This window comes from Ylistrum balloti, unplaced genomic scaffold, assembly GCF_031769215.1.
Source record: "Ylistrum balloti isolate Yb309-2 unplaced genomic scaffold, AGI_CSIRO_Ybal_v1 Utg370282, whole genome shotgun sequence".
Classification (NCBI taxonomy): domain Eukaryota; kingdom Metazoa; phylum Mollusca; class Bivalvia; order Pectinida; family Pectinidae; genus Ylistrum; species Ylistrum balloti.
Window position 1 is genome coordinate 951,604 of NW_026782216.1, and position 105,824 is coordinate 1,057,427.

At 36.5% G+C, this 105,824-nt stretch overlaps 4 protein-coding genes across 4 annotated transcripts; 2 read left to right on the plus strand and 2 right to left on the minus strand.

Annotated features, from left to right (window-relative positions):
* The first annotated feature begins 13,217 nt into the window (after positions 1-13,217).
* Positions 13,218-15,098, plus strand: LOC132552840 (uncharacterized). Its single transcript, XM_060217031.1, has one exon. It carries the CDS (start codon positions 13,218-13,220, stop codon positions 15,096-15,098), a length of 1,881 nt encoding a protein of 626 aa, XP_060073014.1.
* Positions 15,099-15,534: 436 nt separating this feature from the next.
* On the minus strand, positions 15,535-47,178 carry LOC132552841 (uncharacterized). Its single transcript, XM_060217032.1, is given in 4 exon segments — positions 15,535-15,865; positions 24,866-26,225; positions 26,664-26,702; positions 47,127-47,178. Coding segments are annotated over 4 exon segments (1,782 nt in total).
* A 106-nt stretch (positions 47,179-47,284) lies between these two features.
* LOC132552842 (uncharacterized) lies at positions 47,285-49,226 on the plus strand. The gene is made up of 4 exons (XM_060217033.1): positions 47,285-47,405; positions 47,561-47,836; positions 48,442-48,606; positions 49,129-49,226. The coding sequence occupies exons 1-4, from the start codon at positions 47,285-47,287 to the stop codon at positions 49,224-49,226; spliced, it is 660 nt and encodes a 219-aa protein (XP_060073016.1).
* Positions 49,227-60,999: 11,773 nt separating this feature from the next.
* LOC132552844 (G-protein coupled receptor 157-like) lies at positions 61,000-69,967 on the minus strand. The gene is made up of 3 exons (XM_060217034.1): positions 69,472-69,967; positions 68,203-68,411; positions 61,000-61,392 (listed from the first exon to the last, which is right to left on the minus strand). The coding sequence occupies exons 1-3, from the start codon at positions 69,965-69,967 to the stop codon at positions 61,000-61,002; spliced, it is 1,098 nt and encodes a 365-aa protein (XP_060073017.1).
* Positions 69,968-105,824: the final 35,857 nt, after the last annotated feature.

Genomic DNA, 105,824 nt, shown 5'->3' on the forward strand with positions numbered 1-105,824 from the left:
ATATCTAGACAAAGGCTATTAAAGAATTAGCTAAAATGGTGTTTTCAAGGATCAGCCAATAAGAAAAAGGACGAAAGTACCTTTACTTACATATAGTCCCTTTTACATTTGTGTGGATTTAAAGGATATTCTATGTTTAAACATTATTATCATAAAAAAGTTTATTGGTAGCAGAAAACATTATACGAGATAGTGGGATGATAAGCCCCTGTTTGGTATGTTTGACCTTGAGTTAGAGATTTGCTCAATTTTGTTTCGAGGTTACATTTCTATGTGTATATATATAAGAGATAATAATATAAAGAGAATTGATTGTGTCATTTTTTACCAGCACAATTTGTGAACTTTAATTTGTTTTTCATTAATTCTCTGATTACCAGTACATAAAAAACAACATTCAACATTGAAATGTTTTCAAATAAGTCTATTTCAAGTATTAACCATGTAGGATGATATATAGTCAACACGTTGTGTATCATAACACTATATATTTGCATTATCAAGCATTGTCCATGTATTAAGTAATATTATATAAAGAAGTTAAGTTTCAGCAAACTAGGAATATATTTGGAAAACCAATGAATAGGTACACATAAATTTTCAGTGTTTAAAATCCTTAAAGCAAGATGAAATTCTCTGTTTAACTGTGCTGTTTTCTAGTAGCCTTTTATTTTGAAAATAAAATTGTTCATATTTTGATGTGTTCATTTAGAATACTTTAAGTAGTTCCCTACACTTAAGATATTGACATTGTTATATATAAAAATCATGATGTTTACAGGTGATGTTAGATTTTAATGAGGAGATTGATGTAGTGTGAAGTGAAACAAAAATTGATTTTTTTTCTCAGATTGTTCGGTATCTATTTATTATTAAGCATAGTAAATTGCATAATAGGTTTGAAATGCCCAACTTGTGGCAGTTTCTGTTTCTTTTTGAGGATGTTTTTAGTCTGTGCTGTGGTGGTTGTGTTCTTGTACAAGAAACTTATCCCAATTTGCTCTGGATGGCATGTAGCAGACCTCTTGTATGTTGTTCACTGATGTAGCCACCAGCTGCTACAACTATTCTCTGTCTCAAAGAGACTATAGCTTTTCACAGGGAAATAATTCCCACAAACAAATAGATAAACTTCATTCTGTTCTGTGCAAATTAAGCTTTAAAGGGTTTATACAACACCATATCCTATCACTACTATATAGGCCGGAAATTATACCTACGGTCTTTAAAAACAGTTCTGGCAGACAGCACTGTCAAAGATTGACAAAGATACAATAAGTGATTACTACTAAAATTCATATACATGGCCATTCTTTTCAGAATTTATTCATCATATGTCTGTGCCTTTTACCAAGAATTTCTCAATTTCAATAGTGAGATCAAATTTTTTTGATAACAGAAAATTACAGGCAGGTGTTTCTTAGAAAATACCACCTAAATATCATTATAAAGTATTCCATTTTCACTTTTTTTGTGCAATAGTTCACCATTAATTTGAACTAGAAGATATATCAGTAATATTGATGTGGGTTTAGTTTAGTTTGTATACCGTAGGATTTTTGTGGTGCCATTAAGTTATTATATCATTAACTTGCACTAATAGTTTTATATTAATAAGCTGACATACAAATAACAATATATATGCATATTGTTTGTTTTTTTTGTTTTTTTTCCTAGAATTTTGAAAAGTTTATTTTCCATTTGATACAATCTCTGTTCATTCTGAAGTCCTGAACAGCTGATTCAGAAATAAAAGTTATAAGTACTGTATACATTTTCTGTATAAGATAATAACACCATGCCTGGTAATAGGCCCACTCATTGCTGCTCAATAGAATAACCAATTAATTGTATTCTGATTTCCTTTAATAAGCCCACCCCATGGTTTTGAGTCAAGAGCTTTATGGATAAAATGAGTGGGCTTATTACAGGAGAAATACGATATGTCATACAAATGCCTGACACAGCTTCAAAAATTTATTGATTCTTGTTACGAAAGTAAATATTAAAGTTTTTCATATATTGTGATATGATTTATGTAAATTGTATTAATTCTAAGATAATTGTGAAACAAGCCATAAGCTTATATCAATCACTCTCAGTTGTCGTTGTCGGGAAAGAGGTGCATAAGGGGTCATATTGTTGGAGGAAACTGGAGTACTGGGACGGGGGAAACACATGAGCAAGCAGATGACCTTTTACCTTTTCCCTTCAGCTCAGGGAATCAATCCTCCAATGTCTAGGTGAAAGGCAAGTGTGTTACCACTGTGCCACTTGACCACCCATTTCAAGTTTATGAGTTTTTCAATCTATTATCAGATCTGCTATTCTAAGTATGTACATGATTATGCAGATTTTGTCTGTAATGTGGGGGTACTTTGCTTTGTTCATTTGTTTGCTCATTATGAAAGTGGAATACTGTATACTATCGTCAGAAAAAACTTGGTGGTGTAGTATCATTTTTAGATTATTAGAAAAAGCTGGGTGATGCAGCTGAAACCAAGAAAGAGAGGAATGTTTTAAGATCAGGCCAAAGGTTACAGCTGTTTATTTCAGTAATATTTCAGAATAGAATTCATGGCTTGTGCACCATATTTTTGTAATTGCATAATTTCTGTTAAGGTGGAATTTTTTTTTTTTAAGTTATGCAAATCAATAATAACCTTATATAAGTCATACAAGACTTTTGTTTACAATACTTTGTAACTTATATGAAGCTGTGATAAAAATAAGGTTCCGTCCAGTCTATTTAAAAGGTTAATATTGATTCCCAGGAGATGTTTCATTACTATTTTTCATCAATATAGCAGTTTTTGAGAAAATAATGCTGTTTAAAAAGTTAATGCATCACAGCTGACTTTTTTGTTGATAACCCTAATTATGACTGATTAATGATATGATATTATGTGACTAAATAACTTTGTATGTGTGTGGTAAAACTTGTGATATTATCATTCATTATGGGCATGAAATTGAAAAGTTAAATAATCAGGTTGACAAGTTTTAATTTTAGGGGTTAAAGGGTAAAGTTGAAAAGTACTTCTGTGATATATTTAGATCTATTTTTAGATATAAAATTATGGCCTGTTGTTAGTATTGTTAGAGTGTATGATATGATTAAGGCTTTTTAAGGGTATTTAACTGTACATAATTATGTAGAGATAGAAACACAAAATCACTCTTGTTAAATTATGTAATGAAAATATTTTACAATTAACGCTTGTGTTCTTGAATATTTTTGGTAGTATTTCTTCTGCAAATAACTCAAGCTGATAAAAATTGTAGAAATGTTATTAAATTTAATGGGTTTTTTTCATTTCTGTTCAGGCTTTTTTTTCTATGTTGTGTAATATTCTTGCATCATTTTTAATTGCAAACTGTTGTTTGATCAAAGCTACTTCATATGAATTTGATGAAATTTAGCAACAATGTTGTACAAGTGTCATAATTAATATGTGATTATGAATTTTGGTTAAAACATCATAGTTTCTATATTTTCAGGGTTTTTTTTCTTCATACATTTTGAACTTAATATTTATAATGTTTTGAAAAATAATTACTTTTTAGCTTGTGTTCTCACTGATTGAGTTTGGTATATCAGTTGAAAGTCATGTATTTTTTAGTTGGTATGTATGTTTGAAACTTACAAAAAATCTTTTCTTTTTACATATTCATGTCATACATTTGACCCTAAATAGAGGTCATGCATGATTTAACCCTGTGTAAAGTTAAACTTTATTTGACTCTGTACAAAGGTCAAACATGATTTGACCCTTTACAGATGTCAGGTACACTTTGACCCTATGGGGAGGCCATGCATGATTTGAACCTGTATATAAGTCAGATATGATTTGACCCTTTACAGAGGTCAGACATGATTTGACCCTGTAAATAGGTCAGATATGATTTGACCTTGTATAGAGGTCATACATGCTTTGACCTTGTTAAGATGCTATAGTTAATTGGACACTGGTAACTTCAAATATGAAAATCTGAGTTTTTGTTATGGAATATGATATGATTACATAATACTGATATTTTGCTCTGAAAATATTGTTTTATAACAGAGAACCTGAGGAGTTTTGTTTCAAATCAATCATAAAATTAAACTGAATCTGGCTTTGACCTTATTTAACTCACAACTTGAATGGCATTAAGAAAGTGTATTAAACAGTGTTGTTGAGACCCTTTCTAACTCAACAGAATTATTTCATTTTTTCTAGATGTCAGGAAACACAGGTTTGATACATCCTAGATGGCTTATTTAGTTGTTTCTTCCTTTAGGTATTCTATCAACAAAAATATCTCTCCCCTGGAATATTTCAAGTACAAAGTGATTTCTCCATTGGAGTGTTTGAGTACAAAGTGATTTCTCCCTCAGAGTGTTTGAGTACAAAGTGATTTCTCCCTCAGAGTGTTTTGAGTACAAAGTGATTTCTCCCTTGGAGTATCTTGAGTACAAATTAAAGTGCTTTTTCCTTTGGAGTGTATTAAGTACAAATTAAAGTGATTTCTCTCTCGGAGTGTCTCGAGTACAAATTAAAGTGATTCTCCTTTGGAGTGTTTGAATGCAAAGTGTCTTCTCCCTTGTAGTATCTCAGGTACGAATTGAAATTATTTCTCGTTTCAAGTGTTTGTGCACAAAGTTGATATCTCCTATGGAGAATGTCTAAATAGAATGTGATGTCACAATACTACTGTATTGTTTTTGTTGTATATATCGATTAGTGCTCTTCTTCATACAGGACATACAAAATAAATATAATCCTATTGGCTCTACACGATATAAGACATCTGTAGAAGATCTAAAAATAACACATGTAATCTAAACCAGTGTTTAAACCAGAAATAAAAGATTTGAAAAATTTCTTTGTATAGATATCCATGTGTTTGGTGTAACCTGTGTATTGATGAAGTAAAACTTTTTTTTTCTAACATTTTACTTTCACCTGTATTGGTTGGTCTTATTCTCTTGAATCTCAGTTACTATTTCTAATGAACTGTTAGACATTGTTTATTGTTTTCTAAGATTTATTTTTGTTTTCTCTATGTTTTTTGAAAACAATATTACATAGTTTTAAAACCTTATCTTTTTAGCTCACCTGCCCAAAGCACAAGTGATTAAGCTTATTCCCTGGTGCAGTATCGGGTATCAACTTTAAACAACTTCTTCTTAATAACCAAAAGGCTAAGGATGTAATAAGCCCACCAATATATATTGCTGTTACATAGCATAACCAACACATACTATTTCATTGTGTTTAACTAAGCCCATACACTAACTCTGAGTCCAAGGTCATGTTTTTTAACACTGGGCTTATTGCAGGATACAAACAGTAAGTAAGAACATGTTGTTTTCTAATCCCAGCTGTTGTTTTGTTTGCATTGTATTGCATTACTGACATCTCAGATATACTGTACATTAGTTTTATATACATATACTGAGTGTTGTATCACAGGTTTTTTTTCTTTTCTCCCCTGAATGACTGACTGGTCCAGTAACTCAAATCTATAGATAATATATTTACCATAGACTGTAATATCTGTTTTTAACTTCAATCTCATAAATTTTGATTTGTTACTGTAAATGTCTGTATCATAGCAGTAATCTATTTGTGCTAAATACAGTTTGCTAATTGCTGGTTATGTATGTCATAAATACAGCAATTATTGTGAATACATGAATTCATCATTTCACTTATTTGTTCTAAGTCAATTTTGCACTGAAATTTTATTGCACCAAAATAAACACATCTACATTATGTTTTTACCATCTTGATCAATTGGTTTTGTTTTTGGTGTAACGATTGGATGAAATGTACATCTTGTTATTGGTTTTGTTTTTGGTGTAACGATTGTATGAAATGTACATCTCGTTATCTTAAGTCCCACAATAAACACTACTGACAATGTTATTATTATCAGATGATGAGATAATTTGTGATTTTATTACACAAATTATTTAAAAATATGTATTGATAATCAATCAAAGATTCAAAGATACAAATGTAAAGTATAAGTTTAGATGAAAATTATTTCTTGACTACAAATTCATCGATACTGCTCTGATATAGAGTACAAAACAAAAAACAAAACAAAAATCACTTTTAAAATCTATCATTTTTTTTCATTGGGTAGATGAAGGAAGACATTTTTGAAAAAGTGTAGTGTTAAGATAGATACAATTAGTACATACTAGAAGAATAAGGTATATTTGACCTGTTAAAATCTGACTGTAGTCCACAGATATATGAAAACTGGAGAAAGACACTTACCAAAATTCAAATCATTAACATGCATCATCAATACTTGTTTTCTGTTTTTTTTTATTTACAATGATTTTAATGTTCAGATATAAATTTGTAGTTGAATTGAAGTGTTTCTTGTCTTGTGATATAGTACAGTATTCAGATATATAGATAAAATATTCTATCAAGTGTGATTATCACTTACATGTATATTCAAGGTAAATGTAAGAACCCGGTATTTATTCCATATATTACATTTGAAAAATGTCTAAGTCCTGTCCTAGCTCCTGAATGTAGATATATTTTTTTCTGTATTTTTCATTTGTCTGAGCTCCATTATCCATACAAATGTTCCTAGGTTCAACAATGGAAAGTTGACAGGTACAGTGTGTGTGATTTGCATGAAAATTTCTGATGAACTTCACAACTAGAACTGGATAGCAGTATTAACATAAGGGAGTTATCATGACTCATGAAAACCCAGCCCTGCTCTGATATATTTGTTAGGAGGAAAACAATGTTGATTACTCTTATATATGATTCATGTAATGAAACCTTTTATGTTTACTTTTCAATATTGGGTTATCAATACCTATTGATTATATCCTACAAACATGGTAGAGCGATATTTAAAGACATTTACGGAATCTTTTCTATTTTATAAATAGACTGTTAGAGGATTACATTTTCAACTCCACATTGTGCTTTAAGACAATGTGTTTCAGATAGTGTAAAGTTATGGGTCAAATATTTTGCAGATCTCCCTCTTTGGGAAACTTCAAGTATATTTTAATCTTATGTTTTCTCACCTAACCATTGATAAATTAAACCAAATCCCTCATCAGTATAACCAACAATAGAGAAGTGCTCCTTTTATAAACTGATATCACCTTCAAGTACTGGTTATGAAAAAATACTTCATCTCTTATCATCTGTTTGGTTGTCATCCTATAATCACTTCACTTGTTATCTTATTCTTTTGTTCACTAATTTCTATTTAAAAAACAAATCTGTGATACACATGAAACTCTCAGTTCTCCTAACCAGTCAGTTAGTAATTTAGACGGTCACATTTTATCTCACCATTTCAAAATCTTTAACTTAACCCTTAATGTTACACAATTCATCAATTTGTTTTAATAGTCGTTTTTTCTGATCAGTTCTTTTCATCGTTTGTTTTGTAATTATCTTTGTTCAGTATTTTGACTATATGTAACAGATTTTGTTACTAGAATATAAAGTCTTGTTTATACAGGTCTTGTAGGTGTCTTGAAGGTTATCCTCCCTCAGCTGTATAAACTATGTGTGTTTTCAGTATTAGAGTTTGTGAATGTTTTAAAACATTGTTGTTTATTCACTCTATAATAGTAATGAAAAATCCAACCGTATTATTGCAATAAAATTATATTGATTTATGAAATGTAGTCATTTTATCATTTTTCCCTACACCAAAATTACCAAATATATAAATGACACGTTTTCAATAAAGAAAAAGGCCCACCAAGATATTTGGCCTTTAGCTTGCAGGGAGTATGGGCTAGTAAGTTTCTTCAAATAAATTACCTTGACCCACTTTCAAAGACACAGAGATCATATGTGTTTAAATTTTCAGACAACTTTTCCTAAATAACCATTAGGTTGTATTCGGCTTGTAGCATACTTGGATGAAGAGTTACCAAAGTTGTTCAACTTAATGACCTTGACTCACTTTTAAGGTCACAGAGGCCAAATATATTCAAATGTTTAATGAATTTTCATTAACCAATAGGTCCTGGGTCATGGTACCTGCGTTGAAGTATGCTTTGGAATAGCGATCGAGTGTATAGTAATTAACTGACAAAGTCATCTTCTTCAGCAGTAGAACATGTACTAACAAGTTTCATAAATGGACTTCCTACTAACCACAGCTTATAATACATTTTCAAATGGTCACCAATCTCTTGGGAGTTTACAGCTTCAAAACTGTTCTCCATATATAAGAAAGGAAAGACAGAAATACAAATTGTATTAAAATGTTTATTATCACTTAATATCAATGACGAAAATATGTATTACCAGGAGTCAACTACAGATAGGTTATTTCCCTTAAACATTTGCATAACCAACTTGGATATTAATGTGGATTAGTTATAGAGTTTCATTATTAATTTCATATTCTTGAACAATTTTATTGCATTACGGGAACTCTTTGAGGTCATACATACTTCCTTTTCTCGTAGACATTAGTTTCCTGTCTCGTGAGCACGAGCTATTATCTTGTACGCACTTACCGATTTTGTTGTGCTAATTAATATCTTTTAAGCATGCGTTAATTTATTCCTACTAATTAGTATCTCTCGGTCGCAAAATAATCGCACAAACATTTATCTTGTGAGTATAAATTATATGTCGCGCGCACGTGTTAATGTCTCGAGAGCATTAACCAGTTTTGCCCACGTATTATGATACAAATAATTGTTAGAATTTAAACGTGAAAACACTTTGGTGATCGCAGTATATTCTGCTGATACCAATCGCCGGTTCATTGATATATATTTCCACGTTGTTATCCACACAAATATTTGTCAATTAATGTTTTTCCTTTTGTTTTTTGTTCATTGTCGATCTGACTAACACAAGTTGGGTCGTTGTTCTCCTTCACCCCGCCCACTTAATTGCGACTCAGTGCCAGTCTTTAAGTCAGAATACTAATTCGGAACTGAATAATGGATTTAGCATGAGTCAGTAATTTTTGCAAACCTCGCAGCGCTATATACGTTAACTCCTGGAAATCGCTGTCATTTAGAGTTCCGATTGTCTCAAAAGAACCACGCGATGTTAAATAAAAATCTGTCAAATTCAAGGAAGTCTGTGACACCGATTCCACGTCGAGAAGGAAACACAACACATCATATATTTTATGAAGTAATCTGTCCATGTCATTAGATGGAATTCGCCGACGATTTACACTTTCGTGTATCAATAATTCCAGTGATATCACACTTAGTTGAAGGTCTCCATAACAACGCTGTAGCTGATACACCTGAAAAAACATGTTTCTCTTGAATATTCAAAAACTTGCAAATACAACACGTAAAAATATTCCATATTTTGATGTCAAGAGTGATATATGAAATGACTCGTTAGACAGGTAATTAATTCGTATCATAAACGACTCCAACCGTTTTCCAATTCTGACTTTCACGTTGCTCATGTGACCTATGCAGAAACTTATACGTATAATATTTTCTGCACTATATCTATATCTGTTTAGTTACTAGATGGACGAAATCGAATTAATTGCATTCATAAGGCCATGGATGCAATTTGGTCAGTTTCCTTTCTACTCTTCTTGTATTCGCCTCAAATAACGTGAGACTACGGACAGGAGCAGTTGTGATACTATTAGACAGTAACACATTTGATCATTGATGATAATATGTTAACACTGTATAATTTTTGAGATGAATGAACTAATATTGAAAATAATTAAATACATGAAATGAGAATTAAACTTTCTACGTTAAAATAACGGTGATTGATATTGACAGTTATTATACATTTGTACTTACATCCGTGGTACAGAGGTTCTGAATAGGTCTATTACTTATGTCTTACCAACAGATAGTTGATTTTATTTACAATGTTACTTTTTGTATGTTTCAGACCTCCATCATGATATTGACAGTTATTATACATTTGTACTTACATCCGTGGTACAGAGGTTCTGAATAGTACATCTTAGAGGATTATGTATTTACTTGTTAGTCTATTACTTATGTCTTACCAACAGATAGTTGATTTTATTTACAATGTTACTTTTTGTATGTTTCAATCATCATTTTGGATAATAAAGTTATCTGAGAGACCACTATGATAACAACACATAACAACACAACAACTACACAAACAAGATGCCTTCAGTGAAGTGTCCAATCCCAGACTGTGACTTTGAAACAGATGACTTAGATGCTGCAATCGTTGCTGCACTTTTGACTACCCATGCGCTAGTACACACAACAGCCTCGACTTCTGCAAGCTGTAATAAAGTGGAAAAAGTCAAACGGCCCACCATTACATCCGCTGGCACGAGTGAAGATTGGTCATACTTCCTCTCACGATGGAAAGACTACGTAGAAGCCACTAAAATAAAGGAAAAGGAACTTGTTATACAGCTTCTTGAGTGTTGCGATGAGAATCTACGGAGAGACCTCACAAGATCAGCTGGTGGCTCGCTGACGGATAAGTCTCAAGAAGATGTATTAACAGCCATCAGGATCCTAGCTGTGCGTGAAGAGAATACCATGGTAGCTCGGGTAGCACTGAACAACATGACACAAGACCATGAAGAAACTGTGCGCTCATTTGGGGCTCGACTACGCGGACAAGCAGGTGTGTGCAAGTTTTTAATACCATGCCCCAGCTGCGACAACGAAGTCAACTATACTGACGCAATCTTACGTGATGTGCTTATTCGTGGACTCAACGACTCTGAGATTCAACTTGATCTCCTTGGGGAAAGAAATCAAAACATGACACTTGAACAAACATTTCAATTCGTTGAAGCCAAAGAATCGGGTAAACGTTCTGCATCTAAACTACTTGTTTCTCAAGGAGCAGAAGCAGCTAGCAGTTCATATCGCCGCAATAAGAGTGCCGCTCGTATAGTGACTAAGAAAACTGAAAAACAAGAGACACTGTGCACCTATTGTGGAAATAAAGGTCATGGTGCCAAAGCAACGCCACAAACTCGCAAAAAAGAGTGCCCTGCATATGGTCATACATGCAACAATTGCAAGCGAATGAACCACTTTGAGTCTGTATGCAGAGGCAAACAAAATGTGACAAACACTAAGACTGAACAGGAAAGTGCTGTGTTTGATTCACTTTGCGCCGCAACCAGTCATGACAATAACTATGGTAGAAATGTTGTTCAACTTGATCATCATCTTTACAATCAGCTATCAGACACTTGGATTCGCCAGCCGTCACAGCCTCAGCCTTTTATGCATGTGACTGCTCGTGTTGAACCTAAAGACTATGACCACTTCGGCATTGACCCAAAGATCATACCGAAACCAAAGACAGCTACCATCACCGCCATGGCTGACACAGGTTGCCAAAGCTGCCTAGCCGGCATTAAGGTGCTACATCGGCTTGGCATCTCAGAGAAACATTTGATCCCAGTGACTATGAAGATGCATGCTGCTAACAACGTCAGCATAAGAATCCTTGGGGCAGTCATCCTCCGCATATCTGGCAAAGGAACGAGAGGTGAAACTTATGAAGCTCCCCAAATTGTGTACGTCACCAATAACTCTGACAAAGTGTTTCTTAGTAGAGAAGCGTGTGCATCACTTGGCATGATAACACCGAACTTTCCAACTATTGGTGAAGCACGTAACATCAACAACGAAAGTATAGAGACCATCAGCGAATCTGTGTCCTCCCCAAGTACACAAGATGATTATGCACACCACGGTTCACAATCGACATCTTCTGTGGATTCTACAACCACATTACGTATAGACAGTGACGACTGCAAGTGTCCTAAACGCGAAACACCACTGCCTGCACCATCGGTTCTGCCGTTCCCAGCAACCGAAGCGAACCGGGAGAAACTGCAACAGTACTTACTAGACTGGTACAAATCCAGCACCTTCAATACATGTCAGCACCAACCACTTCCGCACATGTCAGGCCCACCGATGCGGCTCATGGTGGACCCTGACGCCACACCTGTTGCTCATCATACACCAGTCCCAGTACCATTACACTGGCAGGATGAAGTGAAGGCAGGCTTAGATCAAGATGTTCGACTCGGCGTTATTGAGCCTGTTCCGGTCGGGGAACCAGTTACATGGTGTCATCGTATGGTCGTCTGTGCAAAGAAGAATGGCAAACCGCGACGGACAGTAGACTTTCAGGCACTAAATGTTCATGCAGTGAGGGAAACTCACCACACACAATCCCCATTTCATCAAGCTCGCTCTGTTCCACGTCACACTAAAAAGACTGTCTTCGATGCCTGGAATGGGTACCATAGTGTGCCTATCCGTGAAGAGGACAAGCACTTGACCACCTTCATCACACCATGGGGCAGATACAGATATAAGACAGCGCCTCAAGGATACATAGCCTCCGGAGATGGATATACACGCCGCTTTGACGAAATTGTATCTGACATTCCTGACAAAACAAAGTGTATAGATGATGCTCTTCTTTGGTCGGACAGTATCCAGCAAAGTTTCTTTCAATCGTGCAATTGGCTAGAAACCTGTGGAAAAAATGGTATCATTCTGAACCCTGACAAATTTGTGTTTGCAAAAGATACTGTTCAGTTTGCTGGCTTTGAAATTACTCGTGACAGTGTGCGACCATGCAGCCGTTATCTTGAAGCAATTCTGGACTTCCCTTCACCTAAGAACATAACTGATATGAGATCTTGGTTCGGCCTTGTAAATCAAGTGTCATATGCATTCAGCATGACTGACAGGATGCAAGCATTCAGACAACTGCTCAAACCTGGAACTCCATTTTGCTGGGATGACACTCTAGAGCGTCTTTTTCAAGAATCAAAAGCAGTTATTATCAGTGAAATAGAACACGGCGTCCAGATATTTGACAAGAATAAACCAACTTGTCTTGCCACAGATTGGTCAAAGAATGGCATAGGATATTGGCTTTTCCAAAAACATTGCAATTGCTCCAAAACCGTGCCATTCTGTTGCCGAGACGGATGGAAAATAACTCTTGTTGGGAGCAGGTTCACTAGCGCCACCGAATCCAGATATGCCCCCGTAAGGCGAAGCACTTGCGGTTGCTGATGCTTTAGAAAAAGCGAGATACTTTGTTCTCGGATGTGACAAGCTAATCATCGCTGTGGATCACAAGCCCTTAATCAAACTTTTTGGTGACAGATCACTAGAAGATATTCCTAATTCAAGACTTCGTAACCTAAAAGAGAAAACTCTACGTTACAAATTCACAATGTTACACGTGCCCGGCGCCAAACATCGAGCTGCTGATACCGTTTCTCGTCACCCAGTTGGGAAATCTGATAGCATGGTTTTAATCGATGATATTGCTTCTGTTCATATCTGCAACAAGAATGAGGCGCAACATACCATCCAAACACATAATCACAAAATCGCAGATGACACACTGGAAATCCCATTGAAAAGTAGCGAAGCTATCTTCTACTCGACAGCATTGTCATCAGTCACCTCACTTCAGTGTATAACCTGGGATAGAATAAGGACTGCCACAACAAGCGACGAGTACATGTTCCAGCTCGTACAGATGATTGAAAGTGGCATCCCAGAAACACGAAACGATCTTCCAGTTCCCCTGAGAGAATATCATCAGTTCCGTAACAACCTCTCCACTATCGATGGAGTCATCATATATAAGGACAGAATAGTGATACCACCTTCATTGAGAACAGACGTGCTGACAGCGCTACACTCAGCCCACCAAGGCACTTCATCCATGATGTCAAGAGCAGAAACATCTGTGTTTTGGCCCGGCATATGCAACGACATCACCAAGCTTAGAAACTCATGCAACCATTGCAACAGAAATGCCCCATCCCAACCCAGCGCCCCGCCAACTCCATCTGTCTACCCCTTATATCCATTTCAGTGTGTTTGTGCCGACTTTTTCCACTACAAAGGCGGCAATTACCTGGTGATTGTAGACAGATACTCAAATTGGCCAATTGTTGAAAGGGCACAAGATGGCGCATCTGGCCTTGTTGATTGCTTACGCCGCACATTCGTCACATTTGGAATACCAGATGAACTGTCTTCTGATGGCGGCCCGGAATTTACAGCTTCAACAACCAGAGATTTCCTAAAAACATGGGGTGTGCACCACAGGCTTTCTTCTGTAGCCTTTCCTCATAGCAATTGTAGAGCAGAAGTTGGCGTGAAGACTGTGAAGCGCATGATCACAAACAACACTGGTCCAAATGGTGAATTGGACACAGACTCCTTCCAGCGTGCAGTGCTGCAATACCGTAACACTCCAGACAGGGATACGAAATTATCGCCAGCAATGTGTGTTTTTGGGCGGGCCATTCGAGACTTCATCCCAATCTTACCAGGCCGCTATAAGCCACACGAGACATGGAGTGATACGCTTACCCTGAGAGAAGAGGCTTTACGTATCAGACACATGAAGACCGCCGAACGCTTAGCTGAACATACGAAGCGTCTGCTGCCACTAAAAGTTGGAGACCTCGTCAGGATTCAAAACCAAACTGGACCATATCCGAGAAAATGGGATAAAACCGGAACTGTTATAGAGGTTCACCAATATGACCAATACGTCGTACGTATCGACGGGTCGGGCAGAATCACGCTTCGCAATCGAAAGTTTCTACGCAAGTATACACCTGTGTATTCTCCCCCTGAAAAGCAATCCATAGAGCAGGACTTGAAACATTACTTCAAAAGGGACATTCCAAACTTTACACCACCGACGAGCGGAACTCCAGTGGTCCCGGCAAATCCTTTGAAGCCCAGTCTGGACATCAATCCACAAGGGATCAGTAAGCGTGCACCAGCTTCACAAGATCTGAGTAACAGTCCACCTCCTGTGCAGGATAGGACGTCTCATACAGTCCAATCTAAACCGCAAACACCCTTGGCATTGGACGGATCCCCACAAATGGTTAATTCGTCTCCCTCTCCAGCATCGCCCAGGCTACCGCCGTCACCACATCCTCCAACTACCTCACCTGCAACACCAGTCACACCCAGGAGGATCGTGACAAACAGACCAGAGCAACTATCCGTTGACCTTACCCCAAGACGTCCTAATCGACAACGACAAGAGCCAAAATGGCTTAGTGATTATGAGCATTAAATGGGGCAGAATAATCCCCGAACTGGAGGGTAGTCTGCCCAATGACAGTTCTACTTTTCTACTTTTTAATTAATGTACAAATAGTACCTTATCATTTTAATTTCATTTTCTTTGTATGTTACATTTACTGTTAATTGATACATAATTTGATCTCACAATGTAATAACAGTGTTAAGGCATATCACATTTTCAGTGACAATGAACAGTAATAGACTTATTCCATCCATATTTCCCACAAGGACAAAAACATTAAATCAGTCATTTAAAATACTTATAAATGACTCGGGGAGGGATAGAGGATTATGTATTTACTTGTTAGTCTATTACTTATGTCTTACCAACAGATAGTTGATTTTATTTACAATGTTACTTTTTGTATGTTTCAGACCTCCATCATTTTGGATAATAAAGTTATCTGAAAATAGTATCGGCCTACTTATCTACTCAGAAGATATAAACCACATTCTGTTGAACCAGTATAACATGCTCTATTTAACAAGCGATGTTTCTTCTCATCATTCAGGTATTTAACAACTTCCTTAAGTACATTCACATCTCCCTTACCACCCCAATCACCTACTCTAATCAATGACCACAAGTATGTGACATGGTAAGGTTTGACTCCCACACTCAGAAGATATAAACCACATTATGTTGAACCAGCACGACATGCATCATTTAACAAGTCATGTTTCTTCTCATCATTCAGGTATTTAACAACTTCCTTAAGTACATCCACATCTCCCTCACCATCCCAATCACCTACTCTAATTGTGGCAGTGTCAATTTTACTTTTATCTATTTATATATATTTTTATAAATGTACTTGTCCAACCGGTTTGTTTTGTCAGTGTATGTTCTAAGAATTTCTCACCTGTGTTTTGTTATGTAAATGTTTTGTCACGTGATTACATGCTTGTTCGTGCACCTGGAGACATGGACAGTCGCAATTATATGTATACGTACGGACGACTGTGGTGGCAAAAATACATTTTAAAATAGTAAGTATTTGAAATATCATTTAATTATTTTAAACGATATTGTTAGTTAACTTTTACAGAATTAGTATTTTCGTATTTATTGAAATATTTGAAGAAATTGAAATATCTCTTTGTGGTTTTTTCATTATTCCTTTTGTAATGGGAATAGTAATTTTTGCAGAATTATCTTAAAGAAATTTATTACAAATATAGTTAATTACGTTTTGTTGTTTTTCTTTCAACAGAACCATAGATCATTTTATTGTAAAAAAGGATGTTATCTCTTGAGACCCCTGTCAGATTGATAGGGTAGGTATATTATGTATATATATTATTTAACTATTAACTACATCTGTGTAATACAAATGGTAAATCCTATAGTTTATCATGTGTTGGCATTGGATATATATATTTTGATGAATTCGTAAAGTTTAGTGTAACCGTTACGGGAAATATAAATATGTGTAAAAAGTAAAGTTGACTCCATGTCCAGTGTATAACATACAGTGCGTAGTTTGTAATATGTCTTATACATGAACTTATGTTTTATTTGTGTTATTGTAGGGTCTTTTGGTGCGTCTAAATAAACGTATGAAAGGAATGAATCCAGCGTTATTTTATAAAACACTGTAGCATTGGAACCCGGCTACATTTTGGCGCCCATGTAGGGACACACACTCACACACGATACGGGAGTTCCCGGCAAATTTGAAATCACGGAGCCTCGTTTTGAAGTTCTGGACCATCGCTGTGTGTCCTTGACCTTCCAGGTCAGGTATTAGCACTTCCGGAAGAAATCCACGTTTTTGAATTCTGTGTTGTCTGACTGATCAGCATGGATTATTCGATTTATACCGGAGTGGATGTATTATTTGGTAAATAAAACCGTTCCTTGTATTAACATTTTATGTTTCCAAGCAGATAGTATGCATACTGGAAGCTGTCGATTTATATAAAACTGTTATTTTTATCATAACATTTGTTGTGTACTTTACTATTTTTACATTGTGTTACGCGTGTGCTTTACTACTGAGACCGACTCGATAGGCCTACAGGTGAATTCGTCGACGACCGTGTCATGCCTGAGTGAACAACACCTGTTTTGAACTGCAGTGGTCACGAGTGTTTTATTAATTTCAATGACATTTACTCGTGAACTCTTGACTTTAATATTACAACTCACAGTTGATACCCATTTTGTGTGTTTATTTCTTTCATGTTCTTTTGGATCGCATTCATTTGTGTGTTTGTTAGACTTTAGATGTTGTCTCGATTGTTTTGAATCTAGTGTACAGAGGTGTAGTAAGGTTATACTAATATAGGTATAAGCTAAGGAAGTAGAAATATTTCCTCTTTGCTGATACTTACATTGTTTCCATTGCTTTTCATTCTTTTTCTCGCTTATTAATTTTCATTTATTTATTTTTGATTTATTCAAACCCCGTAAATTATTATTACATATTTTCTACCCAACTATAATTTTGTGTTCCGACTTGGAATATTTACTCCAGATTCAAATGACCTTATATCCGATAGGATTTCCAGTTTTGATGAAACTTTTCATTTTTTTTTCTTTTGTCATTTGAAGTAGATCTCGCATAGATATTGCCTACCCGGTCACTATTTTGACTAGCAAACAGTTGACTTGACCTCGCAATTGACATTCCTGATTTCTGTGACTGATGTTTTATGTTGCACTTTATGTTTTATATATATATATGTACATGTGTGCCTTGTTTCTTGTGCTGATTTTTTGTTGAACTTGTACTCAATATTCCTTGCTGTTGGAACTAAGCTAATATTTTACAGCATTTTTCTCATTCAGAAGGATTACTTGGAAAATATATCAGGTAAAACCCAGCGATCAGTGTAAACTAAGTATTTTGATATGAATATTGTTTATTTACAGCTGACGTAATACAAATGTTTTAGAGAGCTGGTCCTGATGTGTTTTTTAGTAGATATTTCGTTTCAGGTGTATTGCTTTAAAATTGTTTTGCCTTTTGTCCAATTATTTATTCATCATGTCCGACAAATCATTTTCAGGGAAGGACATTGAGGTTATTACAGCTACTCTTTTAGCCATGGGTTACAAACCCCAAGAAGGCAAACTTAAGTCTGAGGAGCTGCGGTCATGGATCAAGTCCAAGGGGAGTACCAGTACTAAGGATCCTAAACAGGAAGATGGGGCAAGTGCCATGCCCAATCCTGTGTCAGTTACAGTCAGCCCACCTGTGAGGATTTCCACCTTTTCTGGAGAAGAAAAGGACACATCCTATGATTTATGGAAGCACGAGGTGGAGTCCTTGCTGTTGTCTCATGGAGAAGATGTGGTGGCCCATGTACTTCGAAGATCATTGAAGGGAAAAGCTGGAACGGTCGTCATGCATCTTGGATTGGATGTGTCAGTTAGAAATATCCTAACCAAGATGGATAGTATCTTCGGCACTGTGGAAAAGGGTGAAGCACTTCTGGCACAGTTTTACAGCGCACGTCAGAAGGAGGGGGAGGATACAGCCTCTTGGAGTTGTAGATTAGAGGATATACTGAATAAAGCTGTGAAGAGAAGAGAGGTGACTTATGCCCACTCAGGAGATATGCTGAGAACGATGTTTTGGACAGGCCTTAGAAGAGATTTAAAGGATATTACAGGCCATAAGTATGACACCATCCAAGACTTTGATCGTCTTGTGATTGCAATCCGCCAGGTGGAGCAAGATCTCAGGAATAGAGAGGAGGAGACCCAGACAAAGAAGCCCCACCCTGAAGAGTCAAAGATGAAAACGAAGCCCAATCCTGCTTGCATGGCTAGTTCTGAAGCAACAGATGACATAAAGGAAATGAAGGGGATGATCAAGCAGTTGACTACAGACATGGCTAAAATGAAAAAGGTTACAAAGCAGTATCAGAAGTTCAACAGGAAGTCTGGAGCGGGCAAGTCTTGGACCAATCAACAGGGAGAGCAATCTCAGCAGGGACAGCGTCATTTTAACCCTCAGGAGTCAAAGACATCTCAACCCCATGATGATGGCCCGTTGTGCTGGCGATGCGGACAGAGAGGTCACATTAAGCTTGGGTGTCGCATCCGGTTAGACCATTTAAACGGGGAGAGGCCTATGAAGAAGGGCAGCTCATAGGCTGTGAGAGAAGAGCTTTTAACTATCATGTACAGGATAGGAAGAAACAGGTACCCGGAGAGCTTGTGGGTACACCCAATGAAGTATCAGTGTTCCTTGCTAAGAGTAATGTTCAAGCTTTGCTCGACACAGGTTCCACTGTTTCAACAATTTCTGAGCATTATTACAGAAACTTCCTGTCAGATGTTTGTCAGCTCATGCCCATTACAGATTTTCTGAATGTGGAGTGTGCAGATGGTAATCTCCTGCAATATTCTGGTTATATAGAGACAGATGTAGCAGTACCTGGACTTAGTGGGGAGTCACTGGCCTGCTTATTATTAGTTGTCCCGGATAGCAGTTATAACTCAACAGTTCCTTTGCTACTTGGCACGAATGTACTGTTCCCTATGATGTATGCCTGTAAAGGTAAGTATGGAGCAAGATTTCTACAACAAGCAGATCTTCATTCACCCTGGTATCTTGCATTCAGATGTTTGTCTTTAAGGGAGCGAGAGTTAGTCAGGAATGAAAACAGACTCGGTCTTGTTAGATGTGCGGAGACTAAAAGTATTGTGATGCAGCCGAATAGCTACGTTACTTTGAAAGGTTACATTGACAAAGCAATAAGCTATCATAAGACCTGCGCCATGCTGCAGCCATCGAAACTGGCTACCATTTCAACATTACTGGATTTGACACCTGGAGTCATAGATTTCGGTGATAAAAATAGAACTGTATCTGTGCAGCTTTCCAATGTCACCAGCCGGACACTGACCATCCATCCAAAGGCAGTGATTTGTGAGCTCCAACCAGTAGTCATGGAGAAACCACCGCCCTCCATGGAGCAAAAGGAGAGACTCAGTATATTGGATATCCTAGATTTTTCCTCATCGAAGGATGTGCCTTTGTCACCGTATCAGCTTAGTGAGGGAATGGAACTGATCAAGAAGTATGAGGATATATTCTCGAAACATGATAATGATATTGGTCATTCCACTATGGTACAGCACAGGATAAGACTTGAAGACGAAACCCCTTTCAAGCAACGTCACCGAAGAATCCCACCATCCATGTTGGAGGAGGTTAAAGGACACCTTCAGCAACTTTTGTCAGGAGGGATCATCAGGAAGTCGCATTCACCATGGACTTCTAATGTTGTGTTGGTGAGGAAAAAAGATGGCAGTTTAAGGATGTGTGTGGATTACCGGCAATTGAATAATCGCACTATCAAAGATTCTTACGCCTTGCCTAGAATAGAGGAGATCTTAGACTGTTTGAGTGGTAACAAGTTTTTCACTTGCTGGATATGAAGAGTGGTTACCACCAGGTGGAGATAGATGAACCACACAAACCACACAAAGAAAGAACAGCATTCACTGTTAGGATATATATTCGTTTAATTTAACCGTATGCCTTTTGGATTGTAGCGACCTATCAGCGTATTTAATGGAAGAATGCCGTTTTGGTGATCTTCATTTGAACATTTGTCTTATCTGGAACACATATACGTTTTTTTATTGTTCAAACGATATCGAGAGTGTAACATTTGGATGATCTTATTGTGTTATTCAGATAAAACGTGTATAGCACGCGGTTTTCGGTAACCCGTGACGAAAACAATGGTCGTGAACGACACACATTTCGCGGTTCACTGCCCACCAGGTAAACTTTAACAGGCCGTGGTCGTAATTGTGAGGCTGTAGGAAGTGGTCGTAATACTGAAGCGACCAATACAAAGATATATAGTGGAAAAAAACGGGACTGAAAAAAGTGCCCGTAAGAGCGGGGTGGTCGTAATTTTGAGGTGGTCGTTAGGTGAGGTTTCACTGTAGATGAACCACACAAAGAAAGAACAGCATTCACTGTTGGACCGTTAGGATTTTTCGAATTTAACCGTATGCCTTTTGGATTGTCCAACGCCCCAGCGACCTATCAGCGTCTAATGGAAGAATGTCTTGGTGATCTTCATTTGAACATTTGTCTTATCTATTTGGATGATCTTATTGTGTTTTCAGATACTTATGAAGAACATTTACGTCGTCTTGAAAAGATATTTCAGAGACTCAGGGATTGCGATTTGAAGTTGTCGCCAAAGAAATGCTGTTTCTTCAGGAATCGAGTGAAGTACGTAGGACATATTGTATCGGAGGCTGGTATAGAAGCTGATCCAGACAAGATTGCAAAGATTCGAGATTGGCCAGAACCATCAACGCCTGAAGATGTAAGAAAATTTTTAGGATTTGCCGGATATTATCGCAAATTTGTACCCAACTTTGCTCATATTGCCAGACCGCTCACTGATTTACTACCACCTACTCATAAGAAGTCAGCAAAGTCTAAGAAGCAGGAAGAAGTTGAGTGGAAATGGGGCACCCGGGAAAGAATATCATTCCAAAACTTGAAAGAAGCTCTTTCATCACCACCTGTTCTTGGATTTGCCGATTACACCAAACCATTTGAGCTTCATACAGATGCCAGTTCAATCGGTTTGGGAGCTGTTTTGTATCAGGACCATGATGGTACATGCCGTCCAGTTGCTTACGCCAGTCGTGGACTTACAAAAACGGAGAAGAATTACCCAGCTCATAAGCTAGAATTTTTAGCTATGAAGTGGGCCATTACCGACAAGTTTCATGATTATTTGTATGGAAACCACTTCACAGTTTACACGGATAACAACCCTTTAACCTATGTACTTTCGAAGGCAAAACTGGATGCTGCAGGCCATCGCTGGTTGTCGGCCTTAGCTACATACAACTTTGACATACGCTACAAGCCTGGAAAGAACAACCTGGATGCAGATACTTTATCAAGATACCCAGGACTTGAGGATGATTGTAGGACAGACATCCAACACATTACCAGGGAATGCATCAAAGCTGTGTGCAATGCCATCACTGAGGGATCTCCATTTATGGAAACCATGTGCATGTCAGCTGAGGTCTTAGATGATACCGACATTGGACAAGACTTCGGAGAATACACACCCACACAGATGAGGAAACTACAGAGTGAGGACGGAGCAATTGGTGACATATTGCCCTATGTCAGGAATCATCAGAGGCCAACAAGATTTATGGATAATTGTAATGAGTTCAAGGTCTATGCAAAGAAATTTTACAACTTAACTCTCTCCAGAGGGGTCCTATACAAGAAGACTCGAGATGATACACTTCAGTTAGTATTGCCCTTGTCATTGAGACGGAGGGTGCTTCAGGCCTTACACAATGACATAGGACACCCTGGGCGTGATAGGACGACGTCAAGCATACAGGATCGATTCTATTGGCCTGGAATGTGCAAGGACATAGAGGAATGGGTGAAGCTGTGCGATCGCTGTACCAGAGCCAAGACACCAGCAAGAACCCGAGCCCCACTTGTCAGCATACAAACATCACAGCCAATGGAACTTGTGTGTATTGACTTTCTTACACTAGAACCAGCCAAAGGAAATTATCAATATCTTTTAGTGATAACCGATCACTTCACTAAATATGCACAAGCCATACCTACTCGGAATATGTCGGCTCATACTACTGCAGATGCTCTTTACCATAACTTCTTCATCCATTATGGGATGCCCAAGCGAATCCACTCCGACCAGGGAGCTAACTTTGAAGGAGATCTCATAAAGGAGTTATGTCTGCTATTAGGAATAGAGAAGTCGAGGACAAGTCCTTATCATCCGCAAGGAAATGGTTTGTGTGAGAGGTTTAACAGAACTTTGCTTGACATGCTTCGCACATTGAATCCAGACCAAAAGAAAGATTGGAAGTCATTTATTGGACCCTTCACTAATGCATACAACTGCACTAGGCACGAGACAACAGGGTATTCACCGTACTACCTGATGTTCGGTCGACACCCCAGACTACCAGTTGATGTTGCTTTTGGCGTTAGGGAGCAGGATGAAGACTCTGATCAACCCTCATATTCTGCATATGTTGAGGAGTTACGTGAACGTTTGAAGCAAGCATATCATTTGGCTTCATTGAATGCTGATCAAGCACAAAGGAAACAGAAAGTGGGGTATGATGTACGAGTACGTGGTGCCACCTTGGAGCCAGGAGACAGAGTACTTGTCAAAGTACTTGCATTCAAAGGCCGGCACAAGATTGCTGACCCATGGGAGAGTGAAATTTATATAGTGGAAAGTCAGCCAAACAATGATATTCCAGTATATATCATTCAACGGGAGGATGGTACTGGAAGAAAAAGAACCATGCACAGAAACCATCTTCTTCCAGTTGGATATTTGACGCCAGATTCCAGGAGCATGGATGATAAAGCACCTACAAGGCCTAAACCTGCGCCAAGGCATAGGAAGCCTAAACCAAAACAAACAGTGAGTGAGGATGTGGAGGTGGAGCCCGAAGATCAAAGTGATACTTCATCAGTGGTAGTCCATGTTTCCACACCGGAAGAAGAATCTGTTACAGTTACAGATATTCCAGTTCAGCAGGATGACGGTCCACATACAGCTGACTGGGATGATGAGGTTGTTGATGACGATCCACCCCAAGACGTTGAGGGTGAGCAACCTCGGGAGCCAGAGACTGAGCTCAGGAGGTCGGAGCGTGTTAGAGCTCCACCCAAGTGGTTCACCTCAGGTGAGTTTGTCATGTCAGGCCAGGAGCCTGATTGGCTGCGTAGAGTCAGATACTTGTTGACACTAGCTAATTCAAAAGAATTTTTAAATCTCTCTCCACAGATGACAGAAGCAGTAGTGTCTCTTGTCACCAAGAAAAACTGACGAGGACGTCATCTTATTTGCAGGGGGAGTATGTGGCAGTGTCAATTTTACTTTTATCTATTTATATATATTTTTATAAATGTACTTGTCCAACCGGTTTGTTTTGTCAGTGTATGTTCTAAGAATTTCTCACCTGTGTTTTGTTATGTAAATGTCTTGTCACGTGATTACATGCTTGTTCGTGCACCTGTATGTTCTGTATCGTTATTCACGCGCTGGACAGAGACATGGACAGTCGCAATTATATGTACGGACGACTGTGGTGGCAAAAATACATTTTAAAATAGTAAGTATTTGAAATATCATTTAATTATTTTAAATGATAATGTTAGTTAACTTTCACAGAATTAGTATTTTCGTATTTATTGAAATATTTGAAGAAATTGAAATATCTCTTTGTGGTTTTTTCATTATTCCTTTTGTAATGGGAATAGTAATTTTTGCAGAATTATCTTAAAGAAATTTATTACAGATATAGTTAATTACGTTTTGTTGTTTTTCTTTCAACAGAACCATAGATCATTTTATTGTAAAAAAGGATGTTATCTCTTGAGACCCCTGTCAGATTGATAGGGTAGGTATATTATGTATATATATTATTTAACTATTAACTACATCTGTGTAATACAAATGGTAAATCCTATAGTTTATCATGTGTTGGCATTGGATATATATATTTTGATGAATTCGTAAAGTTTAGTGTAACCGTTACGGGAAATATAAATATGTGTAAAAAGTAAAGTTGACTCCATGTCCAGTGTATAACATACAGTGCGTAGTTTGTAATATGTCTTATACGTGAACTTATGTTTTATTTGTGTTATTGTAGGGTCTTTTGGTGCGTCTAAATAAACGTATGAAAGGAATGAATCCAGCGTTATTTTATAAAACACTGTAGCATTGGAACCCGGCTACATAATCAATGACCACAAGTCTGTGTACTTGTCAGGTTTGACTCCCACACTCAGAAGATATAAACCACATTCTTTTACACCATATTTACATGCTCTATTTAACACAGCACGTTTATCAACCTTTTTCTCATTCAACAACTCATCGAATCTTTTAACAAATACGGGATCTTTCCATACATCTAGAGACTTAATAATATATCTACTATTATAATCATACTCCTCACACTCAAACTCTCGCAGCAGACGTTCACATAGACGTGTATAATTATCTGATGATAAAACAATCATGTCTGTGGATGTTTTTGAGGTTGTGAGATAACCGAGGAATTTCACTGGACAATTCTGTATATAACCAACTGGTGTTTTGTTCCAATACAAACGAGCTACTGTGACACGTACAGAATCATGATTAAATCTGTATACTTCATCACCAAACCAATTTTTCTCCTTCACCACTAAAAATCCTAGCAATCTGTCTAAACTTTCTTTTACAAATCCTACTTTTCTCTCGTACTTCAATGAGGATCTGTCCTCCTCACCATCAATCAGATTAATATCAAATGATTCCTCTAACAATGTTTTGTTGATTTCATCACTGTTTGGGTCTAGATCTTTAACTTTTATCTCCCCTCCATTGAGGAAAAGAAACAAAATGGCACAACATTTTGATAATCTAGACAATGCTTCATTCAAAAATTCAAAAGGTTTCTCAAAAAATTCCCCACGTTTTGCCTGCAATTCCACGGAGTTATAGAAAAGGTGGCAGCATTGGGGAAAGCCAATGCTTGAAGCAGATTTTACAATACTTTCTATTTCTTTCTCTTCCCATTTATAATTGTTTGGCAGATATTTTTGTAGAAGTTCTTTTCTTTCCTCTAAAATCCTGTATGTGTCCGAACTCATGTCAATAAGGTTATCTTTGGTAAAAACTGGTTCCAAAGATCGCTCTTTCAAATCATTATATATTTCATTACGAATAGTAACAAGCAAAAAATTGGCCTTCATTTGTTGATCTACAAACAGTGTTTTTACATTATTAATTCTTTTGTTCCACTCAGCTACATCCGTATTTCTAACATTTCTCTCTCCAAAAATATCATCAATAAAAGTAACCAGACTCGAGTCTGGAGACAATTTATCTAATTTCTTGATTTCATGAAGCTGAAGAGGTTGCCTGCATTGCTGCTCCTTGATCAGCCAGTCCATGAGTTGAAAGGCAGTCGAAGTCTTGCCGTCTCCTGTGTTACCCTTGATCATTATGACTCTGTTCTTTCCGAGTTTCTCTTGTGCGTCATGAAAAGCTTTGGTCTCCATGAACTTTTTCTCTTTTTTTTCTGTTTTAATCCTGTTTATAGTTTGAACTGTAAGAAAATAAAGAAAGGATATCAAAAATAAACAAAAACTTTTATTAGTATACAGCACTTTAAATACGTTAAGATGTAACTTTTAAAGGGCAGTTTGAATGAACATACATTCTATACAACATTTTTATTCCTGTATTACCAAAGTCCAAGATATTATATTGGAATGTATTATATATTGAATTATGTCTTTCACCAGAATACGACCCGTTTAATGTGTGTATTGTGAGGACCTATAGGAACGGAGAGAATTTGATGTTAGTTATAATAGGGATAAATCTGAGTGTACTGAGATATTTGCGTTTGTGAACAGAAATATAACTTAATAGTTTGGTGTCCAATTAATTCCATTGATGGTGCTTGTTGTTGTGAGTCTGGTTTTGAGGAATCTGCTGTAACTTTTCTCACACCGTGCCCAGTCAAGTTGATGCCACTCACCTATCAAGGGTCTTAAAGGTTTCAAGTCAGATTTGATTTCTGTAAAATAAAGATTCATATATTTAAAAGGAGTACTCAGAATTTAAAACACCTGAATTATCAATAAGTACATTTCAAATGTCACACTAACCTGTACCTGTGTGTATATTTCACACACAACTAACTAACATGTACCTGTGTGTACATTTCACATGTACTACCTACTCGCACAACTAACATGTACCTGTGTGTACATTTCACATGTACTACTCACACACAACTAAACTGTACCTGTGTGTACATTTCACATGTACTACTCACACACAGCTAACCTGTACGTGTGTGTACATTTCACTCCTCCCTAACACAAGAGAAATGTGATTGACACATCACTCCTCCCTGACATTAGAGAAGTGTGACCGATACTTTCACTCCTGTCTGGCATTAGAGAAGTGTGTCCGATAATTTCACTACTGACTGACATTAGATAAGTGTGACCGATACTTTCACTATTGTCTGACATTAGAGAGGTGTGACTGATACTTTCACTCCTCCCTGTATAGAAGTGTGACCGATACTTTCACTCCTGTCTGACATTAGAAAAGTGTGAGCGATACATTCACACTTGTCTGGCATTAGAGAAGTGTGACAGACACATCACTCCTCTTTGATATTAGAGTACTGTGACCGATACTTTTACTCCTCACTGAAACAAAAGATGTGTGACCGATACTTTCATTCCTCCCTGACATTAGAGAAGTGTGACCGATACTTTCACTCCTCCCTGTCACAAGGGAAGTATGGCCGATGCTTTCACTCCTGTCTGGCATTAGAGAAGTGTGACCGATACTTTCACTACTGTGTGACATTAGAGAGGTGTGACTGATACTTTCACTCCTCCCTGACATTAGAAAAGTGTGACCGATACTTTCACTCCTCCCTGTCACAAGGGAAGTATGGCCGATACTTTCACTCCTGTCCGGCATTAGAGAAGTGTGACCGATACTTTCACTACTGTCTGACATTAGAGAGGTGTGACTGATACTTTCACTCCTCCCTGACATTAGAGAAGTGTGACCGATACTTTCACTCCTGTCTGCCATTATAGAAGTGTGACCGATACTTTCACTTCTGTCTGACATTCGAGAAGTGAGACCGATACTTCTGACATTAGAGAAGTGTGACCGATACTTTTACTCCTCAATGACACAAGAGATGTGTGACTGAAAAATCACTCCTCCCTAAAATTAGGTAAGTGTAACTGATACTTTCACTCCTCACTGACACAAGAGATGTGTGAGCGATACTTTCATTCCTCCCTGACATTAGATAAGTGTGACCGATACTTTCACTACTGACTGACATTAGAGAAGTGTGACTGACACATCACTCCTCCCTGACATTAGATAAGTGTGACCGATACTTTCACTACTGTCTGACATTAGAGAAGTGTGACTGACACATCACCCCTCCCTGACATTACATAAGTGTTCACTCCTGTCTGACATTAGAGAGGTGTGACTGATACTTTCACTCCTCTCTGTCACAAGGGAAGTATGACCGATACTTTCACTCCTGTCTGACATTAGAGAAGTGTTACCGATACGTTCACTCCTGTCTGACATTATAGAAGTGTGACCGATACTTTCACTCCTGTCTGACATTAGAAAAGTGTGAGCGATACATTCACACTTGTCTGGCATTAGAGAAGTGTGAGAGACACATCACTCCTCCCTGACATTAGATAAGTGTGACCGATACTTTCACTACTGTCTGACATTAGAGAAGTGTGACCGATACTTTCACTCCTCCCTGTCACAAGGGAAGTATGGCCGATACTTTCACTCCTGTCTGGCATTAGAGAAGTGTGACCGATACTTTCACTACTGTCTGGCATTAGAGAGGTGTGACTGATACTTTCACTCCTCCCTGAGATTAGAGAAGTGTGACCGATACTTTCACTCCTCCCTGTCACAAGGGAAGTATGGCCGATACTTTCACTCCTGTCCGGCATTAGAGAAGTGTGACCGATACTTTCACTACTGACTGACATTAGAGAAGTGTGACTGACACATCACCCCTCCCTGACATTAGATAAGTGTGACCGATACTTTCACTACTGTCTGACATTAGAGAGGTGTGACTGATACTTTCACTCCTCCCTGTCACAAGGGAAGTATGACCGATACTTTCACTCCTGTCTGACATTAGAGAAGTGTTACCGATACGTTCACTCCTGTCTGACATTATAGAAGTGTGACCGATACTTTCACTCCTGTCTGACATTAGAAAAGTGTGAGCGATACATTCACACTTGTCTGGCATTAGATAAGTGTGACAGACACATCACTCCTCTCTGATATTAGAGTATTGTGACCGATACTTTTACTCATTCCTGACACAAGAGAAGTGTGACTGATACATTCACTCCTCCCTGACATTAGAGAAGTGTGACCAATACATTCACAGTTGTCTAGCATTAGAGAAATGTGACCGATACTTTCACTCATCCCTGTCACAAGGGAAGTATGGCGGATACTTTCACTCCTCCCTGACATTAGAGAAGTGTGACCAATAGTTTCACTCCTGTCTGACATTAGAGAGGTGTGACTGACACATCACTCCTCCTTGACATTAGAGAAGTGTGACCAATAGTTTTACTCCTGTCTGACATTAGAGAGGTGTGACTGACACATCACTCCTCCTTGACATTAGAGAAGTGTGACAGACACATCACTCCTCCCTGACATTAGATAAGTGTGACCGATACTTTCACTACTGTCTGACATTAGAGAAGTGTGACCGATACTTTCATATCACCCTGACATTTAATTGGTGTGATTGATACTTACATCTTGCTCTTACATTTGACGCAACATATTTACGCTTCTTTCTGAAATCAGATAGTTGAGACCTTTTTTCTTGTCATGCATTTGTACGGTATGACCGATACTTTCACTCCTCCCTGACATTAGAGAAGTGTGACCGATACTTTCACTCCTCCCTGACATTTGTGTGGTTTGACCGATACTTACATTCAGCTCTTGCATTGGTAGCCGAAGACAATAATAAAACTATCGATGCCCATTTCGAAACGCGGTATCCATCCATTTAGAACATATTTTCCATATTAACATCAACTTGCTGTCTTTAATTATGTAGGAAATATTTTCAGTCAGTATCAAAACACCCGTGTATCATTTATACATAAATACTAGTATCCGGTCAGGAAAGGGCTGTGTTTGTTACCATTATATACTGATCAGTGTGATACACTGTAATCAAAAGCTGCATCCGGGTCTTGTCGGGGATACTGCGGGACTAAATTATTTAAAACAGCCCTGACGTGACTGAGGGAATTTTTTAGAAATCGAAATCAATGTAAAAAGATGGGCATTCGGGCGAACTAAAGATTTAACTATAACACAACAGTTACACATGGTAGCTGCTATAACATTAGTCTTCTCTTTATATATTTGAATTACAACCACAGAAGCCTATTAAAATAATCGGCCTGCATTAAAATACATCATGTATAAGATATTGAGAATGTATGAAATATTGATTTTAGAGTATACAAGCATAACATGGACACAGTACACACGGACATTAAAGGACTCTTAAGATATCGCAGGAGGAAGCAGAACTGATAAATTTCCTGATACAGGGAAAGTGATATGTAATACGAATACTTATGTCTTGATACAAAATGTTTATTAATTTTACATATGCAAGTTCTATGTTGCATTCTCCTGTATATTATTTGTACGCCAAATGTACGTACATTAGACTATACTACAAATCCATCTGAAAAACACATATTAAGTAAGATGCTTTCATAACACCTAGTTACTTAACAAAGTCATGAAATCCTAACAGAAGTAATTTATTGTCTCTTTTTAAGAACTACCCATGTGCAGTAAGCTGCTTTTATTTATAATGTAATTATTAAAAAGATATAGTACACGTTTTTATATCAATATTAAATCAAATTTTATGCCTATACTGTTTCATATGGTTGTTATTTATGATGACAAGAAAAACTGTAATATTTAAGCTGCTCTCAGACTTGAACTTGCTGTTGTCAGTGTTAGGTAAAGTAGGAAATTAAAACTAAATTTTTGTTTCAGATGACGAAAATTGCATACAAATGTAAATATAAGCCTTGAACTGTTACCAGATGGTATTACAGTAAAACTTCTATGAATCGAACTCCGATGATTCGAATTTCTCGATGTATACAAGTTTTTGTCCCAAATTTTATTCCTGTGTATTACTACTAACTAACACCCTTATGAATGGAAGTTTTATAAATTGAACTTTTTGATGTATCGAAGTTTTTTCTCGGACCATAAACTATGATAACACAGTCACTGACACCTCATGATTCAAACAAAACATTTACCTGCACTGTGCAGGTGTTTTCACCTCACGGCAAAATTTTTGCACATATCCACGAAGAGTGCTACCAGACAATGGGATTACGATAGTCTGCTATCATCAGCTCTGTGTTAGGAGGTTTATTAATCTGCACACAAATTGATATTTAATTGGTTTCTTACAATTCCAATTTCAATTGATTTATTTCTCTTTAACCATACAGTACAGAGAAAACATATTTACAAAGCAACAAAGTTAAAGTTGTTCAGCCAGATAGAAAGTATGAATACATACATTGTATACTATGTACATGCAACATAAGTAATGATATAATAAGTTTGTATACATGTTATTACTTACTGATTAATATATCGTATATATATTGTACATGTATACCATAACATATCATTGCACAGTACAAGTGATACCATTCAAATATATACATATTAATCATAAAACGTCAAAATTAGAACTGGAACAGCTCAGTTCATGATTTGTACTGCATTATAGGGGATAGATATTAATAAAGATGATTCTAATAAATTTACAAAGTTTTTTTTCCGAGTTTTATCGTGTTTAGAGTTAATAAGATCTCAAAATTTTAATACATTCGGTCTTGTATAACAATATTTGTTTACATATAATTTTCTATGCTCAACAAGTGACTGGCATTACAAAAAGTACAAATTCTTTCGTGACGTACAGTATTATTCCAACTTCCGGTTTCGATAATGAGCCTGTGATTTGTTGTTCTGAATTTACAAAAAGTGTTTCTTTCTTTATCTGTTGAAATATCCAAATATCCTTCAAATCCAAAATTTTCTTTGATAATTCTGTAACAACTAGATTTTGAAGATGTAAATACATCATTTTCCCATTGCTGCGTGAACTGATTGCGAAGTGTTTGTTTTACATAGGATTTTAACCATGAGGTATCTAGATCTTGAATATATTGGACATTCCAAACATAGCTAATACCACAGTCATTTAATACTTGTTGGATATAACTTACATAGGAGATATTATTATTATATTAATTATGACATAAAAGTTTATACATTACAACATTAAGTTTGTTTTCTTTTGAATTAATCAATAGAGACCAATAAGTCAACATTCTCGTTTTAACTGAAATATTCAATGGATAAGCTCCAAGTTCACCATGTACCATAAACGATGGTGTACTACGTTTGATCCCAAGTAACAATTTACAAAATTTTAAGTGAGCTCTCTCAATAACTTGTAGATTTGTAAAACCCCAAATCTCACATCCATACAATAATATAGGTTTATCATACAAATCATAAATACATTGAATAGAGAGGTTATACAACCTTCCCTTTTTTAAAACATCATACATTGCAATAGTTGCTTTTTTAACGTTGTAATTTTTAGCTTCATTAAAGGAACAGGTACGAGAAAAAACAGTGCCCAAGTATGTGAAGCTTTTGACAATTTCTATCTCCTCCGTATCAAATTTAAAATGAAATCTGTTATTTAAACGACCTTTACTGAATATCATACATTTTGTTTTCCCACTATTGACTTTCAATTTCCAGTTTTTACAGTATTCATTAAAAATATTTAGCTGCATTTGAAGGTCTTCTGGCGTGTCAGTAAATAGTATTGTATCATCAGCATATAATAAAATAAATAATTTAATATACATATGGAAATCATCTTCAAGCTGATTATTAAGGCACTGTAAACCAATGACATTGTTACTAACCATAAATTCCTCCAGGTCTTTCAGATATAAACTAAATAAAAAGGGAGATAAGTTTTCCCCTTGCCTCAAGCCGTTATTACATGCGAAAAATGTAGAATTTTGACCATTGAACGAAATATTAGATTTAATACCTTGATACATATTGTAAATTATTGTATACATTTTACCATTTATATGATGAAGCAACAGTTTATTCCATAAACCATTTCTCCAAACTTTGTCAAAGGCCTTTTCGAAGTCAATGAAAATACAGTAGAGTTTCTTTTTCATCATATTAGTAAGAGTAATTAAAGAATACAACACAAAGATATTATCTATAGTTGAATACTTCTTACGAAATCCAGCTTGGTTTTCACATATTAAGTTAACTTCGTCAGAATACTTTAAAAGTCTTTCATTTAAAATGCTGGTAAAAAGCTTGCCAAAGCAACTAACAATAGTGATTGGCCTGTAATTTTTGGGGTCTGAAGGAGAACCCTTATTTTTAAAAATAGGTACGATAGAGCCTCGAAGCCAGCTTTCAGGGATTTTCCCTGTGCTAAAAATAACATTGAACAACATAACATAGAGATCGATCATTTTAGAGGACGAGTATTTAATATAGTCATTACTGATAAGATCATTAGAGCAAGCCTTATTATTTTTCAGTAGCCTAATAGCACGTTCCACCTCCTCTCTGGTTATATTACTATTTAATACAATATTTACAGGACCCATATCAATATCATTAACTTCGAATGGGTTATCATCCCCTTCAACATTCAGGGTTTTGAAATAATCAAACAGCATATCGAGTGAAATGTTACCTGTCTTATTTTTACATGGACCATTAGAAGATTTGAGTAGTTTCCAGTAGTTCCGTGCATTATTACTTTTCATTTCTTTCAATTTACATCAAAGATCTTTTCTAAACTTGTAAATACTTTTATCCATTGTACGTTTGTATATTTTTTCTGATTCTTTATATTTTTTAAAGAAGCAATCATTTCTGTGACGTCTATACGTACCTTTATTGCGTCGGAATGCCCTTCTGGCCACCTTACACTCACCATTGAACCAGGGTTTAGAATTTGACTTAGGTGTATTACATTTATTAGTATGCTTACATTTATACGTACCAAAAGTTGACTTAGCAGCACTTACCAACACATCGCTACAGTCTGCTATTAGTGTATCAACATCTAGGTCATTGATGTCATTACACTGGTCAATTGTATTAGTAATATATTGTATTTTGTCATCATTTATGCTGTCAATAAAGTTCTGTAATTTCTCACTCTCCCCATTCTTTATCCGTTCAGTATAGTCTGTATTATCATGAATATTACTGTTGTCAATGGAAAGTGCTATTCCACCTATAGTAAGAGAGAGAGGGCAGTGCGCGTCGGACAAAAGAGCGCTAAAATCTAAAACATCAAAATCACGTGTGCGCTTAAGGAGCTTAGAGGAACATATTGCATAATCTACAACACTGGTATTTTTAACTTGTGAACTTACCTATATCTTTATCACATCCAACTCTTCCGTTACAAATAAACAGGTCATTGTATTTACAAAAGTCTAAAAGTCGGCTCCCAAAATTATTTTTCATTAAATCCTGGCTCTTCCTGTTTTTAACAATACCAAAATGTTCCAGTTCATTCAGACTGGTAATACTTTCATCTAGAATTTCAGTTCAATTTGATCTCTACCGTTTATTTCATTATAGTCAATAAAATCTACAAAGCTTGCAGTTCTTGCGTTAAAATCTCCTAACAAACACACATTTTTGTAATTTGCTGATAATCTTAAGTATTCGGTCTCAATTTCTGAAAAAGGATCACCAACACAGTATTGGGAATTCTCGGGCGGGACATAAACTGTTCCAAATAAAAAATCATCATCACAGTGTAATTTCGTCCCATCCAACCTAAACCAGTTGACATATTTACTGTCACTTTCTATAAAGTGAATATAATTTTCCAGGTCATATTTATATGCTATAACTATACCACCCGCCATTATCATTAATCAAAGGTAATGGAACGTCGTGTGATGTTCACCGCAGCCATTGTGGTGATGACATTTATTTAGGTCTAATTTATGGAATTTTGAAAACAATCGGAGGAAATCCTGTCACTTGCACAGGCACTCGAGGCCAGGATATTATTTTTTAACCATTGATTTTTGTTTTAGCACTCATGACTGACGTTATTTAAACGAAATATCAGCAGCATTCAAGTTTATGTGCCGGTTGACAAATCCGAGGTCCACGGTCATTAACAATACACAAGGCAAGCAACTCAAGATTTTAAAAAATCGACCCCTCGCTTGGAAACTGGCTAAAAAAAAGTAGTTATGAAAACAAATTCCTTGTAAAACAATATGTATTGAAAGTTGAGTGTGTATAATTTACCTTTCATTTGTGCATAACATTACAGGCAAATGAGAAATTCACAATACGCCCAGCCATTATTTTTCATAACCGCAAATGTATTTGTAGAAATAAAAATATCTATTTTGAAGTTACGCGCGTAATGACATCGGAACCTTTCTTACCTGTTCACTGGTATAGTGCTATCTGGAACTCCTCTCCAAAAAAATCGGAGTGACCGCCCTTGAAATGGCATGTTACTTCCGTCAAAGATATTTACATGGACGATAAAAATCTCCGGTTATTGAGATGTTAATCTCATGTACGTATTGTGAATTTCTCGTTGCCTGTAATGTTATGCACCAAATGAAAGGTAAATATACACACTACCTACCGATACATATTGTTTTACAAGGAACTTATCATAACTACTTTTTTTTTAGCCAGTTTCCAAGCGAGGGGTCGATTTTTTAAAATCTTGAGTTGCTTGCCTTGTGTATTGTTAATGACCGTGGACCTCGGATTTGTCAACCGGCACATAAACTTGAATGCTGCTGATATTTCGTTTAAATAACGTCAGTCATGAGTGCTAAAACAAAAATCAATGTTTAAAAAATAATATCCTGGCCTCGAGTGCCTGTGCAAGTGACAGGATTTCCTCCGATTGTTTTCAAAATTCCATAAATTAGACCTAAATAAATGTCATCACCACAATGGCTGCGGTGAACATCACACGACGTTCCATTACCTTTGATTAATGATAATGGCGGGTGGTATAGTTATAGCATATAAATATGACCTGGAAAATTATATTCACTTTATAGAAAGTGACAGTAAATATGTCAACTGGTTTAGGTTGGATGGGACGAAATTACACTGTGATGATGATTTTTTATTTGGAACAGTTTATGTCCCGCCCGAGAATTCCCAATACTGTGTTGGTGATCCTTTTTCAGAAATTGAGACCGAATACTTAAGATTATCAGCAAATTACAAAAATGTGTGTTTGTTAGGAGATTTTAACGCAAGAACTGCAAGCTTTGTAGATTTTATTGACTATAATGAAATAAACGGTAGAGATCAAATTGAATTGAAATTCTAGATGAAAGTATTACCAGTCTGAATGAACTGGAACATTTTGGTATTGTTAAAAACAGGAAGAGCCAGGATTTAATGAAAAATAATTTTGGGAGCCGACTTTTAGACTTTTGTAAATACAATGACCTGTTTATTTGTAACGGAAGAGTTGGATGTGATAAAGATATAGGTAAGTTCACATGTAAAAATACCAGTGTTGTAGATTATGTAATATGTTCCTCTAAGATCCTTAAGCGCACACGTGATTTTGATGTTTTAGATTTTAGCGCTCTTTTGTCCGACGCGCACTGCCCTCTCTCTCTTACTATAGGTGGAATAGCACTTTCCATTGACAACAGTAATATTCATGATAATACAGACTATACTGAACGGATTAAGAATGGGGAGAGTGAGAAATTACAGAACTTTATTGACAGCATAAATGATGACAAAATACAATATATTACTAATACAATTGACCAGTGTAATGACATCAATGACCTAGATGTTGATAATAGCAGACTGTAGCGATGTGTTGGTAAGTGCTGCTAAGTCAACTTTTGGTACGTATAAATGTAAGCATACTAATAAATGTAATACACCTAAGTCAAATTCTAAACCCTGGTTCAATGATGAGTGTAAGGTGGCCAGAAGGGCATTCCGACGCAATAAAGGTACGTATAGACGTCACAGAAATGATTGCTTCTTTAAAAAATATAAAGAATCAGAAAAAATATACAAACGTACAATGGTTAAAAGTATTTACAAGTTTAGAAAAGATCTTTGATGTAAATTGAAAGAAATGAAAAGTAATAATGCACGGAACTACTGGAAACTACTCAAATCTTCTAATGGTCCATGTAAAAATAAGACAGGTAACATTTCACTCGATATGCTGTTTGATTATTTCAAAACCCTGAATGTTGAAGGGGATGATAACCCATTCGAAGTTAATGATATTGATATGGGTCCTGTAAATATTGTATTAAATAGTAATATAACCAGAGAGGAGGTGGAACGTGCTATTGGGCTACTGAAAAATAATAAGGCTTGCTCTAATGATCTTATCAGTAATGACTATATTAAATACTCGTCCTCTAAAATGATCGATCTCTATGTTATGTTGTTCAATGTTATTTTTAGCACAGGGAAAATCCCTGAAAGCTGGCTTCGAGGCTCTATCGTACCTATTTTTAAAAATAAGGGTTCTCCTTCAGACCCCAAAAATTACAGGCCAATCACTATTGTTAGTTGCTTTGGCAAGCTTTTTACCAGCATTTTAAATGAAAGACTTTTAAAGTATTCTGACGAAGTTAACTTAATATGTGAAAACCAAGCTGGATTTCGTAAGAAGTATTCAACTATAGATAATATCTTTGTGTTGTATTCTTTAATTACTCTTACTAATATGATGAAAAAGAAACTCTACTGTATTTTCATTGACTTCGAAAAGGCCTTTGACAAAGTTTGGAGAAATGGTTTATGGAATAAAATGTTGCTTCATCATATAAATGGTAAAATGTATACAATAATTTACAATATGTATCAAGGTATTAAATCTAATATTTCGTTCAATGGTCAAAATTCTACATTTTTCGCATGTAATAACGGCTTGAGGCAAGGGGAAAACTTATCTCCCTTTTTATTTAGTTTATATCTGAAAGACCTGGAGGAATTTATGGTTAGTAACAATGTCATTGGTTTACAGTGCCTTAATAATCAGCTTGAAGATGATTTCCATATGTATATTAAATTATTTATTTTATTATATGCTGATGATACAATACTATTTACTGACACGCCAGAAGACCTTCAAATGCAGCTAAATATTTTTAATGAATACTGTAAAAACTGGAAATTGAAAGTCAATAGTGGGAAAACAAAATGTATGATATTCAGTAAAGGTCGTTTAAATAACAGATTTCATTTTAAATTTGATACAGAGGAGATAGAAATTGTCAAAAGCTTCACATACTTGGGCACTGTTTTTTCTCGTACCTGTTCCTTTAATGAAGCTAAAAATTACAACGTTAAAAAAGCAACTATTGCAATGTATGATGTTTTAAAAAAGGGAAGGTTGTATAACCTCTCTATTCAATGTATTTATGATTTGTATGATAAACCTATATTATTGTATGGATGTGAGATTTGGGGTTTTACAAATCTACAAGTTATTGAGAGAGCTCACTTAAAATTTTGTAAATTGTTACTTGGGATCAAACGTAGTACACCATCGTTTATGGTACATGGTGAACTTGGAGCTTATCCATTGAATATTTCAGTTAAAACGAGAATGTTGACTTATTGGTCTCTATTGATTAATTCAAAAGAAAACAAACTTAATGTTGTAATGTATAAACTTTTATGTCATAATTAATATAATAATAATATCTCCTATGTAAGTTATATCCAACAAGTATTAAATGACTGTGGTATTAGCTATGTTTGGAATGTCCAATATATTCAAGATCTAGATACCTCATGGTTAAAATCCTATGTACTACAAACACTTCACAATCAGTTCACGCAGCAATGGGAAAATGATGTATTTACTTCTTCAAAATCTAGTTGTTACAGAATTATTAAAGAAAATTTTGGATTTGAAGGATATTTGGATATTTCAACAGATAAAGAAAGAAACACTTTTTTGTAAATTCAGAACAACAAATCACAGGCTCATTATCGAAACCGGAAGTTGGAATAATACTGTACGTCACGAAAGAATTTGTACTTTTTGTAATGGTCAACAAATAGGGGATGAATTCCACTATTTGCTAGAATGCCAGTCACTTGTTGAGCATAGAAAAATATATGTAAACAAATATTATTATACAAGACCGAATGTATTAAAATTTTGAGATCTTATTAACTCTAAACACGATAAAACTCGGAAAAAAACTTTGTAAATTTATTAGAATCATCTTTATTAATATCTATCCCCCATAATGCAGTACAAATCATGAACTGAGCTGTTCCAGTTCTAATTTTGACGTATTATGATTAATATGTATATATTTGAATGGTATCACTTGTACTGTGCAATGATATGTTATGGTATACATGTACAATATATATACGATATATTAATCAGTAAGTAATAACATGTAAACAAACTTATTATATCATTACTTATGTTGCATGTACATAGTATACAATGTATGTATTCATACTTTCTATCTGGCTGAACAACTTTATTTAACTTTGTTGCTTTGTAAATATGTTTTCTCTGTACTGTATGGTTAAAGAGAAATAAATCAATTGAAATTGGAATTGTAAGAAACCAATTAAATATCAATTTGTGTGCAGTCATTAATAAACCTCCTAACACAGAGCTGATGATAGCAGACTATCGTAATCCCATTGTCTGGTAGCACTCTTCGTGGATATGTGCAAAAATTTTGCCGTGAGGTGAAAACACCTGCACAGTGCAGGTAAATGTTTTGTTTGAATCATTAGGTGTCAGTGACTGTGTTATCATAGTTTACGGTCCGAGAAAAAACTTCGATACATCAAAAAGTTCAATTTATAAAACTTCCATTCATAAGGGTGTTAGTTAGTAGTAATACACAGGAATAAAATTTGGGACGAAAACTTGTATACATCGAGAAATTCGAATCATCGGAGTTCGATTCATAGAAGTTTTACTGTAATACCATCTGGTAACAGTTCAAGGCTTATATTTACATTTGTATGCAATTTTCGTCATCTGAAACAAAAATTTAGTTTTAATTTCCTACTTTACCTAACACTGACAACAGCAAGTTCAAGTCTGAGAGCAGCTTAAATGTTACAGTTTTTCTTGTCATCATAAATAACAACCATATGAAACAGTATAGGCATAAAATTTGATTTAATATTGATATAAAAACGTGTACTATATCTTTTTAATAATTACATTATAAATAAAAGCAGCTTACTGCACATGGGTAGTTCTTACAAAAGAGACAATAAATTACTTCTGTTAGGATTTCATGACTTTGTTAAGTAACTAGGTGTTATGAAAGCATCTTACTTAATATGTGTTTTTCAGATGGATTTGTAGTATAGTCTAATGTACGTACATTTGGCGTACAAATAATATACAGGAGAATGCAACATAGAACTTGCATATGTAAAATTAATAAACATTTTGTATCAAGACATAAGTATTCGTATTACATATCACTTTCCCTGTATCAGGAAATTTATCAGTTCTGCTTCCTCCTGCGATATCTTAAGAGTCCTTTAATGTCCGTGTGTACTGTGTCCATGTTATGCTTGTATACTCTAAAATCAATATTTCATACATTCTCAATATCTTATACATGATGTATTTTAATGCAAGCCGATTATTTTAATAGGCTTCTGTGGTTGTAATTCAAATATATAAAGAGAAGACTAATGTTATAGCAGCTACCATGTGTAACTGTTTACGTTGTGTTATAGTTAAATCTTTAGTTCGCCCGAATGCCCATCTTTTTACATTGATTTCGATTTCTAAAAAATTCCCTCAGTCACGTCAGGGCTGTTTTAAATAATTTAGTCCCGCAGTATCCCCGACAAGACCCGGATGCAGCTTTTGATTACAGTGTATCACACTGATCAGTATATAATGGTAACAAACACAGCCCTTTCCTGACCGGATACTAGTATTTATGTATAAATGATACACGGGTGTTTTGATACTGACTGAAAATATTTCCTACATAATTAAAGACAGCAAGTTGATGTTAATATGAAAAATATGTTCTAAATGGATGGATACCGCGTTTCGAAATGGGCATCGATAGTTTTATTATTGTCTTCGGCTACCAATGCAAGAGCTGAATGTAAGTATCGGTCAAACCACACAAATGTCAGGGAGGAGTGAAAGTATCGGTCATACCGCACAAATGTCAGGGAGGAGTGAAAGTATCGGTCATACTTCTCTAATGTCAGGGAGGAGTGAAAGTCATCGTACAAATGTCACACTATCTCTAAATATGTTGCGTCAAATGTAAGGAGGAGTGATGTGTCAGTCACATTTCTCTAATGTCAGGGTGGAGTGAAAGCATCGGTCACACTTCTCCTTTGTCAGGGAGGAGTGAAAGTATCGATCACAATCTCTAATGTCAGGGAGTGAAAGTGATATCAGGAGTGAGAGTATCGGTGATACTTCCCTTGTGACAGGGAGGAGTGAAAGTATGGTCACACTCTCTAATGTCAGGGGAGGAGTCAGTCACACCTCTCTAATGTCAGAGAGGAGTGTCACACTTCTCTAATGTCAGGGAGGAGTGTGTCAGTCACACTTCTCCAATGTCTGGGAGGAGTGAGGTATCGGTTACACTTCTCTTGTGTCAGGATAGAGAGAAAGTACCAGTAACACTTCTCTAATGTCAGGGAAGAGTGAAAGTATCAGTCACACTTATCTAATGTCATACAGTCACACTTCTCTAATGTCAGACAGGAGTGAAAGTATCGGTCACACTTCTCTAATGCCAGACAGGAGTGAAAGTATCGGCCATACTTCCCTTGTGACAGGGAGGAGTGAAAGTATCGGTCACACTTCTCTAATGTCATGGAGGAGTGATGTGTCAGTCACATTTCTCTTGTGTTAGGGAGGAGTGAGAGTATCAGTCACACTTCTCTAATGTCAGGAGTGAGGTCACACTTCTCTTGTGTCAGTGAGGAGTAAAAGTATCGGTCACACTTCTCTAATGTCAGGGAGGAGTGAAAGTATTGGTCACACTTCTCTAATGTCAGAGTAGGTGTGTAATCGGTCACACTTTTCTAATGTCAGGTCACATCAGTGAGGAGTGAAAGTATACACTTCCCTTGTGACAGGGAGGAGTGAAAGTATCACTTCACACTTCTCTAATGTCAGACAGGAGTGAAAGTATCGGTCACACACTTCTCTAATGTCAGACAGGGAGGAGTGAAAGTATCGGTCACACTTCTCTAATGTCAGACAGGAGTGAAAGTAGGAGTGAAAGTATCGGTCACACTTCTCTAATGTCAGGGAGGAGTGAAAGTATCAGTCACACCTCTCTAATGTCAGGGAGGAGTGAAAGTATCGGCCAAACTTCCCTTCTGACAGGGAGGAGTGAATGTATCAGTCTCACTTCTCTAATGTCAGACGGTTACACTTACCTAATGTCAGGGAGGAGTGAAAGTATCTTCACACTTCTCTAATGTCAGAGTGTGAATGTCAGACAGGAGTGAAAGTATCGGTCACACTTCTCTACTGCCAGACAGGAGTGAAAGTATCGGTCACACTTCTCTAATGTCAGTGAGGAGTGAAAGTATCGGTCACACTTCTCTAATGTCAGAGGAGTGAAATGTCAGACAGGAGTGAAAGTATCGGTCACACTTCTCTAATGTCAGGGAGGAGTGAATGTGTATCGGTCACACTTCTCACTAATGTCAGGGAGGAGTGAAAGTATCAGTCACACCTCTCTAATGTCAGGGAGGAGTGATGTATCAGTCACACTTCTCTAATGTCAGACAGGAGTGAAAGTATCGGTCACACTTCTATAATGGCAGACAGGAGTGAAAGTATCGGTCACACTTCTCTAATGCCAGACAGGAGTGAAAGTATCGGTCACACTTCTCTAATGTCAGGGAGGAGTAGAGTATCAGTCACACTTCTCTAATGTGACAGGGAGGAGTGAAAGTATGTCACACTTCTCTAATGTCACACTTCTCTAATGTCAGGAGGAGTGAAAGTATCGGTCACACTTCTCTAATTTCAGACAGGAGTAAAAGTATCGGTCACACTTCTCTAATGTCAGAAGTATCGGTCACACTTCTCTAATGTCAGAAGTATCGGTTACACTTCTCTAATGTCAGACAGGAGTGAAAGTATCGGTCACACTTCTCCAATGTCTGGGAGGAGTGAGGTATCGGTTACACTTCTCTAATGTCAGGGAGGAGTGATGTGTCAGTCACACTTCTCTAATGTCAGAAGTATCGGACTCACTTCTCGAATGTCAAACAGAAGTGAAAGTATCGGTCACACTTCTCTAATGGGAGACAGGAGTGAAAATATCGGTCACACTTCTCTAATGACAGACAGTAGTGAAAGTATCGATCACATTTCTCTAATGCCAGACAGGAGTGAAAGTATCGGCCACACATCTCTTGTGTCAGTGAGGAGTGAAAGTATCAGTTACACTTACCTAATTTCAGGGAGGAGTGAAAGTATCGGTCACACTTCTCTAATGTCATGGAGGAGTGAATGTATCGGTCACACTTCTCTAATGTCAGACAGGAGTCACACCTCTCTAATGACAGAGGAGTGAAAGTATCGGTCACACTTCTCTAATGTCATGGAGGAGTGAAAGTATCAGTCACACTTCTCTAATGTCAGAGAGGAGTGAAAGTATCGGTCACACTTCTATAATGTCAGACAGGTGTGAAAGTATCGGTCAAACTGATCTAATGTCAGGGAGGAATGAAAGTATCGGTCACACATCTCTTGTGTCAGTGAGGAGTGAAAGTATCAGTTACACTTACCTAATGTCAGGGAGGAGTGATTTTTCAGTCACACTTCTCTAATTTCAGACAGTAGTAAAAGTATCGGTCACACTTCTCTAATGTCAGAAGTATCGGTCACACTTCTCTAATGTCAGGGAGGAGTGAAAGTATCGGTCATACCGCACAAATGTCAGGGAGGAGTGAAAGTATCGGTCATACCGTACAAATGTCAGGGAGGAGTGAAAGTATCGGTCATACTTTTATAATGTCAGGGAGGAGTGAAAGTATCGGTCACACTTCTCTAATGTCAGTCAGTAGTGAAAGTATCGGACACACTTCTCTAATGCCAGACAGGAGTGAAAGTATTGGTCACACTTCTCTGATGTCAGGGAGGAGTGAAAGTATCAGTCACACCTCTCTAATGCCAGACAGGAGTGAAAGTATCGGCCATATTTGCCTTGTGACAGGGAGGAGTGAAAGTATCGGTCACACTTCTCTAATGTCAAGGAGGAGTGATGTGTCAGTCACACTTCTCTAATGTCAGAGAGGAGTGAAAGTATCGGTCACACTTCTATAATGTTAGACAGGAGTGCAAGTATCGGTCACACTTATCTAGTGTCAGAGAGGAGTGATGTGTCAGTCACACTTCTCTAATGTCAGGGAGGAGTGAAAGTATTGGTCACACTTCTATAACGTCAGACAGGTGTGTAAGTATCGGTCAAACTGATCTAATGTCAGGGAGGAATGAAAGTATCGGTCACACATCTCTTGTGTCAGTGAGGAGTGAAAGTATCAGTTACACTTACCTAATGTCAGACAGTAGTGAAAGTATCGTTCACACTTCTCTAATTTCAGACAGGAGTAAAAGTATCGGTCACACTTCTCTAATGTCAGACAGGAGTGCAAGTATCGGTCACACGTCTCTAATCTCAGAAGTATCGGTCTCACTTCTCTAATGCCAGACAGTAGTAAAATTTCCGGTCACACCTCTCGAATATCAGACAGGAGTGAAAGTATCGGTCACACTTCTTTAATGTCAGACAGGAGTGAATGTATCGGTCACACTTCTATAATGTCAGACAGGAATGCAAGTATCGGTCACACTTATCTAGTGTCAGAGAGGAGTGATATGTCTCTCACACTTCTCTAATGTCAGGGAGGAGTGATGTGTCAGTCACACTTCTCTAATGTCAGTGAGGAGTGATTTGTCAGTCACACTTCTCTAATGTTAGTCAGTAGTGAAATTATCAGTCACACTTTTCTAATGTCAGACAGGAGTGAAAGTATCGGTCACACTTCTCTAATGCCAGACAGGAGTGAAAGTATCGGTCATACTTCCCTTGTGACAGGGAGGAGTGAAAGTATCGGTCACACTTCTCTAATGTCAGGGAGGAGTGAAAGTATCGGTCACATTTCTCTAATGACAGACAGGAGTGAAAGTATCGGCCTTATTTCCCTTGTGACAGGGAGGAGTGAAAGTATCGGTCACACTTCTCTAATGTCAAGGAGGAGTGATGTGTCAGTCACACTTCTATAATGGCAGACAGGAGTGAAAGTATCGGTCACACTTCTCTAATGCCAGACAGGAGTGAAAGTATCGGCCATACTTCCCTTGTGACAGGGAGGAGTGAAAGTATCGGTCACACTTCTCTAATGTCAGGGAGGAGTAGAGTATCAGTCACACCTCTCTAATGCCAGACAGGAGTGAAAGTATCGGCCTTATTTCCCTTGTGACAGGGAGGAGTGAAAGTATCGGTCACACTTCTCTAATGTCAAGGAGGAGTGATGTGTCAGTCACACTTCTCTAATGTCAGAGAGGAGTGAAAGTATCGGTCACACTTCTATAATGTCAGACAGGTGTGAAAGTATCGGTCAAACTTCCCTTGTGACAGGGAGGAGTGATGTGTCTGTCACACTTATCTAATGTCAAGGAGGAGTGATGTGTCAGTCACACCTCTCTAATGTCAGGGAGGAGTGAAAGTATTGGTAACACTTCTATAATGTCAGACAGGTGTGAAAGTATCGGTCAAACTGATCTAATGTCAGGGAGGGATGAAAGTATCGGTCACACATCTCTTGTGTCAGTGAGGAGTGAAAGTATCAGTTACACTTACCTAATGTCAGGGAGGAGTGATTTTTCAGTCACACTTCTCTAATGTCAGACAGGAGTGCAAGTATCGGTCACACTTCTCTAATGTCAGAAGTATCGGTCACACTTCTCTAATGTCAGACAGAAGTGCAAGTATCGGTCACACTTCTCTAATGTCAGAAGTATCGGTCTCACTTCTCGAATGTCAGACAGAAGTGAAAGTATCGGTCACACTTCTATAATGTCAGACAGGAGTGAATGTTCCGGTCACACTTTTCTAATGTCAGACAGGAGTGGAAGTATCGGTCACACTTATCTAGTGTCAGAGAGGAGTGATGTGTCAGTCACACTTCTCTAATGTCAGGGAGGAGTGAAAGCATCGGTCACACTTCTCCTTTGTCAGGGAGGATTGAAAGTATCGATCACACATCTCTAATATCAGGTATGAGTGGTGTGTCAGTCACTCTTTTCTAATGCCAGGGTGATGTGAAAGTATCGATCACACTTCTCTAAGATCATGAAGGAGTGAAAGTATCAATCACATCTCTCTTATGTCAGACAGTAGTGAAAGTACCGGTCACACTTCTGGAATGTCAGGGAGGAGTGGTGTGTCAGTCACATTTCTCTTGTGTTAGGGAGGAGTAAAAGTATCGGTCACACTTCTCTTGTGTCATGGATGAGTGAAATTGTCAAGAATTGTGAGTATATAGGCTCAGCCTAATTGGTAGCAAACAGATAAAACAACGATAAATAATACATTCAACAAATGTATTCACTTGGAATTTATATATACAAAATTATAACAAATATATATTCAACTCACTTAGCGCCCATCCACTCTCACATTCATTCAATACAACTACTTATATTTGATTAAATACACATTTTTCAGAACCAGGTCTCTACATATATACTTCACTGTCTGCCCAAAGTTCCCGTCTCTCCAGGTGGTACCACACAGTCCTGCACTCTGCTCCACCGATTGGTTTAACTTTACATCACTGATGGAATATAAACTGGCCCCACACCACTCTGGTTGCCTCGTTATTCTGTGACCTTCACTTCCACTACGGGTCTCCCTGTCTGGTTTAGAGGTTCATGCCTTCCTGCCCCAAGGTCACCTACAAGGTTACAGAGTCAGCACTCTTAAGTTCAATAATCAATGGGTTCTCTTCCGTGCAATTACATTCTATACATAATAGCATTTAATACATATATATCTCTTTCTTTCTAGTAATTATTTCTCTATTAATATTCCCTAATATCTTACATTCTTTTAGGAAATACCTGTACAACAATGACCTATCAATATTACACTATTATGCTAGTAAATTACTTATAATAATATACTCTCCCTAATTTACAACATATTTTACAAAATAACCATACCAACATTACATGAATTATAAACCATGTACGTACTGTTGGTGTCTCTGCCTTCTACTTCCGAGCACACAGCTTCTCCAAGTAGCATAGGTTTAGGAGCCCAACTCAGCACACAGCTTTCATATGGTGACTCCAACTATCTCTAAACTTGGACTTACTTTGGGCACACAGCCCTGGTAACATTACATTACCATATGATAAGCACACAGCTTATGCATCCAACCCCGTGGCACCCAGCCTATAACATCGGAGAACCTTCCTGGTTCAAGTCCGGGGTTGAAATCCGCTTCGGTATGATGCCGCGTCAAACATATGGTAAGAATGTTAATGAAATGTATTTGGTTATGGTTTTAATAAACTGATTTTACTAAGTCACATTCTAACAATTAATTTCTTACCTTGAAATAAGATCCTGACTTGTTGTTTCATTATCTAACTAGTTAAAGGGGTCTTTGCTGTTTTTGTTTCAGTGTCTTGCAGTCATATTCATGCCTATGATAAACAACAAGTGGTACTTCAGAACACTCGGTGCTACCATCTAGCACAAGAAAGCTTGTCATGGAATGATGCCGCCGTCAGGTGTCGGACCAATAACGGCGCTCTTGCCAGCATTCCTGATACGGAAGTTAATAGTGTCCTCCTGGAACTCTCTACTAATTTGGACTACAATAACCTGGCAAATGTATCGTTCTATTGGATCGGTGGAAGAGTGCTTTCCAGGGGAAAAGGCGTTACATGGTTACAGGGTAGGTGATAAACACTAGTATGGCTGCCATTTTGTTTACGCATTAGAATTAGTCATTAAGTTTCTGAGACTTAAAATCATACAAACTTATGTCAAAAACGGAGATTCATGAATGATATTTCCAACATATGTAATATTTCTGTAAACATTTATTAAAAGCCTGTTTGCAGAAAGCATGATTTTTGTTTGTTGTTAAATGAGGTTTTCTTTCAATTGACTATCTAGCATCACTGAGGAGTCGTAGAAGACGAGACGGCTGTGTGATGCAGTTTAGTTGATTATTTGACTATACTGTGTCTAAGTCAAAATTTCTAATGCTCTAATTACATGTCTGTTGTACAACCCTTGACGTATTGGTGAGAGCACTATACATTCCCAGGGATCATTATAAGTCATATATAAAGACGTTGAAAATATTCACACATAGATTTTAATAAGAAACATCAATTGAAGCGGCAAAATAAGTATTGTCGTGTGTTTTTATTGCATGAGATAGAAAGGTAATTTAAGATGCCGAATATTCTACACAAGAAAGTGAAGTGTTCATTATACGAACATCCCGTTACCATATCAAAATGTCAGATAATAGTGATGCTTCTATGGCAGATCCAGGTACTAAATTCGTGGCATTTAATGACGGCGAACCTCAGGGATTCAATGAATTTGGCTGTTTCTTGTTGGACCCAGGGACAGGAGGATGGGCCACAGACATTTGTCAGGCAGAACTGGAACTTGTCGGTTACATATGTGAATACCCTAGTAAGGAGAAAGGTAAGTATGTTGTATAGTTTACATATTCACGGATGGTTGAATTCCACAATATTTGCGGAAGTATAACCTCTTTGAAAGTATAAAACCAAAACAGTTGAACGAAATGTCCACGTGTAATCATTGCATAGCGGAGTGATATCGAAAACAAATGATTTGATAAACACAGGATATCCAATGGTGACTTCAGTCATAACAAATATATTTCACAAATGTCACGTGTCTAATATTTCAGTAACTTTCACGAGTACTTAGCACGACTGAAAAATACCAGGAAAGAAGAAACAATTTGAAATTCTATTAATTACATTTTCCCAAGCGAAATAGCCAATCACTGTCATTTTTAGAATAGATATAAAACAAGGAAGCTGACTAAGCTTTCTGTGGACAATACTCACTCATTATAACATCGCAGTACGCGACAAAATATTGTCCATTAAAAAAAATGCATTAAAAATATGTGAACACAAAATTAAAAATTATTTTCATATTCACATTGAAAATGTTACTTATTCATGTCACTAGGAGACAAAATTTGCTGTAAAACGTTTAAAGAGAGTTTAACTGTGATAAGTTACTGCGCGACTGAAAATATGGCAGATGCATATGATTGTCGTTGTTGATGACACGAATCCCGTTGAAATGTAAATCGCTCTACATTCAAGACGTTCGGATGGGGATTGGATTTGATCGCTGATAAGGCAATTTGTGTTACAATCTTTGCTGATTTTCATGGAAATTAAGGACAACTATGGTATTGAAGGTCGTGTCACAAGTAGGGTAGGATACAGAAAATACGGACGCTCTTGTTCAACTCGCCATGTAAAGCATATGTCAACATGTCGTACCTAGTCCGTCTTCTATGTTGTTGGTTTTGACTTTATAAACTCAAACGAAGTAAATCTAGTAAGTTCGAATTGCAAACATTGAAAATATGTAATAAAATAAACGACGGACGGAAATTGTAAGGGTAAGGAAAATACGGTCACGTTTTAGGAAATTACGGAGAACGTTGTTGCTTAATTTCAGTCAATTTAATTTTTATCGATGAGATATTTCTCTATATTTCACCGGCAAAAATATAATAAAAAAATAATAAATACATTTTCTTTAATAGGTCTATCCTAGTTAATCTACAGTGACAAATATTATCGTACAGATTTAGCGTGTAATGTAATTGTATGTTATCTCTGAATATAACTTTTTTACATGTAATTATCAATAAAAGTAGTTAGCTGGTTTAATTTCACCCATCCTTGAATTTTACCCATGTCTGTCCTTACAGAGGTACAGCCTTCAGTTACATCTGGAACGCAGTCACAAACTACTTCTTTGATGGAACTAGGTAAGGATAGTTTTCCTTGTGCGAGATTTTAAGCTGCATTTTTTCTTAATATATTGTTGCACTAAAAAACAATCGCTTAATTGACCGACTGTGATGGATTTATTTATTTTTAAGAAAAAAATCTGTAATGTCAGTTATTGGCAGGAATTTTGACGAAATGAACGAGGATACATCAAATAGCGAAACGATTGACTTCTAAAAATCACATTCTGACCGGCCTGTTGGTTTTGAGGAAGTAATCATGACGGTTTACAGGAAAAAAGAGATAAATATTGGAATCGCGAGAGAATCTTAATTCAAACCCATATTTGATGATACTCGGGCAATGCAATGAGAACTAAGAAACATTTACATAGAAAGACATGAAATAAAAACCAGGAGAACAAGGCTTTGGTTTTCCGGAAGGGTTAACGTCTTTAGTTTCATCGACGACCCCCGAAATGTGCATCTTTGTCTTATACACACTGATTAAATGAATAACTTTGAATAACCTTGGCCTAATTTACGAAATATTTTTACTTCCTTTATCAAAATGACAATAACGGAGACTTATGAAACATATAGGTTTGTGACCTGTGTTCATTCTGCAGTTCAAAATCTGACCGTACGATTACTTGATGAAATCTTATCTCAAGGCTGTAGGATCGGTTGATCTAAGATTTAGAGGTATCACAGTTTGTAAACAAACACAGATACAATAACAGTAAGGAATGTTATCAGATTGATTATAACGCTGTTCTATGGAAATCTCAATCATGGAGATATCAGTACGTTTCCTGATGAAGGTCGTAAATTTCCTGCAGTTTTATTCTACACTACCAAATGTTCTGCTGTTCTATTGTATCGCTTGTTGTGTATATGTATTGATGGGTGGGGGAAGGGAAGTAACTCGAATTGACTGGTATTAAATTACTGTTTGGTTGAGGTTGAAACTCTTCAAATATAGAATGGAGAAAAAAAGTGATGAGGTATAAAATTTTGGAAAGGAGATCACGCACCGTTTGATAATTTTCCTCTCACATACAGATAACGCTAACACTCTTTGTCTTTCAGGTACTGTCAGCCTTTGTGTCACTATCATCAGACTGGACCGTAGTCGCCTGGATATTCTAATCATTTAACTGTCAATAAGAAGATGTGATGTTGATGATTTGAAGCGACTTACAATAAAAAAACAACTTAAATCTGAACGAGTCGGTGATGCTGTACGGTAAAACAGCCGTCCAAATTAATTTCAGACATGCAGTAGAATATTAATTTCTCATGGCGTTGAATTCACATTTGTACATAAAGTATGTATTTCTTTTTTAACATTAAATTTAGACCTGTTTGTCTTTTCGCTTAGTTAAACTGCAGCGAACTTTCCCCCGTGTACAGTAAAGCGAACTTTCCCCGTGTAAAGTAAAGCGAACTTTACCCGTGTACAGTAAACCGAACTTTCCCCGTGTACAGTAAAGCGAACTACACAAGTAAACTGTTAAGGACATTGATTGATCTGTTGACGAGTTGAAAACAAAATCAGCTGATAAAATTGGAATTGAAATACTTATGAAACTAAGTGAACTGTTGATAAAAAGAACTGAACTGTAATCGGTGAAATACAAGAACCAGCTAGCTAAAGTGAGAAAGAGACAATCCTTCTATAAAAAGTAAAATGTAAACTGCGTTCAATTCTTTACTCCTAAACAGGTCGTTTCTGGGTCACACACGAGTCGAGGTAAAATAGAGTGAAGGTAAATGGTATCTCGCTACACTAACAGTTCCTGTATATTCATGTCAGTCATTAGGCTAAACGTACTCAGTACGCATAGCCTATTGCGACGGCCTTTCAGACAAAATTTACCGATCCTGGCCTTCCCATTGGCTGAAATATCGAAAAGAGTTAGAGCCCTCTAGCGGCAATTTTCTGCGTAAATAATGCCGCGATTTTTTCAAATCGCTATTTTAAAAGCTTCCAAAATTAGTTAATTTTTTAAAATAACAATACGATTACTATATATTTCAAAAAAGAAGCACAATGTGGTTAAACTATTGATAGATTTTGAACAATATATTTTACGGATTTCTCGACATGAAGTAAGCGTACAGAACACTGTACGTGCGAGTTGGCGCCATGATATGAAGCTGGTCTGGGGGCTTGGTTTGAATTATCAACTTACAGCACTTATAAACAAACAAAACTTACAAACAGAACATCAATTTTGCTTGTCGTTGTGGCAAGATCGTCTTAATATATAACATCACTTTACCTCATTAGACGTCACAAAATTGGACTGTTCATCCTACGCGCACACCCGCCGATATGACATTTTTTTTCAGGATTTTCACACCCACCGCCAAGACCCTTTTTCAAGTTTTTGAAGATAAAAAAATTGTGCTTCGTAGGCAAGGTTCATTTGGTGCTCATGATTTATGAATAATATATTTTTAATACTGTACTGATCATGATGCTGACTTTGTTATAACTTATATTTTTTGTCTTTCAGTTTTATTTGATGAAGGTTGATTGTGCTGATTTCTCAAGGTTTGTTAATGTGTATCAAAGTTCCTTGAAATGAAAATATTCCTTCAAACAAATCGCGTATTAAAAAAACCCAAAATATTCATGTTTATAATTATCAATTAACTAAAACGAAATATTTCCATAACATATTTATTAATTTAGCGTGTCATGGTGACATTATCTAATGTATTGGAGATCAGAAATAGTAGTAGATATATTGAAAATATTGTAAATTTTGTATATATATGGAAGTCTGGTTTAATCTCATAGAACTATGCCTTTATAGACATAATTACTGGAAGAAAAGTCTTACCACGATACTTCAAGGAAGACTCACACTTATATCTATCTGAAATGCTGTGTATACCTTATCTACTTTCCTCAACTACAAATATAACTATAATAAGTAAGGACTATTACTCGTTTTCCATGATTATATTTTAAATTGGGGCGTAATGACAGGACGTTATTTGTCTAGCGCAATTCCATGATTTGAATTTTTAAAGATATTATGGCACTACTAACTTTCAAAATAAAGAAGTAGGTATAAACTTTCGATTTGTTTAAATCCTCATATTGATAGGATAGTAATTGCAACATCTTGGGTATTTCAAAGGTTTTATTTAGTCAACTTCATCATAGAGCTATTTATCATTTGGCTTGGCGATAAATATATGGTTGTGTGTATTTTGTTATTTTTTTTACCTATTTTGATTTATTTATTGTCGTCAAATTTGAAAGAAGAATTAAAGAAGATACAAAATCGCTTAAAATTAAGAAAAATAGCCTCTGGTTCTCTTATTTTAGTAATTTTTGCATTCCAAAGTGTAGGAGTATGGTGAAAGTAATATAGCTTAGCGGTTATTTGTGAACATTTGTCAATACGTTTAGCCTCTCAGTACTTTCAGTACTTTGATTTTTAATATGTTAAAGGATGTTTGTAAACCACAAGATACACAAGATAGGAGATAGGACCTAACTACAGTGATGACATATTGGAATTCCAGTGTTGAAGCTATATTTAGATTTATTTCTGGTATTTCTTGTTAGTCACTGTTGATCCACTAGATCACGAGCTTATTTCGATTTGTTGAAAACTCATAATTATAGTCAAGTTAACAACCAGCACAACGTGTCCGTATAATGTTAAACCTATACAGGTGAATTTTGAAATAGAGTCGAGAACGCTTATCAATCCGATCCCTTTTCAGGCCTCGTATAGAGTAAATCAAAGGTCATGTGATATATAAACATTTACAGTAAAACGTGGTTTCTTGAAGGCTTGTATTTCTATCATGCGTAACACTGTAATCAGTATGTTAGCTTTACTTGTTCCTAGGGGAGGAGCGCTAGGGGGTAACACATTCTCGCTTTTTTCATCTTAGAACCAAACAGTCGTTGTATTCGAGTTATGTGAAATGCAATTATGTACAACACGTTAAAACAATATTAACATCCCTGATCATTGTCGTGTTGCTGGTTATAATAACAAGTAAGAAAATTTAAGTGAGACTTTTTAGTGACCACAATATCACCTTAATCAGAAAAAAATCATTTTATCACATATTTTTTAACTGATTGTGGCAGTCTTTTTCATACGAAAGCAGTAAACCTACACGTGAATCAAACGAAAGGAGATGTGGGAGAGACGAAGGGAGAGACAAAGTAGAGAAAAATGAAGAGACAAAGGGAGGGACGAAGAGAGAGATGAAAGGAGGGACGAAGGGAGAGAGACGAAGGGATAGATGAAGGGAGGGACGAAGGGAAAGATGAAGGGAGGGACAAAGGGAGGAACGAAGGGAGAGAGACGAAGAGGGAGATGAAGGGAGAGACGAAGGGAGAGACGAAGGGAGATATAAAGGGAGAAAAAGGGAAAGACGAAGGGAGGGACGAAGGGAGATTTTAAGGGATGAATGAAAGGCGAGAAGAAGGGAAAGATGAAGGAAGTGATGACGCTAGGGACGAAGGAATAAACGAAAGAAAAGGACGAAGGTATGGACGAAGAGAGAGACGAATGGAGACATGAAGGGAGAGACGAGGGGAGGGACGAAAAGAGAGACGAAGGGATAGATGAAGGGAGGGACAAAGGGATAAATGAAGGAAGGGACGAGGGGATAGATGAAGGGAGGGACGAAGAGAGATTTCAAGGGAGAGATGAAGGGAGGGAAGAAGGGAAAGGTAAAGGGAGAGATGTAGGTAGGCACGAAGGGAGAGATGTAGGTAAGAACGAAAGGAAAGATGAAGGGAGAAACGTAGGTAGGAATGAAGGGAGAGACAAATGGATATATGTAGGGAGAGGTGAAGGGATTGACGAAAGAAGAGGAGAAGGTAGTGATTAAGGGAGGGACGAAGAAAGAGACGAAGGGATAGAAGAAGGGAGAGGATATTATAATGTGACATTTTAATGAAATACAAGTAATCGTTAGAATGTCATGAAATGAAACAAGACTCTCGCCTAGATAGACAAGGAAATATTGTTTATTGGATTGGTACCAGCACAATGTATATACCAAGATATTATCACAATTTTAGTAACACAAATCATAACAACATAGAGGAAATGTGGTTTTAGATTTTGTACTGAGTTCATAGGCGTACAATGAGTTGATAATTGAAAATCATATTCTAATGATTACCGATAAGCTATTCTATAAGACATACATGTTACTGGTGTAGCTTCTCTATAAGACATACATGTGACTGATGTAGCTACTCTATAAGACATAAATGTGACTGATGTAGCTACTCTATAAGACATAAATGTGACTGATGTAGCTACTCTATAAGACATAAATGTGACTGATGTAGCTACTCTATAAGACATCAAAGTGACTGGTGTAGCTTCTCTATAAGACATACATGTGACTGATGTAGCTACTCTATAAGACATACATGTGACTGATGTAGCTACTCTATAAGACATACATATTACTGGTGTAGCTTCTCTATAAGACATACATATTACTGATGTAGCTACTCTATAAGACATACATGTGACTGGTGTAGTTTCTCTATAACACATACATGTTACTGGTGTAGCTACTCTATAAGACATACATATTACTGATGTAGCTACTCTATAAGACATACATGTGACTGGTGTAGATACTCTATAAGACATACATGTGACTGGTGTAGCTACTCTATAAGACATACATATTACTGATGTAGCTACTCTGTAAGAGATACATGTTATTGGTGTAGCTACTCTATAAGACATACATGTGACTGATGTAGCTACTCTATAAGACATACATGTGACTGATGTAGCTACTCTATAAGACATACATATTACTGGTGTAGTTTCTCTATAAGACATACATGTTACTGGTGTAGTTTCTCTATAAGACATACATATTACTGGTGTAGTTTCTCTATAAGACATACATATTACTGGTGTAGTTTCTCTATAACACATACATGTGACTGATGTAGCTTCTCTATAACACATACATGTGACTGATGTAGCTACTCTATAAGACATACATGTTACTAGTGTAGTTACTCTTTAAGACATACATGTGACTGGTGTAGCTACTATCTAAGACATATATGTTACTGTTGTAGTTACACTATAAGACACACATGTTACTGATGTAGCTTCTCTATAACACATACATGTGACTGGTGCAGCTTCTCTATAACACATACATGTGACTGATGTAGCTACTCTATGAGACATACATATTACTGGTGTAGTTTCTCTATAAGACATACATGTTACTGGTGTAGTTTCTCTATAAGACATACATGTTACTGGCGTAGTTACTGTATAAGACATACATCATACTAGTGATACTGTCGTAGTTACTTTATAAGACATACATGCTACTGTTGTAGCTACGCTATAAGACATGCATGTTACTGGTGTAGCTACTCTATCAGACATCCATGTTGCTGGTGTAGTACTCTATAAGACATACAGATTACTGGTGTAGCTTCTCTTTAAGACATTTGTGCTACTGTTGAAGTGCTTTCTGTATACTGCACAAAATTACAAGCGATACTCAATAAGACATAGCTACATTAATCATAAATCACTTACTATCTTTACTGTACACGTTCATTTAACTGATTTAACTACACACACCAAAACCATCGCTTTACTCATTTTAACACACAAATGGCAGGGATAAGTTGCATACATGTACCTTTCGGCACGAAAATAACTTAATGTAGTTACAATATTCGACACACAAATTACTCATTTAGTTACACTTTTTGACACACAGTTATCTGATTCGACAATACAATTGTGGAAACAAGAAACTTGCGTACCTATGTGAAAAATACTACAAGTAATTTATCTAAGCTTTAGTGTTAATACCCAGTAAAGGGTTACACACACACACACAAAAAACACACACACACTGCCTGATATCACACGTAGTCCTGGTATCACTACCATGATGTCACACGTACTCCCGATGTCACAGCCCTGATGTTACACGTAGTCCTGATGTCACACTTAGTCCTGATGTCACTGATCTGATATCACAGGTATTCCTGATAAAACACAAAGTCCAGGTGTCACTGCCCAAATGTCACACGTAGTCCTGATGTCACTGCCCTGATGTCCCATATTGTCCTGATGTCACTGCCCTGATGTCACATGTAGCCCTGGTGTCACTGTCCTGATGTCACGCGTAGTCCTGGTCTCACACGTAGTCCTGATGCCACTGATCTGATATCTCACGTAGTCCTGATATCACACGTAGTCCTGGTGTCAATGCCCTGATGTCACACGAGGTCCTGATGTCACTGACCTAATGTCACACGAAGTCCTAGTGTCACTGCCCTAATGTCACATGTAGACCTGATGTCACACGTAGTCCTGGTGTCAATGCCCTGATGTCACACGCAGGCCTGGTGTCAATGATCTGATGTCACACATAGTCCTGATGTCACTGCCCTGATGTCACACGTAATCCTGGAGTCACTGCCCTGATGTCACACGTAGTCCTGATGTCACTATCCTGATGTCACACGTAGTCCTGGTGTCAATGCCCTGATGTCACACATAGTCCTGATGTCACTGCCCTGATGTCACACGTAATCCTGGAGTCACTGCCCTGATGTCACACGTAGTCCTGATGTCACTATCCTGATGTCACACGAAGTCCTAGTATCACACTTAGTCCTGATGTCACACGTAGTCCCGGTGTCACTGCCCTGATGTCACAAGTAGTCCTGGTGTCAATGCTATGATGTCACACGTAGTCCTGGTGTTACTTCCCTGATGTCCCACATAGTCCTGATGTCACTGCCCTAATGTCACACGTAGTCCTGATGTGACTGCCTTGATGTCACATCAAGTCCTGATGTCACATCAAGTCCTGATGTCATTGGCCTGATGTCACACGTAGTCCTGATGTCACGCGTAGTCCTGGTGTCACACGTAGTCCTGATGCCACTGATCTGATGTCACACGTAGTCCTGGTGTCAATGCTATGATGTCACACGTAGTCCTGGTGTTACTTCCCTGATGTCCCACATAGTCCTGATGTCACTGCCCTGATGTCACACGTAGTCCTGATGTCACACGTAGTCCTGGTGTCACTGCCCTGATGTCACGCGTAGTCCCGGTGTCTCACGTAGTCCTGATGCCACTGATCTGATATCACACGTAGTCCTGATATCACACGTAGTCCTGGTGACACTGTCCTGATGTCATACGTAGTCCTGGTGTCAATGCCCTGATGTCACACGCAGTCCTGGTGTCAATGCCCTGATGTCTCACATAGTCCTCATGTCACTGCCCTGATGTCACACGTAATCCTGGAGTCACTGCCCTGATGTCACACGTAGTCCTGGTGTCACAGTCCTGATGTTACACGTAGTCCTGGTGTCACACGTAGTCCTAGTGTCACTGTCCTGATGTTACACGTAGTCCTTTTTTCACTGCCCTGATATCACACGTAGTCCTGATATCACACGGCGTCCTAGTATCACTGCCCTGATGTCACACGTAGTCTTGGTGTCACTGCCCTAATGTCACACGTAGTCCTGGGTTCACTGCCCTGATGTCATACGTAGTCCTGGTGTCAATGTCCTGATGTCACATGTAGTACTGGTGTCAATGCCCTGATATCACACGTAGTCCTAATGTCACTGTCCTGATATCACACGTAGTCCTGATATCACTGCCCTGATGTCACACGTAGTCCTGATATCACACGTAGTCCTTTGTCACTGCCCTGATGTCACACGTAGTCACTGCCCTAATGTAATTCATCTTGATGTCAACGTACTGATGTCGCTGGTTTATGCGTCCTGGTGTCAACATACAGAAGTGGACGTACTCATGTCGCTGGTAATTAAGGTTACTTATACGACCTGATGTTACTAGTGACTAATGCCACGCTAACGTCACACCGGCGATTGTCATTTGTATCAATGTCGTTATAGATAAACATTATTGCACAAGATGAGTAACATAATTTTATTGAAGAAAGACAATTATTTCACTGAGTGGAAAACAATTAGTATAGAGTATACATACAGGGTAATGATATATGTCTAATTGCCGATTTCTGGTAAATATTGACAACATACATGTGTGTTTCCAGCAATGTTTACTCGACTGTTCTATAGATAGACGATTGATACAAGATATACAGTCTATTTATAGATACACTGCAAGTATGTCACGTGATGATATGCACCAATCAAATGTCCGAATGTTCTACCAGTAAAACATGATGTTTTCCCGAACTGGCTGTAATGGGTTTGTTCCGGGGCGGCCGGAAACCCCCGTTTATGGCTCACGACTTTTCAAGTCTGAATATGTTTAAACCTATGAGAATCGTATCGTGTTATTGGCGTTTAAAGGGGTTGATTACTAGAGTTGTTGATTTTTACTCTCACGACTAGTGACGTACAAACACTTAAACTTACTTCCTTGTTCAATGGAAGGTTAGAAACGGATGTTGTATCGTGAATATCGAAGTCTTCAACAGACTAGCATTAGCTATAGGAATTTGCCGATAAAATACCTCAAAGATACAGGCGGACTTTTGATAAGACATTAATAAACTAATGGATTGAACCATCCTTCCTCCTCCATTTCTTAATTTTTAGTTTTTGGTTGGTGTGCTTTTTTAATTTGTCAAAACAAGTAAGAAATTTTTTTGCATTTTCACATTACTTTTCTCCAAAAATAAAGAAAAAAACTTTTGTCACAAAATCATTAAGAGGTACTTTTCTTCATTCAACACTTTCTAATAAATTTAGGGGGAAAAGAAGTGCACAAATATATTATTATTTTTTTTCTTTTCTTCCGTTGTTTTGCAAATTATACCCTGAAATCTAACCTTTCAGGCACTCACCACCAGGACAGAAGGTCTCTTGGTAATCGTGGTAAGGAAACATCTATTGTGTTTTTCAGATGAAAGTGTCCATAAACGATGAAAAAGAACAATATATAAATGACTACCCGTACAGTTACGAACCATTAATCAATGAACTTGGAAGTTTCATCACAAACCTACAATATTATTTGTAAATCCAGTACATCGAGTTACCGAGCCTCTGGCAACATCAACAATCCTACATAACATAAAAACGAATATAAAGTTCTCTGTATCACGTGTCTTTGATGCTTTTTGGGAAAATCGCAGTAAAGCGTTTTAGTAGACTGATTCAAAAATAGAATTGGCGATAAACTTAAACAAAAATTATGACGACACAATGTTTATGACGAAATGAAATTCAGGTGTCACACTGGAAAAAAATAAAACTCTCAGCAAATCTCGGTTAGGCGATATTACACGTGTGTGAAACGATAATAATGATAAGCAAAAATATATAGATTACTATACTGGGTGTCATTACATTAAATAGGGGAGTTGTATGATGAGTTTGATTATAATCATCATAGCTATGGTTGTTTCAAATTGTGTCGCCAAACATCCACGACATTATTTGTATTATGACGTCACCAATGTGTCATTTTCATTGTGACGTCACCAAACGCAAGACATTTTCTGTAAACACAGGTCATTTAACTTTAATTTAATTTCACTTTGAAATGTTTCTGTTTTCATGAATGTAAAAATATCTCCGATGTGTAATACAACAAACACAATCTTATATTTGTTTCCTTTTCAAGCAAGATTTATGGGACTTGCTACGAACGGAAACTCGTGTAATAATCTAACATATACTACATACAGGAGTTAAGTATTCACATATTCCCTGCCACAATTAAAATAACTATTCATCAAATTCAGTAAATTCCTTTAAGCTTTACTCACAGGAAAATGATTGGAAACAATAGTATCGTTACGAGGGTTTGGCCTTGTAGAGGTAAACATTCTGTTAAGATCTGAAGGATGTCGTGCTTTGTTTGGTTTATCTGATCAACAATCAACATACTGTTTATAGAGGCGTTCTGGTGTGTCGCCCCCACAGCTTTGTATGTCATCACGTCGACATACTGTTTATAGAGGCGTTCTGGTGTGTCGCCCCCACAGCATTGTATGTCATCACGTCGACATACTGTTTATAGAGGCGTTCTGGTGTGTCGCCCCCACAGCTTTGCATGTCATCACGTCGACATACTGTTTATAGAGGCGTTCTGGTGTGTCGCCCCATAACGTGGTTGGTTACCCTGAAGAAGAGAGCTACGCCCTTCCCTGTTGCACTTGCAGTGGTCAATCATTCCCTGCCTCATAGTTTTGTCAAGAAACACAAACAATATACAGTTACAGAAGCCTTGAAATCCGTCGCAGAAACTCTGTATATAGAGAAGGACTTTTTGAGCCAAAGTAAATGTTGGAAGAGAGTCAGCGTACGTCTTATGGCCGAATATCGTCATGAAGACTCGTACAATCCCCCATACCTTTAAAACATATACCAGCAACCACAAGAACACAAAGTTAGCATCCTCCTCCCTCAGTCGATTCTCTGTCCTCCGAGGCAGGTTTGATACCGTGTAGCCCTGTACACAAAATAAACACTATCTATTTAACAGAGTTATTAATAGTGAACACAGGGAAGGGTCCCAAAACAGTATTTAATATACATGTTCAATGATGGATTTCTCAATTGTGAAGGCATTAAAGACATCAAATGAATTACATTCAAAATAATACATTAAATCGTCATAAATGTACACAATACAAGTCATTACCGTACACAGTACAAGTCATTACCGTACACAATACAAGTCATTACTGTATTCAATACAAGTCATTACTGTACACAATACAAGTCATTACCGTACACAATACAAGTCATTACCGGACACAATACAAGTCATTACCGTACACTATACAAGTCATAACTGACACAATACAAGTCATTACCGTACACAATACAAGTCATTACCGTACACAATATAAGTCATTACCGACACAATACCAGTCATTACCGTACACAATACCAGTCATTACCGACACAATACAAGTCATTACCGTACACAATACAAGTCATTACCGTACACAATACAAGTCATTACCGTACACAATTCAAGTCATAACTGACACAATACAAGTCATTACCGTACACAATACAAGTCATTACCGTACACAATACAAGTCATAACTGACACAATACAAGTCATTACCGTACACAATACAAGTCATTACCGGACACAATACAAGTCATTACCGACACAATACAAGTCATTACTGTACACAATTCAAGTCATAACTGACACAATACAAGTCATTACCGTACACAATACAAGCCATTACTGTACACAATACAAGTCATTACTGTACACAATACAAGTCATTACCGTACACAATACAAGTCATTACCGTACACAATACAAGTCATTACTGTATTCAATACAAGTCATTACCGACACAATACCAGTCATTACCGTACACAATCTAAGTCATTACTGAACAAAACCAAGTTACATTTTCTCCATTTCTAGTATATTGTTTAATGCAGTTTACATACATGACCTATCGCTGCATCAATTAGAGTGTCAGTGTTAACATCCCTCACTGTGGTAGATGTAATATGTATTTCATAGCTGACTAGACATGTAAAATGTGAAAGCGGACACAATTTTCTTCTTTCCAGCTATCTACACATTTCCGCGAATTGGGGCAAGTAATATGGTGAGATAATCTAACTGTAACTGTCCTATATGTTGCATGTAACTGTTCTATATGTTACCTGTAACTGTCCTATATGTTACAGGTAACTGTCCTATATGTGACCTGTAACTGTTCTAGATGTTACCTGTAACTATCATATATGTGACCTGTAACTGTCCTATATGTTACCTGTAACTGTCCTATATGTTACCTGTAACTGTCCTATATGTTACCTGTAACTGTCCTATATGTGACCTGTAACTGTCCTATGTTACCTGTAACTGTTCTATATGTTACCTCTAACTGTCCTATATGTTACCTGTAACTGTCCTATATGTTACATGTAACTGTTCTATATGTTACCTGTAACTGTCTTATATGTTACATGTAACTGTCCTATATGTTACTGCAACTGTCCTATATGTTACATGTAACTGTCCTATATGTTACTTGTAACTGTCCTATATGTTACCTGTAACTGTCCTATATGTTACCGGTAACGGTCCTATATGTTACCTGTAACTGTCATACATGTTACATGTAACTGTCCTATATGTTACATGTAACTGTCCAATATGTTACATGTAACTGTCCTATATGTTACATGTAACTGTCCTATATGTTACCTGTAACTGTCCTATATGTTACATGTAACTGTCCTATATGTTACCTGTAACTGTCCTATATGTTACATGTAACTGTCCTATATGTTACCTGTAACTGTTCTATATGTTACCTGTAACTGTCCTATATGTTACCTGTAACTGTCCTATATGTTACCTGTAACTGTCCTATATGTTACCTGTAACTGTCCTATATGTTACCTGTAACTGTCCTATATGTTACCTGTAACTGTCCTATATGTTACCTGTAACTGTCCTATATGTTACCTCTAACTGTTCTATATGTTACCTCTAACTGTCCTATATGTTACCTGTAACTGTTCTATATGTTACCTCTAACTGTTCTATATGTTACCTCTAACTGTCCTATATGTTATCTGTAATTGTCTTATATGTTACCTCTAACTGTCCTATATGTTACCTGTAACTGTCCTATATGTTACCTGTAACTGTCCTATATGTTACCTGTAACTGTCCTATATGTTACCTGTAACTGTCCTATATGTTACCTGTAACTGTCCTATATGTTACATGTAACTGTCCTATATGTTACCTGTAACTGTCCTATATGTTACCTGTAACTGTCCTATATGTTACCTGTAACTGTCCTATATGTGACCTGTAACTGTTCTAGATGTTACCTCTAACTGTTCTATATGTTACCTGTAACTGTCCTATATGTTACCTGTAACTGTCCTATATGTTACATGTAACTGTCCTATATGTGACCTGTAACTGTTCTATGTGTTACCTGTAACTGTCCTATATTTTACCTGTAACTGTCCTATATGTTACCTCTAACTGTCCTATATGTGACCTGTAACTGCCCTACATGTTATATGTAACTGTCCTATATGTTACCTGTAACTGTCCTACATGTTACATGTAACTGTTCTATATGTTACCTGTAACTGTCTTATATGTTACCTGTAACTGTCCTGTATGTTACCTGTAACTGTCATATATGTTACCTGTAACTGTCCTATCTATTACCTCTAACTATCCTATATGTTACCTGTAACTGTCCTATATGTTACCTGTAACTGTCCTATATGTTACCTGTAACTGTCCTATATGTTACATGTAACTGCCCTATATGTTACCTGTAACTGTCCTATATGTTACCTGTAACTGTCCTATGTTACCGGTAACTGTCCTATATGTTACCTGCATCTGTCCTATATGTTACATGTAACTGTCCTATATGTTACCTGTAACTGTCCTATATGTTACCTGTAACTGTCCTATATGTTACCTGTAACTGTCCTATATGTTACCTCTAACTGTCCTATATGTTACCTGTAACTGTCCTATATGTTACATGTAACTGTCCTATATGTTACCTGTAACTGTCTAATATGTTACCTGTAACTGTCCTATATGTTACCTGTAACTGTCCTATATGTTACCTGTAACTGTCCTATATGTTACCTGTAACTGTCCTATATGTTACATGTAACTGTCCTATATGTTACCTCTAACTGTCCTACATGTAACCTGTAACTGTCTTATATGTTACTTGTAACTTTTCTATATGTTACATGTAACTGTTCTATATGTTACCTCTAACTGTCCTATATGTTACTTGTAACTGTCCTATATGTTACATGTAACTGTCCTATATGTTACCTGTAACTGTTCTACATGTTACCTCTAACTGTCCTATATGTGACCTGTAACTGTCCTATATGTTACCTGTAACTGTCCTGTATGTTACCTGTAACTGTCCTATATGTTACCTGTAACTGTCCTATATGTGACCTGTAACTGTCCTATATGTTACCTGTAACTGTTCTATATGTTACCTGTAACTGTCCTATATGTTACCTGTAACTGTCCTATATGTTACCTGTAACTGTTCTATATGTTACCTCTAACTGTTCTATATGTTACCTGTAACTGTCCTATATGTTACATGTAACTGTCCTATATGTTACCTGTAACTGTCCTATATGTTACCTGTAACTGTCCTATATGTTACCTGTAACTGTCCTATATGTTACCTGTAACTGTTCTATATGTTACCTCTAACTGTCCTATATGTTACTTGTAACTGTCCTATATGTTACCTGTAACTGTCCTATATGTTACCTGTAACTGTCCTATATGTTACCTGTAACTGTCCTATATGTTACCTGTAACTGTCCTATATGTTACATGTAACTGTCCTATATGTTACATGTAACTGTCCTATATGTTACCTGTAACTGTCCTATATGTTACCTCTGTATATGTTACCTCTAACTGTCCTATATGTTACATGTAACTGTTCTATATGTTACCTCTAACTGTCCTATATGTTACTTGTAACTGTCCTATATGTTACATGTAACTGTCCTATATGTTACCTGTAACTGTCCTACATGTTACCTGTAATTGTCTTATATGTTACTTGTAACTGTTCTATATGTTACCTGTAACTGTCCTATATGTTACCTGTAACTGTCCTATATGTTACCTGTAACTGTCCTATATGTTACCTGTAACTGTCCTATATGTTACCTGTAACTGTCCTATATGTTACCTGTAACTGTCCTACATGTTACATGTAACTGTTCTATATGTTACCTGTAATTGTCTTATATGTTACCTCTAACTGTCCTATATGTTACCTGTAACTGTCCTATATGTTACCTATAATTGTTCTATATGTTACCTGTAACTGTTCTATATGTTACCTCTAACTGTCCTATATGTTACCTGTAACTGTCCTATATGTTACCTATAATTGTTCTATTTGTTACCTGTAACTGTCCTATATGTTACCTGTAACTGTCCTATATGTTACCTGTAACTGTTCTATATGTTACCTCTAACTGTTCTATATGTTACTTGTAACTGTCCTATATGTTACCTGTAATTGTTCTATTTGTTACCTGTAACTGTTCTATATGTTACCTGTAACTGTTCTATATGTTACCTCTAACTGTCCTATATGTTACCTGTAACTGTCCTATATGTTACCTGTAACTGTCCTATATGTTACCTGTAACTGTCCTATATGTTACCTGTAAATATCCTATATGTTACCTGTATCTGTCCTATATGTTACTTGTAACTGTCCTATATGTTACCTGTAATTGTTCTATTTGTTACCTGTAACTGTTCTATATGTTACCTCTAACTGTTCTATATGTTACCTCTAACTGTCCTATATGTTACCTCTAATTGTCCTATATGTTACTTGTAACTGTCCTATATGTTACCTGTAACTGTTCTATATGTTACCTCTAACTGTTCTATATGTTACCTCTAACTGTCCTATATGTTACCTGTAACTATCCTGTATGTTACCTGTAACTGTCCTATATGTTACGTGTAACTGTTCTATATGTTACCTCTAACTGTCCTATATGTTACCTGTAACTGTTCTATATGTTACCTCTAACTGATCTATATGTTACCTCTAACTGTCCTATATGTTACCTGTAACTGTTCTATATGTTACCTCTAACTCTCCTATAAGTTACGTGTAACTGTTCTATATGTTACCTCTAACTGTTCTATATGTTACCTGTAACTGTTTTATATGTTACCTCTAACTGTCCTATATGTTACCTGTAACTGTCCTATATGTTACCTGTAACTGTTCTATATGTTATCTCTAACTGTCCTATATGTTACCTGTAACTGTTCTATATGTTACCTCTAACTCTCCTATATGTTACCTGTAACTGTTCTATATGTTATCTGTAACTGTTCTATATGTTACCTCTAACTCTCCTATATGTTACCTGTAACTGTTCTATATGTTATCTGTAACTGTTCTATATGTTACCTCTAACTCTCCTATATGTTACCTGTAATTGTTCTATTTGTTACTTGTAACTGTCATATATGTTACTTGTAATTGTTCTATATGTTACCTGAAACTGCAACAGGAAAGGCTTCTATAATGCCCTATCCTGCGTGAATATGAAAAGAACAATGTAAAATAGAAAACAGACAGCCATGATATGAAAGTGAAAGAAAATGTATCCATAGTTTTTACACGCGATATCTTTAACCTGCATGTCACTTTTTAATTGGTTAGAATGGTGGCACGGTGAATAACATATACATGTACTTGTTGTTGTTTTGCTGATAAATGAAAATTCGAAAATTCAAATAATTATGAAGCTAGTGCACATGCCCAGATAGACTTTACTTTTCTTTCAATCAATCTGGATTTTCTTCAGTCGCCTCACAGGCTTCTAACTTTAGACCCTTATCACCAATGACGAATCCAAGAAGAACTAACAGCTGTTTGGTGTGGTTTATTTCATTATTTGCCTGTAATGTATCTAACTCTAAATTTATATCAAAATGTGCTGTTTATATGTGTCTATTTTACAATCTCTGTCGTGTCAGGATAAGAAAGAGCTACGCCTTAACTTCAACATTTAACAAACAAAATAGTAACCACACAGTAGCAAAATATTTAGACTCAACATCGATCGGGTGAAGTAGGAACAAAATCAAACCTGTTGAAGATAAATTAATTTATGTACAAATAACCACAATCAAGTCAGCTTGTATTTATCAGGCTGCCCCTGAATGCATTTAATAAGGCTGCTAGTAAATCAAATGTATTAAACACATTTACAACATCCTTCTCAGTCTCCATCAAGACACATAGTGTACTTATTAAGTACGATAAGAATTCTACCGACTACTCGACTTTGGTTTTTTATTGATAAAACACTGGCAGTAATTTTCGCATGTCAACCACTTGTCAATTAATGACAATAATTGATGGAAATAATCTTTTTAGTTATGACACGTATCATTTTTTCTAATTTAACTTTAAATTGAGAGTACAAAGAAATGTTTGAAAAGAAGAAATATGCTATTGATTGGATAAATAGTTATATTTATTTACTGACATTTATATCTTTAGATTAAGAAACGAAATGGATAAAAAAGCAATAACGTTCTATCTAGTTTATTTATAGATACACATTCACCGTCAACGATCAATTTGACATTTTTCTATAGATGTTGCATTTTGCAGGACTTGATAATCGAATAAATATGACATTATACATCTGACCAACAGTTAATACGATATTTAGTCAATCTGTTATCACTTACCCGTCTTTTGCTATAGAAAACGAGAAGAACGAAGAAAACCATGCTGGTTACGAAAGAGACGATGTCCCAACCTTTACCAGCAACAGCCATCCATATGTACGGCAACTCGGGATCCTCTAGACACACCTTAATCCAACACCAGGGTCCTGTACCTACACTGAAGTTTTCCCCCAACATATTATTCCAAAGGGCGCCTATTGTTACCACACCTAAAAGAAATGAAAGAAAAGCGAATGTTGAATATTTCAGGTGAAAAATATGTTTAACCCATTTGTCATTAGGCCGAAAACAAAATATGTACGGATATCAGTAATAACCACCGAAATTTCTGACTTTTATGTATCTTAATGCGAATAAAATAATTGACATTTTTGTGTCAAAACTAAAAGTTTTTCCTACTCAATCGGGAAGAAATATCAGCACTTCTGGTGGTCACATATTCAGATCTTTCCGGAGTAAGACAGCCAGAGCACACATAACTATGTGCTAAACTGGATGCTGTTAATTTGAGTCGTGAGAGACGTGACTAATTGATATTTTGACATTGTAATATAAGTTTGATATTATCTTTAGACAGTATGTTATCATTTTTGTTTGTTCAAATAAAGTTTAAGTGCATTATGACAATGATTTATCATTACAATTGTCTGTACAATATATAATGTAGATTAAAAATCGGTCAAAATATAAATAAAAATCGGTACTTTTCTCATTTTATTTCCGTTTTTTGTTAGCATATATTTGTCTCGTAATTCTATCTCTAGTATGTTAGAGTTAAGAGGTAGCAGAACGATATAAAGATCATTCCCTAGTTTGAGGGTAGGACAGAGAAATCTGTACTTGAGGACGAGATTCCCAACAGTTAAGCCAGAGAAAGATTCCATCGATTCAAAGTTGAAAAACTCCCCGGGCGATAACTTTGATAAATGTTAGGATGATTAACTATGCAACATTTACGTGATAAATGCATGTAGACAGTTGTCCATTTACTTACACATTGATTTAAAAATTACTGTAATCAGTAGTTTGATAAATCATATTTGGATTAAGAGTTTTATTGAACGTCATGAAAATATTAGCAAACTTAAATTAAGATTGTAACTTAACAATTATTTAAGATATTGAAAGAAGTTAAATGTGTTTCATTCGAAGAGATTTTGATGACGTGTTGAGCTGTATATAAACCAACAGGTAATCAAATAATATAAGCATGAACGTGTTCATGTTAACGTGTTCAGAGCTAAATAATGAGCTGTCTCGTGAACTTACCTGGGATGCCCCAGCATACTGTGTGCGCCTTGAATTCACTCCATGGCATTTCAGGGTCACTTAATGAGCAAATAGGTCGAAGACTAACAATGAGGTGAATGCCTATAACTAAAGTCCAGAAGGAGGAAGCTATTCCAGAAAATGTGGTGATCGCACTTTGAGCTATACACATTTCACTTGGAGACTTACACAGTTTTTCGTGTTCTTGAAATGTGATCACTCGATTCTGCTGGTGTATGACCGCGTATCTGATAGTTCCTGATAGAATGCCACATGCTGTCATCATGTCTGCCACTGTTAGGTACATCAGTAGACGACGTGTCTGTCTAATACGTGCATTGCGAACTTCAACGTTGTACGTCAATAATATAATGATGCCTCCGATGATGGAGAGACAGCTACTGACGCCCGATAACACCAGAGACACGTTGTCAAGGAGACGGATCATTGGAAGTCCTATGGGTACTTCGGGTGTTGTGGAAATATTGGCATCCATGTTTGAATCAGTGTCCTGTATGTCTCCTAACACAGGTCTGATATCCGTCTGGTATACATCTGATAATAGGAATTTCCAACAAGATATTTATAATACACACATAATGACCTCGATATGAGCATGCGTGCCATGGTATGTTTATTACAGGACTATTTCGGCGAATCAATGAATATGTGTTAAGTGGATGACTGGAAGTCTGTCAGCTAAGGTATTTCCCCTTCCTTCAAAACGAAAGTAGAGGGAAGAAATATACACCGTCTGGAAATTTCACATTCACTTTACCAGGTTTTCAACTGTGACAAAATTATCACTTTCATCTATGATCTAGTGAAAGAAGGCTATGTAACTACATCTGTACATTAATTAATCACCTGTGTATAAGTACGTAAATCGGGAATATATGTAATAAGGTATTCCATACATAGGTAAATTTGCTGTGTAAGAGGTAGTTAGATAGACTCAGTGTGTGGTGTGTAAGAGGTAGTTAGATAGACTCAGTGTGTGCAGTGTAAGAGATAGTTAGATAGACTCAGTGTGTGCTGTGTAAGAGGTAGTTAGATAGACTCAGTGTGTGCTGTGTAAGAGGTAGTTAGATAGACTCAGTGTGTGCTGTGTAAGAGGTAGTTATATAGACTCAGTGTGTGCTGTGTAAGAGGTAGATAGATAGACTCAGTGTGTGCTGTGTAGGAGGTAGTTAGATAGACTCAGTGTGTGCTGTGTAAGAGGTAGTTAAATAGACTCAGTGTGTGCTGCGTAAGAGGTAGTTAAATAGACTCAGTGTGTGCTGTGTAAGAGGTAGTTAGATAGACTCAGTGTGTGCTGTGTAAGAAGTAGTTATTTAGACTCAGTGTGTGCTGTGTAAGAGGTAGTTAGATAGACTCAGTGTGTGCTGTGTAAGAGGTAGTAAGATAGACTCAATGTGTGCTGTGTAAGAGGTAGTTAGATAGACTCAGTGTGTGCTGTGTAAGAGGTAGTTAGATAGACTCAGTGTGTGCTGTGTAAGAGGTAGTTAGATAGACTCAGTGTGTGCTGTGTAGGAGGTAGTTAGATAGACTCAGTGTGTGCTGTGTAAGAGGTAGTTAGATAGACTCAGTGTGTGCTGTGTAAGAGGTAGTTAGATAGACTCAGTGTGTGTTGTGTAAGAGGTTGTCGAAGCCATGTTGCTTTTTTTAGTTTATTCTTCAACCATTGGAAACCCTCAGTTAGTGGTAAAGAACTGCAAATTAACATAAACAGCGTTCGGTAAACAATATGCCTATCAAACTGTAATTTACATAACAAATTATAGGACCTAACCAGGATGACATGGACAAAATACTACACTAGTATCATATTGAAGTCTATAATGCTAGACTAGACCTGGATATATTGACCTAGTTACTGATTAAACTGATGATACGAAGTGATATAACATGTCCTTAACCTGATTGTGTTTACATATTACATGTATAGTGTAACCAGACCGAACTAACTACCCAAGTAACCAACTAATATGATCAGATTACAGAGGGGTTTTTCAATACAAAGTCTTGATATAACCACAGGAGGAAATAACTAGACTAAGAAAAATATAATTCCTAATATAGTAATTGGACGGGCTGGTTCAGATTAGTTATACCGTATTATACATGTCCTAATAATGTAATGATACCGACACAAATGACTAGTAACAGCTTATAATTCTGACTACAAAGATAACTAGAGACAGCTAATAATACTGAATACGGATGACTAGTAACAGCTTATAATTCTGACTACAAAGATAACTAGAGACAGCTAATAATACCGACACAAATGACTAGTAACAGCTTATAATTCTGACTACAAAGATAACTAGAGACAGCTAATAATACCGACACAAATGACTAGTAACAGCTTATAATTCTGACTACAAAGATAACTAGAGACAGCTAATAATACTGAATACGGATGACTAGTAACAGCTTATAATTCTGACTACAAAGATAACTAGAGACAGCTAATAATACTGAATACGGATGACTAGTAACAGCTTATAATTCTGACAACAAAGATAACTAGAGACTGCTAATAATACTGAATACGGATGACTAGTAACAGCTTATAATTCTGACAACTAAAATATAACTAGGAACATCCAATAAAACTGAGTACAAATGACTAGCAATCATGCATGGATTTCAATCTCACATTAGTACACTATAAATAGTAATTCGAAAACACGACAGAGGTAGTTATATAGACTCAGTGTGTGCTGCGTAAGAGGTAGTTCAATAGACTCGGTGTGTGCTGTGTAGGAGGTAGTTAGATAGACTCAGTGTGTGCAGTGTAAGAGGTAGTTAGATAGACTCAGTGTGTGCTGTGTAAGAGGTAGTTAGATAGACTCAGTGTGTGCTGTGTAGGAGGTAGTTAGATAGACTCAGTGTGTGCTGTGTAAGAGGTAGTTAGATAGACTCAGTGTGTGCTGTGTAAGAGGTAGTTAGATAGACTCAGTGTGTGCTGTGTAAGAGGTAGTTAGATAGACTCAGTGAGACCTGAGAAAGATGTAGTAAGATAGACTCAGTGTGTGCTGAGTTATTTAGACTCAGTGTGTGCTGTGTAAGAGGTAGTTAGATAGACTCAGTGTGTGCTGTGTAGGAGGTAGTTAGATAGACTCAGTGTGTGTTGTGTAAGAGGTTGTCGAAGCCATGTTGCTTTTTTTAGTTTATTCTTCAACCATTGGAAACCCTCAGTTAGTGGTAAAGAACTGCAAATTAACATAAACAGCGTTCGGTAAACAATATGCCTATCAAACTGTAATTTACATAACAAATTATAGGACCTAACCAGGATGACATGGACAAAATACTACACTAGTATCATATTGAAGTCTATAATGCTAGACTAGACCTGGATATATTGACCTAGTTACTGATTAAACTGATGATACGAAGTGATATAACATGTCCTTAACCTGATTGTGTTTACATATTACATGTATAGTGTAACCAGACCGAACTAACTACCCAAGTAACCAACTAATATGATCAGATTACAGAGGGGTTTTTCAATACAAAGTCTTGATATAACCACAGGAGGAAATAACTAGACTAAGAAAAATATAATTCCTAATATAGTAATTGGACGGGCTGGTTCAGATTAGTTATACCGTATTATACATGTCCTAATAATGTAATGATACCGACACAAATGACTAGTAACAGCTTATAATTCTGACTACAAAGATAACTAGAGACAGCTAATAATACTGAATACGGATGACTAGTAACAGCTTATAATTCTGACTACAAAGATAACTAGAGACAGCTAATAATACTGAATACAAATGACTAGTAAAAGCTTATAATTCTGACTACAAAGATAACTAGAGACAGCTAATAATACCGACACAAATGACTAGTAACAGCTTATAATTCTGACAACAAAGATAACTAGAGACAGCTAATAATACTGAATACGGATGACTAGTAACAGCTTATAATTCTGACTACAAAGATAACTAGAGACAGCTAATAATACTGAATACGGATGACTAGTAACAGCTTATAATTCTGACAACAAAGATAACTAGAGACAGCTAATAATACTGAATACGGATGACTAGCAACAGCTTAAAACTGACAACTAAAATATAACTAGGAACATCCAATAAAACTGAGTACAAATGACTAGCAATCATGCATGGAATTTCAATCTCACATTAGTACACTATAAATAGTAATTCGAAAACACGACAGAGGTAGTTATATAGACTCAGTGTGTGCTGTGTAAGAGGTAGTTATATAGACTCAGTGTGTGCTGTGTAAGAGGTAGTTAGATAGACTCAGTGTGTGCAGTGTGTATAGACTCAGTGTGTGCTGTGTAGAGGTAGTTAGATAGTTAGATGTGACTCAGTGTGTGCTGTGTAAGAGGTAGTTAGATAGACTCAGTGTGTGCTGTGTAAGAGGTAGTTAGATAGACTCAGTGTGTGCTGTGTAGGAGGTAGTTAGATAGACTCAGTGTGTGCTGTGTAAGGGTAGTAAGATAGACTCAATGTGTGCTGTGTAAGAGGTAGTTAGATAGACTCAGTGTGTGTTGTGTAAGAGGTTGTCGAAGCCATGTTGCTTTTTTTAGTTTATTCTTCAACCATTGGAAACCCTCAGTTAGTGGTAAAGAACTGCAAATTAACATAAACAGCGTTCGGTAAACAATATGCCTATCAAACTGTAATTTACATAACAAATTATAGGACCTAACCAGGATGACATGGACAAAATACTACACTAGTATCATATTGAAGTCTATAATGCTAGACTAGACCTGGATATATTGACCTAGTTACTGATTAAACTGATGATACGAAGTGATATAACATGTCCTTAACCTGATTGTGTTTACATATTACATGTATAGTGTAACCAGACAGCTAATAACTACCCAAGTAACCATGACTAATATGATCAGATTACAGAGGGGTTTTTCAATACAAAGTCTTGATATAACCACAGGAGACAGCTAATAAACTAGACTAAGAAAACATATAATTCTGACTAATATAGTAATTGAGAGCTGGTTCAGAATAGATTATGACTAGTAACAGCTTATAATTCTGACTACAAAGATAACTAGAGACAGCTAATAATACTGACACAAATGACTAGTAACAGCTTATAATTCTGACTACAAAGATAACTAGAGACAGCTAATAATACTGAATACGGATGACTAGTAACAGCTTATAATTCTGACTACAAAGATAACTAGAGAGCTAATAATACTGACACAAATGACTAGTAACAGCTTATAATTCTGACTACAAAGATAACTAGAGACAGCTAATAATACTGACAATAATGACTAGTAACAGCTTATAATTCTGACTACAAAGATAACTAGAGACAGCTAATAATACTGACACAAATGACTAGTAACAGCTTATAATTCTGACTACAAAGATAACTAGAGACAGCTAATAAAACTGACACAAATGACTAGTAACAGCTTATAATTCTGACTACAAAGATAACTAGAGACAGCTAATAATACTGAATACAAATGACTAGTAACAGCTTATAATTCTGACTACAAAGATAACTAGAGACAGCTAATAATACTGAATACGGATGACTAGTAACAGCTTATAATTCTGACTACAAAGATAACTAGAGACAGCTAATAATACTGAATACGGATGACTAGTAACAGCTTATAATTCTGACTACAAAGATAACTAGAGACAGCTAATAATACTGAATACGAACGGATGACTAGTAACAGCTTATAATTCTGACAACAAAGATAACTAGAGACAGCTAATAATACTGAATACGTATGACAAGTAACAGCTTATAATTCTGACAACAAAGATAACAAAGATAACTAGAGACAGCTAATAATACTGCTAATAAATACAAATGACTAGTAACAGCTTATAATTCTGACTACAAAGATAACTAGCTAATAATACTGAATACTGACTAGTAAATAATACTGAATACAAAGATAATGACTAGTAACAGCTTATAATTCTGACTACAAAGATAACTAGAGACAGCTAATAATACTGACACAAATGACTAGTAACAGCTTATAATTCTGACTACAAAGATAACTAGAGACAGCTAATAATACTGAATACGGATGACTAGTAACAGCTTATAATTCTGACTACAAAGATAACTAGAGACAGCTAATAAAACTGACACAAATGACTAGTAACAGCTTATAATTCTGACTACAAAGATAACTAGAGACAGCTAATAATACTGAACAAATGACTAGAACAGCTTATAATTCTGACTACAAAGATAACTAGAGACAGCTAATAATACTGACACAAATGACTAGTAACAGCTTATAATTCTGACTACAAAGATAACTAGAGACAGCTAATAAAACTGACACAAATGACTAGTAACAGCTTATAATTCTGACTACAAAGATAACTAGAGACAGCTAATAATACCGACACAAATGACTAGTAACAGCTTATAATTCTGACTACAAAGATAACTAGAGACAGCTAATAATACTGAAGTACTTATAATGACTAGATAACAGCTTATAATTGACTAGTAACAGCTTATAATTCTGACTACAAAGATAACTAGAGACAGCTAATAATACTGAATACGGATGACTAGTAACAGCTTATAATTCTGACAACAAAGATAACTAGAGACAGCTAATAATACTGAATACGGATGACTAGTAACAGCTTATAATTCTGACAACAAAGATAACTAGAGACAGCTAATAATACTGAATACGGATGACTAGTAACAGCTTATAATTCTGACAACAAAGATAACTAGAGAGCTAATAATACTGAATATGACTAGTAACAGCTTATAATTCTGACACTACAAAGATAACTAGAGACAGCTAATAATACTGAATACGGATGACTAGTAACAGCTTATAATTCTGACAACAAAAATAACTAGATACAGAGAAAAAGACCGACACAGATGACTAGTAACAGCTTATAATTCTGACTACAAAGATAACTAGAGACAGCTAATAATACTGACACAAATGACTAGTAACAGCTTATAATTCTGACTACAAAGATAACTAGAGACAGCTAATAATACTGAATACGGATGACTAGTAACAGCTTATAATTCTGACAACAAAGATAACTAGAGACAGCTAATAATACTGACACAAATGACTAGTAACAGCTTATAATTCTGACAACAAAGATAACTAGAGACTGCTAATAATACTGAATACGGATGACTAGTAACAGCTTATAATTCTGACAACAAAGATAACTAGAGACAGCTAATAATACTGAAAACTAGAGACTGCTAATAAACTGAATTACAACGGATGACTAGTAACAGCTTATAATTCTGACTACAAAGATAACTAGAGACAGCTAATAAAACTGACACAAATGACTAGTAACAGCTTATAATTCTGACTACAAAGATAACTAGAGACAGCTAATAATACTGACACAAATGACTAGTAACAGCTTATAATTCTGACTACAAAGATAACTAGAGACAGCTAATAAAACTGACACAAATGACTAGTAACAGCTTATAATTCTGACTACAAAGATAACTAGAGACAGCTAATAATACTGAATACGGATGACTAGTAACAGCTTATAATTCTGACAACAAAGATAACTAGAGACAGCTAATAATACTGAATACAGATGACTAGTAACAGCCTATAATTCTGACAACAAAGATAACTAGAGACAGCTAATAATACTGAACACAAATGACTAGTAACAGCTTATAATTCTGACAACAAAGATAACTAGAGACAGCTAATAATACCGACACAAATGACTAGTAACAGCTTATAATTCTGACAACAAAGATAACTAGAGACATGACTAACAGCTTATAATTCTACAAAGATAACTAGAGACAGCTAATAATACTGAATAATGACTAGTAACAGCTTATAATTCTGACTACAAAGATAACTAGAGACAGCTAATAATACCGACACATATGACTAGTAACAGCTTATAATTCTGACTACAAAGATAACTAGAGACAGCTAATAATACCGACACAAATGACTAGTAACAGCTTATAATTCTGACAACAAAGATAACTAGAGACAGCTAATAATACTGAATACGGATGACTAGTAACAGCTTATAATTCTGACAACAAAGATAACTAGAGACAGCTAATAATACTGAATACGGATGACTAGTAACAGCTTATAATTCTGACAACAAAGATAACTAGAGACAGCTAATAATACTGAATACGGATGACTAGCAACAGCTTATAATTCTGACTACAAAGATAACTAGAGACAGCTAATAATACTGAATACAAATGACTAGTAACAGCTTATAATTCTGACTACAAAGATAACTAGAGACAGCTAATAAAACTGACACAAATGACTAGTAACAGCTTATAATTCTGACTACAAAGATAACTAGAGACAGCTAATAATACTGAATACGGATGACTAGTAACAGCTTATAATTCTGACAACAAAGATAACTAGAGACAGCTAATAATACTGAATACGGATGACTAGTAACAGCTTATAATTCTGACAACAAAGATAACTAGTGACAGCTAATAATACTGAATACGGATCACTAGTAACAGCTTATAATTCTGACAAAGATAACTAGAGAAGCTAATAATACTGAATACGGATGACTAGTAACAGCTTATAATTCTGACTACAAAGATAACTAGAGACAGCTAATAATACCGACACAAATGACTAGTAACAGCTTATAATTCTGACTACAAAGATAACTAGAGACAGCTAATAATACCGACACAAATGACTAGTAACAGCTTATAATTCTGACTACAAAGATAACTAGAGACAGCTAATAAAACTGACACAAATGACTAGTAACAGCTTATAATTCTGACTACAAAGATAACTAGAGACAGCTAATAATACTGAATACGGATGACTAGTAACAGCTTATAATTCTGACTACAAAGATAACTAGAGACAGCTAATAATACCGATTCAAATGACTAGTAACAGCTTATAATTCTGACAACAAAGATAACTGGAGACAGCTAATAATACTGACACAAATGACTAGTAACAGCTTATAATTCTGACAACAAAGATAACTAGAGACAGCTAATAATACCGACACAAATGACTAGTAACAGCTTATAATTCTGACTACAAAGATAACTAGAGACAGCTTATAATTCTGATACAAAGATAACTAGAGACAGCTAATAAAACTGACACAAATGACTAGTAACAGCTTATAATTCTGACTACAAAGATAACTAGAGACAGCTAATAATACTGAATACGGATGACTAGTAACAGCTTATAATTCTGACAACAAAGATAACAAGAGACAGCTAATAATACCGACACAAATGACTAGTAACAGCTAATAATTCTGACAACAAAGATAACTAGAGACAGCTAATAATACTGAATACGGATGACTAGTAACAGCTTATAATTCTGACAACAAAGATAACTAGAGACAGCTAATAATACTATTCTGAACACAAATGACTAGTAACAGCTTATAATTCTGACTACAAAGATAACTAGAGACAGCTAATAATACTGAATACGGATGACTAGTAACAGCTTATAATTCTGACTACAAAGATAACTAGAGACAGCTAATAATACTGAATACGGATGACTAGTAACAGCTTATAATTCTGACAACAAAGATAACTGGAGACAGCTAATAATACTGACACAAATGACTAGTAACAGCTTATAATTCTGACAACAAAGATAACTAGAGACAGCTAATAATACTGACACAAATGACTAGTAACAGCTTATAATTCTGACTACAAAGATAACTAGAGACAGCTAATAATACTGAATACGGATGACTAGTAACAGCTTATAATTCTGACTACAAAGATAACTAGAGACAGCTAATAATACTGACACAAATGACTAGTAACAGCTTATAATTCTGACTACAAAGATAACTAGAGACAGCTAATAATACTGAATACGGATGACTAGTAACAGCTTATAATTCTGACAACAAAGATAACTAGAGACAGCTAATAATACTGAATACGGATGACTAGTAACAGCTTATAATTCTGACAACAAAGATAACTAGAGACAGCTAATAATACTGAATACGGATGACTAGTAACAGCTTATAATTCTGACAACAAAGATAACTAGAGACAGCTAATAATACTGAATACGGATGACTAGTAACAGCTTATAATTCTGACTACAAAGATAACTAGAGACAGCTAATAATACCGACACAAATGACTAGTAACAGCTTATAATTCTGACTACAAAGATAACTAGAGACTGCTAATAATACCGACACAAATGACTAGTAACAGCTTATAATTCTGACTACAAAGATAACTAGAGACAGCTAATAAAACTGACACAAATGACTAGTAACAGCTTATAATTCTGACTACAAAGATAACTAGAGACAGCTAATAATACCGATTCAAATGACTAGTAACAGCTTATAATTCTGACTACAAAGATAACTAGAGACAGCTAATAATACCGACACAAATGACTAGTAACAGCTTATAATTCTGACAACAAAGATAACTAGAGACAGCTAATAAAACTGACACAAATGACTAGTAACAGCTTATAATTCTGACTACAAAGATAACTAGAGACAGCTAATAATACTGAATACGGATGACTAGTAACAGCTTATAATTCTGACTACAAAGATAACTAGAGACAGCTAATAATACCGACACAAATGACTAGTAACAGCTTATAATTCTGACTACAAAGATAACTAGAGACAGCTAATAATACTGAATACGGATGAAGTAACAGCTTATAATTCTGACTACAAAGATAACTAGAGACAGCTAATAATACTGAATACGGATGACTAGTAACAGCTTATAATTCTGACTACAAAGATAACTAGAGACAGCTAATAATACTGAATACGGACACAAATGACTAGTAACAGCTTATAATTCTGACTACAAAGATAACTAGAGACAGCTAATAATACTGAATACGGATGACTAGTAACAGCTTATAATTCTGACAACAAAGATAACTAGAGACAGCTAATAATACTGAACACGGATGACTAGTAACAGCTTATAATTCTGACAACAAAGATAACTAGAGACAGCTAATAATACTGAATACAAATGACTAGTAACAGCTTATAATTCTGACTACAAAGATAACTAGAGACAGCTAATAATACGACACAAATGACTAGTAACACAAATGACTAGTAACAGCTTATAATTCTGACTACAAAGATAACTAGAGACAGCTAATAATACTGAACACAAATGACTAGTAACAGCTTATAAGACTACAAAGATAACTAGAGACAGCTAATAATACTGACACAAATTAACAGCTTATAATTCTGACTACAAAGATAACTAGAGACAGCTAATAATACTGAACACAAATGACTAGTAACAGCTTATAATTCTGACTACAAAGATAACTAGAGACAGCTAATAATACTGAACACAAATGACTAGTAACAGCTTATAATTCTGACTACAAAGATAACTAGAGACAGCTAATAATACTGAATACGGATGACTAGTAACAGCTTATAATTCTGACTACAAAGATAACTAGAGACAGCTAATAATACTGACACAAATGACTAGTAACAGCTTATAATTCTGACTACAAAGATAACTAGAGACTGCTAATAATACTGACACAAATGACTAGTAACAGCTTATAATTCTGACTACAAAGATAACTAGAGACAGCTAATAATACTGAATACGGATGACTAGTAACAGCTTATAATTCTGACTACAAAGATAACTAGAGACAGCTAATAATACTGACACAAATGACTAGTAACAGCTTATAATTCTGACTACAAAGATAACTAGAGACAGCTAATAATACTGAACACAAATGACTAGTAACAGCTTATAATTCTGACTACAAAGATAACTAGAGACAGCTAATAATACAGACACAAATGACTAGTAACAGCTTATAATTCTGACTACAAAGATAACTAGAGACAGCTAATAATACTGACACAAATGACTAGTAACAGCTTATAATTCTGACTACAAAGATAACTAGAGACAGCTAATAATACTGACACAAATGACTAGTAACAGCTTATAATTCTGACTACAAAGATAACTAGAGACAGCTAATAATACTGAATACGGATGACTAGTAACAGCTTATAATTCTGACAACAAAGATAACTAGAGACAGCTAATAATACTGAATACGGATGACTAGTAACAGCTTATAATTCTGACTACAAAGATAACTAGAGACAGCTAATAATACTGAATACGGATGACTAGTAACAGCTTATAATTCTGACTACAAAGATAACTAGAGACAGCTAATAATACTGACACAAATATCTAGTAACAGCTTATAATTCTGACAACAAAGATAACTAGAGACAGCTAATAATACTAGTGAAGCTAATAATGACTAGTAACAGCTTATAATTCTGACTACAAAGATAACTAGAGACAGCTAATAAAACTGACACAAATGACTAGTAACAGCTTATAATTCTGACTACAAAGATAACTAGAGACAGCTAATAATACTGACACAAATGACTAGTAACAGCTTATAATTCTGACAACAAAGATAACTAGAGACAGCTAATAATACCGACACAAATGACTAGTAACAGCTTATAATTCTGACTACAAAGATAACTAGAGACAGCTAATAATACTGACACAAATGACTAGTAACAGCTTATAATTCTGACTACAAAGATAACACTAGAGACAGCTAATAAAGATACAGCTTATAATTCTGACTACAAAGATAACTAGAGACAGCTAATAAATACTGAATACAAATGACTAGTAACAGCTTATAATTCTGACTACAAAGATAACTAGAGACAGCTAACAAATGAATACTGAATATAATTCTGACAACAAAGATAACTAGGATGACACAAATGACTAGTAACAGCTTATAATTCTGACTACAAAGATAACTAGAGACAGCTAATAATACCGACACAAAAGACTAATAACAGCATATAATTCTCACTACAAAGAGAACTAGAGACAGCTAATAATACTGAACACAAATGACTAGTAACAGCTTATAATTCTGACTACAAAGATAACTAGAGACAGATAATAATACTGAATACGGATGACTAGTAACAGCTTATAATTCTGACTACAAAGATAACTAGAGACAGCTAATAATACTGAATACGGATGACTAGTAACAGCTTATAATTCTGACAACAAAGATAACTAGAGACTGCTAATAATACTGACACAAATGACTAGTAACAGCTTATAATTCTGACTACAAAGATAACTAGAGACAGCTAATAATACTGAATACGGATGACTAGTAACAGCTTATAATTCTGACTACAAAGATAACTAGAGACAGCTAATAATACTGAATACGGATGACTAGTAACAGCTTATAATTCTGACTACAAAGATAACTAGAGACAGCTAATAATACCGACACAAATGACTAGTAACAGCTTATAATTCTGACTACAAAGATAACTAGAGACAGCTAATAATACTGACACAAATGACTAGTAACAGCTTATAATTCTGACTACAAAGATAACTAGAGACAGCTAATAATACCGACACAAATGACTAGTAACAGCTTATAATTCTGACTACAAAGATAACTAGAGACAGCTAATAATACTGACACAAATGACTAGTAACAGCTTATAATTCTGACTACAAAGATAACTAGAGACAGCTAATAATACTGAATACGGATGACTAGTAACAGCTTATAATTCTGACAACAAAGATAACTAGAGATAGCTAATAAAACTGACACAAATGACTAGTAACAGCTTATAATTCTGACTACAAAGATAACTAGAGACAGCTAATAAAACTGACACAAATGACTAGTAACAGCTTATAATTCTGACTACAAAGATAACTAGAGACAGCTAATAATACCGACACAAATGACTAGTAACAGCTTATAATTCTGACAACAAAGATAACTAGAGACAGCTAATAATACTGACACAAATGACTAGTAACAGCTTATAATTCTGACAACAAAGATAACTAGAGACAGCTAATAATACTGACACAAATGACTAGTAACAGCTTATAATTCTGACTACAAAGATAACTAGAGACAGCTAATAATACTGACACAAATGACTAGTAACAGCTTATAATTCTGACTACAAAGATAACTAGAGACAGCTAATAATACTGACACAAATGACTAGTAACAGCTTATAATTCTGACTACAAAGATAACTAGAGACAGCTAATAATACTGACACAAATGACTAGTAACAGCTTATAATTCTGACTACAAAGATAACTAGAGACAGCTAATAATACTGGACACAAATGACTAGTAACAGCTTATAATTCTGACTACAAAGATAACTAGAGACAGCTAATAATACTGAATACGGATGACTAGTAACAGCTTATAATTCTGACAACAAAGATAACTAGAGACTGCTAATAATACTGAATACGGATGACTAGTAACAGCTTATAATTCTGACTACAAAGATAACTAGAGACAGCTAATAATACTGAATACGGATGACTAGTAACAGCTTATAATTCTGACAACAAAGATAACTAGAGACTGCTAATAATACTGAATACGGATGACTAGTAACAGCTTATAATTCTGACAACAAAGATAACTAGAGACTGCTAATAATACTGAATACGGATGACTAGTAACAGCTTATAATTCTGACTACAAAGATAACTAGAGACAGCTAATAATACCGACACAAATGACTAGTAACAGCTTATAATTCTGACAACAAAGATAACTAGAGACTGCTAATAATACTGAATACGGATGACTAGTAACAGCTTATAATTCTGACAACAAAGATAACTAGAGACTGCTAATAATACTGAATACGGATGACTAGTAACAGCTTATAATTCTGACTACAAAGATAACTAGAGACAGCTAATAATACTGAATACGGATGACTAGACTAGACAGCTAATAATACTGAATACGGAAGACTAACAGCTTATAATTCTGACTACAAAGATAACTAGAGACAGCTAATAATACCGACACAAATGACTAGTAACAGCTTATAATTCTGACAACAAAGATAACTAGAGACAGCTAATAAAACTGACACAAATGACTAGTAACAGCTTATATTCTGACTACAAAGATAACTAGAGACAGCTAATAATACCGACACAAATGACTAGTAACAGCTTATAATTCTGACTACAAAGATAACTAGAGACAGCTAATAATACCGACACAAATGACTAGTAACAGCTTATAATTCTGACAACAAAGATAACTAGAGACAGCTAATAAAACTGACACAAATGACTAGTAACAGCTTATAATTCTGACTACAAAGATAACTAGAGACAGCTAATAATACCGACACAAATGACTAGTAACAGCTTATAATTCTGACTACAAAGATAACTAGAGACAGCTAATAATTATTTATTCAAATGACTAGTAACAGCTTATAATTCTGACAACAAAGATAACTAGAGACAGCTAATAATACTGACACAAATGACTAGTAACAGCTTATAATTCTGACTACAAAGATAACTAGAGACAGCTAATAATACCGACACAAATGACTAGTAACAGCTTATAATTCTGACTACAAAGATAACTAGAGACAGCTAATAATACTGACAAATGACTAGTAACAGCTTATAATTCTGACTACAAAGATAACTAGAGACAGCTAATAATACTGACACAAATGACTAGTAACAGCTTATAATTCTGACTACAAAGATAACTAGAGACAGCTAATAATACTGAATACGGATGACTAGTAACAGCTTATAATTCTGACAACAAAGATAACTAGGAACATCCAATAAACTGAGTACAAATGACTAGCAATCATGCATGGATTTTAATCTCACATTAGTACACTATAAATAGTAATTCGAAAACACGACAGAGGTAGTTATATAGACTCAGTGTGTGCAGTGTCAGAGGTAGTTAGATAGACTCAGTGTGTGCTGTGTAAGAGGTAGTTAGATAGACTCAGTGTGTGCAGTGTAAGAGGTAGATAGACTCAGTGTGTGCTGTGTAAGAGGTAGTTATATAGACTCAGTGTGTGCTGTGTAAGAGGTAGTTAGATAGACTCGGTGTGTGCAGTGTCAGAGGTAGGTAGATAGACTCAGTGTGTGCTGTGTAAGAGGTAGTTAGATAGACTCAGTGTGTGCAGTGTAAGAGGTAGTTAGATAGACTCAGTGTGTGCTGTGTAAGAGGTAGTTAGACTGATTGTGTGCTGTGTAAGGGTAGTTAGATAGACTCAGTGTGTGCTGTGTAAGAGGTAGTTAGATAGACTCAGTGTGTGCTGTGTAAGAGGTAGTTAGATAGACTCAGTGTGTGCTGTGTAAGAGGTAGTTAGACTGATTGTGTGCTGTGTAAAGGTAGTTAGATAGACTCAGTGCGTGGTGTGTAAGAGGTAGATAGACTCAGTGTGTGCTGTGTAAGAGGTAGTTAGAAAGACTCAGTGTGTGCTGTGTAAGAGGTAGTTAGACTGATTGTGTGCTGTGTAAGGGTAGTTAGATAGACTCAGTGTGTGCTGTGTAAGAGGTAGATAGACTCAGTGTGTGCAGTGTAAGAGGTAGTTAGATAGACTCAGTGTGTGCAGTGTAAGAGGTAGTTAGACTGATTGTGTGCTGTGTAAGGGTAGTTAGACTAAGTGTGTGGTGTGTAAGAGGTAGTTAGACTCAGTGTGTGCTGTGTAAGAGGTAGTTAGATAGACTCAGTGTGTGCAGTGTAAGAGGTAGTTAGATAGACTCAGTGTGTGCAGTGTAAGAGGTAGTTAGACTGATTGTGTGCTGTGTAAGGGTAGTTAGATAGACTAAGTGTGTGGTGTGTAAGATGTAGTTAGATAGACTCAGTGTGTGCAGTGTAAGAGGTAGTTAGATAGACTCAGTGTGTGCTGTGTAAGAGGTAGTTAGATAGACTCAGTGTGTGCTGTGTAAGAGGTAGATAGATAGACTCAGTGTGTGCAGTGAAGAGGTAGTTAGACTCATTGTGTGCTGTGTAAGGGGTAGTTAGATAGACTCAATGTGTGCAGTGTAAGGGTAGATAGATAGGCTCAGTGTGTGCTGTGTTGATGTGTAAGGGGTAGTTAGATCAACTCAGTGTGTGCTGTGTAAGAGGTAGATAGAAAGACTCAGTGTGTGTTGAGATGTAAGATGTAGATATATAGACCCACTCCAACACAACAACCCACTACTGTCTACTCCAACACAACTACCCGCTACTATCTACTCCAACACAACTACCCACTGCTATCTACTCCAACACAACTACCCACTACTATCTACTCCAACACAACTACCCACTACTATCTACTCCAACACAACTACCCACTACTACCCACTCCTAGACAACTACCCACTACTATCTACTCCGACACAACTACCCACTACTATCTACTCCAACACAACTACCCACTACTATCTACTCCAACACAACTACCCACTACTATCTACTCCAACACAACTACCCACTACTATCTACTCCAACACAACTACCCACTACTATCTATTCCAACACAACTTCCCACTTCTATCTACTCCAACACAACTACCCACTACTATCTACTCCAACACAACTACCCACTACTATATACTCCAAAACAACTACCCACTACTATCTACTCTAAGACAACTACCCACTACTATATACTCAAAGACAACTACCCACTTCTATCTACTCCAACACTGTCGCTGTGGGTAACCAGTCCCTGTAATATAGCAACCTGTCAGTTTGGGTAACCAAGCACCGTAAATATTACCGACCTGTTGCTGTTGGTAACCAGTCCCTGTAATATAGCGACCTGTTGCTGTGGATAACTAGGCCCTGGAAATATAGCAACCTGTCTCTGTGGGTAAGCAGTCCTTGTAATATAGCAACCTGTTGCTGTGGGTAACCATCCTGTAATATAGCAACCTATCGCTTTGGGTAACTGGACCCTTTAATATAGTGATCTGTCGCTGTGGGTAACCGGTCTCTGTAATATAGCAACCTGATGCTGTGGTTAACCGTCCTGTAATATAGTGACCTGTTGCTGTGGGTAACCAGGTCCAATAATTATAGCAACTTGTTGTTGTGGGTAACTGGTCTCTGTAAGATATCGACCTGTTGCTGTTGGTAAACAGTGCCTGTAATATAACGACCTGTAGCTGTTGGTAACCAGGCCTTGTAAATATAGGAACCTGTCTCTCTGGGTAACCAGTCCCTGTAATATAGCAACCTGTTGCTGTGTGTAACCGTCCTGTAATATAGCAACCTATCGCTTTGGGTAACCGGACCCTTTAATATAGTGAACTGTCGCTGTGGGTAACCGGACTCTGTAATATAGTGACCTGTCGCTGTGGGTAACTGGTTCCTGTAACATAGCAACCTGTCGCTGTGGGTAACCAATCCCTGTAATATAGCAAACTGTTGCTGTTGGTAACTGATCCCTGGAATAAAGCGACCTGTTGCTGTGGGTAACCTGTCCCTGCAATATACTTACCTGTTGCTGTGGGTAACTGGTCCCTTTAATATAGTGACCTGTCGCTGTGGGTAACCAGTCCCTATTATATAGAAACCTTTCGCAGTGGGTAACCGGTACCTGTAATAAGGCAACCTGTTGCTGTGGGTAACTGGTCCCTGTACTATAGTGACCCTTCGCTCTGGGTAACTGGTTCCTGTAATAAAGCGACCTGTTTCTGTAGGTAACCAGGCCTTGGAAATATAGCGACCTGTCGCTGTGTGTAAGTGGTCCCTTTAATATAGTGACCTGTCGCTGTGGGTGACTGGTCCCATTAATATAGCAACCTGTCGTTGTGGGTAACCAGTCCCTGTAATATAGCAACCTGTCGATTTGGGTAACCAAGCCCTGTTGATATTAGTGACCTGTCGCTGTGGTTAACCCAGTTCCTGTAATATAGTGGTTGTGGGTTAGGGTTGGGGTTGGGGTTGGGGTTAGGATTAGGGTTAGAGTTTAGGGTTAGGATTTTGTTGCACTTTGCTACAAATTCGTGTCATTTTGCTACGAAATGATGTGATTTTGCTACGAAAATATGCAACTTTGTTACGAAATGTAGTTGCGTTTTTTCATAACAAAGGTGCATATTCTCGTAACAAAGTTGCATTTTTCGTAGTGTGAACTTACAGATTTCTCTGCTAATGATAACCCAACCGCTGCTTCGGTTAGGCACTGATGACATGGAGCTCTGGAGCCTTCTGTTGTCAACATCGTCAGGTGGATTCTAACCATCATCGGCCGTTTCAACCCCTATTCCACGACGTCCTCTGGTTGGCGGGTCAGCAGTGGTGATCAATCACTGCTTGCTGTTGTCTGGACTCCAGTTTGGCTCATCTCGTCTACACCAAAGCCAGCATGATGATCTCTCAGCCCTTTCAGCCAAGGTCTTAGTAGCTGCTTTCCTCTTTGCTCATGTCAGTTCCTGTTGAATGCACTTTTGCTATGAAATTATAACCGCAGGGTTGGAAAATTGAATTTTTTGTACCGATATTTTTTAGATTTAGAGCTGATTTTTCTGAATTTTTTTGGTGTATTGCGTTTTCTAAATGCAGCCCTAAAATTTTTTTATAACTATTCTGATCAATTTCGTAGCAAAATTCATACTACAGGGTTAGAGACATTTTCTACTGTTTTTTCAATATAAACACGATAAGGATAAAGATTGTGTTTAAATTAATATTTGATAAACTACTTGAAAGAAAAAAAAGATGTATTTTCTTCCTAACCCTATATGATGGAAGTCAATTTTGTGGCAAAGTTACACATTTTCGTAACAAAATTGCAAATCAAACTTGGTTTTTTAACCCTGCCTGCTTTACAGTACGTTTTAAAGATCTTTGATGATTTGTATGAAGTGTTGTGATGTCAAAGACCAGCACAAAACAAATTTGGATAGAATAACTCGAGCATTTATGGCACAAATAAATGCCGAAAAATCATTGAATTTCCGACGACTTCTGAAGGTTATGAAAAATTGGAAACATTATTATCCCGTCATTGTTTACCTTAAAATATTAGAATATGATTTGGAAATATCAGAAAAATCCTTTTTTTCCAAGATTGTTGCTGTTTGCACACTTGTAAGCTGCTTTAAATCGAAAATTTGTACGATAAAAGATATATCTTCGATATACCTTCGTATAATTTGAATTTAGCCATTTGTAAGATAAAGACTATTTATAAATGCATTGGTCTGTAATGACAGAATGTTTTTAGATTTTTAAAATGAATTTATCTCGACATTTTTTTTATCAAAAATTAATTTTTATCACGAAATATGTCAAGAATCCAATAAAATTGAACATGATTTTTTTTTTTTTTGATTTTTTTTAATTAATTCAAGACGGTAAAGCGACAGAGAATGGCAAAACGAACAAAATAAGACTTATTTTTTAAAAAAAATCGGTCAAGAAACAGCCAATATATTTTTAGTTTTGCACCTGGCTATAAGTATGTATGTATCGCACCTGGGTATATGTATGTATGTATGTATAAACTTTTTATCGTTTACCTATCTTATACCAACTTAGGAATTTTAAAAGCGATTCTGATAAATCCTAGGATCATATGATTGTAGATGCCTCCTGTACATGTGGTGCACCTCAAGAGGATACAGTCCATTTCATTCTTTCAATGTCACCTATCTTCTAATTTTAGACACCGTATTACATCTATTTATAATTCATTAGGTTATATAAATCGTATCTGTTTACTATGCGGTATCCGCAACGCACATGATGGTTTAAATAATTCTATTTTTATCATGTTTTTTTATGTTTAAGCTTCTAAACGTTTCTCTTTGTATACATAAACTACATGTTTAAAAGCATATTATTATATTGTACTTCCAGCAAACATCATTTCTGTGCAACGTTTACATTGCTATTACATTCTTGTGTGAATCCGCTAATGAATGTGTGAGTGAGTTCGTATTAGTTATTTCTTTGCATATAAGCTTCACCATGAGGCCTTGCAGGAATATCTTATGTTTCCACTTTATATTGTCAGATACTTATCCTTCAGTGTATTTTATTGTATCTTATATATATTAACCTAAAATTTATATAGATATATCTTTGGATACATAGAGCTTTAATTGTTCAGGAATGTTTAAACAATAGATATATTAATATATTATAAACCTTAAGAGGAAACATAACATCTTTCTGTTAGGTCCGGCCGGAAGTAATTGCAGAAGAAGATATAGGATATAGGCCGGGCCTGTTGTCTTATTCTTTTAACAATGTTTGTCTATTTGTCTTGTGTTGTTAATAAAATATTTTTGAAATGAAAATTTTTAACTATAACTTTTTAGGGCAGTGGGGATAGGGGTACTTACGTGATCTTCTGAGATCTTCTTTGTCTTTAAAACATACCGATTAAACAAGACAAGACTTTTTTTATATTTATTTATTGTCAATAAATCAATAAATCGGTATCAATACTTACCTCTACCGCAAAATAGCTTCGCAACTTTCGTGAGTAAACAACAGACAATAATATGTATTTGTCCACTAACAATGATAATGTTTCAAGTTAAATTCGACTTCCGAATACTTACCATGCCAGGATTCTGTTTTCTGATTAAATGTTGATGATGTTGAAGCATCCCGACTAATTTCCTGAGTCTCCTCGTCTGAAATATACACAATCATTTTAATGATTCTTTCAGAACGTAAGTACAATATGTAGTTGTTTTGATAAGATGTTATACTTTACTTGTATTTTAAAGTGAGTCATATAAAGATAAATACCTTCGTTTGAAAGCTTTCTCCTTTTTCGTGTTCTTGATCGACAAGTACCTTTCCGTTTTTTGGTGGCGTCTTAGTAGTTAATGCGATGGCTGTCGTTCACAAAATGAGGTATCTCTCAGCGTCCAGACTATTTATACGCTTGGCTGTTCCAAGAACCTCCCTTCGAAAACATCAACCAATCATAGCAGTTCAAATGTTAAAATGACTTCGCATGATTTGGGGTTTGCTAAAAATAATTACGTAACAATGCTTTCACAAACAAAATTGCAGCCTCAAGCATTAAATCATTGATAGTTTAGAGTAAATTAATAAATTGTTCTTTCTCATACTAAACAGAAATGCAACGAAATGAATTTCGTAGCAAAGTTGCATTCTTCTGCGTTTAGAACAAATCTAGTAGAAATACTTTGCATATTTTGAAAAAAAAAATCCATTCTGTTAATTTAAACGTTACAAGTTTTAAGAAATGGCCGAAGTGACAAAAATAAGTGCTTAACCCCAAAGGTTTCAACTTTGTTAATTTCGTAACAAAATTGCATTTTTGCAGGTTAAGGTGAGAACATTCTGCCTTGGGATGATCGTTAGTTTGCGTCTCTCTGACTATCCAGATAATCAATAAATTGCTCTACTTTCTCATCCTAAACACGAAAAATGTCAATTTGTTACGAAATCATTTCGTAGCAAATTGCATTCTTCTGCATTTAGAATAAATCTAGTAGGAATATTTATGCTGTTTTTTTTTAATACGAAAATGGTGACGTCATTGTGACGTAATGTCACGTGTTTTGATTTCCAGGGTTAGAATTTCGTAACAAAAGTTAAAGTCTATGGGGTTAGTCAAAATTGTTGATATTTTTAGGAATTTGATGTAATAAACGGTGGCAAAGCTCACATTTCACATGCAGATAATAAAGATTGGTACATAAAATGATAACACAACCTAACCCTATGAAATGGTACTTTGCTACGAAATTAAAATTAAATCGAGAAATTTTATTCAAGGTGAAAAAGGGGATGAAAACGTAATGATTTTTCCGTGATCTTTTAAACATAAGAATTTGGCTCATTTTCCATCATGTTTACATACATTTTGTTTGTTTGTACTGTAGAATTATCAAAAAAAATTCTCCTAAACATGTGCTATAATGCTACGAAATTCACTATTTTTTACATGTAAAAAGTAGAAAAAAGTGAAAAATGTGTACCAGCTGTTTTTAATATATCGTTTTATTACACAATGTACCAAATAAAAGGAAGAACATTTTAAAAAGGACGAAAAAAATCACTTTTTTGGAAATTCAAACGGGTATAACTTTTTTTTCTTTCCACCAATTATGTTCTTTTTTCGATATTTTGTGCAAAATCTAATGTCGAACAACTGCAAGAAAATTCATTGCGAAATATGTGGTATCTAAAAAGATATAGACTGTCAAATATTTGCAAAAAATGGTAATTCTTTGGATGACACTTAAAAGATCATGTATCTGTTATTATCAGAGAAAAAGAATTCTAATTTTTATCGTAAATAAAACAATTATTTAGCTTTCAGAAAAACTAAACGCACTTTTAATATCAATGTTAATAGCCGAGAAAAATCCGTTTCAATAGGGAAGGGGTCAATTTCGTAGCATTGTAGCATTTTATAAACGTTCGGTTTTTACGTGAAAAAATCAGAATATCTTTACCAAAAACTACACACATATAGCCAACGAGTTGCCGTTTGATCTAATCAAAGATTGAAAAGAAAATAGAGCGGGAAATATGTAAGATCCCCCTCTAAACTTTGATGGTTTTTGCAACTTTGCTACGAAAAACACACCTATTTCACTCACCTTTCAAAAGTGCTAAACATTAAAATTAGGCCTTCTTATGAAGTCTAGAGGTTAGAAAATCAACAAAGAACATCCCAAATACCTTTGTGTGAAGTTTGGAGCCCATCTGATTAAAAAAAATTATCCACAAAACAAAAACTATGATGACTTTAGGTTCGGCTGGTGGACGACCCGATATATCCCCCAACTTGAGATTTTCGAGAAGAAAAATTTCCAACTTTTACAATATCAGGGGGTTAGAACTAAACCCCAGAGGGTTAGAAAAAACTCTCCTAACCCTCTGCAAAAATGTTTTTATCTCTTCTAACCCCATATCGAGAACCCAAAGGGTTAGCAATGGTACTTTACTACGAAAATTTTGATCAAGTTTCAGCTGACGACTTCATTTTACCCCGGAACAGGAAAAAACAACTTTAAACCAATAATTCGAAGCTATCTCCACCACACAAAAGAATCAGAATTGAAATCGACCCATTAACGGATTTTACATAGATTTTTAAACACAATTTCGTAGCACACGTACAACAAGATGCCAATTAGGGTTAGGGTTAGGGTTGGATTGGACCGGCGACGGAAGACGAGAAACCACCATCATATTATATAGTACTGACATAAGAGAACGGAAGCCAATAGTATATTTCCATTAAAACAACACGACGATTCCAATATAATTATTTATTTGATATCGTAATTCGTACTTCAGTTATGGTACAGGAAGTACACGTCTATACGATAACAAAACCACACGACGGTACACAATATCACACGACGGGATACAAAACCACACGACGGGACACAAAATCACACGACGGGACACAAAACCATACGACGGGACACAAAACAACACGACGGTACAGAAAATCACACGACGGGACACAATACCACACGACGGGACAAAAAACTACACGACGGTACACAAAACAACACGACAGGACAAAAAAAACACACGACGGGACACAAAACCATACGACGGGACACAATATCACACGACGGGACACAAAACTACACGACGGGACACAATACCACACGACGGGACACAAAACCACACCTAATCCTATAATCTCAAGTGATAGGATCAACTGCTCAAACCTATAACGAATGTGTGTACCTACTTTGATGTATCCGGGATCTTGCGGACAGAACGTTGTAATACACAAAACTCAATGTCAGTACACACCAGTGAAAGTCTCAACGTGACCGTGCAGACAGAACTCCAAAATATGTTTTACACCGGCAGTCGTCTGACCCAGTTTATAAACAGATTGGTTGTGTAACCACTTATGTTCTGGAAATATAGGGGAACTCCCATGTGACGTACATTCATAAAACAGCCAATCGCATTACTTCTCTACTATTATATAGGTTTTAACTCCCTGAGAGTGCGGTGGGGAGAGACAGAGAGAGAGAGCAATCCAGCCATTGATTTTTGTGATGCACAGGCTGGAACAGGGCTCATTTATAAAGTAAGGATGGTTGTTCATAGTTTTCCTAGCTTTGTTTATGGTTGTTCTTGACTATTTATTGAAATATACTAAAAGGATAAAGAAACGCAGGGTGAACTTTAAACCAGAAATTAAGTATGATATCGGGCTTCATTTAAAACGAAATTTTGTATACTTACAGATAAATTAAATTGAATGGACCCATAGTATTTTGAAATTGTCACCAGGAAATAAATGGGTTCATTATTAGCAGATCACACATTTTTGTGAACATTTTCGAAAGAACGACGTCACAAACTTACCGCCTTACTCGGGTCTAGTATGACATCTCTTTGTAACGTTTCCAATCGATCATCTGCGAGTTTGGTACAAGATTAATGGTTTCAATTTAAAAAGAACATTTTATTTTTTTTAATGTTTCATATGGAATAAAAAGTGAAATTTTAAGTATTTCATGCTTTAATTCCAGACAGTAATCAATTTTTCGTTCTACATTTGTAATTCATTCTGAATGCATTTAAAGTTATTTTGGTACAAATCGACTGTCTAATGACATCATTTTATATCTGAAGCACTGTATAGTTCCACTGTTCGCTTGACTAAAGATTGAACAGAAAACACACCGAGCAGGTGATTCGATATATTGAAGTGTATAAATGGCTTCGATATAGCAAATCGTGTTGTGCATATTCTTGCAACTCGAGTAATAAAACATTTATATTTTATAAATTGAGAAATATGAATGATGAGGTATATTGAATTAGATATCAATTTCTGAAATCGGCTATAACAGTTTTAGTTATTTTACAGCTATTTCCACGTGCATACCTGAAGGATATCTACTAAGCTGTTGATACCTCGGCGTTCGGAGTCCTCCGCTTTCGTCAGTATCTCCATAGCATCCGTCCATTCGTTATTGTTCAGTTCACTGTACAGATCTACCAACTTTTGGGGTCACATAGGTCAACTACATCCGGGTTGTTGCGGGTCAGTTTTTCTCCTGTCACTTGACTCATCCTCACAAGGTGCTTCTTGAAGACTTTCAAGTTGGATGAGTTCTTCAATATGCACAGAGTAGCTGGATGACATTCATCTGAACATCATCATCTCCTCTAATACTAGTAGTTTGTTTGTAGGCTTCGTCCTCGTCTGGTTTGGATAGGCAGAACCTTTCTTGCTTCGTTTGCTATTTTGAATTAATTCTACAGTGTTAACATATGTTTTGATGTAAGCCTAATGATGATACATCCAATTCATATGGCACCTCTTGTTAAAGGTTGGAATCACTCGTCTGCCCTTCTCATTCGTATTCGATAAGATGTTTCTAGACATCAGGTGCTTCTACGTCGAAACATCCGACCTGTAATATTGCCAGATTACGAGGGTGAAGACTGTATTATCGCTACATAAAGTTAACCACGACACCTGTGATACGAGTTCTTTGTAACGCAGGGGCTAGGACGGAATCTCACCCACTGTCGAGGTCGTGACATCAGGGTAGGCAATACCTCTGATGTGCTAACCTCATATCTGAACTTACCGAGCTTGTCTGTCAGCAACACGTACATATAAAGCTGACAATGCAGTTTAAAAAAACAATGTTGAAATAGGTGAAAATAAAAAGTTTTTAGAATGTTTCCGAGACCTCCCCCTAAGATATCTTCCGATCATCGTATCTAAGGAGGTGGCAGACCGGAAGATATCCTTGTCATAGGGTTGTCTCCGAAGCATTTGGGAAAGGTTATATTTTCTTTTCTTTTTTTTTTGTGTGTGTGTGATCTCGAATGGAATTCTTTTTACCTTGCATTGTCAGCTTAAGGAAGGTAGCTTGGTCGAGGGGTGGGGGTATCAGGTTGAAAGTAGAAATATGTTGTACTGAAAGTACAGTCACTTGAACATTCCGAAACTTTTGCTTCAGTTTAAAATATTAAATGGATCACCAATACAATCTGATTTTTTCTAGAATGATATCACCGTCTCTTTACTATCCATTTTATGCCACACAAAATTGTAGTAAAGTCATTACCATCTCTAACACATTTGTCTGATGAAGATGCCAATGTAGCCTTGGAAACATCATACACGTATAGACATTCTCCAAATTCGATATAAAAATTACCAATCGTAAGGATGTCACTAGTTAGTGAGAGAATGGGGTTATCATAAACGCATTCAACCGCAAATTACAGGTTAATGAAAAGTCGGCCAAGAAAAGTGTTCACTCTGTTTCTATGGGTATGCGGAAAGATCTTTTAATCGAACATGTCTCCTTTCGAAGCCAACTTCAGTATTGATAGGAACCCTTGTTAAACGATATCAAAATGTCCAATAGCAGTATAATAACCTTATACATTTTCGCTGTATAAGGAATGAAAATCAACAAGGAAAGCTAATTTATATTTGGTCAAAATGTAAATTGATGTTGTTCGTAGAGCGGGTACAGACACTACAACATCGGTTCGTGTATTCAATACAATAGAGACACCATCTATAACACTATCATAAAAAAGTTTAATAAAAAATGAGTTTAATCTCAATGTTCAAATATAGAAATTGTGATCACGTGATCCGATCTGATTTAGTCCATTGGATAGTTTACGCAATACATCATGTTAGAGTCACCGCAGACCGGTCAGTGTTGACGGGGAAAATCCATGATCGTATAGTTTTTTGTTTGTTTCCCAAATCCACCGATAAACTGACCATCTAACAAGTCCCGCGAACTCTCCCCACTGCGGCAGTCAGTCTCGGTTAACTCTCTAAGTCCGTAAGATCTGGAGGAGTGTCACACAAGTTATAAACCAACCAAACTTTAAGTAAAGTTAAGTAAGTTAAGTCGTGGCAGACATGTCTACATAAACAGTAAGATAAAGTTCCTGTGAGTATAGAGTAAATCCGAACGTTAATATTCTAACACTACTCTTATAATAGCCCCACGTGGTGACCACTTAAGCCTATAAGATATAGCACCAGATCCAGTTGATATGACCTACTACCTACAATGACCCACGACAACAGATCTCGTTCTGTAACGTACCTAAATTATATAACGTTGGTGTTGTCAGCACACGTACCTGGCGACAACCGTTATCGGAGCCTGGTAGTGGAGATGATTTCCTCTCCTAATAGTTGGTTGGGTATCCGACCATGTTAGTCCCCGTTTATCACTGTGCAGCCCTTATTATAACCCAGCCCCTTGGTCCAATATGCAACCTTCATCCCTGTACCGTATATCCATTCTGATTGGCCAAACCGATGTCATATGCGCAGTGAGGTCGGAACGTCTTTCGGCAACTCACCGGGATCCGGTCGGTTCGAAAGTAAACACCAGTGTATACCCTGACTACACCGGCGATAACGAACGTATAACCCTACCGTACCGTTAAAGAACAGTGTCATTAAACGGACCCACAGTGATAACAGTATAACGACTGATACAGATAGAACAAAAGTTAGGTCAGTGACCTGTTTTCCCACAATATCATCATATTTTAGTGATCGACTCCATCTGTTCATGTCAACCCAGCCCAGAGTTTAAGTTACCCGGTCAGTCCCTCACGCGGGAATAAACCCATTCAAGGCAGAGTGTGACGTATGGGTCTGGCCCTAGGAAGATCAAATTCCAGTTGAGTTGTTTAAGAAACGAGCGGCGGGGGTAACCGCTATATTTTGTCACCCTGCGGACATGATCAACAAATATCTACAAGATGCTACAGATATGTATTATAGCTAATATCTAGCAAAACTATTTCGACCAAATTTATGTTGTTTAATTGTACCGTAAAATAATGACAGATTTTTGCATATTGTTTCCAATTTACTTTATAAAAGGAGGTGCCATGTGAGCGGTTGTGACATTCTGTATCACGAGAAGTACCACACCAGATGTGGTTATTACAGAACCACGGGAAGTGCCATGTGAGCGGTGGTGACATTCGATACCACGAGAGGTACCACACCAGATGTGGTAATTACAGAACCACATGAGGTGCCATATGAGTGGTGGTGACATTCGATACCACGAGAAGTACCACACCAGATGTGGTAATTACAGAACCAAAGGGGGTGCCATATGAGCGGTGGTGACATTCTGTACCACGAGAGGTACCACACCAGATGTGGTTATTACAGAACCACAGGAAGTGCCATGTGACCGGTGGTGACATTCTGTACCACGAGATGTACCACACCAGATGTGGTCATTACAGAACCACAGGAGGTGCCATATGAGTGGTGGTGACATTCGATACCACGAGAAGTACCACACCAGATGTGGTCATTACAGAACCACATGAGGTGCCATATGAGTGGTGGTGACATTCGATACCACGAGAAGTACCACACCAGATGTGGTAATTACAGAACCAAAGGGGGTGCCATATGAGCGGTGGTGACATTCTGTACCACGAGAGGTACCACACCAGATGTGGTTATTACAGAACCACAGGAAGTGCCATGTGACCGGTGGTGACATTCTGTACCACGAGATGTACCACACCAGATGTGGTCATTACAGAACCACAGGAGGTGCCATATGAGTGGTGGTGACATTCGATACCACGAGAAGTACCACACCAGATGTGGTAATTACAGAACCAAAGGGGGTGCCATATGAGCGGTGGTGACATTCTGTACCACGAGAGGTACCACACCAGATGTGGTTATTACAGAACCACAGGAAGTGCCATGTGACCGGTGGTGACATTCTGTACCACGAGATGTACCACACCAGATGTGGTCATTACAGAACCACAGGAGGTGCCATATGAGTGGTGGTGACATTCGATACCACGAGAAGTACCACACCAGATGTGGTCATTACAGAACCACATGAGGTGCCATGTGAATGGTGGTGATATTCGATACCACGAGAAGTACCACACCAGATGTGATTATTACAGAACCACATGAGGTGCCATGTGAATGGTGGTGATATTCGATACCACGAGAAGTACCACACCAGATGTGATAATTACAGAACCACAGGAGGTGCCATGTGAGTGGTGGTGACATTCGATACCACGAGAAGTACCACACCAGATGTGGTAATTACAGAACCACAGGAGGTGCCATGTGACCGGTGGTGACATTCTGTACCACGAGATGTACCACACCAGATGTGGTCATTACAGAACCACAGGAGGTGCCATATGAGTGGTGGTGACATTCGATACCACGAGAAGTACCACACCAGATGTGGTCATTACAGAACCACATGAGGTGCCATGTGAATGGTGGTGATATTCGATACCACGAGAAGTACCACACCAGATGTGATTATTACAGAACCACATGAGGTGCCATGTGAATGGTGGTGATATTCGATACCACGAGAAGTACCACACCAGATGTGATTATTACAGAACCACATGAGGTGCCATGTGAATGGTGGTGATATTCGATACCACGAGAAGTACCACACCAGATGTGATTATTACAGAACCACAGGAGGTGCCATATGAGTGGTGGTGACATTCGATACCACGAGAAGTACCACACCAGATGTGGTAATTACAGAACCACAGGAGGTGCCATGTGAGTGGTGGTGACATTCTGTACCACGAGAAGTACCACACCAGATGTGGTAATTACAGAACCACAGGAGGTGCCATATGAGTGGTGGTGACATTCGATACCACGAGAAGTACCACACCAGATGTGGTCATTACAGAACCACGGGAGGTACCATGTGAGCGGTGGTGACATTCGATACCACTAGAAGTAACACAGCCGTCAATTTACTTATAGAAGGAAACGTTTGTTATTATTTAAAAATATCATAAATCAATGTTCTAGATTGAATTGATTATAAGATACTGATTTAAAGGTAATGTGAGAGACCAACATCAAACTTCATCAGATATAAAGTAAAACTTCTATATAATACAAGAATGTAGTTATCAATATAGTTTATACATTTTTATGTGAGTTGTCTCCCTTAGACTATTGAAAACTTATAATCAGTAACGCTGAAAATAAGTGATCATAAATTTTATGTTTATCCACAGTTGGCATTCAAGGACACGATAAATGTATATATATATAATATTGGAAATTTGTGAAATTTTTCATAGCTTGTTGATTTCAGATTATACACTCTCATGATTGAATTTCATTTGTTCGATGTCTGGTCATGTTCGTTCAACTGGAATCAAAGTCTTGAATAATACCCCTATGTAACATAAAATAATATTGAAAACAGAGCGGGAAGCTGGCTGCAGTTCTCCTAATATCATCAGATAAGGCTGGAATAGTGCCAATGGAACCAATCTTTCATTTGTTCCTTATCTATTAACAGGGGCCAGGTCAGAATAAATAAGTGATTCATGTTTTAAGACAAGAGGCCCAAATGGCCTGAATCATTCACAAAACTTATTTATTGATTAATGCCTTTTCCTAACGGGTCTAATATTGTCTTATCTAAACAGGCCTAATATTGCCTTATCTAAACAGGCCTAATATTGTCTTATCTAAACAGGCCTAATATTGTCTTATCTAAACGGGCCTAATATTGTCTTATCTAAACGGGCCTAATATTGCCTTATCTAAACGGGCCTAATATTGCCTTATCTAAACAGGCCTAATATTGCCTTATCCTATCGGGCTTAATATTGTCTTATCTAAACAGGCCTAGTCTTGCCTTATCTAAACAGGCCTAATATTGCCTTATCTAAACGGGCCTAATATTGTCTTATCTAAACAGGCCTAATATTGCCTTATCTAAACAGGCCTAATATTGCCTTATCTAAACGGGCCTAATATTACCTTATCCTAACGGTCCTAATATTGTCTTATCTAAACGGGCCTAATATTACCTTATCCTAACGGTCCTAATATTGTCTTATCTAAACGGGGCCTAATATTACCTTATCCTAACGGTCCTAATATTGTCTTATCTAAACGGGACTAATATTACCTTATCCTAACGGTCCTAATATTACCTTATCTAAACGGGCCCAATATTGCATTATCTAAACGGGCCTAATATTGCCTTATCTAAATAATATTACCTTATCTAAACGGGCCCTAATATTACCTTATCTAAACGGACCTAATATTACCTTATCTAAACGGACCTAATATTACCTTATCTAAACGGACCTAATATTACCTTATCTAAACGGGCCTAATATTACCTTATCTAAACGGGGCCTAATATTGTCTTATCTAAACGGGGCCTAATATTGTCTCATCTAAACGGGCCTAATATTACCTTATCTAAACGGGCCTAATATTGTCTTATCTAAACGGGCCTAATATTACCTTATCTAAACGGGGCCTAATATTGTCTTATCTAAACAGACCTTATATTGCCTTTTCCTAACGGGCCTTATATTGTCTTATCTAAACGGGCCTAATATTGTTTTATCTAAACGGGCCTAATATTGTCTCATCTAAACGGGCCTAATATTACCTTATCTAAACGGGGCGTAATATTGTCTTATCTAAACGGGCCTAATATTGTCTTATCTAAACAGACATAATATTGCCTTTTCCTAACGGGCCTTATATTGTCTTATCTAAACGGGCCTAATATTGTCTTATCTAAACGGGCCTAATATTGTCTTATCTAAACAGGCCTAATATTACCTTATCTAAACAGGCCTAATATTGTCTTATCTAAACGGGCCTAATATTGTCTTATCTAAACGGGCCTAATATTGTCTTATCTAAACGGGCCTAATATTGTCTTATCTAAACGGGCCTAATATTGTCTTATCTAAACGGGCCTAATATTGTCTTATCTAAACAGACCTTATATTGCCTTTTCCTAACGGGCCTTATATTGTCTTATCTAAACGGGCCTAATATTGTTTTATCTAAACGGGCCTAATATTGTCTTATCTAAACGGGCCTAATGTTGTCTTATCAAAACAGACCTAATATTACCTTATCTGTCTTATCTAAACAGGCCTAGTCTTGCCTTATCTAAACAGGCCTAATATTGTCTTATCTAAACGGGCCTAATATTGTCTTATCTAAACAGGCCTAGTCTTGCCTTATCTAAACAGGCCTAATATTGTCTTATATAAACGGGCCTTATATTGTCTTATCTAAACGGTCCTAATATTGTCTTATCTAAACAGGCTTAATATTGCCTTTTCCTATCGGGCCTAATATTACCTTATCTAAACGGGGCGTAATATTGTCTTATCTAAAAAGGCCTAATATTGTCTTATCTAAACGGGCCTAATATTGTCTTATCTAAACGGGCCTAATATTACCTTATCTAAACGGGCCTAATATTGTCTTATCTAAACGGGCCTAATATTGTCTTATCTAAACGGGCCTAATATTACCTTATCTAAACGGGCCTAATATTGTCTTATCTAAACGGGCCTAATATTACCTTATCTAAACGGGCCTAATATTAAACGGGCCTAATATTCTTATCTAAACGGGCCTAATATTGTCTTATCTAAACGGGCCTAATATTGTCTTATCTAAACGGGCCTAATATTACCTTATCTAAACGGGCCTAATATTGTCTTATCTAAACGGGCCTAATATTACCTTATCTAAACGGGCCTAATATTGTCTTATCTAAACGGGCCTAATATTGTCTTATCTAAACGGGCCTAATATTACCTTATCTAAACGGGCCTAATATTGTCTCCTCCAAACGGGCCTAATATTACCTTATCTAAACCGGGCCTAATATTGTCTTATCTAAACGGACCTAATATTACCTGATCTAGACGGACCTAATATTACCTTATCTAAACGGGCCTAATATTACCTTATCTAAACGGGCCTAATATTACCTTATCTAAACAGGCCTAATATTGTCTTATCTAAACGGGCCTAATATTGTCTTATCTAAACGGGCCTAATATTGTCTTATCTAAACGGGCCTAATATTACCTTATCTAAACGGGCCTAATATTGTCTTATCTAAACGGGCCTAATATTACCTTATCTAAACGGGCCTAATATTGTCTTATCTAAACGGGCCTAATATTGTCTTATCTAAACGGGCCTAATATTGCCTTATCTAAACGGGCCTAATATTGTCTAATCTAAACGGGCCTAATATTTACCTTATCTAAACGGGCCTAATATTGTCTTATCTAAACGGGCCTAATATTACCTTATCTAAACGGGCCTAATATTGTCTTATCTAAACGGGCCTAATATTACCTTATCTAAACGGGGCCTAATATTGTCTTATCTAAACGGGCCTTATATTGTCTTATCTAAACGGGCCTAATATTGTCTTATCTAAACGGGCCTAATATTACCTTATCTATTATCTAAACGGGCCTAATATATCTTAACCTTATCTAAACGGGCCTAATATTGTCTTATCTAAACATACCTTATCTAAACGGGCCTAATATTGTCTTATCTAAATGGACCTAATATTGTCTTATCTAAACGGGCCTAATATTGCCTTATCTAAACGGGCCTAATATTGTCTTATCTAAACAAACCTAATATTACCTTATCTAAACAGGCCTAATATTACCTTATCTAAACAGGCCTAATATTGTCTTATCTAAACGGGCCTAATATTGTCTTATCTAAACGGGCCTAATATTGTCTTATCTAAACGGGCCTAATATTGTCTTATCTAAACGGGCCTAATATTACCTTATCTAAACGGGCCTAATATTACCTTATCTAAACGGGCCTAATATTGTCTTATCTAAACGGGCCTAATATTGTCTTATCTAAACGGGCCTAATATTACCTTATCTAAACGGGCCTAATATTGTCTTATCTAAACGGGCCTAATATTGTCTTATCTAAACGGGCCTAATATTACCTTATCTAAACGGGCCTAATATTACCTTATCTAAACGGGCCTAATATTGTCTTATCTAAACGGGCCTAATATTACCTTATCTAAACGGGCCTAATATTGTCTTATCTAAACGGGCCTAATATTACCTTATCTAAACGGGCCTAATATTGTCTTATCTAAACGGGCCTAATATTACCTTATCTAAACGGGGCCTAATATTGTCTTATCTAAACGGGGCCTAATATTGTCTTATCTAAACGGGCCTAATATTGTCTTATCTAAACGGGCCTAATATTGTCTTATCTAAACGGGCCTAATATTACCCTATAATATTACCTTATCTAAACGGGCCTAATATTGACTTATCTAAACGGGCCTAATATTGTCTTATCTAAACGGGCCTAATATTGTCTTATCTAAACGGGCCTAATATTGGCTTATCTAAACGGGCCTAATATTGGTCTTATCTAAACGGGCCTAATATTGTCTTATCTCTATTAACCTTATCTAAACGGGCCTAATATTGTCTTATCTAAACAGGCCTAATATTGTCTTATCTAAACGGGCCGGGCCTAATATTGTCTTATCTAAACGGGCCTAATATTGTCTTATCTAAACGGGCCTATTGTCTTATCTATTGTCTTATCTAAACGGGCCTAATATTGTCTCATCTAAACGGGCCTAATATTACCTTATCTAAACGGGCCTAATATCTTATCTAAACGGGTCTTATCTAAACGGGCCTAATATTGTCTTATCTAAACGGGCCTAATATTGTCTTATCTAAACGGGCCTAATATTGTCTTATCTAAACGGGCCTAATATTGTCTTATCTAAACGGGCCTAATATTACCTTATCTAAACGGGCCTAATATTGTCTCCTCCAAACGGGCCTAATATTACCTTATCTAAACGGGCCTAATATTGCCTTATCTAAACGGGCCTAATATTGTCTTATCTAAACGGGCCTATTATTACCTTATCTAAACGGGCCTAATATTGCCTTTTCCTAACAGGCCTTATATTGTCTTATCTAAACGGGCCTAATATTGTCTTATCTAAACGGGCCTAATATTGCCTTATCTAAACGGGCCTAATATTGCCTTATCTAAACGGGCCTAATATTGTCTAATCTAAACGGGCCTAATATTACCTTATCTAAACGGGCCTAATATTGCCTTATCTAAACGGGCCTTATATTGTCTTATCTAAACGGGCCTAATATTGTCTTATCTAAACGGGCCTAATATTGCCTTATCTAAACGGGCCTAATATTGACTTATCTAAACGGGCCTAATATTGACTTATCTAAACGGGCCTAATATTGTCTTATCTAAACTGGCCTAATATTGCCTTATTTAAACGGGCCTAATATTGTCTTATCTAAACGGGCATAATATTGTCTTATCTAAACGGGCCTAATATTACCTTATCTAAACGGGCCCAATATTGCATTATCTAAACGGGCCTAATATTGCCTTATCTAAACGGGCCTAATATTGTCTTATCTAAACGGGCCTAATATTACCTTATCTCCTAATATTACCTTATCTAAAACGGGCCTAATATTGTCTTATCTAAACGGGCCTAATATTACCTTATCTAAACGG

What these genes read in the sequence shown, in the direction of transcription:
- LOC132552842 (XM_060217033.1), top strand. Translation starts at nt 47,285, where the DNA reads ATGATAAGCACACAGCTTATGCATCCAACCCCGTGGCACCCAGCCTAT. An exon ending in GATGCCGCGTCAAACATATG is followed by an intron (nt 47,406 to 47,560) that starts GTAAGAATGTTA and finishes TTTTTGTTTCAG; the next exon opens with TGTCTTGCAGTCATATTCAT. An exon ending in AGGCGTTACATGGTTACAGG is followed by an intron (nt 47,837 to 48,441) that starts GTAGGTGATAAA and finishes CTTCTATGGCAG; the next exon opens with ATCCAGGTACTAAATTCGTG.
- LOC132552844 (XM_060217034.1), bottom strand. Translation starts at nt 69,967, where the DNA reads ATGGATGCCAATATTTCCACAACACCCGAAGTACCCATAGGACTTCCA. An exon ending in AGTATGCTGGGGCATCCCAG is followed by an intron (nt 68,412 to 69,471) that starts GTAAGTTCACGA and finishes CATTTCTTTTAG; the next exon opens with GTGTGGTAACAATAGGCGCC. An exon ending in TTTTCTATAGCAAAAGACGG is followed by an intron (nt 61,393 to 68,202) that starts GTAAGTGATAAC and finishes TTTTGTGTACAG; the next exon opens with GGCTACACGGTATCAAACCT.
- LOC132552840 (XM_060217031.1), top strand. Translation starts at nt 13,218, where the DNA reads ATGTTACACGTGCCCGGCGCCAAACATCGAGCTGCTGATACCGTTTCT.